Source organism: Pyrgilauda ruficollis, unplaced genomic scaffold (assembly GCF_017590135.1).
Source record: "Pyrgilauda ruficollis isolate IOZ18807 unplaced genomic scaffold, ASM1759013v1 scaffold22, whole genome shotgun sequence".
Lineage (NCBI taxonomy): Eukaryota > Metazoa > Chordata > Aves > Passeriformes > Passeridae > Pyrgilauda > Pyrgilauda ruficollis.
The window spans coordinates 9,282,472-9,386,952 of record NW_024521428.1 but is presented as its reverse complement, the minus strand read 5'-3'; the positions used below and the strand labels follow the sequence as shown (position 1 = coordinate 9,386,952).

At 39.4% G+C, this 104,481-nt stretch overlaps 2 protein-coding genes across 3 annotated transcripts; both read right to left on the bottom strand.

The window, feature by feature from the left end:
* Positions 1–17,248: 17,248 nt before the first annotated feature.
* EFNB2 (ephrin B2) lies at positions 17,249–58,512 on the bottom strand. Its single transcript, XM_041468558.1, has 5 exons — positions 57,312–58,512; positions 36,350–36,633; positions 22,342–22,434; positions 21,476–21,589; positions 17,249–19,896 (listed from the first exon to the last, which is right to left on the bottom strand). The coding sequence occupies exons 1-5, from the start codon at positions 57,437–57,439 to the stop codon at positions 19,514–19,516; spliced, it is 1,002 nt and encodes a 333-aa protein (XP_041324492.1). The 5' UTR covers positions 57,440–58,512; the 3' UTR covers positions 17,249–19,513.
* A 7,074-nt stretch (positions 58,513–65,586) lies between these two features.
* Positions 65,587–74,893, bottom strand: ARGLU1 (arginine and glutamate rich 1). Of its 2 annotated transcripts, XM_041468425.1 has the most exons (4): positions 74,284–74,893; positions 70,125–70,350; positions 67,707–67,790; positions 65,587–66,452 (listed from the first exon to the last, which is right to left on the bottom strand). In XM_041468425.1, the coding sequence occupies exons 1-4, from the start codon at positions 74,637–74,639 to the stop codon at positions 66,288–66,290; spliced, it is 831 nt and encodes a 276-aa protein (XP_041324359.1). In that variant the 5' UTR covers positions 74,640–74,893; the 3' UTR covers positions 65,587–66,287. The 2 variants fall into 2 exon arrangements, 1 of the variants encoding a protein (XP_041324359.1); XR_005955228.1 differs by lacking the exon at positions 65,587–66,452 and having other exon boundaries at positions 67,706–67,790; positions 68,218–70,350.
* Positions 74,894–104,481: the final 29,588 nt, after the last annotated feature.

Here is a 104,481-nt window from a genome sequence, read left to right as displayed (position 1 = left end):
ATTTACCCCCCTCCCCCCCCCCCCCCCGGTATTAATTTAATAAGTATTAATTAAATACAACCATCTGAAGATTACAGGAGTGTGGACATGAAAGCACATACTGTGGCACATCCATGTGTACACGTTACTTTTAGGAGAGGCTCAGTACATCTGTAAGTGAAAGATAAGGTCTAATTTGAGGGTTCTAATTTCCATCTAATTTGAGGCTAAACCGATAAATAAACGAAACATAAGTTAGGGTAAAATTAAGTGCACACTTTCTGGACCAAGTTATGTTTCCTCTCCAGCAATCTACAATGTTTCACAGGGACAACAGGAATTAAATATGTCAGCCATGTGTAATGGATGAAAATGGCTGAATCAGTATTTCTCAATCTTAGTGATTATCTTTATTCCACCCTGCTCTATGGGAGCTTATTTGAGTTAATTATGATTTTGCATTAAAAAAAAAACCAAACCAAAAACAAAAACAAAAACAAAAAAAATTAAATTCTTCCAAGTAGAACTTTCTGGAGTTCTTCTACAAAAATTGCATTATCATTATTATTGGGGTTTTTTGACAGGCCCATTGTGTGAAACAGACTTATCGTTTCATTACTCCAGGACATTAAATTGCTCAGTGGAGTGAGCACATTGCTCTCTTGGTGTGTTGAATCATGAAGTATCTATGCAGGGTTTGCAAAATTCCTTTATCTCCAGTAACCTTTGTGACCCACCCCAATGACTGACTGGCACCCTCACAGTGTGGGGTTAGGATACCTCCAGGCTTTCACTCGGAGGAGCTTTTGTAAACCATTCTTTTAAAAGCTGACCAAGGCCTTCACAGTTATGAAGTACTCCAGGAGCCTCTTCTAAATTCTTGCAAAAGAGCCTCGTGTCAATGAAGCCTAAATGAGTGCCTAAATGAGCTCTACTACAAAGAGATATAACCACTGAAATTGTGGTGTTTAAATTTACCTGTGATTACCTGAATTGAGTCCGACACAGATATGCTCCATGCTAAAACTTCCAGTGTCCACTAGCGGATTATTTAAACCCTGGCAACACTACAAACATTTTTGTTTTAATTGTATCAAAATGATGACCCAGTTCAAATCTTCCCATTTTCATCATCTGGGTTGGAAACATTGGCTGTAATGTTGTCAGTAAAATCAGCTGTCCTAGCCAGAAAGCAGATAGCCCTGAGCAATGGTGCCTTCTCTCAATTAGCACTTTGCAATCAAAGTTGGCCCATGAGTAAATTGGCATGAAAGCTCATTGAGCTAAATCAGATGAGACTGAGCAGTCAAACACGTAAGAAGAGATAGTATTTATCCTGACCCATCTGCAAAAAAAAAAAAAAAAAAAAAAAAAACCTGGAAAAAAAGTTGCATTTTCTTATTTTTGTGCCTTTTTTTCCCCCATAAATCAGTAGCACAACAACCTGTCTAATAATTCTGCCTCAGGGAAAAGGTATATCAAGGTGCAGACTTGATTAATTTGAATTTGATTTTTTAACACAAATGTTCAAATAAAAATCTAAAGAGGAAAAAATATATTCCACTATCTAATTTTTGGCTATGCAGGAAGTTTAAAATGAGACATAGATAAAGTTACTTATTTTTCAATAAATTCTTTCATTTATATCCTTCTGAAATTACACAGTATTTTATATTGTGAGCACATCTAAAAATGAAGAGACAAAAGGAAGATAATGCCACATCTATCCACAGCAGTTTTCTTCTGCCTTAAGAAAATTGAGAGAAGTTGCACAAAAAAACCCCCAGCAACCACAATCCTCCTGCAAGACACAATGTAAGCCTACAGCCACAAAGCACTGAAGGGCTTTTGAATCCCATGATTATTCTTGTGGCAATGTAAATATGTTTCCTAGAAACAAGATGGCACTAATATAGACTACTGTGACACTTTTGGTTAAAAAAAAAAAAAAATACAACCAGGCATGGGAAATGCATTAAAAAAAATTGATAGAATTTTTGATCAACAAAAAAAAGTTGATCTGTTCTATACTGGGTGTATATACTAGTACAAAACGAGTAAGAAATCAAATATAGCCAACAGAACAGTACTGCTTTCTATTTTCCAGCACCCTGGATCTTAGTAGTTAAAATCTTCAGGATATTTCTGATTAGTTGAGACTAGTTTTTAATATCTTTGTGCCACACTCTGTGAACAGCCATGCTGATTTCAAGCTGCCTGTACAGGGGATAGGGAACTGAGTGGAGACACTGTGGATTTTTGCAGAACATTGCTCCCTGCCTACCAGCATTCCCTTCTGCATTTTTCTTGCTGGACCTGTACATTATTGACCTCACTTGCTAAATCCACCCCAATCTTGCTTCCTGTCCTTCTTGAGGAATACCTGCCCCCTGCACAAGTAGCTCTTCAAACTCCTGATCTCCTGATGAAAGTGTTTCTTGCCACCACACTGTACTGTGAAAACTGATAATAAGACAGATGTCAGGTAGGGGACAGGTTTTCTGGATTCTGGTTCCTTTCCTGAGGCCAGAATGGCTGGAAAAATCAAACTGGTTGGCAGGTCTAAGATTAACAGAAAGTTACAGTTTATATTTGATGTCTCTACAAAAGAGGATTTTTAGGTTTGGTGATTGTGTTGTTTATTTTTTCAAATGGCCAGCAAAAGACACTTTGCATAGACTTAGCTACTCAGTAGCACTTTGGGGTGGTATTTCCAAGATACATTTACACTTAAAATGGCACAGTATTTTTCCGTATTTTGTTAGTCATTATATTCCTCTCATTTACCTTCTGAACTTTTTTTTTCTAGAAGCCTCCTCAAAGGCAGCCAAGTATGCAAGTTATCTTTTATTTCTTAATTCCAAAAGGGAACATGGTAAGTGCCTGCTCTGCTCTTTATTAATGCATAGTTTACAGTGGAGATGATCCACACGATCCAAGGAACAAAAACACCCACTTCATGCAGGTGCGTGGGCATGGCTGAGTTTCACTGCGCTGCCATAAATTTAACACAGACCTTGAGATTTATTCACACTGGATACATATACAACCCTTGAAATGATTTTGCATCCAGTATATCACTAATTTATAAACGTAAATAAATAAAGCTGACACTTGCTTCTTGGTAGAATCTTTGAAAAAGCCTTGATACTTTAATTATTTATTTAGCTTAACGAGGGGAAAATAATGCCTAGTATGCAGTGGTTAACACTTTCTATAAACCTCTAAAACAATTTTTTTTTTTTTTTTTTTGCTCAGTGACAAGAGATCTTCACAGGTTTTTATACAAAATCTGTAAGCAGCTATCCAAGAACTGCAGGTTTTTTCCTCCAGCATTCTTCCTCCTTCTGTTTGCTATTCTGCTTGGCTCTGCTCTTATGTGTTAGTAAGAGGTGCCATTCTAAAGCAAAAAAAGTTTAATCAGAAGCATATAAATTTGCTGATGTGATGATGTATCAAGTACAATGGCTGCTAGAATAGGCTTTAAAGAAAATCTACAACATACATTGCACTGGATGATGTGCATACTTCATTATGGCATCTCAAGAAACAAATCCTCTTCAACTTGACATAATGAGAAATTTAAAAAGGGGAAAATAATAAACAAAACAAACAGGAGTAATAAAGGCTTATTTCCTGATTTGACCTTCATGGTACTGTCTCTACACCTACTCCTGGTTACCTGCTGCTCTGGTTGTTTCCTCGGGGGGAGCAGAGTGTGGATACAGAGAGACAACTTAGGCCACGGGTACTCGTGGCTTTTTTTCCACCTGTATCTGTGCCTTACCTAGAGAGCCCTCTCATAGCCAGAATATTATTCTTGGGCAAAGGCTGTTCAAATGTGACTTTATTGTTTCTGAACAATTACTCCAAGTATTCGTGTAACACCATACCTAATCTATTAAGTATGGCTAGAGCTGTGTTTCTTTTGTGGAGTCATACCTGGCTTAACACCATGGCTGTAGTCATGTTTGACTGTACCTACTAAGAACCCAAACCAAGGATTTCTCTCACTTCCTTAGACCTGACCATGTGTGTACACAGCACAAGGGAAGAAGGAGAGACTGGTGGTTGACAGTGGCCAGCATTCCTTATCTCCTGATTCTCAAAGCAACACAATATTCTTTGACACTGCTCTTTCTCACCTTCAAATGAAAGTGTTGGAAAGACAACTTTACCCTTTCATTTTAATACATTTTAATCTCATGCTTTACTTTGTCACACTCACTTAGGCTTACTACACAAGACCTCCCAATGATGTTATTAAAATGTCGGCATAGTGATCAGGCTACTTTGAAGATCCTTCCTGGAAAAAAAAAATGGAGCAATTTTATCTCTATACATTTTATCAACTCATGCAGATAAAAAAGCCTCTTCAAACAAATGCCCAATAGAACAGGTATCATAAGAATTTATGTGGGCAGATAATTATGTTAATTTGTTGTCATTTTTATTATTGCCTTTTATTATTACTAAACTGTTGCCTATTAAAACAGATAAGTAATTTCCCCTTCACAAATATGAAATAATCTTCATGTTAATACATTTCTAAAATAAAGGTACTCACAATACAAGAAATGTTGCAAGCAATGCATGATTGTGTTTTGGCTCACAACAGAAGTGAGTATCTGGGGGTCACAAGGAGTACCTGCAAAACAGCAGGCCTTGGTAAGGTGCAGAACGACGTGTGGGAGCACATCAGACAACTGGGAAAGGGGTTTTTTGCATAAGATATGTATCTAGCAGATATAGGTTCATGATGGTTTTTTGTAACACTCCTCCATCTTCTATTGTTTACAATTCTGCATTGCCATATCACATCTCTCATCAGAGTGCACTACATTTGAGTCTGGGCTTGCGTCTAGCTGACACATCTCCAAGGCATCTGTGATTCTACAGGGGTGTCACAAGTACATATTTTTAATCCTTTCTTCTTTCCAGTCGTACTCCCGTTTCTGTTTATTAACTGCCACTCTTTAGAAATCCTGGGCTTGAAGATTTGCCACCTCCCTGTTTCTTTCTCTTGTTGTATGCTGCCTTCAATCTAAGCAACTAAATTAAGTCAGTGGCACCCAGCTTCTCTCTCAGGGTTTTCACCTGCTGCTTCTAGGCAGAAAAAAGAGCCGTTCTCCCCAGTCTGCAGCTGTAGGCTAATTATCTCTGGTCTGTCAGCAGAAAATTTAAAGAAATACACACTTTCACTCGTTTTGGTTTTTTTGGTTTTTTTCTTTCAAGTAAACCACAGGCCAAGTGTTCTCCATGTAATTTTTAATTTAACACTACTGGCTTCAGAGCCTGTACATAATAAATGAATTTAGCTGGGTAGGTTATGATTCATCTAACTCTTCTCCCCAGGCATCCAGTGGAGAATTCATGTACTCATTTGGGTCTTAGACTCCACAACAGAAGTCAGACACCTAAAATTTAGGTTTGAGCATTGCAATGCCCACAAGTCTTTCTGCATCTGGGGCACAGAGATGTAACTCAGCTCTGCCTGAGGCTGCTTGTCCTTCCCCCATCCCTTCAGACTGAAGTTTCCTGCACCACCTTTGCAAATAAATGAATGAAAGTTATTAAAGACATAGAGTGTCTATTTCCCTCATTCAGATTATAAATGTTTAATATTGTGTCTCTGATTTTAAGGGAAATTCAGCCTCATTTGTGAGGATACAGTTTTTCCAAAAGCAGGAAAAGTTTGATAAGAACTCCAGATGTATCAACAAGATAAGAAGCTTAGTATTCCTCTTCATAATATATGGAGGGAATAAAAAAATCAATTTTATTAATATGTGACAGTTTCCTTTAATGGCCCTTAAACATGAAATAAATAAGGTCACCCAAAGTTTACACCTGTGCTATTTGAACACCACTAAAAAAAGCATATGGAGCAATGCTGAATTCTCTGTTGACCTAGCAGTAATTTTATTCATGTTGCCAGCAGGAATACACTGCTTATTAATTAGTTTATTCATCCTTAACATTTTTTTTGCATTAGTTTATAAATAGACACTTCTAGATTAAATCAATCATTTGTCAAAGATCTGAGGGGTCAGCCATGTCCTTGTCAGAGAAACTGGTTAACACTGAATTTAACAGCTAAAAATTGTCTCTGCTAATGGAAGAGAAATAGGAATCCATCCAAATCTCATGGAAGTAATTCTAAAATAACAAGACAGAGCAGCGAGGCTTTCTTCTCCACCTTATAGTGGAGAACTGAAAGCAGTTGTAGACACCTAAGAAACTGAAGCCCATGGAAAAGACATATGGCATAGGATCCATCATGTGACTGCCTGGATGCAAAAAACCGAAGACATCTGAAAATGTCATCTGTGAATCTTAACTGTTGGTGGGAACATCCCTCACCCAGAGTTAAGCTTTTTGAAGTGCAAGGCCTCAGCTGTTTCCTTGGCACTTCCTGCTGACATCCTTGTCTTTGATGCCAGCACCAGCTCTGCCTCTTTTAGCATAAAGTACTTGTCTTTAACATAAGGATAGATTTTTACCTAAATCTTAAATGATTTTTAACTCTTGCTCCATTTTCCCCACTGTTTGTAATGTCATTTGGCTTAATAAATTTGGAGCTGTGATTGTTATAAAGTGCCCCAAATACTCCAGTGGGATGGTATTTTCTGCAGGTATTGTACCCTTTGCAAAAATTGTTCCTGCTGCCTGACCATTTGGCATAAGCCAGCTTGTTTTGTCTCAGTGGTAGAAGATGCACAAGTAAGTTGATTTCATAGATATGTTTACAACATTGTTCCTTTCTGCCTTTACTCTTTCTGAAAAAAAAAAAAAAAAAAAAAAAAAAAAAAAAAAAAAAGGCCATTGATTTCCCATTTATTTTCCACTGTTTGGATTTTAAGCCCTTTGTAGTTATATGAACATCAGGGGGATCTAAAACCACAGTGCTGAAAGAGTTAAGAATGTTTTAAGCAAAGAAAATATGTGTCCAGACTTGTTGAAGCTTTTAAAATGCCATCTAAAAATCAGTGTAGAGAAGTCAGCACCGGCTCTGCCACTGAACATGAAAGCAGCACTTTGGAAAGAGCACTTTCTTGTTCAAGTACTCTAAAAGTGTATTTTTAAACATCTGGAGCTGTGAAAGCTGTTCGGCTGAGACTGTTTGTTACAGGAGGAGGCAGGGGATGGCAAGCAGCCATGGGATCAACAACATAACACCTGGTTTCTGACCTAAAGTGGCTAAGAAACTGAACATCTCATCATTGGCAGCCACAGCTTCCCTGCAACATGATCTCTTCTCTGATATATTTGTGTAGCACTCTTTTCAGGCCTCCTGTAGGCTTTCGCTCCAGAAAAAAAAAAACAACAACCCTCTGAATTCTTTCTTTCCCTGTAGAAACTGGCAGAGAGACAAAAAGCAGAGTATGAAAGACAGTAAATGGATCTCAGCAGGAGGAGCCCTGTTCCCCTTACAATGACCAGCCAGCATGTCTGTTGCTCCAGTGCAGAAATTCAAGTTTTGTCTTTAAAATCACCAGGCGTCTTCTAGACCTCATGGATTCCCTAATTTTTCCTCCAGTTCCATATTATAGCATTCACGCTTCCTGCTACAGGGGTCTAACCATATCAAATGTTGCTCAGTCTGCCAGAAGGATTCTTTACAAGTGCTGGATATTTGTTTCAGTCCTACGCACTTCCATACATTTTTTGCAATAGTCGTGTACGAAGTCAGTGGGAATTACGCCTGCGTAGGGCAGAGCTGAATGCAGCCCCAGATTTACTGTGTCATCCAGTATTTGTAACACAATAGTGTTTGTCAAAGTGCCAGTGTGAAGTGCATGTGGATTTCAAACAGCTGTAGTGCTGCCATATGCTGCCCTTTGGTTAAGCCATGACTTAAAGTTCAGCTTCCCATTTAGAGCAAAAATTGACAGACTCATCTTTTTTTGGATCTTCAGAAGCAGTCAGGTTCTTTGTTCTGCATTTTCTCATCTGAATCTCTCTGACGTGCTGCTGACACCTCTCCCTGACATTGGTTCTGGAGGGTGCCTTGATTTCTGAAAAAAGAAACCTCTTGAAGGAGTCCACTGTCCACCTTTAGGGAAGTGTTTGGCATCTCAGCCCAAGGCAAAAGCTCAGAGGAGAGTGCGTTGCCTGCAAGACCCAATCTCCAACTTTAGGATGTGGCAAACTGAGACAATGTGAGAGTCAAATCAAACAAGATTTAAGCTGTGCAAGTGGGCTTGCAGTCTTCTCTGAGATGTGAACCATGCCCTCCATATTAAAGGGGAAGTCCCTAAATGTCAGGTTTGGGGATAACCTTGATCAACCTCTCTCACTGAACAACAACAGGATAATGCCTCTGCAGGTGACTGGTGAGCAGAGTTGCAGCCTGACTCCCTAGGCTGCCAGTTCATGACTTTTGGAAGCTTTTCTGAGCAACAGCTGTTTCATTTACTAAAAGTGATAAAACTCCAACAGAAAATAGCTGACAGGGTACTAACCTGAAATCATATAACCATAGCTCTGTTCTGAGTCATGCAAGCAGTGTATTTCAACCCAAGACTCCTACATCCCTGGTGAATGACCTAAACTGCATGTTTTCAGAGGTCATGGAGATGGTGACAGTCTGGTTGCTAACAGGGACTTTTAGGACGTGGGAAAGGACCCAGACTTAGCTCAGGGTGTGGTCTGTCTAAAAAAGATGGATTGAGAAATGAGGCAATTTGTTAGTACATGGGTGATTCATGTGGTTTGTGAGTAAAAAAAAAAAAGGATTAAGAGGGCTATTTGAGAAAGGAGTTTTTTGCATCTGGTTGGAAGATACAACAACAGAGTATTCAGAGAAATATTTCCTGTTAATATATTATAAAGGAAATATCCTGATTTTGCCATAGAGAAACATAGGTAGAAACCCCTTACGCTTTGCAACTGCAGCCAAAAATATAATCCTCTCTTTCTGGATAGGATAGCTAAGAGGTGCTGAGCAGTTTCAAATCCTGCTACTATTAATGCAAGTTTAAAGTGCTTTATCACCACTCAGGATGTTTTACAGGAGTAGTTTCTAAAATGCTGGGGACACAGTAACTGGCCAGGATGGCATCCAAACTGTTTCAATGCAGTTCCTCCTCAGCTTTTCTAAGGTTATACTAAGGTTATAATAGGAAAGAGCCATGTAATTTTGACTAGTAAACTATATATTCCCTCTCTCTTCCTTTTTAAGGGACAAAGCAAAACTAAGGGATAGTTCAAAGTACAGGAAAAAAAGTGTTGGAGCATGGAAAATTCACTAAATGGAAATAGACAGGGAAGCATGGGTACCACAAGAAAGAGAATGAGATGAATGAATTTTAACTTTTCTTTAAGGTAGAAGTATGCTAACAAGTGATAGAATTTAGGAGTTGATTTTCCTGTCTCAGAAGAAAGGAATAGAGAGATTCAAAAGTGGAAAGCTAAAAATTGATCAAAGAAAGCACTCTTTCATATGATGTGTGACTGAACTGTAAAACTCACCTCCACAGAAAGCCATACAGGCCTGGAATTCAGGGAGATTTTTTTAAAAAAATCATCATTTCAACACCCATTAAGAGTGCTCAGAGTTCTGATTTTTCACCGCCCCTGAAGAAAAAAAAACTTAGTACACTTGACGATTATGTTTAACTTAGAATAGCTGGCAATGGATAGGATATTTCCAAGAGCCCGTATTTCTAGGGGACTTGGAAATGTTACTGAATGGGTCTTATATTTTATAGGGATTTAATTGCCACCTGATTCATGTCTGTCAGCTGGTTGGTAATCAGGGGCCAAATTCTTCAGGGCACTGAAATGAGTTGGCTGCACCAACGAGAAACTTCATGCTGAAGAAATCACGGCTGGGTCAGCCGCTGCTCCAGGAGCCGGCAGTAATGTTAAGCGGAGCCATCAAACAGTAAGTAGGAAGTGTAAACCTTCACAGATCTCCAGAAAACAGCCTCTCCAGAGAGGGGCCGACCTCCGGGTCCGCAGGAGATACTGCTGCGACAGCCACAGCTGGCTGTCCCTGCATCCGTGATTCTCACCACCCGGGGAGCTTCCAAGGGTTTAATTAAGGCGGATCCTCCTCATTGTTCCTTGCAAAGCACGTCTGGCAGAGCGGTGCAGCAGATGAGCTAAGGCATGCCGAGAGCCCGGCATCAGCCCCCACGTGCCTCCCTTACGGGCTCAGCCCACTTCCAAGGAATCTTTCGCATTCCAAGCGGCTGCTCTCAGGGCCGTGCACAGAAAGCTGAATGGCTGAACCTCATTGCCGGCAGCTTCAGCCCAGCTCGCAGCCGCGGCCAGAGCTGGGTGAAACCCGTGCTTTGTGCAGCACGGATCAGCTCTCCCCTTTGGGAAGGACTTATCAAAGTGCAGGGGAGCGAGACCTCGCCACCTCCTCTCCGCCTCCCTGCGAGAGCCTCAGCAGCCCACAGCAATCCTTCCCTCAGCAGCCCACAGCAATCCTTCCCTCAGCAGCCCACAGCAATCCTTCCCTCAGCAGCCCACAGCGATCCTTCCCTCCCTGATTGCGACTGAAAGAGAAAACAAACCCGGTCTGTCTAACTTTGGTCAGCACTGATGGGGCCTTTCTGGAGCCAAGTGTGTAGGTTTTTCAATCCATCGGCAGAGTGACACAGCTAAAGTGCAGTGGTAAGATGTCTCTCAAAAAGCTGGGGCAAAAATGAGTCTCCCAAGTCTCATCTGGATGCTTGTAGGCACCAGTCTGTTAATGGTGCCTTGTGTAAAGAGGATGCTGTGGAAACATTGCAAGCAGCCAGCTACACGGGGAGACAAAATTGTTGTATAACTTGATAAATATAGTTCTGATGCTATCTTTGAAATATTTAGGCTGAGTAAAAAAATCCAAAGTAAAAACGTCTGCTGTTTTGAAATGCAGCACTAGAATGGTGTGGGGGGAGCTGGCATTTATGTCTTTTCTGCAGGAACAATGTCCTAGTATAAATCCCTTGTATTGTGTGTAATCACATAGGTTACACCTTTCGGTGGCCAAAGCATCCAGAATTCAGTTTTATCACTGCTTGTCATAAGAGACTGAAAGGACAAAGCTACATAAAAAAGCTGGCTGCCATCAGACTGGGGCACTGACTGTAAAACCAACAGCACTTTCTCCACTCCAGTTTTGAGCTGGCTTAAGGAAACAAACCAAAACCAAGCATTGGTTATTGCCAGAAGTCATTCTGTCTTTTTCAAATATGCTCACTCAGTTTTGCACTGCACATCAATAACTGCTTCTTAATTCTTCTCGAATTATGCTTTCCAAAGTGAACTGCTTACACTTTTTCTGAGAAGAAATAATAACATATTCGATACCTTTTCTTAAATTATAAGAAGAAAGACAAAGCAATCTGAGATATTTTTAGCTTGATGTATTGATAAATGGAAATGTAAAACCAAGTGGATTGAAACAAGCTATATTTAAATTGTATTTAGGAATTTTACTGCATGCTATTTTCCTTCAGATGCAACTGCATAAATACAAAAGGAAGAGATAAAGCCATATAAAAATTCAAACTAAAGCTGATTGAAAAATAAGGGGCTTATAAGAAAACACACTCTTGGTACAGGGACAGTTTCTGTGTTCCATCAGAACCTTATTTTTTTCAGGAAATGTCATCACCATCTGAAATCCAGAGACAGGCATATAAAGGGAGGACAGCCTAGGGCAACATTTGAAAAGAAAATTTCAGGGTGAGTAACAAAAAGCTTTGTCCAGAAATTAAACCTTATTTGGGAAGATATGAAGCCCCAGCGAGGGCTGGTGTGATGAGCAGGTGATCAGGGCATGGCATCTGGGTGTACAATAAACAGGCTGAAGGAAAGCAGCCAGAATTTACTCAACAGTGGGAATTTCAGAAAAGACCTACAGACCCAGCCACATGAATCTCTACAGCTTGGACACTGTTTTGAGGCCTGGAAAATTCAGATATGCTTTGCTGGTTATGCATGAAAAGAAAACATAACACATAATGAAGGGAAAGTGTGAAGCAAAGGCAGCACACACATGATTTTTAACTCTTTTGTCATCATTTGGATTTCCCCAAATCACAAGATCTTTTAGTGTGACAAACAATGGGCTCTTTTGGCCTCCTGGCCTCACATCCTCCCATATTTCTCATGGCAATGAAAGCTGAAGTGCTATGGATTCTGAATAATTACTAAATTATTCATGTGGCCATACATGTCCAACAGCTGAGTTTAAAGACAGTCAGAATTAGGTATGTTGAACGAATTAAGAGATTTGGAAAGACTAGAAACATAGCATGTGGGCATGAACAGATAATGTAATAACATTGCACAGCTGACCTGCTTGTTAAGCATAAGGAATAGAATTGAATGCAGCAGGAGGAAGGAATGAGTTTAAATATTAAAGAGAGGCCAAAAAGACTCATTAAAACATGAACAATTTTTATTACACATTTGCTAGTAATCCAACCTACTTTAATGAACAGATACAGCAAATTGCTGACAATGCTCAATAAAATACAAAATACAATTTTTATGGCATTGATAGCAGTATTTTATAAAAGCAAGTCACTGTTGGTATGTTTTTGAGTACAATCTTCATAATATTCAGAACAACACTCTTATAAAGCATTTTCTCATAGCTGAGGGCTATAGTAAAATCTGTATGAGTATTGCTTATGTGTGTGCAATTCTGAACTGTGATAAGTAGGATCAGATATCAAACTGAACTACGCTAATTTATATCCACTGAAGGTCTGATCTAGAAGCAGATATCCTCCCACCTTCAACGAATTCCCCATATTATTAATTTAATAATTGCACTTCTTCAGCAGTCTAAGCACATGATGGTTTTTCAATGCACTTATGAAAACACAAGTTGTATTCCAGCTATGACAGCTGTGCACAAGTTCTCTGCTTTTTGGAGTTTGACTAGTCCTACAGTTCTTGCAGATCCTTGATGTCTTTTTCACAGGATCTGAGGTTGCAGAAAGCACTGAGTTCTGGCCTGGGTTCTCCTCCCTATTTAGGCTCATTCTCCTCTCAGTTTCTAGCAGAACAACCTGGCCTGATCTCCTTACCCACCTGAAATAACCAATACTTATCAAACACTACACTTGCTTTTCATCTGTCAACACTTGTCTTGTCTTCTGCAAGTTTTCCACCAAAGCCTTCCCCAGAGCTGTGAAGACCCTGTTTCTCTACCTCCACAGCTGCCACCTTGCTCTGATTCATCCCTGGATTTTGTCATTGCAGATCTCCCTGAAGAAAGTCACTGCTCAGAAAGTCACTGCCCTCTCACACATTTTCCCTCTCTTGCCTCATCCCACTGTTCCACAGGCCTTCTTCCAGAAGCAGCCACCAGCAGCTCCACCTCCTCATCCTCACTGTGTATGGGCAGGCTCTTGCCCCTCCCTCTCAAGAGGGTTTCCTATGGATTGCATTATGCCTTAATTACGCATCGAAGTATTTGCATGAATCATGTGAAAGACGGGTGTTATTATTATTTTGTTTCATAGACGATAGCTCAGTCAGCTGAATCCAGCACCATTTGGATTATGAATAGCACAGCCATTAATACACTGTGGTATATGCGCCAACATCCATTTTTTTCCAAAACAAATATTACTTGATTTCTGGTCTGATGCTTCATGTAATGACATACCAATTGTATAAGGAGTGTGTTTGGTGTTTTCAAACTCTGGGCATTTTCCCCACCAAAATTTGTATTGTGGCTGTGAAGATGGAGAGCAGCAGTTAGAAAGACTGAATTTTCATTGTCCTTTATTTTGCTAACCACTACAAAATTTTAAGCTTTTCTGCAAAAAAAAAATTTATGGTGCCCATAGAAACAAAACAAGTGTGCTGCTGACTGAGTGAACATTTGATCAATGCATCACAGCAAAGCTAAAGAGACAGGCTGAACAAGAGGTACAAGGTTTTAAACCAAGACAGTAACATTGTTATGCTTACTTTGTGAGGCACTATTTTATATAACAGACCCTAATTCCACTCTAGATGGATAACTACTGTGAATTATAATTTTATTTTCCACTTAGTGGAGCCTATTGACTTGGACTAGCTCTTGCCAGAGAACCAGTTTTGTAATAAAGGCAGTAAATTCTGATTTTGTGCGTGTTTGATAATTAATAGTGAGGTGTCAGCAGCAGGAAAAAATGAAAGTATTTTTTTTCCTCTGCAAGTTATAAAAGATGGGTTGTAAGACAATGAGTTTATGATGAGTGTCTAAGGCATCTTTTATTAAAATGAGTTCAGCAACTCAGTGGAGGTTCTGATCTGTTTGGGAAGATATGCGTGCAAGGCACTCCTGTTAACCAAGCATCCTTGGCCCCAGGCATAAATATACAGATAGTTATTACACTGGCAAGGATTTTCCCCTCCCAGTGGAGACAGTTTTTTAGCAACAGCAATTTTCCCTTGTTGCTAAGACAGTGGAAAAATAGGTGTCCATGGGTGTCAGTATACATGCTAGTTATAAATATATATAATAATATATGTTTATTATACTTGGGAAAAAAAGGCACAGTAATGAAAACACCATGTAAACTTGACACTATTGAAATATTTGTTTATCAACAGCTTCCAGTATTTAACAAGGATTAAAATACAAACAATAGCCTTGGCCTTAACTGAGCTAGAGCCACAGCTCTAACAGATGGCTGTGCCAGACAGGCTTTCAGCACAGACCAGACCTGAGCACCTCACAGCAGATGAGGATGTGGGAGCCCTCACGACAACCAGCAGAGATCAGCAAGTGGAATTGCCTGTGTGCAACCATGGAGCAGGGAGTGAAACCACAATCCAGCTGAGTATCTGTGTGCTCAGAGAACACAAGGCTATCTCCTTTGAAGTGGCTTAACAGACATAAATAGAGGATTAGGCCCAAGATTTACTGAGATGCCAGAGGATGCTCACATGCTTCACTGTTATGCCTTCTGCTGGACCAAATCTCCAAGGTCATCTGTACCAGAGCCAAGAGGTGAACCTAAGTGTCACTGTGACTTTCCCCTTAAGGTCAACTTCCAGCACAGATTCTGTGAACTGGATCTCCAAAATGATCTGCAACTGCAAGAAGTCATACTAGTTCAACCATCTCCCAGTCCAGGGGTTTCTGTACATCCCATTTCAGAGTACTCGTGTCATTGTGACACGCCAAGTGTCCTAGCCATACTGTCATTTTTCTCTGATTATTCAGAAAATAATAAATAATTTGACAAATAGGAACGGCATGACCCATACTAAAAATAGCTAACTGTGAAATTTCTATGGCTAATTGGCATCTGTTGTTAAAGTGACAAATGCATATTTGCCCTCTGTAGACCTTCCCACCTGTTACTCCATGGGCCATCATACCATATATGTACTGCTAACAAAACAGAAAGGTGCTTCACTTTCAGGGTGATTAGGCTTTGTCAGAAAATTAAGGTACTATTTATTAAAATAATTTGTTACCCTAGTGAAAATTAGGGCAGCAGAACCAGAGGAATTGTATTAAGGCTTGTGCTACCTGCACGTTTGCCCCCATCTCCCCTAGGCTGCAGTAAAAGAACCAAGAAGTGATGTCTTGACTTTGCAGCACTTCCAATCCTTTGTCATCCTCCCAATATCTTTCATCTCCCGTCCCTTCTTGCTCAGCCCTGTCACCCCAGGCTCACCACTGCCCCTCCTCAGGAGAAACCGTATCCAGAAGGCTTCAGGTTTGTTTTTTTTTTCTCGGATCCTGCCCACAGAGTACATCTGCCACATAATGTCTGGGAATTATTTATGTGGTTGTACTCTCAACTCCAAGATCATCCAAGAAACCTGGCTACTGCATCTAACTGCAGTTCACTGACTTCCAAGGGCATAAGATGCCCAGGTGCTTTCTAAAATCTGCTGATATATGGAAGTGAGAATTTGAAAGAAGTAAGTTAACAGAAGTCAGTGTACTCTAAGGAGATTTCCTATAAACTACTAGCAGTCAAGTTGGAGAGAGGAGGGTGAGGAGGAAGAGAGAGACAGGAGGGAGGCAGGCAGGCAAGCTTGGTGACTTATTTATTTTCATCCTTTAAAAAAGAAAAAAAATTGCAAAACTAAAGAAGAAAATACTTAGAAGGCAAGGTTTCCATAGGAAAAAAATATTTTATTTTTTTAAGAACAAATTCAGTTTGAAACAGACGTGGAATGTGATTTTCATAATTTTCATTTTCTGGGAACTAATTGCAATGTGGAACTAAAGCAGATTTCAAACTTATGACCGGCTAGTTTTAATACAGAATGAAACAAACAAACAAAACCAAAAAATAAAATTTAAAAAAAAGGAGAAAGAAGAAATTATTTATAACTCAAGCATAATACTGTGTTACTTACAAACTGGACAAAGAAATTCTTAAATAAATATTCATGGTACACAATTTCAGCACAAATATGCGGCAATTTGGCAACCTTTTATATAATTTTTTCCTCAATACAGTGCAAAGGGGAATGACACTGCCTTTAAACAAGCTGTAGCTAAATACATTGCAAAATTCAAATTTTATACAAAACATCTTGCTCAGACTTTATAAAAAACCAACATTGCTCTATATACACAATCTGGTTAAGAAAAGCCTTTTTTATCTTGTTTTCATGTGGATTTTTTAATTATTTAAAAATGTGAATAAGGCTACTGTAACACCCCAAATCCATATACAGTAAATCTGAACCTATTTACAGCATCTTCACTTAGACATGATGGTGCAAATTCCAATTTGGGTGACTAGGGATGATCATACAAGCAAGGCATTTACAGTAACTTTTCAAAGCTGGACCAACGTCAAAGAAAGGAACAGTTGGTAGATTGTCATAATTCTGCACCAGACACAAAACAGACGCACAGTACATTTTTTTTTTTCAATTGGTTGCAGGTTGCTCTTGAGCAATTAGTCTGATTTTTTTTCACAGTTTAGTATATAACTAGAATGTAGCCAACTGATGAAGCATAGATATGATTTAATAAAAATAAGGATCAGTAAGTCCATCTTTTCCCTTCCCCTCCCCCAAAATAAAATCTTAATGACTTACAAGAGAACCTTGTATGGATGGATTCATAGAAAAGAAGGGTTGTTGAAAAGAATTACATATGTACTGTAGTTAGTCACCATGGTAACCTTCCACAGAACCATGGGTTGGAATTTTTTTTGTTTTTTGTTTCTCTCTTTTGGACCAACATCCCAATGTTATCTTCAGATTCAGAAAACAAAGAGAGTGATCATTTCTACGACAGATATTTTTCTTTTCTTTTTTTTTCTTTTTTTTTTTTTTTTTCTTGCAGGTGCTCACCAGAGGTCTGAGAACCCTAAAATGCTGTTGCTACATTTTCTTTCCAAATCAGAAAGCGAAGTGTTACCATAGTAACATGACTATGTTAGAAATGTCTATTTGCATAGCACATATAAAAGTAGAGGTTTTTTTTTTTTTTATTTCCTCCCTAGGCTGGGAGTTTTAGGGGAATAGCCATGCTAAAGAGAAAACTTTAACCTGAAAACCCCCTCTACGAACCTCAACACAATCTACAGAACACATCAGCCTGTAAGGCAAGGGAAAACACAACACAGAAAATAAATGCCGGCACATCTTGTTGCTGTTAAATATGTGATGCATTAACAATGAACTCCTGATATTTTGGACCTTATATTTTCTACTTTCCTCTTACAAGATGCTTTGGAATTTTTTTTTTAACTATGCTCCCACTGGTGGTTTAGGATAGCTGTTTTTTTTTTCCCCCAGAAGTATTTTATGTTTTTTTAAAATGTGCGAATATGCATACATATATATACATACGTATGCATATATACTTATATATGTGTGTATATACATAGACACACACACACACATATATATGGAAAATGATGACAAGTTAAGACTATGCAATTGCCGCAAATGAATTTCACATCTTCTGGTGTAGATTCTGTGCAATCTCAAAATATATATTAGTAAAAAAATCCAAACCAAAAGTAAGAAAGAATGAACAAAAGAAAAACTCTCACTTTATATCCCTTGTGTTCTATACACCTAATATAAATAAGACATATTTTCCTTCTCCATCTCAGTGTCATAATTTATTTTACTCTTACGGACTGCCAGAGGTTTGCCATATGTGCTTTAACTTTGCAACAGAGCACCAATGAACTGCTGTGTCAGTCAGTACCTACACTCACTGTGCAGGGACAGCACTACAATAAGCCAAAGTGCCAAAAGGGTCAGTCACAGAGAAATTCTGCCTTAGAGATGAGCAAGGTTTTGTGTTTTGTTGTTTGCTTTCCCCACAACTTTATCAGTGATAGAATTATAGCTCATTTGACCCACTGGCTTATAATCATCTTGGGCACTTGGCTCTCAGTTATTTTCTTAAATGCTTTCCCTGTGTTTAGTATAATGTGATAGTATAGCAGCTGAGTCTGCTTAAAAGTCATCCAAGGCAGACTATGTTTTTGCTACAGCTTCAAAGCTGTGTATTTTATTGCCAGTACCACAACAGCCCTGCCCTAATACATCCTCAGTGGCCTGCTATTGTCTTGTCTTCTTCAGGCTTGTTGACTTACTAACAATACCCCTTTGTTCTACTGTATTGAAGGTACTATTTTTTTCTGCACACTGGTATTTGATAACCGTGAATTCCTTCAAATGCAGCCTTAATCCACTGCACATGTTATTGTGTTTCCTACTTGCCTCTTAAAACTTAGCATACCAAAGTGCTGTGCTACCTAAATGCATTTTTTTTTTCTTCCCAGCTTCTATTTCTGAGGCAGTAATATTCAACTGCAACCTTAATCAGCCCTTCCCTCCACCACCCAGTCCTGCTCTTGACTTTGTTGACAGCCTAACTTTTTGGCTGGAAGGCTCCTTACTATCAAAAACAATTTTTATAAATGCATTACCCATTCGAGTGAGGCTGCTGCAGCAGATGGATGGAGTGCGGATCTCCAAACATTAATGTTCCATTAGTGATTCAGGAGGTGGAGTGAAAGGAAATCTTATGTGAAGGATGGCAGAGCCCCGGATAACAGAAACAAATGGAACAGTGACGGACTAAAAGCAAGAGAACTTTAACAAGTCTTACTTAGACACCAAGGTCTGTATGACAAATCCAGTACGCACTGAGAGAGACACACAAAAGTCAGAAGATTGCATTTCAAGCTTGATATATCCTGGAGCACCTTGCCAGGATGCCTAGAGCTATTAACATCCACAGATTGCTCCATCTTCCCTTGGCTTTTGTACATGCCTGAATGCCCACAGCACATGGCTTTGAGGATGATGAATGTAACAAGAGTACAGCAATCAGAATGGGCATCTTCTACATAAAGTCTTCCAGCTTTTAGTGAATACTTATTCACCGAGATAGGGATTCTACAGACTAGGTAAGCTGTCCAGCTCGCGTCGGTTCCTGGAGAAAGAGCTGTTGCCTTCTCCCCCCTGTGCTTAAGTCAATGCTAGCGCACAAGGCGTCATCACAAACCCCAACAGAAAGCATCTGACCAGTGAGTTTCCTCTACGACTCAACTGTACCACAGAGCTGGTTGTGTGTTCCTCAGACCTTGTAATAAATGTTTGCTGGACTCTGAGGAGGCATCTCTTGAACTATGTACACCGGATGTCCATAGTCGCCGCTGACCTTTTCATAGTGGGGGCAAAAGACACTGTCTGCAGTCCTTAGAGGAATGATAATGTCACTGGGCTCAGAACCATTGTTGTTGCCACTGCGTTTTGGGGTGGCTAATGTACTAAGTGATAGAGTTGTCGTGTGTTGCGGGGAATGCTTCCTGTGTCTTCTCCGGTACTTCAACAAAAGAACCACCAAAGTGATGATGATGACGATGAAAATGATGCACCCTGATGCAATCCCTGCAAATAAGGCCACCTCTGAACCCAGTATACTGGAATGCCCAGCCTTACTGCCATCTGTGCTAGATCCTGGAAAGAACGGAAATACAATAGACAAAAGTTATTGCCATCCTGTGACCCATTTACGTTGCTTAAAAATGTGTAGAGTAAGCAAGACTGGAAGAATTAACTGACAGCTAAACTTTGACAAACCAATTACCCTGTTAGATAGCTAAATGCAAACAGCCGAAGTCAGCAATCAATATAAAGCAAGACTTTGTGCCTGTTGGTCTCACTTTTGTGTTGCTCCCAAACCACCCTGTTTCATACATCATCATCCATCAGCGGCGAGAACTGTCACTGACAAGGCAGCCTTTGATGCACACGGCATCTTTTAACAGATGCAGGCCAGCCCCAGGCACAAGAGAGGGGTGGGATAGGGAAAATAACACAGGGAAATGACAATTCTCAGAACAACTGGTACCGTTCAGTGCCACGCTGCTCCCTCTGCTATTTTATCTTTCACATATTGATTTAAGTTAAACCATCCTTAGTGCCTCTTTACAAGGACTCCTCCTGCTTGGAAATGAAACTAAGGAGCTTGAGCTAGCATGGGAGACAAGCAGAATAGTTATGGCATGTCTCTTAGTATTAACTTACATTTACTTAAAAGAGAACAATACCATGCAGCTCATGTGCTGAACAGCCTGTTGAATATTTGCTGCTTATCACACCATCATATTATTTGTCACAAAAATTACATGAATGCTCATTGACACTTTTTCACTTTTAACCTATTTCCCTCTCTTGATGTTCACTCACAATGGAAAAATGATACAGATGCTATATTCACATAATTGTTAAATCTTCCCACCAAAGCCTCTGCAGGGATCAGCTGAAGCCACTCACTGTATCAAAAATTCATTAGCCCAGTAACTAAAGACACAGCTGGCAAGGAAAACTAGTGGCCTTTTTTGGGAAAATTAGAATCACTTGTCAGCAAAGTTTTGCTTTGTAGCATTGCTAATTACTGAATTTTCTTCTGGACAGCGTGATTCTTAAGAGTTAGGTTTTCTCTTGTTCACACTATGAGTGAAATGCATCCTGAAGATATTTGTTTTAAATCATCTATTTATTTTGTTTAGATAATTATTTAAAAAAGGCAAAACAAAACAAAAACAAAACCCCAAAACTTTACATGTAGTAGAAGACCAGCCATACATGTCTAGACTTCATATGGTCAGCTAAAACATCAGGACATTAATTATAGATGCCCTGAAATAAACTTTATAAATGGCTGTCAAGAATCACTTGGTAATGTATTATGCGGGAAGAGAAAGAGACTTGTTTATCTGCCAGAGTACTAAATGTAAGGCAGCACTGACCACTGTAAAGCTACTTAGCAAATGTCCTATCCAAAAATTTTCCTGTAAATGAGAGACACTGTTACAAGATGTAATTAACTTCTACAGCAGAGTGAAAGAGGGGAGAGAGCAGCTATTGCCAAAACTTGCAGCTCCCACACACTATCCACCAGGGCAATCAGAACTGGCCTTTGCTTCATCTCACGATGAAAACATTTGCTTTTCTTGCATGTTAATGGTAAAAAAACCCACATTTGGGACATAGGAGGAGACGACTTTGCAGGGCAAAGTCCCACCACACCTACCTGAGTGGTCCTTCACAAAGGGGCTGGTGGTAGAACTCTTCCCATTGGTGCCAGCTTCCTGCTCAGGGCGCTTGGTGGGATCCGTGTGCCGGGGCTGCCCTGCTGAGTTGGGATCTGGGGAGAGAAAGAGGACTCATGCAGCTTTGGCACTTGATGGTATGGAGCCTTACAAGCTGGCTCTAGGTACCTCGTGAGACACAAGTGGTTTAACAGAAGAACCTTTATGCAAAGGACTGGGAGATATAAGAATGCAATTTTCCTTTTAAAGCAAAATGGTTATATTAGTTATTTCAGGTTTAAATTGTGAGGCCATCTGCAGAAACTATAGGGTCTCCTGTAATTGGCAAGAAAAGCTTAGCAGATGACATTTCAGTTTAACTGAGGAAGTTGATTGACTACTGAACCAACTTCTACTTAGAAGAATAATTCTTTCTTCCTGCACAATAGGTTATCTATATGTGAAAAGAGACAATGAACAAAAACCTCTCTGTAATCAGAATTCATAACAAGCAAACTATAGAAATATTAGCTTCCCTCTTTTCATGTATTTTAAATAATTCTGCAGCAGAGTTGTGGCTTTTGTTTTTAAAATAAAAATAAAAATGACTGAAACACACTACTCCCAGGCGACCTTTCCTTCTAGGGATCTCTTCAATGAAGAGATCTTATTACACTAACCCTCCTTCTGTAGAAATCTGTCAGTAGCTGAGGAAGAGAAAATAGGTTGTGCTTTCAGACTATAAGGGAGGAATGACCACACTAGGCTCGACTGGCTCTCTGCTCTACACTGCTAAAAGAATCCTGAAAACTAAAAAGGACATTGAGACCGATCAAAGTGATTTCATGAAACAGCAGATGGTCTTTACCTTGTCCAACTTTCATGAGGATCTTCATGGTTTTTGTCTGGCACACCCCTCCCTCCTGGTTATCCAGGCCCTCCAAAGACCCATTTGATGTTGCTGATTAAAAATAAAAGAAAAATAAATAAAAATAAAAATAAATAAAAATCAGGAAATCAACAGGCAAAGTGATGTGAATATGAGTGTCTGAAAGCAGGGATCTTTCAGTCTACCAGGACCTGTTTTTGTTGCTCAGGCTGACCTATGGAAAGTTGTGAAATGTTGAAAGCCAAAGGAATGAATACACTGGTAAGCTGTACAATATATACAAATGGAGGAATGTGTTATCAAGGTTTCAAATTTACCCAGCAGCCTTTTATTTTCCTATGCACAATTGACTGACTGACTGGGACAAAAACACACCATCTTGCTAAAAAGGTGATGGAGTCAGCTGAAAAGGAAGCTCTGGCAGGCTCAGAGGAGAAAAGCACTGAAAAATCACTCTTTTTTTCCCCCTCCCAACAATATCTTTATAATCACCATGTTACACCTGCTTCCTCTATTACAAATCTCCTGCTGGAATAAGTGAACGCATACAAAAGACCCAGGTGAAAGCTAAGATTCTGAACTGATTGGAAAACCATTTAATATTTTAAAGCACAATCTCACTTTTCTCAGCATTGAGGAGCCTCTGCGGGGGCGGGGGGCAAAGGGGAGTACGCTCTACTCCCAGGGAAACCTTTCAGCTCACACAAACAACGGGCTGCTTTCCCCTGTGCCGGTATTGTTCTTGCTTATCTAGGTGCCAGCCGGAGCCACGCGATCCGGGCGCAGGCTGACACTGCCGGGCCATGCACCACTCCCTTGGAGAACCCACGAGGCTGAATCACGGTGCATGGGTGCGCCGCTGCCGCCCCAGCCAGCTGCTGGTTGCAAAACAGCTGCTGGCAAAGGATTCGGCAGCTCCTCAGCAGGAGGTATTGCGGCCACTGCGCTGCACTGGCCACCGGCCACCATGAGCGGGGCACAGCTGCAAACGGTGGGCCGTGCATTCTCTATGCAGGGAATGCGCCGGGGGTTTTCCTACCCTGGTTGTCCTGGGCATGGAAATTTCACTGTCATTTCTTGGAGCTGTTTATCTGAGGCCCAGAATAAACTTATGAGAGGGTGTACTGGGCCACCAACTGGAGAAAACACATGGGAAATGGGATGTCAGGGAGCTCGGTGCTTGGCATGGCGGGGTGGTGGTGAACTGCTTAAGCAGCACATGCCTCCCTCTGCCCCTCTCCTTTCAGCCTGTGGGCTTTACACTCTTCAGGTCTTTGTTTTCAATTCTCGCTCCTTCTCTTTCACCTTCCTTGAGGATTTTCTTTCAAATGCAGTCTATGTATATTTCCTTTTTCCTTCACAATGTCTTCCTACCCCCATGGCAGTATTTTTCTTGCTCTAATCTTCTCTCTAGCCGTAAAGATATAAACCCCATACTGCTGAACCCTGCTTCCTAGCCTTTGATCTGAGTCTTGTTTTTGTTCCACTTCTGACTCTTTTGTGACCAACTCGAATTACAGCCACCATACAAACTTCCCAAACTGTGCTTTCTTTTCCTAAAATTCCCTTCTCCTAATACGTGGTCCCTCCCAGTTCCACCTCTTGTTCCCTCCCCCCTGTAAAAACATGACAATAGCTGTATGGCAGAAAGACTTTTCAAAATACAAAAGAGCACGTTGAGTAATTTAAGATAAAAGCTGATCTGAAATGTGTCACTGCATTGCCAGGCTTGGAAAATAATGGAGACATATAGTTTTGTTTTCTTTTGGGTTTTTTTGGTTTTTTTTTTCCCCAGAGGGAAAAAAAAAATCAATACCAAGAACCCATCCTGGACATAAATCAAATGTGTCTTTGCTGAAAGTGTTTTTTATGATCTATTTGCCAATGTACCAGCACAAGGACACAGAGAAAAAATGCAGTAAATAGAAATATCAAAGCTGAGCACCAATTGAACGTACAAATAATAAACACTGACTTTGTTTTGTGGTTTCGTTATTTGATTCTTTTTTAAATCGAGCCGAAGGGAATCACATCTCCTTAAACACCTTCTGCTTGATTTTAATTGACTAGAATGCTGTTTCTGCTGCTTCTGGACACCAATGCCTTTTTATTCTTTAAAGGCCTATCCACTTAACCCATGGAGCAGGAGACCTCAACAGGATGCAGAGGATGCAGTCTGACCTTAGTACAGAGCAAGAAAGTAAGATGAAAAAAAAAAAAAAAGCAAAAATTACTTCAAATACAGTCTCCAAATGGGAAGACCCAGATGTACAATGAGTCTGGTTGTGTGCCTACGCCAGCGCAATCCGCCTCGCTTGCTTGCTAAAAGAATGCTTTCATAGCTTTGATGTCAGATGAATGAATTTGCAGAAGTATTCACTTTTTCCACAGTTCTTCAAGGGATTTTAGGAAAGCCTACGTTGTAGCTGAGAGTACAGACTGCTACGTCCTGAGGAACAGGGAATTTTCAAAGAGAAGCATTTCAGTGACAAAGCAAGTTTCCTTCTCAGCTTTTCCTGTAATTAAACTGACAATTACCCAAGGCCACTGGAGGAAATTATTTTTCAAAATTCATTAAGACTACCGAAATACAACCTTGCATATCCCTAGTGTACCAGGAAGAAAGTGGGTAGCTTTAAACACATCGCTTTAAGCTTTGAAAAGCTTCACTGAGAAAAAGAAGTAATCTGGGACAGCAGAGAAAACACAGTTTCATACTGCTAATGCCCCTTGACAGTGCAGTGTGCAGAAGTCAAACAAGGGAGTGAGTACAAAATATTCCTCAAACACTTTCTGTGGCCTTTCTATATTGATCTCCAAATGAAAATTACACCCACTGTCATTTTAGCTCCTCCACTGCATCCACACCTCTGTGGGAAAGTGACCCAGAACTTGCAGCTCGCCTCACACTGAAAGGATATTAAAAAAAAAAAAAAGTGCCCCCGATAGGAGTTTTGGATTTAAATACAAATGTAACATAAGTTTCTGGTATCCAAAATGGAAATGTTATCCTCCAGTGTGTTTATATAATCAGATTTTAAACTTTCCATCCAATTTATTCTTATATGTATATGTGTGTATATCTATATATACACACATAAAAGAACATTTTGCTCTGAATATGGATATATTTTAAAGTCAATTACTTAGATGAGTTACCATACAAAGCCCTCTGCTAAGAAGACTAAATACTTAAATATTAACATTAATAAGCATAACTAATGATTAATATGAAGTTTCTCATTAGTATTAGTATGTTCTCAGGATCCCACACTTCACTTTCTATTAATACAGCAATACATAGGAATGTAGAAGTAAGTAAAATGTTGCTAAACAGGTAGCAAAATATTTTTACATCTTTTGATGGTTAAATACCTCTGATTTTCTGAGACCTGTCCTGCTCCACTGGTGTCAACTGCAAAACTAATAATTACAGCCAAAACTACATTAAATTATTCAACAGTTTGTCCACACCTAAAAATAAACACATATAACTGTGCTAAAATCTCTACTAATTTTGAGACTTTCTAACAAAATTGTAATAACTTATAGGTCATTTTACAGTAGTTTATCAGACACTGTCTGCATTCCTTGAATACAACACCAGCTGCCATTTTATAAGGAATGCAAGTTTAGCTTGTCAACATTCAGAAAACACTTATCTGTTATGAAATTAAGGTTTAAGAGTCCTGCTGATACATACTTACTTTAGAGAAGCTAGTATACATTTCCAGGTTCATAACACACTACTTTAACATATCCTCCTCCATACACATGGAAGAAATTAAATTATTCAGACCAAAAAACCTCATTCTGATCTGCCTCCCCGTCTTTGAAATACATGAATTGTATAAAAACAAACAAAACCCCCAACAAAACAAACAAACAAAAAAGGCTGGAACTCATGTAAATCAATGTATAATGTTTTACATTTATTTGCTTTTAAAACTCCACAAGTGCTGTTTATTGTACAAAGTGCATTAGTCATAAATGCAGAGGCAGGGAGTCAGTGAGCATAGCAGAGTCAGCTGACAAGAACAGTTCCTGGCTATGATTCCCCATGGAGAGGAAGTAATATTACATTTTAATATGTCTTCATTTGATTGTTATTACTCTGCCTCCCAGGAGGCTATGCCACTGCATGGATCATGGCTGTTTTCAACCTACCAGGTCGGTAACATTGCTCTAATCAGACAGAGAATTAAGCTGCTGGATTTGTGCCTGTATATAGCTTTTCATTCACAAAGAGATTAGAAATGAAGGCACAGTCACAAAAATTCAACTTCCTTTACTCCTAAAAACACACATTAGTTACAAAATGAAAAAATGCCATCACAATTACTTAAAACACCAGCAGACAAAAATCTCAGCCTTTTAATTCTGCTACACTTATTACCTGCAGTTTCATGTTTTAGGATTACAAAAAACATTACCTATTTGCAAATTAAATGACATATGCTTTGAACCAACACAACTTTAAAACACATCTATTTCTAGAGCTTGAACATGAAATGGACTACATCACTGATGAGAGAAATTATGACCATCATATTTAATTTTCCTGTGAAAATTAAATAGACCTTAAACCACACACTATAGGAATAAAATGAGTGATGTCAACTGATGGGCAAGGGCAAAATTGATTTTGCCCCTCCTTAGTGTGCTGGACAATAAAAGTCATTCGGCAATATATTAAAGACACATCATTGATGAGGTCATGAAGAATTAATTGCTGCTGATGTGGATCTGTAAATAGCAAATTGAGAATTACAGGTTTTTTTAGGGGCAGTTCAGTAGTATCCAATAGTAGTGATTTTCCCAGTTTTTGTTCATTAAATACTGCTTGAATACTGCATCAGAAAATAGATTTTTCAAAATCAGAATAAAATAAAATTAAATAATACTACCCTTTTCAACTTTTCCCATACTGTGCTTAGAATGAAAAAAAAACAGCAGCAAAAATCCACACAAGCTTTAGATTCAACAGTAGTAAGAAGGTATTCTTAAAGCAAAGTTGCACTCCACCTCACATGCACTCTCAGGATTACTAAGCACATGTAAAGTTGTTGAGACTTTTTTATTGTATCAAGTAATAGAACACTGTTTTGGCCAGGCATCACTGTTTGTGCTCTGACTGCTTTCATCTGCTTTTGGTCCTTTTAATGATCCTCTTAGTAAAGCACTGAATAAATAATTCTTCTTTTCCATAAATTTAGATAACTTATGGGAGAGGTTTAGGAACACCAGAAATCACACACTGCAAAACCACAAATCACTGATCACAGGAGGGAGGTTGTTTCGAAACTACGCATGGACGAAAGAACAAGATAGGTGAGAGAACAGAAAGAGTGTTTTAATTAAATGAAATTAAATTCTGCCCCCCAGTAACAATGCCAGATCTGCATGGAGATCTGAAACAAAAAAAAAAATTGTTCAGGCCTCTCACCAAAGAGCAGGTAGTTTGGCACACATTACTCTGGGTGAGCTCAAGAACATTTAGAAAAAAGAGAAATACGCTAGTTTCAAATACTAGCAACTAACGCTTTCCCTTTTCTTGTAGTGACAAAAAGATTGACCCCAAAACCTTCACTTTTTAAAAAAAAATTAAACTGTGTTCTGAAATTTAACCATCAGCAGTCCCAAACCTGGACCGTAAGTACTAAAATGTAAATGCATTATGAATAGTTGAATGGAATGCTGTTATGTGTTGACTGTGTTTTTAATCAACAGACAATAAAATGATAACTTTCTACTGGTCTTTCAGAGACAAAGAAATGATCCTAAAAATCCCCCAATCAACAACAAACAAAAACCTGCTGAATTTGCTCAATAAAATTTAGGACCCCAAGACTATAATGAAAAATGTATAAAAGCAGCTTACCAATAATTTTGCTTTTTTCTAACATCTGGTTTTTTTATTTGCAAAGTCAAGGTGGCAGAAGAAAAAGAATTTTGAGGAGTTTCTCAGCCTAAAAAACATTTTAAAAACCTTATTATTATTCTACCTTATTCCAAACACTGTTTCAAATTAAGATAGATTTTTTCCCTTAAACTAGGGCTCATGGAGTGTTTACAAATACTCCTGATGCCAGCCTTTTTTCGCCTCTATCCACATGTGAGGCAGAAAGGACAAGATGAGAGGGAAAGGACAAGAATTCTCTATTCTTCTTTTTCACTTTGCATTCTTGCTTTTTAAATTAGGTCCTACACTGCGTGTCTCAGGATTTATATATAAACAGGATCCACAAATTGTATTCTCTGCAGCAAGTAAGCAGCAATGCCCTCTCCAGTCAAGCTAAAACCAGAACAAAATAAAGTAAAATAAAGGACAGGTCTCTTTTTGCCAGGAAGAAGCAATGTCTCTGCAGTGAAACTTTGTAATTCACTTTTCTAACCACTGCTCTGAAATGTGTCTTGTCCAACTGTGAATAGCATGACTTGTGGTACTTAGATGGGACTCACGATACAAGGGTATTTATATAATTCCCCATAAAAGTCTCCACTTGTATTCATATGTTAAGAGAGGGACAGATTCTATTACTGTTTCAATGGTTTCTTGAGAGTGCAATGCGGAGGACGCAATCAAGACAGAGCCAATCAGCTTTGTACTGTAATATACTTTGGTATATACCAGCTGTATGATTCCAGGGACATCTCTGGAAATCCACAGACTCTCCTTCCCACATCTCATGTCATCCAACAGCAAAAAACAGGGAGAGAGTTGTGAAGTTTCCTACAATCAGAATTATTTTATTAATTCCAGAGAGGCATGGCATCAAGTAAGAAAAATATACAAGGTAAAAAAAGCGCTGCTTATGTCAACAAAGTCTTTCCATAAAGAGAAAATAGAGACAGTGAGAGAGCTGGAAAATATAAATAAAAGCTGTGAATTCTGACTGGTTACTGCTGCCTATCATTTTAATAACACCACCACTTTCTCACTGAGTTAAGGAATACCACAGCTGAAGTGTACTGAACAGTGAACTATTTGCTGAATTATTATCCATTACTGAAGGTCACAGGTTCCACCCACCCACAAAAAAATCCTACTTGCTTCACTGCTGTCAAGCGCAGTGCTCCTTTCCAAAACTCCCTGGGAATGATTTAGAGATTATATAAAAACAAACCAGAAAAGCATCTCAATGCTGTATCACTATGAACGATGAGTCTTTCATTACAGTTAAGCATTTCTAAAAGAATTTCAGTTCTATATTTCACATACTCTGAGAAATGTTGTCAGATAATGATCCACTGCACACATGGTTGCTTCTAGTTTACATAAACAAATTATATATTTGTGAGTGCTGAAGTAACTGTGGCAGATGTAAGCCCACTAATTATGATGTATTTAGTGTATACCCAAAAGTATGCATCTAAAACAGATTACTAGTTAGTTGACTTCACCATTCACAAACAGGTATTTTATGCAAATTTATCCTCTCTCCCAGCACGCTACTGACAAAAGCTTCTTATGGATGGGGAGAAGTGTCTCCCACTGCCACAGCAAGCTTTGCTTAACAGTTCAGCTGAACAGAACTAATAGAATTAGTTAGCATTCAAGTTACACTGATTGTTGCTAATGACAAGAGGGCTTGCTTGAAACAAAAGCAGAGGCTTTAACATTAAATGAGGACCTACTTTCTGTATCAGACAAATTCAACTTCACTCTACAAGGATGTTCACCTGCCTTGAAAATCCCTGTTTTTTTTGTCTGTGGCACTTGGATAAGAAAGGGTTATAGTGAAAGTTCATACTAAATAAATAACTAACCCCTTGCTCATTCTACTGTCACTAATTGCATGCAATGATATTAATGACCCAGTAATTGCTATACGAGTAGCACTGAAGTGGAAAACATCATTTTGAGGCAGAGTTCATCTCTAGGTGGTAGGACTTCACCAGTGACTGAGTTAATGCCTAGTGACAGTTTAGAATATAACACTACAGATGAGAAAATGTGCCAGTCTCACGGTTATAACAGTTTAGATGGACATGATGTTATTTGCTTTGACCACACAGAGTCTAGGAGTAACCCCAATAAACTACCACAGTCAGACTTTGCCCTGTAGATGAACCTCATTCCTTTCAGGGGAGATGCTCTCTACTATAACAATCTAGAGCAATTTTCCACATGTTTGCTTCAATAAAAGAATACCTTCATCTCCTGCTTTTACATGTAGCACAACAAAAGTGTTCTTTATTGCAAAACACAAAAAAGCTATTTACATCATCTAACTATCCTTCAGCAACACAGAGTTTGGCACCTTAGTACTGAGATCAATTATGATACTATTGGATGACTGTACACTTGGCAAAGATGATCAGAAGTTAAGCACTGTTTTGACTGCAGTATGCTTATGTTTGTGTTTAGAGCTGTAAAATACCCACAAAGTAAACTTTAATGAGGGAACACTGCTGAAATAAAGCAATCTGAATTTCCACGGTTCTACAGGATCTGCTGTTCAAATACTTACCATTAAGAAATTAAGAGGTTTAGCTTATTTAGAAATTATCATGTAGGCACATCTTAGTTCATTTTAAGAAACTCCAGTGGGATATGCTAATTCTGTTTGGAATTTTGAAAAGTCACAACTAGACAGGCGAACTGATACTTTTAATACTTATGTTCATAGAGTTTTTAAAAATTCACTGGGGTTTTAACAGTGTAACATTATTTAGTTTTTTGTTTTATTATTAGTTATAATTAGTTATTATTTGGGTTCTTTTCCCTGTCGCAATGAAAATTCTTTTGCTAATAATTTCTGCTACTGAACCTGCTGTAGCAGCCTCTGGATGGCATGTGGAATCAACTTTCAGCGAAGGCTGGGGCCAAACACATGGAAAGCAACTCTGCAAAAAAGCCGTCAGGGTCCTGGTGGACACCAAGTTGACCATGAGTGCCACCAAGTGCCCTCGTGGCAAAGGAAGCAAACAGCTCTTGGGCGCAATCTGTAAGAGCAGTGGCAGCTGGTTTGGGGAGGTGATCCTTCCACACCACTCTGAACTGGTGAGGCCACACCTGCAGAGATGGGTGCAGTCACAGACTCCTCAACAGAAGACAGACACGGACTCCCAGGAGCAAGTGCAGTAAATGCTCATGGAGATGATGAACGAACAGGGCACCTGCATAGGAGGAGGGGCTGCATCCTTGGGGATACTCAAAACTCAGCTGGACACAGTTCTGGGCAACTGGCTGCAGGTGGGTGTGCTTGAGCAAAGGTTTGAGTAGGGGATTAGATGAGCTCCAGAGGTGCCATCCAAACCAACCCATTCTGGGATTCTGCAATCAGCTGGGCTGTTGTGGTTTAATGCATTTATGCGCTAACATGAAATACTTGAAAAACAAATAATTTTAAGTTTTCCTGCCAGGCTCTGGATTCAGAACTTTGTTTCTCTAACAGCAGTCCAGTGAGAACATAAGGACTACTCAGCTGCCGCAGTTTAGTGATTTTTGCTGTCTTCGTCTACCAAACAGAAAACAGATAAATCATGCTAACAAAGATCCAAAAATGCTTTTAAAAACCAGCCATATCAGCTTAATATGGACTCTTCTTCAAGAACAGCTAAGACCACCTTAAGCCTAATCCTGCTTTTACTTCGAGAAAAATTTGCGTGATTTCCTTGGGACTGAAAAAACAAACTGGAAGACTGCCCATTAGGGCTTAGTTTTATAGTCTGATTTATCAGAAATAAATCCTGAAATATTCTTCATCCAAGGTTTCCAGGATGCACTGAAGTCAGGAAAGAAAATCCAAACTGGCATTTAACCCTGGTTTCCAACCATTCCAGCCTTTTGGTTTAGCTGTTCTCAGAAAAAAGTACATTTCCCTCCATTCCAGCTACTTAAAGACTTTAATGAGGCAAACAATTTCAAGTCTTTAAAATGAGATTAATTGAAGTCTTTATAAATCCTTGTGCAGCTCTTCATCTTTCATTTTAGGACTTCAAATACTGCAGTATGTAACACATATGATACAAGCAACTGTATAAAGTAAAGAATAATCATTCCACTCAAGAGCTAAATGATCATCACCGAACTTACGTACAAAATAGAAATTAAATGTGTTTCAGTGTGGTAGTGCACTCTCAAGTTTCAGTTTAGACAGATACTTTCTTCATGCTTTCCTCATAGCATCTTTCCAATACACACCCCCTGATTTAAACAGTTACTCATATCCTGACTATAAAGGATAAAATACACACTCAGCACATTCTTCTTGTGCATGTAGTCCTGTAGATGTTTATGTAAATCTAAGAACATACACATTTTGGAGAAGATCAGGATTTAAGCTTTTTATTTTGCAAAGCATGACAAATGCTACATACACAAAGACTTCTAAGGAAGAATACAGTATCTTTCTTTGAGAATGTATTATATTTCCCGTATTTATTCCAGCTTCTGAGGAATTATGAAAGCAAGATATAAAAATAGAGACTAAAACTATTAAACAGCTTCTTATGAAATTTTAAAATCTGTTTAATTCTTGAGTATTTCCTGAATATTTTTTTCTTCCCATCTGAACAATTATTCTTCATTTTTCATCTGATTCCAGATCTATTCAGAATACTTGCAGGGGTGTGGGGGAAGATAACTGTATTTTTTTCACAACATGCCATCAATTAACAAACTGAGAATTCCTATCTTTCATTTCCTTCCCTTAGGAATAGAGACATAATAACAGATTTCCTGCTGAACTATCTCTGTCTACTTTAAAGGAGATAAACGATTGGTATTGCCTAGGTAATGGCACTGAATATGAACAAAGTCCATCAATATAAAATAGCCTTATTCTCTTACAAGACCTGTGTGGTCTGGGACAAAACCCCAAAGGACCATGACTCCATTAATCCTGCAGGTCTTAGACTCTGTTAGAAATCTGAAGCTGCACAGACAGTGATTTTTCTCTCTAATAATATTATTTGTATAAGCTGTATTTATATTTCATTCAACAAGAGCTAAGTGGTATTGCTGATACACCCCTTAAAAGACTCTTCAGCAAAGTCAAAGACTGACCTCTGGATATCATTTTACACTAAGGAGAAATTATTTATCTAATTTTCTGAGGAAGGAAGAGGAGAAAGGAAAGAAAAAAGTGATCTTTGTAGAAATGGAATCAGAGTGACTTTTATTGCACTGGTTTTCATTAACACCATCACCACCACCACAAGAAAACAAAACAAAAAAAACCAAAAAAAACCCAAACAAAAGGGAAGGGAAGGGAAGGGAAGGGAAGGGAAGGGAAGGGAAGGGAAGGGAAGGGAAGGGATTACAGGTCTATGAACAGGAATGTATGCAAACAATGCATACATGACTAAGACGCATTTTATTTCTTATAAAAATGACAGCAAATGTCCCAACTACCAGAACTTGCACTGACAAGGCTGTGTCGTGAGCTTTTGAATATGAACTAATAAAATCCTATCTAGCTCCAGTACTCTCTAAAATGGTGTCCTAGCTGAGCACTGGCCTAGTTTTCTACGCCTCTCAGCGCTTCTGAGACCAGCATCACTGAGTTTATTGTTTTCTCCTTGAATGACAGGAAGGTGAGGGTTTTAGCTTCAGGATGGCTGGGTTTTCAAGAGTGGGGTGCTTTTTTGTCCAGCTCATTAAAATGTATGGGTACCCTTGCTGAAGCTCAGTCAGTATGCTAGCAACAGAGTGGTAAGTTAGCCATTTGTTTATGCCACAATGAGTAGGAAAAATAATACCCTGAGGCACTCCAGTATTACTGCTAGGCCAGTGTGATTTTTGAGGCATTAGACTGAAGGCTGAGTAAGTTCTTTCAACCAGGTTATGCTGTAATCTTCCAGGAAATGCAACGTCTATTATGTCTTATTGCTATAATGAAATAATTATACAAAACTAATGAAAATGAGACGTACTTAATAATTCTCTGGGTAAATCCATGACATAGATATGACAGAACTGACAGTGCATCAGAAAGCTCCATTTGTGCCCATAATTTTCAGGTAATAATTGTAACAGTGCCATTTGTTCCACTACAGTTGGTCTTCTGTGGATGTTTTTAAAAGCAGCACTAAATAATGAGCACATTTCCTCATTTAAGCCAAATATTTGAGCATGGTCATTTTTATGCTACACATTTTCACAGGAGTTACTATCTCTCTATATTGCTATCTCTCAATAGGTAATTTTGTTGCTTTCACCCTCATAAATATCTCACTGTATTTCAGCGGGAAGTTTGTCAAAGTTAATATTGTTTAAATGGGACCACATTTTTATATACTCCCCAGCTAAACAAAGTGTCCATATTTAGCAATCTTTAAAACCAAGAAAATGGTGGTTTGTATCTCCTGTAACTCTTACCTAGTAATTTCTAAAACTAGTAATTAATATTAATAATGCAGTGAATTCTTACTTAAGCTTCTGAGACATACAACCTTGTTTCATATATTACCATGTTTCACTATGGATATAACTGGAAAGTGAGCATTAATTTATATTGAATTAATTTCCATTTCCATTTCAAAAGTACTTGATCAGAGCATTTTTAAAACTGCCAATATTTTTAAATCAGAAATTGAGAAATAATTACACTGGCAGACATTACACGAAACAATTATCAATCCTCCAGTTTTCAAGGAGGTGGCAGAAATGGTTGTGTTCAAGGTTTCAAGGTGGTGTTCAGGGACTAATCTTTTAGCAGGACCTGTTGTGACAGGACATGTGTTAATGGTCTTAAACTAACAGAGAGTAGACCAGGTATGGTGAATAAATGTTTTACAGTGAGTGTGTGAAACACAGGAACATGATGGCTAGAGAGGTGGTAGATACTCCATACCTGGGAACAGAGGTCTGAGCAACCTGATCTAGTTGAAGATGTCCCAGCACACTGAATGGGGTTTGGACTAGATGAGCTTTAAAGGTCCCTTCCAACCCAAATTATTCTATGATTCTGCAAAATAAGACACTCGGGTATCTAACTTCCTTGTAACTGCAGAAAAGCCAGGTATTTGCAGAATTTGTTCTATCACCTAATAACTGCGGATACTTGCTCAAGACTTAAAAAGTGCCCGTGGGGCTAAATGAGATCCACAGGGCATAATATTACAATGACAAAACCTAAACTAATGTAAATTGTTGTTTTACTGCTGAGGTCTCAGCTTATGCTAGCTCCTGATTCACATCATTAACTTCACACATCATAAGTAATTTGAATCACTGAACACAGTGGCTACTTCCAGACTTGCTTTCAGACATAAATCCCTGATCAGAAACTCACACAAAGTTTCTACTGCTGCACAGAGGCCTGTGCCAAGCATATTTGTTTAGCAAGCCAGGACCATGAAAAAGGATAAAATTCAAGACTATGGTAGTCCAGGTTTTACCCAAGAACTCTCCTAGCTACTGTATGGATATAATAGGTATGTTTTGAGGAAAAGTATGTTCAATTACAGGCCCTTACCAGTAACCCTTGTGAGGAAACTACACTGACAAAATTGGCACCAAAGTGGCCAAAAGATGCTTCCTGTGAGAGTCCCCAGAGCACCTGGAGCAATGGCTAGCCACGTCACACAGGATGCCTCATCTGAGAACAGCTGGGTCACTGTGCTCCTGCTCTTGGCATAAGTGAAGCCAAGGACAAAGCCAACAGCACATCACCAGGGCTGTGAGCAGGAAACACATCACAGTTTAGCTGCACACAACTTCTAATGCAAATACAGAACACAATATCATCCACAAAAAAAAAAAACAAACCAAAACCAAAAACCCACAAACAAAAAACCAAAAAACAAATCAACCTTATACAGGCATAGAAGTACAACCACATGTGGTTTACACAAACCAAGGAAAAAAGAGACAGAGACCCTTGGAAAATCAGGAACAATATTGAAAATAGGCTGGCAAGAAATAATTTTCAGATAAAAATACATAAACCTATTCATAGTTTGCTTATACTACACAAGACAGCAAAATAACGAACAATTATATTTAAAATAATTAGAACTGAAAGTTTGAACTTACATATGACGTAATAATCTTTGTTCTTCTGAAATTCCAGGCCCCAGAGATTAGGACTGAACTCTTGAAACTTGATGGTAAACTTAACATCTTGATCTGGCTTGGCACAGTTAAGTAGAGGTGTATTGTCCTTTTTAATAGCACAGCTATCTGCTTGGTCTTTATCAACCATGTAGACCTTATAATATTCATACTGGCCAATAGTTTTAGAGTCCACCTTTGGGCATATAATATCCAGTTTGTCTCCTATTTGTGGATATAGTACCAATCCTTGTCCAGGAAGGAATCTAAAAGGAAGGAAAAAAAAAGGGGTAGAAAAGATAAAATTTGAGATACTTAATAAAATCCCACACAGAAAAGTAGCAACTGCAGTGAACAGACAGGACTACAGTTTCCAAAACCAAAATGACAGACTGAGCAAACCAAATCTTAATAGTTTGGGCTTGATTCAATATCAACAAGATGTTTATTTAGATCTTGGAAATTATAGATGGATTGAGTCTTTTAGTCCTTATCCCAGTTTTGGGCACACTAACAGATTTTACATCTCTCTCTGACAGGCATCTCTGTTTCTTGCACTGCATTTAGCCATGCAGGGCAGCTAATACAATACCTGGTGAGCTGTGATTCTGTTTTTCTGTTTCGCTAATATTTCTACTATTCTTGCAAGTATTTTGCTAATTTTGAATATGGCAGAATGACAAAAATAATCTTTCAACCCTACTGAACAGCCATGTGGGACAGGAAAAAATGTAAGACTTTTACAATATATTAACATGCTGATAAATATTACTAATGTAACACAAAGGATTATGAGACACTCAACCATGCTTACAGATCTCTGTGATAGACAGAGATCTACCTGATCCATGGACCACACATGCTTCTGAGAAAAACACTTATATCCAGGACAGTGTGACCTTTCCACTACAATGATTTCTTTTCACAAATTCCACCACCACTGTCATTAATTTAGCTCTTTTTTTTTTTTTTTTTTTTTTTTTGTGCTAGCAGTTAAAGACAGGTGTGCTTTTTTTCTTAGTATGGGAAGACTTCTTACACAAACTGGCAGGGAGCTTTAATATTTGCAGTTAGACACAGTATTTTGTCTTTCCTACTCATATTAATTAACAGGCAAACATGACCACTTCTTCATGGAAGAAAAATAGAAATAATTACTTATAGTATGGATTTGTGCACAAAATGAGGAGTCATGTTCTCACAAGGACAAAAGCCACAGCAGGTTTGTTTGTTTCTCTCTCCATTAAGACATATTTGTTCAATTAAGGCCAAGAAGTGCATGTTTTAGAACAACAGCCACAAACACAACCAATGTACTCGAATGCACAGAGCTAAAAGACTTTCTTTCCTCTTTTTTCTGCCTGCCAGCATTTTCCAAAGATCTTCCTTAATGGAGAATCGGCCTGAAAAACCAAGTGAAACAATTCCTGTCTAATGAACACCCTTCTCCAAGTGCTAATATTTAAACAGCACACGTAGTAAATCTAGCTTATTCACAGGCAGCCTTCCTGGAAACTTTAAATTAGAGTATCAAGGCCCACGCAGAACAAAGCTGTAGGCGTCGGTGACCTCCAACCTCAGCTTGGCGAAAGGAGCCACCAGCATGAAGTACTGGTGGGAGAGAACCCACTAAATTAAAGGATGATGCAACGCCCCAAATTTCGAATCCATCATTTACAACTGCTTGCTCCACACAATTCAAGTTTATGATCTGTGCTAATTGAGCAGGATTATTTTCACTCACAAAGCCAGTGTAAGAATTATATTTGTTATGAAGCAGCATGTAGCAGGACAAAGACATGTAATTACAGATTTAGGGAACTAGAACAATGAAATGTTATGGCAAGAAAAGCGACTGTTGATGTATAAATCACTGCGCTCTTTTGTGCTGTGCAGTGTAATTTCCAGACTGCAGAAACTGGGCTTGGCCACGGCTGTTCAAACTGAGATTGGAGATGGGGCAAAGCTGCGCCTCCTCCCCCCGTTTTCAGACGTGCCAAAGGAATACAGCAACTACCACCTCAGGAAAGCTGAAATGGTCAAACAAATGGAAAGGTGGGAATGCATCCTCGGAGTTACCAGCCTGCTGAAGGACAACCAGAAGTGAATGTAGATATGGCACCCAGGGATGTGGTTTAGTGGTGAACACAGCAGTGCTGGGTTAACAGCTGGACTTGATGGTCTTACAGGTCTATTCCAACCTGAGTGATTCTATGATCCTATAACTGAGGAGGATGCCAGCCAGCAAATATTCCCAAGGGAGCAGCATGTACTCTGATTTTGGCTCTCCTTGGGGATGAACTCTGACCAGGCGGAAGCAAAGGGACAGAGTTTCCAAGCCAACCTGTGTCACCTGTGACTGACTTTTCCACCTTGTCTGACCACAGCACCATTTCAACTTTGCTCCTGTGCAGCACTGCTGTATCAGGAAGATGACAATCGCTCATACTTCCCCATCTGCATGCCAGGACAAAGGCTGGTCACTGTATGATCCCACTGCCGCAAATATTTCTTCTTGCCAGCAGTTCTTCTTCACATAACAGGACCGTGTAATAGGAAACATGAGATTTCAAAGGACTAAGTCTTTGCTTTAAGTGAATCAAGTTAGATTCCTATACATAACGAATATTAAATTCTTAAGGTTAGATAAATGTTCCTGTCCATCATTATCAATAATATAACCTAAAATCTGCCCTGAGAAACAAGACATTGATTCTAATTTTAGACTTTGGGTATATACATGTAACAGCCACAGTATATGTTCTCCATGAAAACTCTGAGCACAAACAGGATGGATTAAGAGATGGTATGCCAGGCAATCCTCAGAAACATCTATAGGAAAGAGGGCACACTTGTGAGCCTTAGTTTCAGCCAGGAATTGTCCCATAAAAGGTAGAGGACACAACTGTCCCCAACAGACAGTTAAAACTACATTTTACAAGAGCTTTAAATGAATGTACTTGTTAGACTTTATGGCAGGGAATATTCTTGCTATGACTCTGAAGTCTGTACAGTTTTAGAACTAAACTCAGTAAATCTCCTTCTGCTTGAGTGTCTGAACTTGTAGGATCTAATGCTGATGGGATTAGGGAAGAAAAAAGGCTTAAAATGCAAGGATTAATCTGAGAACTTGATTGTATTGAAATTTTTCCACACTTGGCAGTTTTGATCATGACCTTTGCCAGGAAAGATATTTTTCCAATTTACTTTCCTTATTTTCTTACAACAACAAAGCACAGCTATGGATGGAGTTAATAAAAAAGTTTCACCTCATGCATTTCAGTTCAACCACAAAACCTACAGTGGCTGATTAGTCGTAGCATGATTATTATCCCTGCATTTGTGCAGTACTTTTGCTACTGTACTTTTTATAAAGATTTTAAATAAATCATTTTCTGGGTAGTAAGCATTTTCTGAAGCTATTTATAAAATGTCAGGAGGATTAAGACTACTGTTTTATGATCCTATTTTTGAAGATCTTCTATTTGAGAAAAAAAAAAAAAAAAGGCAAAAAGAAAAGGACAATGTACATTCCGCCTTAGTGGAGATTAAAAAAGCACCAGGATTAATCCTGAGTCTTTTCTGCAAGTGTTGATGTTGTCTTAAGTATTCCAAAGTAGCATCAAGACTGATTAAATGCTTGCAGGACAGTGTCTATAAATTTTAAGTTTAAAATGGCTTTAAAAGTCTGGTCAAAATGTGCCTTCAACTAATTAGAAAGCTTTTTCTTTTTCACGTCAAAACATAATAAAGACAAAGCAAGGTATTTCCAGAATCCTGGGACTGATCCTGTGGAGGCTGTTACTCCAGTGGTGGCTTAGGACAGTGACATGCTCTCCAAGAAGTCAGGATAGTGACAGCACTGGAACCATTGCTTTCTATAAAAGTCCTTCTAACTTTCGGCATTTCAGCTCTAAGTATGATTTACTGCAAAACTTAAAATACCAACACAGGCCCCTGGACCCCAACAAAAACTTAAGAGAAAAGCTTAGCAAGCTTCCCAACTCATTTCTGTCAGCAGTCAGATAGATACAGAAAGACTCTTGGAGCATTTGAAAAATCCTGCTCACAATAAATAATCCTGGTGCCTGCTGTGAGAAAGCACAGAAAAGTATATTAAGTACCATATAAGCTGTACGATGAAATTCATGCACTTTCTGTCTGGCACTTTTCGATACAGATGGCATTTTTACTGTCAGCCCAAAACTGGTGCATTGTGGGCGACATCTGACATCTGTGCAAAAGCCCATGGATGTGAATCCCTCCCACAAGTCCAGCTAGTCATGCAGCTCATCAAATATCAACACCTTGCAGAGTTCCCAAACCTTTTTTAAAATAATTATTGTACTTGACCAAAAAGTCACAGAGACACAAAGACAAATTAGGAAGAGAGTAGTTAATTCCCTGCTCACACAAACACTTCAATGATTTTTTTCTACCACACTTAATTTTAGGTCCCAGCAACAGCTCCTGGCACAATGCAACCTTACTTGTCAAAGTCTTCAAGAAGTTAAAATTTGATTGTGAAATTTTATATGTATTTTTTTAAAAGTATATTAGTTTCTAAAGAATTTCTTAAGAATCTCCTTATTGTTTAGAGAAACTTGGCACATTCAACCATATTAATTTACAAAGGAAATTTGCTTAATGACAACCATTCAAACCTGCCTAACCTCATAATAGCACACTCTCAAAAAAAAAAAAGTAGAACTTAACCTGCCCACACTCTCATTCACTGAGAATATTCTATCATTTCTTAGTACGCAGAAATTTCTGAAATTGTAAAATTATCTACAGAAAAAATTCTTAGAAAAATAAATTCTTAAGAGATTTTGTTAATCAGTATTGAGTGATGTAACCAAGCGCTTTGTCAGGGTTTTTCCAGCTTACGAAACTATACACATACATATATGTACATATACTATGAATATATATGCACACTTAGCTTTAACTATATTCTAGTAATTATAAAATAAATATGATTTTAGAAAGCACGTTAGGACTTGATGCAAGGCTTGTATATTTAACTGGGGAGGCAGTGCCAAATTTCTGTACTTTAATAACTTACCTGAACTAATTGGTGTAGGCAGTTACCTTCAAATTCATGTCACAAAAATAATCCTAAAAATGTGAACAATCAAGACGCTTCTTAAAATGCAGCCTGAAACCTACTGTTGGGGAATCCTACCCGCTTAACTTTATGAAGTTTTAACTACGAGCCTGACTCTAAAGTTATTAATTGAGAAGTTATTAAGGAAATATCATGAATACTAATAACACAGAATGTTAGTCCGTTACTTACAAAACTGCAAACTGAAACAGAATACAGAATCACATTCCACATACAAGTCCTTACTGCCTAAAAAGAATGTTTTTTAATGAGTGTATGTATTAATCATCTGACTTCTGAGAAAACAACAACATTCATATTTCAAATATCACTTAGTCTACAGAGAGAAATATTTAAGCAAGGCAAAAGTCCTACCAGCTTGATGCAAAACAAATAGAGTTTTAAGGAAAAGGCTAGCGACTTCAGTGAAGTAGCAGAAAAACAATTTCCTGATTCCCAAAAACACTGCACTGCATGAAATCCAAAAACAAAGATCAGAGCTCTCTGCAAAAGGTCTACACAAAACTTTCATGCTAGATTTTGCCATATTCAATACCACGTACAAAAATGTGCACGTGCATATAAGGTATACACCTGGCTGTAAATGCTTTTTGTGCAAAAGCAGTGATTTTATAGGACTCATCTCACTCCACCTTAAATAGATTAAGTGAACACGAATTCAGTGAGAACAGGATCAGTAACTGCTGTGGACAGACAGAAAAACAAGCTTCATCAAAAAAAGATTAATGTGGAGTCTGTCTCAAAATGGGTACATAATTTTATGAGGAAAAAAAGGCACTATGCTTCTGTAAAATCTTTGTAAGAAAAAATACCATAGTGTGACACAGCAAGATGACAGACTGGCTTTATACACAGACTAGCTAATGAAACTTTGAGAGCAAAAAAAGTATAGCATTTCATATTATTAAAATTATTTAAAGTGAGCTTTGGAAGCTACTTTTCTTTACCAGTGCAGTCTTATTAAATCATTTTAATACTATAGGAAAGTTTTACACAACATGCTAAACAGGGATGTTTTTGAATTTAAATAAAATTGAAAAAGTTTAATCTGCTAACCTTTATTTATATGTAACATTTTTCCACACAGTTAATGAAACAATTTATGTAAGGAATGGCTGCTGGCATTAATGGGACTTGCAGGCTAGAAACTAAAAGGAATTCAAACAAATAAATAAACAAATATATTCACACTCATCCCTTAAGATCTTTAATGGCAAGTACCACATTATACAAAGTCAAATTATAAAATATTATAACATGAGTTGGTAAAGAAGCAAGTCCTGTATTTCTCACTTCTACTGTAAGGGAAAAACCTATGTTCAGGCTCCCCTGAAATAAACCTGCAGTAAGCTCATAAGTGCTTTGAAACAGCTCCCTGAAACCACATCTGATCTCCATACTAGGATCTGGGGTACCTTATTCTCCTCACTCTTCCTCACCTCTAAAAGAGCCCATCTTCTTTCAGACTATCTGGGCCAAATGCTTGCAGTGCACTGAAAAAGGAAATGGTAAAGGTTTAATGTTGTTTTAATCACAACGCTGGACACAACATGTCAGTGGCACCACCATTACATGTGCCCCAAGTAACCACACAAATGGGCACTGTTCTTGGTGCCTTTTTCTGGACCTATTCTTACTGACATCAGCTTCAGGATTTCCATTTACTTCAGTAGGGCAAAACAATGCAGTATGCTTGCAAGTGGAATCTTAAAAACCCTACACAAGAATGATTCTGTAGCATTATCATGTTTTTTCAAAATTTTTAATGGAAATTAGGAATGTGTATGAAATTTTAGCCATTTCATGTATCCATTCATTGCACTACCTTTAGCAAAATACTAGAGGAAAGCATTTAAAATACAACAAGGGATTTCTAATACGTGTAAACCAAGGATGGGCTTAGAGTGCATATGCTTCTCTCCAAAGGAAATATTCTTTTGCATGGACCTGCTGGATTTGACAGTCAAATTGTACCATCACATCACAGTTCTAAAGGCACAGAGCTTCTACTGTACAGAGATACCCACAGACACCATTCGTCTTCAAACACATCAGAAATTGCCCTAGCTGGTCTCCTAGATCTGTCACGAGCTTCCTTCAACCAGTAACTTTTATGACTAGTGCTTTTGCAAAAATACAGATGCTTTTTCATTCCACTCAGCTTAGAATCATCCCAAGTCTAAAGGTGCCTTGCACTTGAGAGAGCACAAACCCTGCAGCCAAGACGTGGTATTTGGCAAAAGTGTACCCCTTTCACCCTTCATGTATATGGAAGGTCACCTGCAACCCAGCACCAAGCACATCTTATTGGAGATACTCAAAGAGAAAATCTGTTTCCTTAAACGCTGTGATGTACAAGGTTCTACAGTACAGATGTGATCTCATTCTTCATACAAAGTAAGTAAGACAAAGCAAATGCTGCAGACTCCCCTTCAAGGGTACCCCAGTCCTCGGTTCCAGCAGAAGCATGTCACTTTGCAGTCCCTCTCCAGGGAATCATGTCATCTCAGATTGGGATCATGGCGTCTTGGAGCGACCACAAACGCAGGGGCACCGAGAGCCCCCTTTCCCCAACCCACCATGTGCAAACAAGGCAGCATCCTGCCTTCAGCCACCTGGTGTGCAGCTCCAGAAGGGTTTTGCTGTTAGGCAGCGTATCTGTTTCAATGGGATGTCACCTCCACATGCGGGAGGTGGTTAAGTTTTGATCAAAAGTTGCCCTTTCCCTTGCTGCTTTGGCTCTCACTCACAGAAAAAAAGCAAAAACCCCCACTTACATAACTAATACCTTCAAACCAATTTGTGTTTTACCCCTCCATCCCCATTAAACCCAGAACGTAAAAATGAATGCTTGTTTTTCCCCACTTAAAAGTCAGTCATGTTTTTCCCTGCCTTAAAAAACTTCTGAGAGCAAACACTTACCTGTCTTTTCCTTTGCAATGGGTTTTTTGCATAAGAATGTGAAACCTGGCTCAGAATATTTACTGCAAGGGTAAGGCCTGAAATGTTGCAAAGATACACAATCCAATCTTTTACTAAATCTAAGGATGTTTTTCAAAAAAATATAGATTTTATATTCCGTTTTCATATATGACCTCCATATAAGGCACTATTAATAGCAATTAACTTTTTGTATTATATGCAGAAAGCCATTACTGCTCTGCTTAAAGTACTTAAAGCACTAGAGGATTCTGATCCATTTACTAAATCAATTCCTGTTACCACAAAAGAACCACTAATGTGCTTCACGACAGTCTTTTAAGTAAGGAGCAAAAGAAAAAAAGGGACGAGTATGACCAATGTTCTATTTTAAAGTGTATTATATTAACATTTCATCAGCATTTACAGAAATATGAACCTCACAACAGCGCTGGACTTACTTAGCTTCAGCAAATGGAATCATTGCTCACTTGCTCTCATACAAAAGCACGGAAACACACAGGCACATTCTCCTTCTTATTTAATTTCATTTCAATAGAAATGTGCTTTCTGTGTAAAGTTTAAAAACTGCAAGTGGCTGCAGTGGAAAGTAGCAGCCAGTCTGTATAAATGGCTTACTCTGAGAAATTTCTGAAAGAAAAACACTCAGTAGGTGCATTGTAATTAGTTGCTCTTTCTAGTTACCTCTTGACAAATGATGCATGCGGGTCTGGATGAGAGCCCAACTCTTGACCCATGCCACCACTACACACTTTAGTACTTCACGCAGAAACCCCTAGCCTCAGCATTCTTTTCATTTTGCTTTTTCCAGAAACGTGGTGCTAAGTATTGCACAACATGAGAATCAGATATGATTAGCAAAGCTAGAATTCTTTCAGAAGTGCTTCATATAGCTACGTCCTAAATATATCTGAGGAAAGTTTCCTGCCTTTGATTCCTTCCAAATATGTAGCATGTTTTAGGGCTCCATTCAAGGACAGAAGTACATGGAAATACACAGGACAAACACTACTTCCACAACACATAATAATACACTTTGGCAACATTTGTAAGCCTTTCAAAAAGAAGATATTCTTATGATCATTACTTTAATATGGGCAATTATAAGCTTATTGAGAAATGCAACTTTTGCCACAAAAAGTACCCATGAAAATAAATAATTTTTTTGGATAGCACTTTACTGCCCCCTTTTGCACTTTAACATTAGAACAGGTTTCAGTGTGAACATACATCTGAGGAAGAGTGTGAAGATAAAACTATAGGGCATCATGTTTAGTCACTAATAGACTCTTAGGCACTGCTTTAGGGACATCTTCCCCTTGCCTACACTGCAAACAAATGAAACATCTAGCTTTCATTGTCCTTAATCTTCCATGGGAGAGATCAGTAATGGTTTAAATTGCAGTCTTCCATTGCAATCTGAATGTTTATGGGCAACTGGAAAAGAGGGGGATATTGCTCATTAACACTAGTTGTCTCTAGCATAATTTTCTAAGGCAAAGATCATCTGCAACGTGAATTTGGTTTATTCATCAGGATGACAAAGGGCTTTCCAGTCTGAGGCCATGCATATGTTAGCAATGCCTGAACTAAAAGGATGGGTGTATCCTTCAGAACAAAACTTCACAAACTGGCAGGCAAGAATATTTCCATGAAAGGTGAAGACAAGAAGCCTAGACATTCAAATACCCTGCAAGCCTAGAGGCATAAACCCGTTCTGCAACTCTGCACTGCAATTACAGTCAGTACAGAATCGATGTATGTCTATGTGTGTCCACATAGATCTGCAAAAGGTAATAAATCTATAGTCTAGTGGGCAGTTATTTACAAAATACTAATTCATTATGACAGAGCCAGAGGGGGACCCATCCTGTACCAACCCTCGACTTCCATTTGAAAAAGTCCATGTGCTGCTGTGTACACTTACATTTAAACTTAATCCATTTTCCTCTGTCATCCTACAATTACAATACAAGTCACAATAATATTAAATTTCAGTGCCTACAGCATTGCACAATTGAGCCATTACTGTAATGAAAACTGACTCCCTTTGATATTAACACTGGTGTTTTCTCTCATTTGCTAGCCATGAAATACAGGAAGAGACCAATGTTGTTTTAATTAAAGAACTGTTGTTCAAAATATGCTACTGGGAATATTAAAGTAGTTCTTTGCTCTTATGGCAAAGATAATCAGGTATTTATATAATTTGAATTTTGGGGAAAAAAATAAAAAAGAAAGTAGAATAAAAAAAAATCTGTGCCACAAATTCAGCGTAAAACAAAACCATTGCTCTACTTGACTTGTGCTCACAGAGGCAGGGTGTGCCAAACCCAAGAGATGGCACTTTATTGAAAAGATGCAGAGCAGTAGTTAGCATGGAACAGAAAGTCAAACCAAACCATGTGTGTTTCTTACACAAGTCACTAAAGCCTTTGCTTTTAGAAAGCTAACAGAGAGCAGCTGGCATTTGCCAAAGAACTACTTTTTGAAAAGTGCAAACCAGATTGTTCTATTGCTGTGCTATTCCATGCTCTTCTCTACCATTCCTGTTAGAAAAACAAATGTCTAATGTCAGCCACAATATAAGGATGCCAACCAAAGTTTGCAGCCCTCCTTCTCTTAACTACAGTTTGCTCATACCTGTGCAGTCTTGTTTCAAGACATGCTTCAAGCAAAGTCTATAAAAGAGGGCGGGGACTGTCTTGTTAGTTGATGAGACATTAATAATCGGTGATTGTATCTCCCTTTCAAAGACAGAATTTCATCTACTTTGCAGTTGTTAGAAAATGTATTATTGCATACCATTTGCCTGAATAAGTAAACACTGGAAGTAGAACAAATTGTTAACTCACAACTTTCAGGAAAAGTTATGCCAAATCAGTAACAGAAATGTATAACAAACAATCCATTTTTGGCAAACCATTTTTATGCCAAGGAGAAAATTACCTTGAGCATAAATCCAAATGGGAGACCTATAATCAGTCAGCACTTATTTCTTACATTAAACCCAAGATTCAGCCACTTCCAAGCACAAAGATCCTATGTTCTTAGACGAAGTACCAGCTTTTCCAAGGTCTGATGACGTACAGAAGCAGAATAAAACCAGGTGGCCACAGCCACCTTCAAGGCAGTAGTAATATCTGACCTATGAAGAAACAGATTTTGGCCCACTACAACATCTGAGCCTCTGAAATGAAGCTTAACTGATACCTGAGTAGTTTAAAAAATTCTGTAAAGATCCAGAATGTGCATTTGACACAACTGACATCCCTGACCCAGATGGAAGAGTCCACTGGAGGGGTTCAGCAGAAAGCTGCGGATAACAGGCGATCCAGCCACTCAGTTTTAACCCACTGCCCTGCACTCATGAGACACTGACATTTGGTTCAGCCTCTACTGCAGGGGGGCTCAGACAGTGCACCCATCACAAACCAGGCCCTCTTTTGCAGGGGGAAACCTGGGCTCCCGGGTCACCCTCAGTGACATTTGGCATTACACCAAACAGTGAGCTAAAAAATGCACAGAAAACTCAGTGGAAGCAGGGTTACCTGTGCAGCCAGACTCCAGAGGCACAGCTGATAGACCTGCTTGAGCTCCCAGCTGGCACAGGGGACACACGGACTACTGGCACGCTATGTATCTCTTTCCAAATGCAGACAGGGATGTAGCTTCTGACATAATTTTCTGATTTTAAAAAAAGGCAACAAAGCTTTGGAGAGATCTGTATTTGTCTAACCCCAAAAATTCTCTTACCCTGGCCTTGGTTCAAGACAGCTCATGCTTAATTTGTCCTGCTTCAGCAAAAATATTCAGCATTCAGCACATGCTCAACATGAGCTTTTCTGAATAAGGACAGTTTCCCAAGTCAGGCTGTAAGAGCACAGTGCAGTCCTACTTGCCTTGGTGTCACACACTGATCCACAGAATGGAAGACTACAATACACTATAAATCAAAGATGTGGCTTTTGGTTTTCTTCAAAAAGTGCCTGAAAACTGTCTGATACAAAGAGTGATTACCACTAAAAAACACCTTTTAAATATTTCTTTCAGGCAGTGAAGTAATCTGTATGCCAGTGTGACTGTCCCTGTTCAGCTGATCTGGAAAAAGAAACCCCCCAAAAACCAGAAGGTAAAGTGTTGTGCAGTAATTAAGCTAGACTGCTTCTGAGCTAAACTGAAATTAATTAAACATGAAGAAAGCAATTGAAGTGTGGACAGAGAATGCTATGGGACTGCAAATCCTTAAAAGGAGTCAAGATATTCCCAACTCCAAATTTACACTTTCATCTAGTCAGGTATAGAAACCAACTGCTGCTCAGGCAGTAGGTAAGCAGATGGCAAGCACCAAGCAAAAATGAAACTGTGAAATGATGCACCACTGACGAGGAGTCAGAAGAAGCGCAGTTATGTGTGCTTCAACCAGTGCTCACTGCATAGGTTCCTTAAACAAACTGCTTCAAACTTGGAGAACATCAAAAGCCAGATGGGTCTTCCTGAATGAATCCACAGGCAAGGAGCCAGGATTCCCGTTTACTGCAGAAATAGGCCTGGACTTGATTTGAGTCTTCTTAGCACTGACAGGCTGGAGTCTGGCAGAACTCCCAATCCAAAATAAAACAGCATTCAAGTGAGACTGGGTTTTAACTAACAATAATAATAATGATAATGAAATTTCAAATCACTCTTATTAGCTTTAAAACACATTTCTCTTTACAGTGCAGTGTTCACCTTCCCCACTGCTGTTCTCTGGTTTGGGTATATAAATAAAAGCGCTATTCAAACAAAAACTAAGAAAACAGTGAGAAGCAATTTGCAGCATCACAAATTTTTCAGCCTAACACAATTTCACCATCTAACCTATCCTGCTGTGTAAAACAAGACAAATAATTTCTTGTTTTCCATTGACACATGTAAAGCTTGACTTTCCTTTAAAGCATACAAAGCTCTGATCCTACCAAATAAAGTTTTGTAAAACCTATTTTAGCCATCACCCATGAGACATTTTAAAAGAACACTACTGAGACATTTTAACTACACTACACTAGGTAGGAAACCCATCTTACAGTTACGTATATGTCATACATCAGGAATGATTCACCTAGCAACACAATCCTCTACCAACCTTTATCTTTTTTGGCTTGGAACTTATGTTTAAAACCAGAAGAAAGCAGAGACTATTACATCAAAGTTTAAATCAGCTGCATTATAATTATCATGCTGATACCTCAATAAACACTGGGTGTTGGCTGGCCAGGATTGCCAAAAAAGATAGAGGTCCTGCCCTTATTTGCTGTCTTTGACAATGTATGTAATCACATCAAAGGAAAGTTCTCTGCATCACAGCTAACAGAAAAAAAAAATAACCTGTATGTTCTCTTTCCTAGAGTAAAATGATAGATTCTTTTTCGTAACACGAAAATTTAAATTTTGCCTATAATGAACAACAATTATAATGTAAAGCCCTTTCAGGCTTGCAGGACTTGCAGTACTCACTGAATTCACTGGAGGTATGAAGTTGAACAGGAGCTAGATAGGCTAAGATTAAACCTGAATTTACAAGGACAAAAATGATAACAAAAAAAAAAAAAAAAACCCCAACACAGATAATTCAAAATGACACTGAAAACACTTCAAGTTTAGGAAATTTCTGTGTGTATGTTTTTTGGGTCTTAAGTCTATCTGGGGGTGGAGGAGCAATGCAAAACTGGTTTTTGTTCTGCCATTTTGTCTTCATACTTGGCTTCCAGAAACAGACTGAGCTCAATGTACACGTTTTCTCAAAGCCTGTCTACTCTTCAGTGTTGGGGTTTTTTTCCCCCGTTTAGGGAACAGGAGTGAAAATTTAAAATATCTGTTTTAAATACACCTTCGAGCTTCTATCAGTGAAAACTCCTTAAGGTGAGGGGAACCTGGAGGGGAAAGACTCTGGATGGAGGGAGAGCTGGGGTCCACTGCCCAGGATGCTCTTCCTAGATGATTCCCCATTTCTCCCTGTGCCCTGCCAAACCTGTCCGGCCTTATCTGGGACATCTCTGAAATGTGACATGACAGGTAGGTTCGAAAGCTAATGGTGGGCAAACAAAGGACATCGGTTTTTGCATTATTTCTTTAATTACTTTAACCCTTGTTCGAACAGAAAGCATAAGGCCAGAGTAATTCAGCTTCCCCCTTTGTCATTTGCCTGCCATAAATATGCACCAGTCTGCATTTGAAAAGCTGAAGGAGGCTGCAAGCTTGCTGGACATTTATCATGCTCTGTTCCCCGTTAACAAGCAAATACTTTAGTTGAATGGCCCATTAGCAATCATTGTCAAATGCAGAATGCAAGGTGCTTGAATGTGACCGGCCTGTAAATTAGATGAGGTTGCCCCCTGTGCTTTGGAGAATTTCAGCAAATGAATTGGATCTTTTGCTATAGATTTGTGAAGGTTAAGTTTCAACACAGGAAACCCATCTGAGCGCTTCAGGTCCTGTGAATTCTGCCAATCCGTTCGGCTCCCTATATGCGCTTGCTTATTTTTAATTTGTTAAAATCACATCAACAGCTTGACAGTTTGGGGTCTGGAGTCCCCTTTTCAGTCAGAATTGTGAAGATTTCCAGCATATTATGGGATAGGATAAGAATGATAAAGTCAAGCATGTAATTAACATCTTTATATATATAAAACCCTGGAATAATCAAACAAACACACAAGGCAGATGCTTATCTCATTCATTTCTAGATTTCAGCCAGCCTTTCGGAAATAAACACCACCTAGAGATTGAGCCAGAAACATTTGGTTATCTGCAGCTTGACTGGTAAATAGGAATGGGTGCTGGTTTGTTTGTGGTTGCTCGGTTCTCGGTTTTTCAGGTTGCTTTTTTCTTTTATATTTTTACAGGATGGGAAACACAAGAGATGCTGAAGTATCACCTGGCCTAGGCACAGACAATGCAGCATGTTTATCTTTGCTGCTCCCATGGAGTGCGAGATGGAGACCACAAACTAAAACACAGCTGAAATCAAAAGCTCTCTGTTTTCCTTCCAGATAACCCCAATACTACCTCTCCCCTCTGCTCTCTGTACCTTGCCAGCATGCTCCTGCCCGAAGCCCAAACAGATTAAGGCAACAAATCCCAAGTGCAGCCAATTCTTCAGAAAGGCTGCTGCTAGGGCAGGAGTTAAAAATGAGAATCTTCCACACCTCACAATTGCAGCCACCTCGAGTTTTAATCGGCCCCCATCTCGGCAAAAAGCAGTAAATGAAATCTATCTTTACCATATTATACACCACCAATGAGCAAGAACTGAGCAGCTTTTCTTCACCGCTCCAACCACCCCAAGCCACAAGTAGGCCTTTCATAGTTCCTAATCCCGGCCCCCAAGTTTTGTGCGGTTTTCACATAATACCTTACAGCCCGGAGCAAGGCCCTTAGTTTATAACACCCCTTTCAGAGACGTGTCATTTCCAACATCAAGCTAATCTATATGTTGCCATGGCACCACCCTTTATCTGCCTTTACATCTTATGAACTGCATGGATTTACCACATTATTTTTATCTGAAAGACAGAAAATGGTGGTTTTATTGCCATACAATCAGATTACTGCTGCTAGTTTCTCTATGCCTTTTTACCATACTTCAATCAAAAGGGATCAGTTTCTTTATACTCTGCCCTTGATTTACATTACATCTGTAAAGACCTAGTCTGGGTTGTAATCCCCTTATTAACTATGACCAGGGTTGATTTGCCTAAAAATAAAAGCAAATTGTGTCAGACCTTTTCACTTTGTTTTTGATTCGGAACTACAAAATGGATTACTAAAGAAATCTTCAGAGTTCACACGGCCGGTATAGTACTGAATTTAAAATGAGAATTAAACAAGTTAAACATGGGAGCTGTGTCAACGGTTTACATTTTCCATCATGGGAGAAAGGCTGAACTGCATTTGTCTTTGTGTTCTCTGGCCTTAAGGAGACAATGAAGCCACAGGAGATTTTTCCAAGCTCCTCTAACACTGTCCATTTGCCATCCTCCCCTTCCTCTGCTTTTTCATGCAACTCCCCCCCAAACTCTTCTCTCTTGCTGCTCCCTTCCCCACCCCCCCACCCCATAAAAAACTTCCCCTCCCTCAAGACAGTGTGTTAGTTAAAAGTCTATGTACTGTGGCACTCAGTATTTTAATCAAAATATTTCAAGCAGTTTAACATTCCTATGTAAGTTTCCACAACGCCTCACAAAGAATGAGCTCATAAGCAAATCCATGTAGATGTATGATAAATGACCAGAAAAACAGGTTTCTTTATGTCAGCAGCCAAGGCAGACAGACATTAGGCACACATGAATAACATTTTAATCACTATTTTTTTTCTCAGAAGAACACTTTCTTCTCATTTGCAACAAGCAATTTCAAGTACTGCAGGTTTGCACGATGCATGAAGACCAGCTCATAAAGGAAAAAAGGTCCCCAAAGGAGGCCTGCCTGTGGCTGCTGCGCAGGGCTGAAAGGCCTGTCTATGCCAGCATGTCAGAGCAGTCACCTCAGCTCCTGATTCCCCGTGCCAGGAACCTGCGCCGAATTTGAGAGGATCCAGAGTGTCACACCTCAAGCAATGTGATCTCCTTACAATAAAACACAGAAGAGGGAAAAAAAAAAAAAAAAAAGGGAGGGGAAGGAAAAAAAAACAGGAGAAGAAGGCATTCTCGTGTGTGGGAAGAGGGAGAACTTAAGCGATTTTAGCACGACTTTTAGTCACTGCCTTTCTAAAGGCAATTACTTCATTAAAGAAAGTGAAATAACGTAGCACAGCTTACAGATAACATGCTTTAACATAATTACTATAAATAATATAGCAATTATACTCTACATATAAAAGGCTGGGGAAAACAACCAGCTCAAGAAATCGGCCTTCAGTTTATTCTGAATTCATTTCGCTAATTCACCTGTGCTTTGGAGACCTGGCGACAAATGCTAGAACTATCAAATGGACTGACTGGAAGCCACCACTTGCTCCATCTATTAGCACGCCAAGTGTCAACAGCTATGTTTTGGGTACAATTTAGGAGCATGTGTTTAAACAATTTTAACCTTCCACTCCCGTTTCTTCAGCTTGAAGCTGTAATTGCATAGGTTAAAAAGCGTAGTCCCACAGCACAGGACTCCCAAATAAATTCCTGTCTAGCTGAGAGCCTCCCAAACATGTTGTGTGATATCGTTTTAGCAAGCTCTTTGTGCTCTGGCTGGCTTGCCTGTCCTGTGAAACAAGGGCTGTCCATTACCTACAGTTTATCATCCTGACAAAATGTGAGGAATGTGGATGTGAAAGCACTAACAATTCCACCCCTGGTGCTTTCTCCTTTTTTCCCCTCTGCATTAAAACCGACAAGATTAACCCAAATGCAAACTGCAGAGCATAGTTCAAGGGGCTATTCAATCGGTAGTGAATGTGCATTTGTTTACCTACAAAAATAAGAATTTCAGATACAATGAGAAGCAGACTAGTCTATACGCTACTGAATAGAACATTTAGCAGGGTCATCAATTGTAGTTTATTTTATCAGTTTCTGACATGTTAGCATTCATTCAGAGGCAGGCTGTGAAATATCCCATATATAACTGGTTATCAGAGGGAGAGAAAAACAGCTATATAATCTAACTCAATCAGTGTCAAAGGCACCACTTATGAGGATAACCTTCCACATGTCACTAAGGAGACCCGCCTTGATCGCTGGCCTATAGCAAGGAGGGAAATAGTGACGCCTAGACATAAGCCATGCTTTTTTGAATGAGATTTCTTTACTGCTTCACTGAAAGGTGCCGCATAACATTACACGTGGTCCTGCGTGTCAAAGGTGAGGTGAAACTGAGGTAATCCATGCTATCTGCATACACTGCTTGTCTTGGCAGAAACAACACAAGCAGAAAGTCTCCCATTAAAAAGTGTCAACAGGAGTTAAACCTAGAGTAATTTTTCCTCTGTGTTTTCAAGATCAGGTGATCTAGAAGTTCTTCAGGTGATAAGTCTACAAAGTATGCCAAGACCATCTACAACAACGATGTTTAACCTCCCAAGCAATAATGCCACAGGTGTAATTATTTTATGGAGGTCACCTCAATCTCATGATTTGGTCAAGGCAATAAAGTAGATCTCTAAAAAGGTAAGGGGGGAACAGGGAGGGGAGCTCTGTGCTCCAATAGCTACTGCGCAGTCTCCATTCCAGACACCTGGTAGAAATTATAACCTCTAGACTTCAGTGCAAAACCAATTCAGTTTATACATTCACCTTAACCTAAAATTTATTATTTCATACTTTCTATTAATCTAACAACTTCTCCCATTTTAACTGCCTACCTGTTCAGCAGATTTTTGCTTTGAGACTTTCAATTGAGTTAAATGCACAGCTTCCCTGAATAAATTAACCAGCATCAAAGACAGTTATTATTTCAAACCTAAAAAGGAGCTTTATTATTATACCATGCCAAGATCTATTCAACAGCATTACTTCCCAAGCTAACATTCAGCTTGAATCCAGAGTGAGGACAACCTTCTCTAAGGAGAAATTATTCAGGATCCTTCAGGCAAACAAGTGTGAGAAGAATTAGTAAGAAATTCTGCTTGGAGAAGTAGCGCTGCCTCACCAGCAGCAGTGTCAGGAATGCATTTGCAAGCCTCCTCAAACTCCAGGCCTCCAAGAGGCCTATAAATCACTAGCCCCAGCAATTGAAAAGACTAATTTTAATAGTGTACTTCTTCACTGTGGTGATTAAGCCTCAATGAATCACTCAAGAAAATTCAATTACATCAGCAACACAACCTATTTTTAAGCGTGCATTTAAGTTGAAAAAGTAATTAGATATTATCATTAGATCTACCATTAACAACATTCAAACCTTTTTTGTAATCAAACAGTTTAGAATTAACTAAATGGAAACACAAATCGTGTTTGACAAAAGAAGCATATCCCCAGGCTCTGTGAGATGGGCTGAATTCAGCTGCTCCGATGCTTTCGTTTCACTGATGGCTAATAAAAGCGATCAAGGTAAGTTAAAAAAGAAGCGAAAGCAGGTTGGGGCTGGCAGAGGAGAGCTCCGAGCAGCCGGCTCTTCTGCTTTGGAAGAGTGACCTCTGTAGGCATAAACCCAGCGAGGCCTGGGATGCAAAAGCATTCCCCTTCCTCCTAGGCCGAGCCAATGCTGTTTTCCACCAGCACAGCAGGCCCACTCCTGCAATGCAACCCCGGCTCTCAGCCTCTGCCTTTCGAGAGCCTAAACAGCCTTATAAAGCTCGCTTTATAACCGGCCAGGCCGCTTTATCCTCCGAAGTGACGCCGTGCCTTTCTTAAGCCAAAGAAAGGCTTCAGCTGTGCAACATCATGGAAGTGCTGAGCCAGTGACTGGAGGTAAATTTTAACAGGCTTCCCACCTGATGCATATACAAAATAAGTATTTGTCAATCAATACTACAAATAAAAGACTCCAAATTGAGCAGTCCAGCGCACTCCTGCCAGTTTCTCTTTTTTTTAGTTCTTTTTCTTTAAGAAAGATTAGGAAACTTCTCGGTAAAGAGAAACAGAGCAAGTATTAAAAAATAATGCAGGCAGAAATCGATAGTGATTTTTTCATTTAGTGAAAGCAACAGTAGATGATGGCTGTAAGACAAGGTACTTTGGTAAACTTGAGATGCTACTTCTAATTCAAACTTTGAAATCGTCACCAAACTCCTAGAGATCCTGCCACCTGCGCAGGATTAATCCCTGATCCAGGAAATACTCCATTCATACTTGTCTCATCACCACCTAACATTTCCTCTACAAACTCCCCCGGGAAAACAAGACATGTACTTACTGGAGTTAATGGGAAACGCTAAATTCAATTAACACATTGCATATGATTTTAATCATATATAACTGAAGATGGAGCAAGCATATAAAAAATTATTTTAACCCATTTCTGCTTTAAAATTCCCTTAACTCATTAGAGTCTACTTTTTCCTGTCGTGATTTTTGTTCTCCAAAGTAGTGATTTTAATCACAAAAGTTCAGCGGCTCTTACAAGTGAACAAAGCCAACTTCCATTTTGTACGTCAAAAATCCAAGGAGACAAAAGAGAAGTGTAAGTAGCTTCACATCACTGCCTCAGACTTTTCTTTAGAAGAACAGCCCACTTTTTGAAAAGTTCTTCTTTCTAACAGCAATAATTTTGTAAGTTTAAGTAAAAAGGATGTTGCCTTTTTTTTTTTTTTTTAAGACAATGCATCTCTTTTAAGAGTGAGTTTTAAAAGTGAGGTCCTGGGAACACATGTACATTTTCGCTTGGGTTTGTTAATGAAGAATGACACTACATGGCTGTGTGATGGGTAATGCTTAGTTCATTACTCACTGACATGTGCCTTGATACCATCAACTCCACAACCAAATTTAGCCCTGTTATAAGCAGATGTAACTTCGCTGGAGTCAATGGGATGAGTTTGCATCTGCAGACGGAGAAGTTGGAGAGTATCACCCTTTCCTGGCAACTCAGCGCAGCCCGGCTCCTCCGCTGCTCCAGCCCGGGCGAGCCCGGACTTTGCCCGCAGATTTTATCCTGCTACCGCCGCACCACTCCCCAGCCCGCTACCGGTCCGCCGCCCGGGTCCTCCCTCCCGAGACCCTCCCGCCGGGGGCACGGGGCAGCTCCGCCGTCACACGAAAAACCCGCCCCGGGAAGAGCCGGATCCCGCTGCCGGCCACGGCCGGAGTCCCGGCCGCTCACCGCTAGTGCACTCCGCCCCGTCCCCGTGTCTCCCGGCGGCCGCGGCCGACCTGCGGCAGCGTCCCGTCCCTCCCCCGCGCACGGAGGACAGCGCCGGTCCCCGGGGAAACGGCGGGCGGGAGCGGGATGGAAACTTACTTGGGGTTAGAGGAATTCCAATATATGGGGTCTAAAACGATGGACCGCGCCAGTGCAGTTCTGCATAAAACCATCACGGCTCCCCAGCAGTACTTCCAGGCGGAGGCATCTCGCCTCCGCGCTGCCATGGTCGCAGGCGGCACCGAGTCCCTCCCCGGAGCCTCGCCAACTCCGCCGTGCGCCTTCCCACGCACCTGAGCGGCAACAGCAGGGTGGGTGCCCGGTATCCCAACAGCCGGGATGATTGATAGGAAAAAAAGGATAATAAAAAAAAATTTAAAAAATCAGTAAGAGTCGACGATGCACTTGGCGAGAGGTGCAAGCAGATCTACTGAGTCATGTATGCCACTCGCATGTAGGAATATCTCCTCTGAGGTCAGATCCAAGCTACCTCCGAAGTAAAAGCAATAGAAAAAAAAAAAAAAAAAAAAAAAAAAAAAAAAAAAAAAAGAAAGCAAACGCCTTAGTCCTTCCTCTTAGTGGGGGTCTCCCGGCTGCCTTGGAAGATGCCACTCAAACTGCCAACTCCCATTTGGATCCAGAGCGCCATACGCGTTCACAGTGTCTAAGGCCCGCGTGAAAAGGAGTAAAACAAAAAATAAATTAAAAAGAGGTAAAATAAAGGGTGGCGGGAGAAATAAAAGGGTCAGGGGGAAAAGGACACAGCTTCGGCGCGCGGCTCCTCCTGTATGTCTCTCACTGCTCCCCGCAGTTTGCAATCCGCACGGGCACCAGCTCGGGCTCTTTCGGGCAGCTCGGAAGCAACCGCGAGTCAATAAATCCACTCCGAGTCAGCTCCCCCAGTCCCGGGGAGACGCATCCGCAGGGCTCCGGCTTCCCCGAGGGGCACTGCTGTCCTTGTCGCCGGCAAAGACCACGGAGCGGAGCAAGGAAAGAAACAGGGACGGACAATAATGATTACAAAAATAAAAAATAAAATAAACCAAAACGGGGGGGCGGGGGGGTCGCAGCGTCAAATCGTCCCTCTCCCGTTGCGCGACCTGCAGTGCGCGCCGCGGCGGCTGACTGAGGAGGAACGACGGGCTCGGGACTTGCGCCGACGCGCAACCCGCCGCGGAGGAGAAGGAATGGAGCGAGGGATAAGAAGCGGCGCCAGCCACTGTCGTCCCCAGTGCGGCGATTCCAACCTCCGATGCCGCCGCTGCGAGTCCCCGGCGCAGGAGCGCGGCCGGCGGCAGCGCGCTGCCGTAGCCATATAAGCGCGGCCCCGCTGCCCCGCCGCCGCCGCTCATAGGGCCGCCGGCGGGCCGCCGCGCTGGTTGGGCGCCGCGCCTGTCACTTACCGCCGAGCGGCGGGCGGGGCCGCGCCGAGCCCGGCCGAGCGGGCCGGCAGGTAACACCCCCCAAGCCCCGCCGCGCCGCGCCGCAGGCGGCCGCTGCCCGGCGTGCGGGGAGAGTCCACTCGCTCTGACTCACACCGGGGCTGTGCGGGAGGCGCGGAGGGCCCAGATGGAGCGAAATCAGGGGAAAAAAATGAAATTAAATAAGCATTAAAGACCAGCCTTTGCTAAAACTGTTTCCCGAGTACGCTGCCGTTCAAAGAGCGGAGGGCAGCGGCAGGGCGGGGAGGCACGGGGCTCCCCCTCACCTTGCCTGCCGCTGCGAGTGCAGCACCCCGGGGGAGCGCGGCTGCGGCGCGGCAAAGGGCCGGGCCGTGTTCCCACTGGCGCGGAGCTCCGTGCACAACTTTCTGCGGGTTCCTTGCTAGGAGGGAGGCCCGGAGGTGCTTCCGCTCTAGGTTCCCACCGGCCCTTCCCACGGCTTCTGTGAGTTTTCTAAGTTTATCTGGTTGCGCGACAATTAGCCACGGGCCGTCACTGAGTAAAGAAGAGTCGGACATGCGGAGCCCTTCAGAGGGATGCAGAACGGCGGGCAATGCGGGACTCCGGGGCCGGCTGAGGATTCCCTCGCCTTTTTCTGGCGATTGGTCAGGGACTCTTTCTTCCCCTCTAGATTTTTGTGGGGAGGGGATTCCGACACAGTTCGTTTTCAGACGCCGCGTATCCCAACGGCACGACACCTTGCCATTTTATTTCACTGTATCATTAATTTCTGGCCAGAGGGAGCTATGAGCGGGCAGTACTGGAGATGCTTTCCCCGCGGCCTCGCAGGTCCCCCGGGGGGTGCGGAGGGCGCCGGGGGGTCGCGGGTGCTCCCGACGCCGCGCTCGGAGCCCGACACGCCGCGGCTCCCGCGGCACTTCCACGGGGCCACAGCTCCCACTAGCGGCCAGCGGCTGCCGTCCGCAGGGGGAGCGGTCCCCCGCGGCTGTCCCCCTCCGCCGCTCCCCCGCGTCCTGCCCGCTCCGGCGCCCACACGGTTCCACCGCAAAAGTCACCGGCAAAAGCCGAACGGGTCGGCGGTAGCGCTGCCCGGGAGGTGGTACCGGGCTGGGGAGGCGGCACACGCGAGGGGTCTGCGACAAGAGCTGTACCGAGGCTAGACAGGGGTGGTGTAAATGGCACAGTCGCTCCTGTGAAATTAAGGGGGTTACCGAATTTCTTCCAGTAGGGATTTCTTGCCAAAATAGTATCTGCAGAAAGGATTAAAAGTTAAATCCCAGTAAAATACCGCGCTCTTTTCTGCCATTTCCCTACCGATTAATCGAGGCATGCAAAGAACATCCTACCAAAAACCCTAATAAAGAGCCAATTTCGCATAATTTTATTCCTGAAAAAATATGTGTATTCGCTTAAAAATCGGCTTCGTGATGGTACTCATCCGACTTTTAGACGAACGCCAAGAAGCTCTTATAAGGAAAACAACTGACACTGTAATTTATTTCCCGGATAAATTTTGGAACCCAGTGTTCTCTTTCGACCCCTTTTGAACTAAACGGGTGTTTCAGCCTGGCAGAGCCCGCTCCTCCCGCTCTCAACAGAAAGAAATTGGAAGCGCGCTCGAAGCCTCATAGATTTTGAGTTAATTGTGTTCGGTAGTTCTCTAATGAAATCTACCACTCAAGAAAACAAGGAAATCAGTTTGCTTTTCACACAAAACATCGAATACGTTTTAAGTAAACTGCTTAATTAAATTTAATTTGCAGTGAGGAAGGAATTGCAGATCCGGCGACGCAATTTGGTGGAAAAGGATCTGATTCCCGGGACGGAAACTTAGCACTCAAGTGGGAGCTTAGGTATCTATGCACACCGAGGGGCATCAAAGGAGAACTTCAGCAGTGAGGGAGGAAAGTACTTAATTATTAAACTTTTAAACAAATGTGTGGTGTGTAGCCGGTCGTGAGGCAATGTAAACACGGAGCCTGATAAATGCTTCCAGCAACAGAGACGTGTAAAATAGGTCTACCTCAATTTTGTGATGCTGCTGCTTCTGTTTGTTTAGAAGCAAAAGGTTACGAGCGGTGTTTTGTTGAAGTGGTGAGTAAACTGTGACCTCTAACTCTTCGTATCCTTGCTTTAAGTAAACCAGAGGAAATGAAGAGCCCTGGTATTGTCTGAAAATATCCTCTTGTAGCTAAATATATCACACGGCTCCTATTGTCCAGTGCCTAATCATTTTTACGCAAATACAGCTGTTTTACTCTACTGTCCAGCATCCTACCGATGCACGCTGTAAGAGTATAAAAATCCACGTTAATAAAATAATTTTTTTCAGTAAAAAAAAAGACAAAACTGCGTGCTTGCTTCCGAGATAACCTAATCAACAAAGATTAAGATATCCAAAGGAACGCGGGCTCGGTGGCTACTCTGCTCAGGTCACCCTTTTTGGCCGAGGATCCGGTCCCTGCGGTTGGCTCGGGCCGCAGGGCCCTTCCAGAGCCGCAGTTACTTGCGGTTCCGAGCAGGGCCGGGCCGGGAGGCGGGGGCCGAGGCCGGGCGGGGCAGGCGGCGCTCGGAGGGGCTGCGGCGGCGCGGAGCCCCTGGGCAGCGGCGCTGCGGCCGCAATCCTTCCCTGGTCCCGACCCCTGCGCCCGCTGCATCAGCCTCCAACCTTTCCGTCTCGCCTCCGAGAAGCGCCTCGGACACGGGAGAAACGTGAGAGTAAAGGCTGGGGACGGGGGTTTCAAAGCAAAAAAGCCGACGAGTGCTCGGAAGTTAGAAATCGGCCGCCGCTTCTCTGGGGGCTATTTCAGGAGGAGGTCCCGGCAGACATTTCGGGTTTTGCAAGGAGCGCGGTTTCCTGACAGACGAACGCACAGGGAACAGGCTTCTGGGGGAAATCCTGCCGCGGCCTGGGGAGCGGCGCCGCTGTCCCACGGCGCCCGGGCGGCCCGGCTCGGCGGACGGGGATGGACGCACAAATGGACGGATGGGTGTATGAGCGCTGCCAGGAGCAGGTGAGACCTGCCTATCCCTCACCTTCACTGAAACACTGGGACTTTGCTGTTTGTGCCGCTTAAACCTTTATTCCTGTACCTCACACTGGCTTAAAAAAAAAAAAAAAAATAAATCTGTTAATCACTGAATAACCTCCTTCACCTTCTTTCCAACAGTGATGTCGGCAATAATAATGTAGATACGGGCTCTGGTACTACAAAATCTATAATGAAGGACAGCTAATCTGAATGGGAACAGGATTGGGCCCACAATCCCTGATTCTCTCTTAAACATCAGCCTAAACATGAAATTTTTGAAGTGGAAAAGCTCACCATAATTCATTATTATATGAAAATGTACCAGTTTTGAAAGTCAAAGAGATGTAACACAATGCATACAATTACTGCTAAATTCAATAAAGAGAAATGATCATGACTGATGCTCATTCACTTAAATGAATTGTTTATCGTTTGTACAAAGGGCCAAGTGTGCCACATACCTGCAACAGCTCTTAATACATCATTCACACTGCAACAGTGCATTTTCTGCACTTATGGTAAAGTGCACGTAAGTACACGTGTAGATATTAATTTGTCTTCACCAGGTCTGTTTTAGGACTGTAGTTTTGGTCAACATAGCTTAGGAAATGAGCTTGGCTTCTCCCAGATACAGCTATAGAATTCAAGCAGCCTTGTAATAAAAATCAGAGATGTTCATACATCTGAACCATGTATTTTAACTCTGTTTGACTTGACTTATGCTGATTCTCTGTAGCACTCCTTGAAAACAAAAATATTTCCATTATTCTACGGTCTGTGATATGAGGAGTAGGAAAAATGACCTGGGATAATAAAGCTTCTGCAACACAACATTGTCAAAGGGGATCTATGTCCTTTTGAGCAGAGCTGATGCTGAGCTAGCCATAACGCTTGATTCTAAGTGTCAGTCCATGGAAGACGATTGTAAACATGAGGTTGTTTAGTATGGAAATGTCAACAGAAGCTCAGCAGGCTAACAAAATAGTGGGATGGAAAGAGTGGGATAACCATGAAATGCACACGTGGCAATACCAGCATGAGAATGGAACAGAGATGCATGAAAGTCATGGTTCAGCTCCTACTAGTCTGGCCCGTCAGTCCGAAACCATACCAACCTGGGCACTTCAACCATATCCTCCTGCCTTGGAATGAGCCTTAGGCACACAGGAGCTCTCCGCAGCTCTCTTCTGAAATAAACCCCCTCTGTAACACAACCTGGAAGGTGTTTATTGACTTGAATTTCACCTGCACTTGCACCAAGCTGAGACCTTGCAATGACAGAGCTAAGACCCCAAATGCTCTGAGAATGTTTAATGAAACACTGCATGCAGTTAAAAGTGAGTAATAACCAATATCTCCATATTTGGTGTACATGCAAAAAATGGCAGAAACTCAAGCCTGAGAGCGTGTTAATAACATCGCAAAGAGGGCGATATCAGCTTCAGGTCAGGAAGGACAATAGATAGGGTGAGGTGTATGAGGTGGCACATATCCCAAGAAAAAAGGAGACACCAAAGGTAAATCCTTCTTTTTCAACACAAGACAGGAATGGATGAACTGTTGATACTTTGGTGAGATTATACATACGAATGCAGTTGCTTGGCAGTTTAGACATCTCACTAACGTAATTGTCTCTGCTTTGCTAAGCTGCGAGGATGCCATCCTGCCAATACATTTCTCAGGAGTCAAGTTTCCACTTGAGCTTAGAAAAATGATGATAAATGAACACGCAAAGTTCAAAGGGCAGTTTATCAAATCAGCAAAGTAAGAGCACATGTTTAACATGCTGTTCTAAGGCCTTCCACGCTCCTACCTTTGCCAGACAGATGCACTGTTTCATATTAAAATAATTATCCAGGACATTTATGAACAAGTTTGGGAAAACTAAGATCTCTTCTGTTACCATATAAGGGAAATGAATACTGCTCAAGGTAGGTGGCAACAAAAATGCCTACCTGCCTTCCTGGGGTGGTCAATGACATACAAAATTCCAGAACAACCTAAAACTTGTCTAACCAAAATTTGAAGTTCAAACTTCAGACTGCAATAAAATAAAAATTAAACACTGAACACAATCACCAACAGCATTTTCTGTATGCAGACAAATGCAGGGAGCTCATGGTTTAAACCATAAACTGACTACACTTCAGTCTATGCTCCTGCATACTTTACGTTAAAAGGGTGTGAAGTCCTACGGGAATACAAGAATATCCCAAGTTCTTACCATCAAATGTCAACTTGCCCCCTTTCCAAACTATATGCATTTATATTTTTTCTAGAAATCAACAGTATCTCTGAAGTCTTACAATAATTTTAAAAAGAAAACCCTACAGCAATGCAAACATAACATTCACCCACAGCAGGTCTACAAAAATCTAAGACACAGAGAATGCCTTAGGACAGCAAAGAGACAGCAGGTTCCACAACTGAACTCCTACCCTAACAGAAGAAATCAAACCAAACCAAAGCAAAGACCTAACTGCTTTTCTTCTTCTTTTTTTTTTTTTTTTTAATTGGAGGGCAGGGGAAAGAGAAACAGGAAGTGAAATGTATAATGGCAAGAGGGACAATCTCATTAGGAATGGGCATTTTGTCCAAAAGATAATCCTAGAGGTGGGACTGAAAATAACCTGGTAACATTTAAGCCTACACAATGTTAAATGCAAAGAACAAACGTTGCTATTTAGCAGCACATTATGTGATGCAGAACAAAACGCTTGATACCACAGCTGTATGTATGATTTCTTAGCTTCTCGCTTTTAGAAGAGGAAACAAAACTGCATAGGTCTGTTTTGAGTATTGACTTTTAATAGCTTGTTTCTCATAAGGGAACAGGGGATGTTTTCTGCTTTAGAAATACAGGTATCAATTGATCTTTAAATACAGCCTGCTCCTGCCAACAGGTCATGTACATGATTTATTTGGCTTCAGCTTTTGTTTTTATGCATTAAGCAACTTTCAACCTTCTTCTGTCATACAATATATAGACAAATTTAAGTACAGTAATAGTGTAGGTATTTTACCATCTTCACATTTTCTTGACATACTGGACGAAGCGATACACATCAATCTGGCCCCAAGCCCCAGTTTCAGAGAAAGCTGGTTGAATACTGCTTTCAGTGGCACATTAAATTTGCTCCCAAATTTAATTTGCTAAATCTACAGAAACAGACCCTTTGGGCATATCAGGAACTACTCCCAACTTTGTCCAGTGACATTGAAATGCTCAGGCAACTACTGGTAATTGTCATTTTATGGTTACTACAGATGTTGCACACTGACAGGAAAAAGGAAGTTTTAGAACTGGACAAGCTATAGTAATCTAGATTTTAGTAGAGGAATTACATACAAAAATGGGGACTTTATATATATAGTTTTCAATCTGTAGTTTCATTTTTCAAAATAAAACCTGTATATATAAATGGATAATATTCAAGATCTGTATAACAGTTGCTTTCTGGCTAAAGCAATATATTTAGACAGAACCTCACTTTCTGTTTTTCAGTTCAAATATACTAGCCAGTTCAGTCCTTTGGGAGAAAAAACTTTCATTTTTAAATCCTTTAGGATCCATCAGATTCATTATATGGTAATGACCTTAACGTATACAATATATTATGAGGTGAACTGAGGGGGTTTAGATATCGGAAGTATCGGTCTGGGTGCAGTAAGCCAAACAGCCGTTTAAACATGATACTACAGCTGAAATAAGTCTCTGTCAGAATAAAAACCAACATTCATAAAAAAAGCAGCAGCCATCAATAACATTCACAACTGCAGGGATTTTTTTACTATTTGTGATTTTGCATTTTAAGTAGAAGCCACAACAGTTTAAAGCAAAATTTAAAAAAATATCACTATAGTCTTGAATTTAATAATGGGAATTGCCACTCTTATAGCTGTTTATAGAAGTGTACTAAAAAAATTTACTTAAACATATGAATTTAAGACTTTCACTTTATTCAGCAAATTGGTTTATTTACACAATGGGGAACGCTGGTTGAATGCTGTCAATGTAATAAAAACAAATCTAACAGAGACAATACTGAACTCTCTCTATGTATTCATAGCAGAAATGACAAACTATTTCCTTACCTGTATCAGGAACATCAAGCGCAACAACGGGACAGTATCATAGGACACTGATTTAACAATAAACCACAGAGGTCCAGTAATACTATGGCAATTTACTCATGTATTTACTGACTTTAAAATAAAAACATTAAAAGTCAGCAATACCCAGTAAAAAGTTCTGTCAATTATCAGAGTCAAACTCTGATGAGTAGGTCAGTAAAACCTTATCAGATCATCCACAGTTCATAAAGTGACATGAGTTGCTTCAGAACACCAATACAGAAACAAAATTGATGAAAACAGATTATCCTCCAAAAGGCAATGATGATCTGATAAGGGTTTAACTTAATGGAAGTTTAAAAAAAATAAGAATTGCAGAGCACAGCCCCTATTAGAACAAGCTAACTTTCCAACTTTCAAAAAAGACAAAAAAAAATTTGAGAGAAAGAAAAAAAAAACAAAAACACTTCAACATGAAGCTACCATACAAAGTTTTTGTTTGTTTTCCTTTTTTTGTTGGTTTTTGTTTGTTTCTTTTTTGTCTTTTAAGAGTTCAGAGTTGAAATTTAATCCTGGCTTTTTAGGGAGAAGGACAATTTTGGCCTAGACTTTCCTTTGCCCAGGATAATTTTTTGCTCTTCCTTTTGCTGACGCTGTCTTTCTTGTTCTAGTTTCATCCTCTCCTCATGAATCTTTCTTTGTTCTTCAACAATTTTCAATTGTTCTTCAGCCTATATAGGAAAATGGTAAAGAGTTTAGGCCACCGTATTTTGTAGTCATAAAAGCAATTTACAAGTCCATATTAACATCCAAACAGGTCGAATCCTGCATAAGTATGTAAGTATGTTCCACCCGAGCTGGGTGCCATAGTTGGTTTCAGTGAAACCATTTATAAAACGGTTATTTGAATTGAGTTTAAAAGAAACACTGAGAACTTTCTACAGGTAGTGTATCAAAATCTGGAGTGCTTACATGCCAAGTTTTTCAGCATTGCTTTGCAAACAACAGGTTATATTTTAATTAAGGAAGACATTAGATATATACAGAAATTGTTCCAGCACTTGTCACATGTAAGCTGAAGTAACAAACACATATAATGAAGTCACATACCTTCAGGCCTAGTCTCCCTGCTCCAAAACCCATCTAAAAACCCCTCCTAATCCAAAATCATCTTCACTTGATTTGCCACTAGTCAATCCTTACATTGACCTATGGTTATTACAGCCCTCCCAGTGGTCTTCTAAAGGTGCTTATTTAGTTCATTACATCAGTCAATACTTTAAATTTTCCATTTGTACTGTTTCTGCCATAAGAGGTTGAGAAAAGGGTAAAACAGAAAAAAATCTAAAGCAGATGTAGTTCAAGCAAAAAGATTTAAGAAGCCTTATTTTTATATGAAAGAGGTGTAATTACTTGGGCAATTGAAACTGACAGAGTTCAATCAGGATTTAGAAGCAGCTTAGTTTGTCTTATCAATTGATTAGAATCAGCTAAATTATATTGAATGTTTTCATGTGGTAAGCACCTGATTTAAAAGGGCTTAAGAAGACCAACGTAAGTTAGACTTTCCTAGCTTACACATCTTAAGCTTATGCTGAAAGTCCCTTTCAGCACTTCTACACCAACATTATACTAGAATCAAATCTAGTTTGTACTTGTCCCACTCAAAAAAACAGAATTAGTCACACAAAGCTGAACATGTTGGCAAACTTACTTCAACCCTCCCCATGAGATATAGTTAAAACATACTTTTAAAATTCTGAATGCAGCTATCTCCCCTCTAAATTAACTGCATCTGAACTATTTTACCAGCCTAGTGTTACTGCTAAGGATCTGTTTTTTTATGCTCAGGGAAAGCAGAACAATCTTACTGATGGAACCACCAACACTCAAGAAAAGGCTGATTTGTTTATTTTAGTTGTGTTGCAAATCTGGCAGAGACACCTGTATTTCCCTACAGAACAGTTACCTACACCTTCACATACCAGTTTAGCTTGTGCTTCTGCAATTTTTCGATTATTCTCTTCTAGTATTCGCTCTAGTTCCTCACGCTTTGCACGCTCTTCTTCCTAAAGGGGAGGACAGGGCAAGATGTTAGTAAAGTAAAATATTCATTTCTGCATGTTCACTAATCTTTCTCAGAATTCTTTTGTGAACTGAATTAAAGCGGCAGCTTTACAGCCACCTATTTTGCCTCACAACGGTAAACTGTGCAGCCACTAAAACTGGTTTCTAGCACTCAATTTAAATCATCCCGCCCAGTCCAAACAGCAACCAACTAAACCCTCCCTAATCATAGAATCCTGACAATTTATTACTAGAATTTTAATATCACACAAATCAACAAGGACAACTACAAAAACTGGATAGTATTTACCAAATTAAAAAGTAATATAGAAAATATAAATAAAGTGAATAGTTTGTCTCACCAATTAAGTATACCTACGTATTCTTTACCTATACTCCTTTAATCAGCATTAAAAGTTGAATATTTACTGTCTTGTCCAGTGTCCTGCAGAGTGTGCTCCTCGGCTGCCATACGCGCCAGCTTCCTCTTTAAAATGATTTGTACTGTTAGCTTGGCAATACCTGCATCAGCAGCTCAACCATTTATAAAGAAACAACATACAAGGAAGGCTGAGCTGAGGAATGCAGATGTTTATGGTAAGAAGGAACAAAAATATGTAAATCATTCCTAAGGCAAACAGTTAATAAGAAAAATACATTTACTGTTAGTGAAAAATACAAATGGTAATCCATACTTCATGGAGCTATGGGCTTCTTTCATGGGGAGAATGGACTTAACATTCAGTATTTTGACAATTTTAAGACAGCTGAAACTGTCTGCAGTATGAACTTGGAATTCAGGAGTCCAGGGAAGGCAAGATCAGGAAATAAAGCCTTGTAATTGTTGTTTTCTTGGTGAATTTTATGGAACTCTGTTATGCAACTCAAATATGAAGACTGCGTGAAAAATTTTGAAGTGTTTCAGTTCACATAATATATATCCAAATTATTTTTATATTTGGAGGATTTAAAGTTAGCCAGAGGTTTGTGTCTGTGTAAGAAAAAAAAGTTAATACGAACAAAGCAAGCATATGAAAACTTCTTACTATGACTAGTAACCAGCTACTAGCTAGCACACTTCACTCCAGGCATGGAGGTTCATTCTGCATTACAAGGAACTGGTGGGACTTCACATGACAATGATACCAAAAATACTTTTTTTAAAAAAACAAGTCATTCATCTGATCAAATGAAAACCTCTACATATGAAGAATTTGCTAGACTATAAACATGTAAATTCAACTGAAACTCTAATATCAAAGTCTAAATTTGCAAGAAAAGTATAATTTATTTATTCTTTTTAGTATTTATTGTAACTCAGCATTCCATTTGTTTCCATTTAATTTGATACTATGTGACTGACAAGTCACATCTAGTATGAAGGGGAAAGCTGCATTGCTACTGTCTCTCCTTTCGCAAGCCAATCAAAATATTAATTAAAAATAAACTGTGTAAGATGTAGAGAGTGAAAAAATGACTATTATGACTATTTAGCACAAATTTTCTCTATGGTTTGAAGTTTGTCTTGAAATTTCTGCATCCTGGAATGATTGGTGCAGGCAGGCATCAGAGCCTTTAGTAGCAAATTACTGTCTCACAGAAAGACATTTTCAGCTTCTGCTCCAGCTGCTGATTAAAAAACAAAACAAAACAACAAAAAAAGGCCCAAAAACCCAAGTCACACGTTCAGCTTGACTTCAGACAAGGGCAACCTGCTCTTTTATAACTTCTAGGGAGAAAAAAAGGAGTTGTTAGTAGTTATTAAAAATGGATATAATGATTTGGACAGAGATCCTTCGTGAAGACGTGGATGGGCTTATGCTCGAAGTCCCAGAATTAGTCCAATGTATGCTCAAGGAAAATGTTCATTTAAAATGAAGAATAAGAAACCTATTTGTTAAAGACAGGTACTGCAGCTCACTGCTGGACCCTGCTTTTTGCCTGGCTGAAGGCAAAAGCCTCTTACAGTCTAGGTAAACAAAATGAAACAAATGAAGGATACATAATTACATTTTTTAAATACCCTTCCCCAAAATGAAAGGACTGCTGATAAATCCTGCAGCCATGGCAAAAGTTTCAACCAATTCTGAAATATATGTAGGTCAGTTCCATTACGAATCAAGTATCCTTGTTCAGGTTTTAGGAGAGTAACTGTTTAAATATCAGTGAGCTCCTCTGAATAGGCTAGAAATTAAGTTTCGCAGCAATGCAAGTTTATATGAGAAGGGAATTAGATTTGCTGTATTCCATCTCTTTCTGAACCGAACAGGAGGCACAAACCGACACTGAAAGTTTTGCCATGGACTGTCTCTACTTTCCAAACGACCGAGCGTTACCTCTCTGGCTTTTTGTGCTGCAAGTTCAGCTTGTCGCTGTCGCTCGAGTTCTTCGAGCAACTGTTTTTCCATGATGCGCTTAGCCTCCTCCACCCTGCGGAGAACCTCTCGCTCAATCTCATCCTTTCTTTTCTCCAACTCTTCTTCTACGCGTTTAGCTACAAGTTCTTCCACCCTTCGAGCAGTTTCTTCCTCTATGAGTTTCTCTTCAATTTCTTGTTGACGACTGCAAAATGCAAACATGAGGATTACATTTTTAATCAATAACATTGGCACTGAAACACACTCCTTCAACACACAGCATCAGCTATGCTACTAAATAACTTTTACACACAGATTATGTATTCAATGAATATTTTGCCCTACATTTAAAGAAAGTGAATATTCAGGCAGTGTTCCTATAACAGGGAATCCATTCAGACCATTCCATATTTAGTATCTTTCTATATAACAACAGACTAAAATGAGGACAACTTATCATAGTACTTCTCGATCACAGCTGGGGGGGAAGAAAAAACCCAACCCAAACCAACAATTACAACACCATGCCACCCCCTCCTTCAAAAAATACAAATCTCACCCAACTCTTTTGGGTGAGACCCATCATTTACCCTTCAGGAGTTTATATGGTCTCAATTTTAAGTCACATAAAGCAATAATATCCTGTAAAACCTTGCCTTAAAGCCATCACCTTAGAGGCACCAAACTATCTCCAGTATCTTAAAACAGAAGAAATAAAATTTGTGATTTCAAATTTGTGATTTTACCTAGAATTCCAGGTGTTATCCAATCACCTACCTTAAAAAATTTCAATAACTTCAGCTCTTAATTTTTTTTTTTTTTTTTAATTGCAGGACTCTTGTTTCTACCATAATGATCAAAAATAAACTATATCAATACCAAGCACTAAATAAATCCTTGCAAACTGCAGCTTATCATGTTCTGAAATTTGGAAATATTTTAAAATGTCTTGTCTTTATTTTAGTTGAGCAGCAGTATTATCACTCAGCCAGATCACTGTTTTAATTTTTCATTAAAAAGGATACAAAAATCAGGTAAATTTGCCGGTTAATTACCACACACAGAAAAAACTCCAGGCAGTAATCACAAGTGCAACATGGCAATTAGATATCCAAGGATGAATGAACAACAGTGAATACTCTATATTTCATGTAGTACAATTCATCTGGAGTTATTATGGGCTTTGGGGAGAAGACTCTTGGTTTTAAACTTGATATTGAACTTCCGTTTCAAATATTCCATGAAATACAGAACAATCTTATGAAACTTTTCTTCTGTTCTGGCCTGTCAGCAACACAAATCCAAGATTTAGAAGAACAACTAGTGTTGTAGTATCTTAATAGCCTGTCATTTTCAGAATGATTGCATTTTCCTATCTCATTTGGAAAATATTTCCTAATCTATTTTATTTGAAAAAAAAACTAATTAAAAAAAAAAAAGTTACATCATTTACCAACTTTTAGATGACCCAAGGCACAACTTGCAAATATGCAATAGGAGATGTGAAGTATGGATTACTTATCTAGATAACCACGGGAAATAGAAACCTGAAAGGCTCTCCATTTCCCCATGTCATCTGCCACCTTTTCAAAACTACCGAGCCACATGGATCTACTACACTTACTGAACTAAGTGCATCTCCTTCAGTAGAAAGCTTTGGAATCCTCAACTCAATCATTTGGCCAGAAAATACCAATTTTAGTCTTACAATCCTCAAGACATAGCAAATTTAGCTGGAGGCACATTAGACCAGCATTAATTTTTCCAAAATGGACACAAAATATCTTGAAGTGATTTCTTTCAGAAAAAAAAAGCCCAATGTAAGGCAAACAAAAAACCTAGACCACTCCCAGAAAAATGCATCAACCCCACTCAAATAAATATGACTTTATTTTAAAAGGTTTCCCTTCCCTTTTATACAGCAGCGAGTACTCTTACCATCCTGAACCAATACTGCTTAGTATACATAAGAGGCTAGAGTTCCAGAGAAATAAACTGTCATTAAGTTCATGTTCTCATGTTTTATTAAACTATCATAGCTTTACATTTAACATCAGGAAATCTAGGAAAAAAGTTAGCTAATTGAATAAAGAGTGCATAGTTACAAAAATACCACTGCATTCATGTCTGAAATAGACTTTCAAATATCCTCAGCAATTGATGATGCACTCAAATTAAGCACTGTGCATTCCATTCTTCTTACTCCAACAAACTCCATTCAAATTTAATTAAATGAATCAAATGTATTTTTAGACTTATAGGCAATGATATTACAACAGCTTAGACCTTATTAAAAAAATAAAATTAAAAACACAGATATAAATCTCAGTGATTCATTCTGCAGCATACCAACTATTTTTTTTTTTTAAATCACATGAACTTACAGTATTTTATAATTTTATCATCCTGGCCTACAGAGTTATGATTCCAGAGCAACAGATAAGTCACTAACGTAAAAAACTATTTTTTTGTATGATCCATTTACTTCTTAAAGAGTAATTGTATGAAACCTGCAGAAAAGAAACAACTTACATTTTACCAAATTTCTGAGGGGAAAAAAGTCATACCTGCAAGGCAAGGAAATGAGCACTACAGGAAAGGGCTGAAGTTAAGCTGGGTATTGAGATTTGAACAAGACATGAAAAGAAGAAAGTCAGATCCAATCTAGAAACTGTCCACTAATGGACTCAGTCAGAAAGGAAGCACTTTTTTTCTTATCTAACATGAATCTATACTAACATACGTAACACAATTTACAGATGACTTACTCAAATACCATACTTTTCTACTCAAAGTTTCATTGCTTTTTCTTTTTATAATTTAAAGTGTATTGTAGAAGTATCAAAATTCCATACCAAATCTTTTTCAAAACTGGTTCTTCCTCAAATGTCTACTATTCTGTAGCAAGTATTGCTGAAATATCATATTCCTTCTATACAGACTTCATGAGCTTTTTAAAATTTCAAAGTTAACTTACATAGAAAATTTACTTACACATGAACCCACTCCTAAATACTAAACTATTTATTCTATTCTCAAATTTTTAAGCACATTCCAGTTCTTCATTGTAGATATGCACAGAATATTTTTCTTAATTTAGGTAATGAATGAAATTCTAAACCACAAAACTAGGATCAATATGTCAAAATATGTCAGTTTTCACATGTTTGTGTTACTGTGGAACTTTTTGACTGTCAAAACTCTGAAGTTAGCAAAGGTGATTATCTTCAAAGGAAAATGAAAGTGACAGCTTGGGCTCACCAAGCCCGACAATGACAACTACTATTTCCTGAGAACGTTATGCTTAAATAAAGCTCCACCTGAGAATTAACAGCACCACTTGGCTTCATATGTACAAACAAGTGCTTTTTCTGGATAAGGTGGTCTAACGAGCAAGGGTAGTGTTCAAAGGAAAAAAATCACCTGATTACAAATCATTCTTCTCTTTGCTGCATAAAGGTCTGTTTTATAACTTTATATGCTGCTAAACACATTAATGCATCCCTATTATTTATTAAAATACTATTTAGATCTGCAGACTTCATAAATAACCATACTCCCCATAAACATAACAAACTGAAAAAAGGGCAAGGTTTCAAATGAACCAAGTCACCGGATCTCACCGTCCCATTTGGCAAGAAAGCAATCCCACACTGTTAATAGAACGGCTGCATAGTTTCTTGAAACCCTCACTCGAGCACCTCCAGATGCCTCCGCTCGACGCGTAACAAGCTCCACGCCACGAAGGGGAGGGGCGGGCGTGTGGCAGTGCAGCACAAAGCCTCAGGAGCGCCGAGGCCTCCGCCGCACAGGGAAGTTTAGGAGCAGCGCAGGAGGGAGAAACCAGCGACGGCGGACGGGGAGCGGGCAGAGCCGGCCGAGAGGGAGGAGGCGTGCGGGCGGCTCGCACCCGAGTGGGCAGCTCCTAACGCACCTGAGGGAGCCGGGCTTTGAGAAAGGGGCGGATGGCGGGAAAAGAGACACTGGTCCGGCCTCAGCCAGGGCCTAAAGGCCTGCAGCCAGCCGCAGGCGGCCCTAGCCCACAGAGAGATGGCGCGGAGAGAGAGGCAGCGAGCACTTCCCTTCCTCCCCCATCCCTCACCACCCCCCTCGTCCCCAGCGCAGGCCCGGGCCTCACATTTTCCGCTGCCGCTCGAACTCCGCTTTTTTCTCCTCCTCCTCCCGCTTCTGTTTCTCATCCAGACTGCTGCGCTTGCTCACCGTGCGCCCGAAGATGTCGATACGGTCGGGGGGGGAGGAGGCGCGGTCGCGGTCCCGGTCCCGGTCGCGCCGGGAGGAGGGGGCCGTATTAGAGCGCGAGCGGGAGCGGGACTCCCGGCGCCGGTTCCGCTTGCTCTCCCGGGACTTGGAGCGCTTCCTTGCCCGCTCCTTCTCTCGGGAGCGGGACCGCGATCGGCTCCGGTTCTTCTTGTTGTGCTTGGAGCTCTTGGTGTGCTTGGAGCGGGACGAGCTCCGGCTGCGGGACCGACCCATCCCGGCAGAGGAGAGAAGAGGCCGCGCCGGCGACCGCTCGACCACCCCCGCCCCCTTTGCTAGCGGCGCTCGGGAGAGGTACGAGGAGGCTCTGCGCGCATCAGCACCACCCTGGCGGGCCCTTCGTCTTCTGCCTGTTCACCTCTTTGCGCTGCGAGAAAAAGGAACAGGCCCCGGGAGCGGGAGCGAGTCCGGACGCAGCCAAGATGGCGGCCTTGGCTGAGCAGTGACTCTCCTCTCCCGCCCCACAATGCACCGCGCCGTGCTCGCGCCGTTCGCTCCCCTCCCCGCCGCCTCCGGCACCGCGCCGGAGGAGCACGAGAGCACTCGGCAATATTCGGCAGCCAATGGCGAGCGGCGCTCGGAGCGGGCCCTTCGGCAGCGGGGAGGAGAGCGCGCCGGCCGAGGGGCGCCTCAGAGAGCGGTGCTGTGTTTCTTTTGATTGAAAGTTCTCTCAAACGCTGATTATCTACTTTTTGTTTTGTTTTGATACGGGGAACAGAGGGAATTATCACTGCAGGTGAAGGAAGTTGCGAAAAACACTTAGATCCCCCACTAAATTGTGAAAATGAGTTTTTGAATCCTCTGTTGCACCACTGTGAAGACCCACCCTTAAAGAGAAAGAATCGCCTGAGATTCGTAAATGATCGTTGGTCGAAAGGAACCACAAAAGTCAGAGGGGTCGCCAACAACCATAAAGTTTCATCAGTGAATTGCACACTTGGCAAAGAAATTAGTAGGTATTCCCTGCCCTACTGTATAAGCACACGGCAGTGGGTTTTGGATAAAGGGGCAAGGTGAAAGGGAAGAGAGGAATTAAAGAGGGAAAGATGAATTAAAGAAGATGGAAAAGAGGTCGTCAGTCCTGGTTCCAGCGTCGACCCAGCTGAGGGGGTGTCAGTCCAGCTGTGTTGGTCTGGCCGATGGGATGCCCAGGCTGCCAGGGGTCTGTTTCCTGGTGGTTTCAGTGTGGCACAGGGAAGGGTCTTGGTCGTATTTAAATGTATTTACCTGTAGACATTATTGTCCATTGTTAGCCTCAGGCATAGTGTAGGCATAGGAGAGTATGGACTCAGAGGTATAAACTCAGAGGTTCTATAGGCATCTGTGTAGGATGCTTTTATCCCAGTTCTGCCATGCAATTGCAAGCTGTTTCTCCAATGACAAAATTTGGAACTTGTGTTATTCTTTATTTCAGTAAACTGGTGCAATCTATAGATAGTTAACCTCATTCTTTACGTTTAGCTCCTTGATATCTTTCAACTTGTATGCTTCCCCCCCCCCCCCCCCCCCCCCCCCCCAATAGGTCTGCATTTTTTTCTGAGTACTTTTACTAAGCTTGCAAAACATTCCTGTAGCCACTGGACATAATCAAATCTCACTAAAAAGTCTTTTCTCCTAATAATTTGATTGCCTTGCCTTCCTTTTCTCGAAAGAAGACTTTCTTATTTTGAAATTCAGTCTATCTAGTACCAAAAATAAATCAAAGCGAGGCATCTTTCTGACGGGTCACTGTGCAAGTACCAGCAGAGTAATGGACACGGTGAAACCTGCACGGCAGGAATTCCAGTGCCACAGGCCCTGGGCACTCTTGTTTGTCCCTAGCCCAGGGGAAGCTTATGCAACAGGTAACTAAGGAAGTTGATAATCAGACCTTTTAGCCCCTGACCGGGTAGGTGAGTTTCTAGCTGGCACCTTTCCTGCAGCAACTTGTCTGCAAGTGTGTACTGAAGCTTTTAAATTCACACGGTGCATCAGGTTCTGGATGAAAAATGGATCATCATTTTTTTAGTACTACGTGTCATAGTGGATGTACTAAACTTGACCTGAAAAGTAGCAGGGAGGAAGGGGAAGAATTGATTATTATACAGTCACTTATAACTATAAATGAGTTTTAAAAATATTTATCATAAACCGAGTTTTCTCCTTGGTAAGTCACTATAATCTGGACCTGTATTTATTGTTATTTTATTCCTGCTTAGTAATATTGACTCATCAGAACTATAAAATGTAATAGGCAATATTTTGTGAGAACAATTAATTATGATATATTGTGTAGCATTAAGGAATGATATAGATTAATGCAATACTTTTCCCCAATCCATTATTACATTATTCCATCTCATTTTTTTTAAGTTTCCAAATTAATAAGAACACAAGATTTTTTTATACCTGTAATAGTTTAAGGTCATTAGTCTATTACTTTGTTATGTATGAGGACTGAATTCTAGTACTTCTGGAAAAAGCTCCTTGTCCTCTTAAAAATATATTCCTAATAGATGAAAAATTAGTAGAAAAACATTTCTATCTATGATTTCTTTTTGCTGTAAAGTTTAGTAGTTATTTGATTGCTGGTTTTTTTGTGTTTTTAAAATTTTTTTTAAATTATATAATCTTATTTTTCCTAGCCTAGTGGTAGTAAAATATAAATATTTAAGTGTTTTTTTCCAGATATAATTGATATGGAATTACAGTACCAAAAGGAACTTTTTAGTAAATAATTAAAAAACTTAATTAAATTATATAATTTAATTTCTTGTTTTCAATTAATTGAAAAATATGGTAATTTCCCTTGTCAGTTTCCATTCAAATTTTTCAATATTTGATTAAAGTAATGCAATTTCTTTTTATTAAATAATATTAGAATTTTGAAGTTTTTAATCACATGTAAGTACGTGTTTTATTTCCAGTTTGCAAGACATACTGAATTTCCATGCACTCTCGTGTTTTTGCATTTTTTTTCTATTTTAATGTATCTCAGTATATTAAAATGCATAATTTGCTTCTTAAAACGGTTGCCTTGGAGTTGGAAAATACCTTATTTGACAGCCAAATGGTGGCGTAATTAAAGCACCTCACCCTTCTTTACCTTGGCTACTGTCATCACATGAAATCTCTCAACCCATAGGCATTTGGGGGTAGCTCCATGGTGATACTGTGCTCTCATAATCTCCAAATTGTACCTGCTCTTGCTTGCACCACCACTTCTGTCATTAGCTGGGTCAAGAGGGATCTTGGGAGATTAAAGGTGGATTATTTTGGGTAGTGCTAGTGTGGCACAGCTGGATGTGAGATCTTTGCAATAGGTCTAAAATAGAAGAACTCTGGAGGGCAAGCAGGGGAAGAAGGCAAGAGCATAATAGGATAAGGTGTTTGGTATGTAATTTGCTGTCATCTGGTATAGTCTGTCTCACAATAGTAAGAGGACAGAAGTAGCACAGAAGAGCTGAGGAAGAAAAGGTGGTTTAAATGTGTATTGGTTCTTTCAAAGTAGCTGTTTCAGCCAGAGTTTATTACAAAGTCAGAAACTGTGAATAGAGGTTGGGGGGTTTTAAATTTTTTCTTTTTCTGAGTGAGTCAGCGCTGGGATTCATGTCATGTAGATCACAGAAGCTGTACAGGAGTAGAAGTTGTATCACTTAGTCACTTTTTTAAATTATTTTTTTTATGCCTAATGCTGGAGTTGCTTGTTGTGCTTTTGCATTTTCTGTCAGGTGCTTTGTTTCTCTGAGCAGCTCTGTGGAGTTCTGAGCTGCTAAGCTGCAGAGGTAGGGAGATGAAGCACCCGGGAGACTGGCAGAACAGCTGTGAGGAAGGCATGGCAGGAGCATGGAACAGTTGGCAGAAAGAGAAATATTCTTTCTAAAACTTGAGAGAATAAGTCACCAAAGCTCTGCTTCAAAGGACTGTCAAAAAGAGGAAAATCACTTCAACTGAAAGAATGTAGAGGAAATGCTGTAAAATGAGAAATTAAATAAATGGAAAGAGTTTTCACATGGTACCTATAAAGTTGAGTAAATTGTATACATAAGTATAGTTATTAGGTAAAATAACTATTTTCCTCTTTTCCATATGTTCAGATGATAATCATGTCCTTGGAAATGAGCAATACTGTACAGAATGCTGTTGAAAGTGTTTTGTAATTTGAATATGCAAAAGGCACAGCTTGAGTAATCAGGACTAGTGTGTGTATATACAAGATTCAAATTAATTTAAAACAATATCTGGTTTCTTTCCCATGTGGATTTAGTTTTAAAAAATAAATAAAATTGCGAAATTTAGATCAATATGGGAATTTAAAAATTAATTATCATTGTGAGAATTTAAAAATTACATTAATTATCAATGTCAGAGGACATTTTATTTTTTTCTCTTATGTAAGCCCACTAACCACTTTTATTAACATTTGGACTGCTTTTATTCTGTCTATAAGGAAGAAGAGAATGTTCATTTGCATGCTTTGTTTGTAGTGCCTGGTCTATTTAGGTCCCAAACAAAAGCTCTTGAATGCTATTAGAAGTGGTGAACATAAGTTCTGATCACAACTTGAGACACTGATCTGCAAACTATAACGATTCATAGTAATGCACTGTTTTCTCAGTTTTTTTTTTTTTTTCAATATTTTTGATACCATGTGAAGTATGTACATTTAAGGTCACATATAATTATTTATATATGGACCTATGACTTGGTCCATCAAAGTTTGGCAACAAAAGAAGTTCAACCAACCTTCCTGAGCAGCTGCATAATCATAGAACTACTTTAACTCCGTAGGCATGCTCTTATTTATCTGAAGGATTTCTTAGCAATTACAGTTCTGGTATGTGTGACTAGGGATTCAAACCAATCAGCAAGGAGTTGAGGTGTCATCTAAGCCGTATGAGGGACAGGTCCAATGTGAATACTGGCATAATGCCTTTTAAAAAAAAACCCAAAAACCACGAACAAAACAAACCAGAGTAGCAATGAACACTGTTATTCAAAACCAGGTTGCTGATGATTCAGTGGTTAACATAGTGGTTAGACTTGTTGGACAAGCAGGAAAATGGGATTCAGGTGTGTCCTCATTCATATCAATGTCTCTTCCTTCCCATGACCGTATGTTAATCACCAGGCCAATGTCTAGGCTGGAGGAAGGTGAGAAGGGAGCTAGGGGCAAAGTTCCCCTCCGTGTCCTCACAGATTTCACAAAACAGAAAATTCATGTTCAGAGGCAGGAGGAAACATGTTGTAACCTAATGTCAGCGGCACTCTGGAAGCGGGGGAGCAAGTTGCTCTGGATTTAAGTCTATTCAACAGACTAGTTTTAAATTTTGTTCCATAATCATGAGAAAAGAGACAGAGCTAACCCTGAGAGCTGGATCACAAAACTTGGCAGGTGCTGTAACTGCTTGGGTGTTGTATAACATTTCCCCTCCCACGGCAGCTGCGTTTCAAAAGGACTGAGCGTGTTCTGTTCTTCAAAGGCTACCGTAGGCACTGCCCTCAGGAGAGGACTCCCAGTTTTTGGCTCCTGAATAGATGAAGATGCCACCTTTGTGGTGCTGACTCAGACACTTCGGCTTTAACACGGCGACAGCCACACCTCCTTGTACAGCACTTCCTCTTGGCTTGGTGTCTCCTAGTTAGCATGTGTATTTGATGAGTTCCTAAATTATGTTTAATTCTGAAAAAAGTATTTGGATTAAATACTGGCTGTGGGAATTTTATATCCAGAATGTTTTGCATATTTTATCTGTAACCATGATTTTTCCTGCGTTTTTTTCCTCCTTATTTCTTTAAGCACACTAATATCTCTAGTAATGCTACTTTTTTTGTATGAAAATGACTGGGAGTGACTACTTTTTTTTTTTTTTTCCTCCAAGTTGTCAAGAAACAACTTGTTTACAATAAAAATAGGGTTGCAGGTACGAGAAAAGCATCCTACCTACACTTCCAAATTAAATCAATTTTACCACAATTAATGGGAATTGACCCTGAAGTATTATTTAATGTTTATGGCTATTCTATTACAATTTTATCAAAAAAAGGTCAGATTAAACCTTTTTTTTTTTTTTTCCGTCTACTCACCATGCAAATTGATGAACTTTAAAACTTGTACATATTAGAGTGGGCAGAAAATGACAGTTATGCTTAGTTAAAAAATATAAGACATGAGCAAGCCAGTTTAGCAGGAAGTCTTCTGAGTGCCAGTTTCTGCCTCCTGTATTCACGAAAGTAGTGCTTTGTTTTGCAAGTTATTTGTTAATTAATTTCCCTGACTTGTTAGGTTAAAGGTTGAAGGAATAAAGTTTTGGGGCATGATGCAATTGTATTGTACAGTTTTGTTTTAACAGAAATTTTACTTTTGAAACTTTTTGAGAAAAATCTTATTAGAATGACAAAAGCTGAGACCCTGTACTTGTAGAAGTCTTTCTTAATGATCTTAAGAGTAATAAAGTACTAAGGAGGACATTTTGAAGTCTATTCTTCTGGGAGTTTTCATTTGTGCGTCTCTTCATTGTTTTTGGAAGACCAAAAATACTGTGGCATGTGTTATTTTCCTCTAGTGTTCTTCCTTATGTTTTATTCCTAAATTCTGTCAATAGTAGTTGTTTGCAGATTATTGGATATATATGGAAAATACTATCCAGTTTGACCTGCAATTATAGCAATTCTGCAGGTCAAACTGGATAGTATTTTCATGAGGGATCTGGTTGACTTGTCCCCGCTGATGATCTGCCACAGAGCTGTAACCATAACCGTGACCTCAGCAGTACTGGAACAGGGCTGCCTTGATGATTCACAAAGCTCTGAGCACTGGACACCCTCAGCATGTGTAGCATCCAACCCACTGCTTACATAGTGTCCTGCCACACTGCACACAGCTACACACTCTGTAGTGCCTCTGCACAGTCTCTTTCATCAGCTGTCAGCCCAGCTGGGCGCTGATTTCACAATGGTTGGTTGGTTCATTTGGGTCTAAGATGACAGTGTTAGAACAAAACCAGCTTCTAAATGCATGGCATATCTACTGCCCAGGTGTACTGTTTCAGAGATATACCTGGCATCAATGTCTATGTGGTTTCTGGTTGCTGACAGTGTTTTGTGTTGACCTACAAGTTTGGTAAAGTTGTTTTCACATTTCTATCACAGATGCTAATTGTGGCTTTAACAAGTCTCGGGATATAATCTCGGTAATGTGGGAAACAAAGTAAATGTGGAATGGAAAGCACATTTCTTCTTTATCTCTTACCTGCATTATTACCAACTTTTGAATGGATAAAACATGCTTCTATTGTTTAAATCATTGCAAGTGTAGTGTGGTGCTATATTTGCATTTGGACAGTTCTCTATATTTTGCTTTGTGTCCTGTTTTTGGAGATGAGGAAGCAGCTAAGGGAAGAAGAAAAAGTTGGCCATACAATGTTAAAACATTTGAAGAAATACTGTGTTAAACACCACTTTTAAAGGTAGGTACAGCTGGTTGTGAATAAGAGTGGCAGAACGTGGTTGTATAGATGAAACAGTGAACAAATATACAATAATGTTTCAGCTAGAACAAAATCTTGGTTTTGCTGTTGAAGCAAATCTCTCAAACATCAATTTAATTTCATTTGGAGTGGTCTCAAAGTGGGTGAACTGGGTTATTTTTGGATAAGACTAAATCTAAAATAAAACTGAAACATGGTACATTCTGTTTGAACATAAACACTTTTTTTACTGTGAGGGTGACCCAGCCCAGGTTGTCCTGGTAGATTTTAGAGTGTTCATACTTGGAGATATTCTGGGCATGGTCCTGGGCAACCTGCTCTAGGTGGCCCTGCTTGAACAGGACAGATTGGACAAGCTGACTTCCAAAGGTCCCTTTCAGCCTGAACTGTTGTGTTTCTGGGATATCTGATGATGTGTTCTAGAACTCTCTCTGCTATTGGGACTGCAGTCTGCAGGACTAGTCTAGAGCTAGTGGAAAGCAAAGCTCTTGCCAAAAGTAGGTCACATGGGCATCCAGTTCTCAGCAGCCACTGTCTTAGTTCACAGACTTTTTTTTGCAAAGTGCTACTTGCCAATGTGGTAATATCATGTAGAGCTGAGTTAGCAAGTCCTTTGGTGTTGGTTTCTTTGCTTCAGAGCACATAGGGCAAAAAGGCCAAAAGTTGATACAATTACTTTATATATTGGATCTGTACAGATGTAGCCCCTTAAGACATTTTTTTGCAGTCTACAAGACTGTGGTATTTGGCTGCCAGCACCTGATAGATAGGCACCAGGCCAATCTAAATGTGTATAGCATTGGAATATCTACTTAATCTGAGTGTATAGACTTTCCTGCTAGTTGCTTGATGACTTAGCACATCCTAGACTCTCTTCATTTAGCTCCATGTTGGACAATTATGTATTCTTTATGACTTGCCAAAGGTAAGTAGAAGAAATGAGTAGAGGAAGATAATACTGAGGTTTAGTGGCACTGGAGTCATGGGAAGAGATGAAAGTATTGCATTAGATGGTGGGGGAGGATGTATGCAGCCTAGGGTTGGTATGATGAAGGTTCATCTGCACACTCAATTCTGGAGCTCCTGCTGTGTATATTAGGCAATGAAATAATGCATCAACATGCTCTGACTGCTCAAAACAGGACTTCCAGGGCAAAATGCCATCCATGCTTACTCACCCTACTGGATAGCATTGTCTGCAATTTTTCTCAGGCTGTTTCTACAGGTATTCAGTCTTGGTGGTGCAGAGAGACCTGGAATTCTCTAAGAAGCTGTACTTCAGGAAAAGGTGACTTTGCTGCATCTGTATAAAAGTGCTGCTGCAAAGAGAAAATATGAGCAAAAGTCTGGAGCTTCCCTCAGGCTTGGAGCCAAGAGCAGGCTTGCAGCTGATTGTGAGACATCTGTCATCAGCAGGAGCTGCCAGTAGTGGAGCTGGGGGCTACAAATGAGAATGACAGAAGTACATGATGACCTAGTGAAAGAAAAGGATTTTCTAGGACAAAGGGTTGTAGTTCATGATAAGAAGGCAAAATCAGCTGCGTAGAGGATGATCAGGTGTGTGTTGGGGGGGTGGAGGGGTAACTAAAGCAGACAAAACCACACCAAGATATAGGCTGTGAGTGAGCAATATTGGGGACAGATAGTAAAATGCTTGCATTGGTGAGACAGGAAAGAGTGTGGTGGGAGAACAAGTAGGAAATTAAGAACAAAAGAGGCAAGAAATGAAGGATGCAAAATCCCTGAAAACACTCACTGCATTAAGGGAAGAAAAAAAGCCCACAAAAATGTACTATATACATATATGTACACAAATTTTCTTTATGGTCTGTTGCTAATGTTGTCAGAATGAATGTTAAACAGTTCAAGTGGAATGGTGTCTGAGATGAATTCTCTTCAGCTGTACGTCTCCTAGGCAAATGTGTGAGAATTGCTGATCTGTTCATCTTGTTCAGATCACATGAATGTGAACACATTAGAGATTTGACTTGGTGTTCCTCTCTACAAATATAGAGGGGGAAAAAAAAGGAAAGAGAGAGCCTTGCCTGGGAAGAAAGGGAGGGATCCCATTATAACTGAGAGTCATACGACATCCCTTCTGGAGATGTGTTGAAATTTCCCATGGGAGGAAGAAGAATAAACAAAGGTCGGTATTACTAATAAAAGAAAAATAGTTGGCAACCAAGGAAGCAATAATTATTTGATCACAGTGTTGTACAAAGCTAGCAACAGAAACAATACCAGTTAAAAGCAACAAACCAAATGTATCTTACTTGCAACCAACCCTACCTGTTGTTATACCAGTGTCGTTTACCTGTTTGCCTTACTGTTCTGAGAGCAGTGCTCTGCCAGGAGAATAAATATGTCCTGACTTTTCACCTTTGCTGCTTTACTCTTCTTATGACCACAGTGTTCCCGAGCGTTTATTGTGTTTGACTTCTCATAGCTATTGTGCAGCAAGCAAGGAGTAACTATTATCTCTGCTTCACAAATGGGCAACAGAGCCTGCAGGAGAGCAGTGCTCGCAGCTGCACAGTTCATGGCAGCAAGGGCCTTTGCAAATCACAGGCCAGTAGCTTTCTTTGCTCACTTTCTGAGGTGACAGAATCAGTAGTAGAATAATAGCACTGGGAGGGCAAGCAAAATGGTTTTTCTTGAGCAGTCAAGTTTACCTACCAGGAACTAAATGAACAAAGCATGCTATTGAAAATAAAAATTTTAAAAAATCCTCAGATCATCACTTCAGCAATTTCAATAGGAGATCCATATAACCTTGAAAAATACATTAATAATGAAATGTCTGTTTGCATTGCAGCAAGACCCTATTTAAAAGGAATGCAATTTCATTTTAAGTTAAAACTGGCAAAGCCTGTTAAGGCCAAATCATAACAGCCATTGTTATTTGTTAACAGATAGGTGTATGATGAGCTTGACAAAAGGAGGCTGTGCAGTGCTCTGGTCATGTTCCCTGACAATGTGGCTACAGCCCTTCCTCGCCCTTCCTCAGAGGTAACCTCACTGAATGGCACCATCTAGTTTAGCTCTGCCACGCTGCAAGCAGTTCTGCATTCTCAGTGATCTTATTTTTACTAGCAGTGATTTGTGGGAAGGTTTGTTCCTCGATCGCCAGGGCTTACATAAAAACAACGTGCTGTGGCAAGTGTCCCTTTCTCAAACCTCAGTGCAATGCTGGAAGTGACTGAGAGACAGTACTCCAGAAAGAGTCCAGGCTAATGCTGCTGGGAAGGGTTAGATTGTGTAACATATACTCAGTCCTCTGGGCTGTAGAATGGATGAGTTGGATGTTCCCAACACACCAATTACTGCACTTCTATAGGGACCGTAGCACACTGCTTCTCATCTGCAGGAAAACAAAGCCCTGTGGCTAGATCTTCTTTCCTGATTGTTTTTTCATTCTTTGTTTCAGTGATGTCCATTTCTTATGTTACTACATTAGGGTATCTACCCTAATGTAGTAACATATCTTTGTCTGAAGAGCTTCAGGGTTGTCTTTGCTTTTTTTAACTGAATCTTAGAGGTTTTATTCTATCTTCTTTGTGTCTGTGTTTGGCATCTCTGTCCCTCAAAAGGGCTCAGTCTCTTAGGATTCCTATTTCCTGTTAGTTACTTCAGAGAACAGAAGGGAAAGAAAAACATTACTTTGACTTGTCAAGCTTTTTTTTTATTACAAAAGCATTGTAAATTGAATAGTGTTTTTAAGCATAGTCATATTTTAGAACTTGCTGCATAGGAGTGAAACATACCATGCAAATTGGTATTTCTAATAATATATGTTGTAGAGGTTTTTTTTAAGTAGGCTTGAAGCTTTATGTTAAATATATTTTTGTTATTGAAAGAAAACTGAACCTGAAACTACCATGATAGCTGAAGACTAGTAGTTGTTGAGTGGTCATTTTGCTGGGACCTTTCTATATGTCTGTGTGTGAAAGTGACTGTGTTACATTCTGTAGTGTTCATTTATGAATTAATTTATATTCTAAGTGAAAGTAACTGTTCTTACTTCTGACATAACTCTGCAAAGTTAGAGAGCAGCAATATTTTGTCAAAGACGTCATACATTTATCTTTCATTAGACATTTATGTGCAGCTATTTATTTAAAAATGTCAAACTCCTCAACTAATATGAAAACAATCAGTTCAAATATCCTATTTTAAAGAGTGATATGAAAAACAGCATGTAGAAGTGAGAATTCCTGAAATATTTTATTTACCTTTTCAGTAACAGCATTCTTTGCTTGTAAGAAATAAAACAGCTGCATTTTAGTTTCCTCATTTGTTTTTAACAATGCATCTCAATCTCCTTGCAATTCTTTGAGATATTTGAAAGGAAAAAGCAATAAATATTTCAAATATTTTATAATAGTCCTCTATGTAGTTTATTCTCCTTTGTCTGAAGAGCGCTTCTTGCCTCTTTCAAAAGGGGATAAAGAGTTTTCTGTATAGCTAAATACTTTGGTTAACACTCTTGAATTGGAAGAACCATTTTAAGGGCTCCGGATAGACTCAGGGAGGCTGGCAGAAGGATTTGCACCCTTTCTGGTGGATATCGGGCCGTGGGCTGGCTGTGTGCCTCCGGCGATGACACGGTGGTACCCGCGGTGCGTGCTCCCGGTGCCAGTAGAGGGCACCCGAGGGCACAGCCCCGCGCGCGGGCCCGGCGTGCGGATGAGCGGCCGATTCCTGCCAGAACTGGAGCTCCTTCCCTGGTTTTCCCAGTGGAAACTCAGCCAGCTGCTGAAATGGGGCCTGGGCAACTTGCGTTTTCACAACTGTCGCCCTGTGAACTCTACATTCCTTTATTTCTGAGGATCACCAGTTTCTTTCTAGTTCTCAACGTTTGTTCCGCTTGTGTGTTGTTTTTGGTTTGTTTGTTTGTTTTTTGTTTTTTTCCCCCAAAGCACAGAATATATTAAATTAATTAATCCATTAGAATACTGCAGTGGGAGGAATTGGAATGGTACAATTAGAGGAACACTGCTTCCCATTTTGAACAAAAGCAGTGTTGACAAAAATCTACATGAGCGGGTCAACCTTTGTTGAACAATATTCCATTTCCCATTTTATAGGCACTACAGGGCAGTCTCTTGCCTTTGATGGAAATAAACACACTGTTTGTCAGTCCCAATGGAAGCAGAATTCTTGAATGAGCCTAAAGTTCCCTTTTATAGGAAGGCAAGTAAGAACAATCCTTGGTGACTAGTCTGACGCCTATTATTACTGGTTTATCAAAACCTCCACCCATTCCATGCAGATAATGGACTCACTCAATTCTTAACATAATTATTGGTCTAGACTGGAGAACATGTCAGGTTAATAGTTCCACAGAGAAGGGTTTTCCCCTTTAAAAGCAGGTGGGAGCTTGAATCACAGGGCTAAATCTGGAACATGCTCCTGAAGACTGTGATTCGGTCCCGTTGGCAAAGATTATTATACTGGGAACTGCTCCCAGAAAAGGCAAAAAACATGAATCACAAATAAGCTGTTTGATTTCCTGTTGAAAGGATCTAGTGAAAAAGACTCAAGAGCAGCATAGGCTAAAGGATTTTACATTAGTGATGAGTTTCATTTCATGTTTGGCCTTGGCCTACTGCTGTACAGAAATTACTGTACCCAGATATCTGATTCATTTCTGGAAGTGTCAGATACAGTGTCTTTTGCTGAACTGTAATAGAATCAACACTTGATTTGATTAGATTGCTATTTCCCCAGCTTTTGTGGGATAGATAATCTGAAACAAATTCCTTCAATTTGCCCTGAAAAGAGAATATTAACTTTGCAATTGTATTTTGGCTTTGGTGACCTCTTCATAGGATGGTGTCTTGAACAAACGAACAAACAAACAAAAAAGGTGTAATTCATGCTTTTGTAGCACTTGTTATAATACATCTTCATGTCTTCACTGATGTCTTACAGTAATTTCTTGCTTCCAGACTGTTCTGGGAAGTCAGGAAATTCACAAGATAGGAATTTCTGTGCTTATATCTGTAGTGATCTGAAAAGCTGGGAAAGGTGGTTTTTAATTTTTGGTTATGGAAGCAGAGTTTATCAAAGAAAGCTTCAGATTTTTACAGAGTGTCTGAGAGCCTTTATATGTCTAGCTAGCATGGGTGAAGTAAATAGTTGGTCAGCATTTCTATTATGAACCTTCATTTTCAATGTTTTGTAGTAGTAGGAATCACTATTTATTTTTTCCAAGTGGAAACCTGGCATGTAACTTCTCAGTCCAATTATTTTTGTATATTTTGAGAGAAATCAATTTGTCCATTATTAAGTTCTATAGGAGATCATAAATGCTTTTATGGCTTCAGGTGCCTTAGCATATTTCTGTAACAGGGCAGGAATTAGTTGAAAAGGAGTTTTTCATTAAAAGCAAAGTTTGCAATATACGTTATAGGTTTCAATATATGTTCTTTGCACCATAAACCTCCTTGTAAGCAATACCTGCAGAGCATTAATGTTAGAGCAGAACCACCAGCAAGTTAACAATTCACAGCAGTAAGTACTTTTCCCTTCATTGTCCACACATTATAATCCACAATTCTCTGAAAAGCATATGAACTTCCTTGATGAAGAATTAGCTTCATCACTGGTTTAAATTAGTTTTCAATTTATAGAAACAAAGTGTATTTGTAATGTCAAGTAAGCCTGTAGATGCAACAGCATGTTTAAAATTGGCACTTTTTCCCTGATCAGAGTGTTTTCTTTGCCAATCCAATTTCTGTGCTTCATTTTACTAATGAGTGATAATGGCAACAACAATGACAATGAAAATAATAATGTATCTTAATAAAAATACAATATCTCACTTCACAAAATCTTTGGAAAGCAAGTGTATTCAGTGAACAAATGAAGTCTGATACTCTGTTTTATATCACACTTGTTTTAAATGCACCTGAATCCTTGTGAAATTGGGGAACTTCAACAAAGGATGGGTCTGAAAAAGGCAGGTAAGATGGTTTGCTGTGTGCCTGTCTTTATAGCTGAGGTTAATAGGCTCTACAGGTACAAATACCTATGGGAGCAGCATTTTGATTGCCCCTACTGAGCAGATTCTTGCAGAAACCAAAGTGTACCAGCAGTCCATGGTAATCCTGCTGTGGTCTAATGTCAGGAATACACAGTAAGTTTAATGATGGCTCCGGCATTACTACTTCAGATGCATTTGCCTGTTCCAAACACATTATTACTATTAGGATCATCATCATTATGAAGAGTTCAAAATCAGGCCTCAGACTGAGTAATTCTGACAGTTCCAGGGAAGATGTTACAGATGAATATCTGTGTTATTCCGTGGCTGAAGGCATCAATGTTTCCTCTTATGGTCCTCCAACAACCCTTTTTGTTCTTGTATATGTAATTAGTTTAACCTACCATAGTAGAAAATGAAGCCAACTGTCTTGGGTTTAGGAAAGGCAGAGGCTGTTCTTACTAATTCAGACACAAAGAATATGTTTTCTGTAGCAGCATAAGGGGAATCTACTTGTCCTAGTAGCCTTGAACTTGATCTTCTATAAAGCTTAGTAAAATTTTCTTTTAAGTGAAATGTTTGGGTTTGTAATACATTGTCTCAGTAGCATCATTCTAATAGCATTTAAGCCCTAAATGAGCACGATTGAGCAGGACCTCTTATGGCTCTGTGCTAACTGCATTCCTGAACCCTTTCTTGGCCATCATAGCCTTTCTGCAAGTGAAAGAGGGAGAGAATCTTCACTGTGATTGACATCAAGAAGGGATCATCTCCCTGGGGCACTGGCTGTGGCTGACTCACTGTCATCCTTCCCTGCTGGACTACAAACATGTATAATAATAGAGCTCTGTGAGGGGTGAGACTTTCTGGCGTGTTACTTGTGTCAAGCCACAGGGATTTAAGATCTTCTTGGGTAACCTTGCAGTAGTTATCTCTGAACCGGCAAACCCTAGTGGAAAAGAATTATTCCAGTGAAATGACTCCCTCATTTGTAAAAACTAAAGTTAGTATAATACAATGTGACTGGAGATATTAAATATTTTGTGCACTGATTTCCTTTAAAAACAACCATAACATAAAGCATGTAACTTTTAAAAAAACCTGTATTAAAGTCATGCTGATTTCTCATGATATAATGTATAAAGAGGAACATATGAAACATTAGAGAATGGGAAAGTTCATTACACAGAACGCGGTTCTTGGCAGTCATCTCAGTTTAGGGAATTTCTTGTTTCTGAGGCTGACATATCAGAGATGTTTATTGCCATATGATAACCTGCACAAGAAATTAAACCTTTCTGTGGTTTGGTTGTTGTAGCTACCCTTGGACCACTGGTGGTGAAAAGATGATGTAGCATTTTTTCCTGAAATCATTTCATAGTTTTATAGTAAGAGGAAATTATATTGATTTCATAGCCCTGATTTAGGGTCAAAGATTAATTAATTTGTTTTGTTTTATTGGGATATATTGTAGTGCTTGTATCCTACATGAGTAGTACATTATAATAGAAATAAATATGTGCCTTAGAATTCAAATATTTCTGAACTTTTATATCTTTTTTTTTATATTAGTTAATTGATGCATAGCTTAGTTTAGAACTTGGAGTGAAAAAATTCTTATCTAACTTTAGGGGTCAACCAAGTCTCCTAAATAGCTGATAGGAAGAGAAGGAGACCTGCTCAACTCCTGTTTTACCAAATGTGTGGCAGTGTAAGTGGGAGCCCTTATCCCTGGCAGATGCCTGTCTTTCTTTTCCTGCAAGGGCTGTTGTGGGCAACTGGTGTCTACACAACTGCCTGGAGCAGGATCTTAAGCTGATGTTTGAATCCGTTTCCAGACGTACAGAATTTGGGAATAAGTTAAAAAAGTGAAAATTAAAAAAAAAAAAAAAAAGAAATATTGCCTTTTTTTAAAATTGTTTAAGTTGTTTGATTAATTTTTTGTTGGGTTTTTCGTTTGTTTTCCTCTCAATGCATGGGGTCTAGTTTTTAAATGTTTCTTAAAAGTTTCATGGGATATAAACTTTTAAAAATTAAACTTGACGGCTGCAGTATCATCACAAACCTTGGGACTACACTTTCAAGAAAAAGGTATTAAATACCCCATGAACCAAGATGAAATTGTGAAGACTGTCCATACTGGTAGGCAGAAACAGCTTTTTGATTGATCCTGTAACTGTGATGTGTTATTTTTTTTCCCCTCATTGCTATCATTCTTACTGATGCTGATGATGTTCTCATTGCTGGTAGTAGCACCTCATTGCAGACATTATTAAGTTCAGAAGTTCAGAGGCAGCTAGACTTTTTTTTTTCTTTTTTTTTTTTTTTTTTTTTTTTTTTGTGGCTGACTATGCAAGAAAAGATCTCTTGTGGAAACAGAAACGGACTTTATATGGTAAGATTTTTATTTGTTTAATGGTTGATTTGGGATTTTTTTTTTTCTTGATTAAGCCTTGTGTTAAGCCTGGAAACTATTTGTTTTGCAACCTTGAAAAGCTTAGTAGAGCTGTAATGTTACAAATTAAGTTTATTTAAAGCTTTTGTCAGAATTGCTGTATAAAAATGTTGTCCATACCTAACAGAATTTAAAGGAATTAGACAATAAATAAGTGCATTTAATACATTTGCAATGTAGTATTCAAAACAGTTAAAACAACTGATATGCAGCCTGAAGGCCTGACTGAAAAAATTACTGAGGGTGTTTTTGGGCTTCAAAAGTATTGTGAGGAGATATTCAGTGCTACTGCTGAGAATTTCTATCATAGTTGCTGAATTATATTTTACAGAATTAATTTGTAATTTATGACATTATTTTAAGTGCGTATCTTAGAAAAGCTAATTCTTTACAAACAAAACCAAAAAAAAAAAAAAAAAAGAAAAAGCAGCAAAATTCTCATTTGGTGTTGTCACTGGAGCTGAACGTCTAGTCTAGGTTAACATCTACTCCTAGGAAACAACCTGCAGGGCATAGAGCTTTATCTCACCTCCTTACCATAATGGTTTTTCACCATTCCCTCTATTCTTGTGGAAAGCTGTGACACAAGTTACCTGGCTGTGTCAGTTTTCTCTCAGTTTTGATGGGAGCTGGTAGAGGAAGTGTTTAGTGTTCCTGTTCTGGATCAATGCAACTTCAGGCAACATTGAATTTGTCATTGATTTCTTTGGTGGATACTGGAGTAATAGCCCTCAAGGGTGAGAATGCATGTGGTGTGACTTCACTTGAAGGAACCACCAAAGTTCAAGCAGATATGGGACTACTCTGAGAAATTTTCCTCAAAATTATGTATCTCCAGAGGCAAATCTTTGTAAGAAAATTTTCATGCAGGACCTAGTAAATTTTGTCCTGTAGGAATTACAAGGGAAAACGGCAAACTGAGTTCAAATGTTGTATATCTCTGCCATTTTTTTCTTAATTTTTTTTTGTTCAATAACCTTAGTGCTTGATGTCTTGAACTATGAAAAGAGAGTTGGCAAGTAAAATAAAGTGAAATACCATCATGTGTCTGTAAAAAACAAAGGAAAAAAAAAAAAGCTGGGCCAAATGACTATTCTTTGTGTAGTTTCCTTAGGCAGAAAAATGGCTTTTGACAAGAAATTAGGAGGGAATAGAAGACCAGAAGCACTTTTTGTTATGCTTTCTACAGTTCTTTATGTAAAGTGTGAAGAACTCATTTGGTAGTGGTCATGCTACACTATTTTTTTTTTCTGAAGATGGCAAAATTGCTGATTTTTTTTTGTTTAGCACTGCTGTGGTTGTCTTTCTTGCTCTGCTAACTTTTAAGTCTTTATTCCCTTATGCCACTGTATGTAGAACACGAAATTAGTGACTTAATATGCTTTCATATCCTCTTTTTGCCAAACTCAGAAACAAATAAAATGAATGATTTTTATCCTGTAATATTTAATTTTCTAGAATGTAAAGTTGCATTGTCAGAATTTTGCAGAGGGTTTCTCTGCTTCCAAGGTTGAAATTTGCTGTTCCCCTGAATGAAAATGAACTTGTTTGCAGAAAATAAAAAAGGAAGTGTTAAATATGAACACACACACACAATTTCCACTCTTAATAATTAAGACATGAGTGCGTAGGCTCCTTTACATGGTAATGGATTAAATTAAGGATTTAGCTGTGATATATAAAAATTTCTTTCCATTAGGCGTTTGTAGTCTTTACAGCACTGTAAACAAGTGAAAAGGAAGTTTTTAAAAAAGCACTCTTAAAATAATGATAGCCTGCTTTTGTAGGGTATAATTCTACTCAAAGATTTTTAAAAATAAAATTTGCAGTTGCAAGGAGTGAACATCACAGCTGAGAAGCTATATAAATATAGTTTCAACCCACTTTTTCTCTCTTATTGAGTGGAAATAAAGAAATTGTTCTGGGAAAACCCTTTCTTTAGGAGAAAGTTGCAGAATAAGGAGCTGCATGGCCGTAGTTCCACTCTCGTGGTGCAGTGGGTTGCCAATATCAGAAACATTTCATACCATCACAGATATTGTGCAGTGAGGACCTGACTGGGAGCCAGTAGGTCACATTTAAGGCATCTTTGCACCTGGAGTTTTGTAGGAAGGTGTTCAGTCTTGACCATTTGGAGAACTACCGTTGCTTCACTGGTGACAGCTGTCCAGCTGCTTGGTTTGCAGTGTGCAACAATGTGATATGGAAGTGAAGAACTCATTTTCCAGCTGAGGCTGGGAAATGTCAGCCCTCTGGCCAAGCTGCTGTGAAATGTGCTCTGCTAGTGAACTCTGGGTATACCAGCACAGTGGAGGCCAGCACTGCTTTTTTTTTTTTTTTTTTTTTTTTTTTTTTTTTTTTCTTGGTAGGAATGCTGTGGAGAGTCACCAGTGTTTAGAAAATCAGCCTGAAATCATGGTCCAGTCTTACCCCGAGATGGTCTTCTGAACTGTGTTTTGTTCTGAATTGGAAAGATGAGTGCCTTGCCTTCCCTGTGACACAGAAATGAAATAAAATATATGCATTTAATAGCTTTTTTGCTCTGTTTGTTTATGTTCAAGATCTGCTATTGTCCAAATTGTAGAATAGCCTGATGTGTGATATTTAAGAAAAGCCCTGTTTGGGTTGCCATCTCTCTGTTTTTCTTAGGTAGAAGCCCTCTTGGATTTCCACCTTCCCCCCACATCTCCCCAGTAGCATTTCAAACACTGATGAACAATAGCTCTGATTACTCCACACAGACTGTGTTCCTTAGAATGTATTATCTCAACAGGGACTTGAGTGAAAAGAAAGCTATTTCCTTGTTTTCTAGCAATAAGTCAATGGACTCTTAAGAGAACAAGCTTTGCCACAGATGCAATTCTTAGGCTATGAGCAAGCAGCAGATAAAAGAGATCAAAAGCTTCAAATTCTGGTGAAGGGGAAAAAGCTGCTGTTAGCAAGGGGCCAAAAACTATAGCAACACAACCATTCTCTAAGAAGTGAAAACTTAAAAGGAACTTTAAAAATGTCTATCAAACAAAATCTAGTGTATGTCCTCTGTGGACAAAGGAGGATATGCAGGCTCACCACTTTCTATCTCCCAGTGAAAGGTAAACAAAAATCTTGTTTGATTGGTCTCTTTTGTATTTGCCTGGTTACATAGAAGACAGTGGGGGAAGGAGCAACTTAGGAGCTGGAAGGACTGTGCTCAGCAAAACACTTTTTATTGTTCAGGGACCTGAGTTTTAACTGCTGGATGGAATTAGTGCATAAAATATAGCTTTGCAACAACTTAGCTTTTATTAGAGAATTATACTTCATTTGATCACAGCTCTCATTTAAGGGATTCACAACTTCCACTGACCTAAACAATTGAATCAGAGGGAGACCACTAAAGTGTCCCTGGTACTAAAGCAGCATTCAGGCTGTCATTTGAAGTATCTCATATTTCTTGCCTGCTGTACATAAAAGCATTCACTGCAGAGGACTTTGAGGTTTGTTACATTAACAAACACATTATGTTCTGAAGATGAAATCTATCTTACTACAAATGTAAAAGTAATTATGTAATTCATTTACATTTAGGTATGTAATAATACATAATTTGTGACTCCTTATAGTCTTCTGTGCCTTTTGTACAAAGCAGGTTACTGTTACCTGCACCCAGGAGGTGCAGTTCTCATCACTGGAAAACATGCTGTATTACAGAGATACCACTTCTCACAATTTTCTTGTAGGCCACGTAACAAATAAAATCTTTTCATGCAATTGACAACAAAGAACAATTATATGGTGTGACATTTTGTTCTTCCAAATTTCAGTTACAGTCTCATTTTCTTGGAGAGAAGTGTTGTCAGGTCATTTTTTTCATTCTGTACAAGTAAACAAGGAAGTTACTGTGCCTCTGAGCTCCTAAATTTGGAGGGAAAATTCTTCTCAATTAATTATCTTTTCCCATTGAGGGAAAATGCTTCCCAGTTAATTGCAGAGTTTATGGAATGGTTGCTGACTGTGGGAAAAGATTCAGTCTACATGATAAATATGTAAGAATATTATCAGAGGTTTCACAAGAACTTCTGCTTGTTGTGCACCGAGTGAGAGAGATAGCAAGCTGTAAAATGTTATGAATCTAAACCCATATTTATTTTTCTTTGTTTTCTCCATCTGAACTAGGTTTGGTGATACTGCAACTTTTTGCATCCTTTTCCTAACTTGAATATTTTATAGTGATGTGTCATTTGAAACACTTGTAAGTCTATGCATGTTCAGATATGCAAAAGTCTGAGTGAAATTGGGTAAATACATGTAAACATTTTTTTCACCCTCACATATCCATATGTCTACTGAAAACAGCCCACATTTTTATGTAAGACTGAATATTGTTTATCAGATCACAAAATATTTTATTGGTCAAAAGTTCAGTATTAAGAGAGTGATAGAAAGAGAATGACAAATCTCTAAGTGTTTTTTTGGCTTGATTTTTTTTTTTTTTAAATTTCATTCCCTTCTAAGGTCACTGGACAAATTAGACTGCTGCTTGTCCTTTTTTTGGTTTTTTTTTTCAGATTTAGCGTACTTCATGTTGTACTACAACAATCCCAAGCAATTCCTTAAGCCTTCAGAAACATGGTCAGACCTTTTGCAAATCCTTAACAAAGACTTTCACATCATTATCAGAGAAAGTGATCTTTTTTCCCTGTTCCAATATCCATGCCTTCTATAGCAGTAATCCTTTAATTTAATAAAGATAAAAATGCAATAGCTTGGTTAAGTAATACAGGACATATAACAGCATTCCTGGTTTATCTGTCTGTTTAGCCTTATTGATCTAATTACAGATTAATTATCCACCTGAGTGCACTGGTCTTTTATACGGTATGTAGACCCATCTAAATCTGCATTCCTCTAAAACCTTTTTAGAAAAAAAGTGCTCATGAGTCAAATGTCTCACTAGTATTCATGGTCCAGAAATTCTTAAGTTTATTAATTACCTTGGCTCAGCATCCCATGTGGAGCAATTTCATTATGGTGATCAGCAAGAAGTGCCCTGTATTAATCCTGTGTTAGCCAAATGAACTAACTCGGGGATTGGAGTCTTAGACTTTCCAACCTTTATCTTGGGCTTTAGAGTGTGCAATAGTCAAGACTGAGATGTTGGACTTGCAACATCCTTCTCTAAGCTTCACATTACTTTAATATCATCTGTGTATAGATATACATTGTGGAGCCTTCCTTAGCTAGCAGTACAAGTGTAGGCTGGCTTTATTTTAATCTCTCTAATATCTGTTTCAATATTTATAATATTTGGGCTCTGCTCACCATTAATAATTCATTTGATCACAGCCCCTTTCTCTGTGTCCTTTTAAAAATGTCTCACAAAAGGAATGTAACAATTCTTTACTCATAAGTTCTCAGAACTTAGGAGCCTTGGTGCTTTTAATTTTAGTCTGTTTATTTTGCATTAATAGGGAGAATATATGTCCTGTGCTTTTTATCAGGATTTAAGATGATTTTATGTGGCATGCAACATTCAGCAGCACTTTCTTTAAAAACTCTTCAATACCCACTAATTTCCCACCTACCTTTATTCCCTAGTCGCCCATTATCAAATTGTCTTCAAATCAGAAGATTTTCCTCCTCATGTTATTTTGAGTCAGGGTCGTCAAATTTGGCTAAAAGCTACTGTACAAAATTGTAATTTTGAAATAATGTTTGCTGTATTAATATTTCTTTGATGGCAAAAAGAATTTACTTGAATTCTGACATGCTTTTCTGCCCCTATTTTGGTTTTGGGAGTGGCCATTGCAATAAGCTAGCATTATTTATGGATTTTGGAGTATGGTACTGGACATGACTAGTTGCAGCATCCCTAAAGAGAGCCAGGGACTGGAATAACAATTAAGCAACAAGTCAGGTCTAATGCCTGGACTCCCTCCTAGCTCACCTTTATTTAGCATATACTTCCATCCCTTGAAGGGAAGTAACTGAAACTTTCTGAAGAAACGTGCATAATTTATGCATGAAATCAGTCAAATAAATGGTGTGGTCCTTCCTACTTAAAGTGTGTGTGTGCATGTGTGTAATGACTGAGTTGTCAGCAAAGCGTTCTCAATAATAAGGATACTTTATATTTTTCTCTGAAAAATTATGAATCTCCAACTGGTCTGCTCTCTTTCACATAGCTATAGAATTAGTGTTTTGCCTGTGGGGTTATAAAACTGCATATGGTTATCCTTGGCTTCTGTACACTTCTCCTGCTGGGCTGTACTACCTCCTAGATACATTCAATTTTAACTTAACTGTTGTGGGGATATAGATTGCAGCTAAAGAAACAGGAATATTTGTCCTTTGTTTCCTCCAGTAGTTAAGAATTGCAGATGTTCTTCCTTTTCATGCTTTTTGTTCAAGTCTTCAATTCATTACTGTTTTCATCAGCTGTGTATTTTGTTAGCCTATTCTATGTCTTATCTTTAATGTCCAAAGGCATTGTTTAACTTTTAGTACAGTTCCTGGGTTGTTACAATGCTACTGTTTGTATTTTCCAGGCTGTAGAGTTTCATATCTGTGGCTTAAATCGTGTAATGACTTATACAGTGCCTTTTATACAGTGGAAATTTTTTGCCATTTCAGTGGGAACAGTCACAGTGTACTAATTTTATGGAGTGACAAAATGTTGGTAAAAGTTTGCCAATAAGCAGTATTTTTCATAACAAGGCAATATATTTCTTGAGTACTGTAGCTTCAAATGCTAGAGGCACTTCTATCCTACTGTGTTTTTATTCCCTTTATCTGCAGTTGCATGACTTTTATCCAATAGATGAGTACTACTCTGAGTGGCTATTGTTTTGGAAACACTGCAGTGGGTTTTTAATGGGACAGACAGATAGTAAGCCCAGCCAGATGGAGAAGACTGTAGTTGTTCCACTGACTTGAGGGGGGCCAGGGCCAAGTCTCTGAACCTTAGTGTCTCATTGAAATGCTGCTGCATCTTCCTGCCCTTTGCCATTCATCAGCTGCACATTCTCTAAAGCTCTTACCATCTTGTGCTGTGTGAGTACCCAGACTGTGGGTAAGTGGCCGATGTAGTTGTTGCCAAGAAAATTGGGTAATCTTTTCCCCATATTCGTTTGTACCCCTACTCCAATTTCTAGCCATATGGTTCCACCCCTTCCCCTGTGTCAGCTTTTGCAGTAAGACAGATTCGTCTTACTAGTCTGGCAGGAAGCTAGTCAGGTTTTCTTCTGCTGTATTTTTCTGCCAGATTAGTAAAATGCATTGGCTTGCAAAAGGATCTGATGACAGCTTACTTTCCATATTGACAACTGTCTGAGAAAAGAGCTCTGACAAACTATGCCATCTCTCTGAAGCAAACTTCCCCCCTAGCCCACCTTCTCCCAAGAGCCCCTGGGCTCAATTTTGGTGAAGACATGCTGGATGTAAGTAGAGGCCAACCACAAGTCTGCATCTTTGAGGGTGCCATTTTCCCACTGGAATTTCCCTTGTGGAGTGAAATCACTTCCTTTGGGCAGTTGGATAATCAGAAAAAGAGGCCTCATTCATCTTGATTTGAAGGTCAGCCCCAGGGACACGAGTTGAGTCTTTAGTGCAGTTCTGTACTGCTTGGAACCAAGGACTGTAGGTGCTACAATACCTTTAATTTATGGCATATCTTCAGAAGGTGTTTTAAGAAGAGGCTTTTTTGTAACATTGCCAGACTTTCCTAATCTGGTGTAGTGCAAAAGAACACAGGCCTGACTCTAGGTGGGCATTATTTTAGAGGTTGCTTAGAGGAAGAGACAATGCTGTCTACTGCTACAGATTTTCAAGATGATTAAGGACATGAAGATGTAGTTTGGGGGCTGGCAGCAAATGTCGATTCTTCAGCAGTTACAAGAATAGGGGGAGCAATGTATTTGCTCAAAAAAAAAATCCCAACTAAACAAAGACAATAGGATTTTTAATTATTATTGTTATTAAGTTGAAGGGGGTAATGTTTCATTTTATACTTGTCTTCTAATAGAAACTCCTAGAGAACTAGGATTCTCCACCATTCACATCATTCATAACTCAATTTTCTGCTGCCAGCATGTGTATGTGTGGTGCTATCCCTTATTCTCTCCAGACAAAAGAGCTGTGTTTCTGTCTGCTGCTGTTATCTGCTCATACTGATCCAAAGGAGGGTTTTGACCTGCTATGGGGCATTTGTGTTCTTAGGTCTCTGCATGAGAAATCAGTAGAGAAGGCACGCCATCCTCTTCAAGCTGTCTTTAGAAATAATAAATTTGCTAATGGGAGAAGACTGAGCCTGTAGGGTGACTTCTTGCTGCCTGCTCCTGGGTTGGCAAGTGGACAAATATGCTTTATGAGTAAGGAACCCAGACCAGGGCTGAAGTTTCCTTCTTTTGTTGAAAAGTGCTGCCAGTTGCTGATGTAAGTCAGACAGGGAATTTTGTGTAGGCCATGGGTATGCCAGGTTGCTGGCACGCAGATGCAGGAGATGGGATGGACCAGCCTGAGAAAATCTTGCTGGGCCAGGACTAGTGGATAAGTGCTGTCCCTCAGGGTGTACTGACCTAGGTGTGCTCTGCCCACAGTCATCTGAAGACACTCTTAAGAGCCCGATGTGGAAATAGTCTTCTCCATTGTTGTGCCATAACTGAGATCTTATTCAGGAATAAATCTGCTGTGGAAATGGCCAAATGAAAAATACATTCCCATCAGAGGAATTTTCTGGCTTTGAAGGAAACTATTTCTTAGGAACTTTCATACAGGATGTTTTGTAATACTCCCTGGCCAGTGTGGATTGAGTAAAGGTTGAAAAACTAAAGTAGAGAAATTTCAGGCAACGAAATGCCAGAGTTTCAGAATATTTTTCCTGTCAGGTGACCAAACTGCCAGCTCAAGTTTAATTCCTGGGAAATGAGTCTTTTAATTGAAAAACTTATTTTGTCTGTAGTGAGAGGAAGAAACTTTCCTAAATGCTGAATGTATTCTGGTTTCCTCGTCTTGCTAGAATCAGATCCCTTTAGAATAGAACAAAGAGAGTTTTCATTTGAATATCATTAATATCATTAATATCTTGTAACTTCAGATAAACATCTTGCTTGTAACCCGAAAAGGTCACCAGTTCTCATCAGAACGAGGTTGCCGTTTTTCTAATATTAGGTGACATCAGCTTTTGGAACAGAACTAACATATCCAGAAAAAAAAATTGATTTATTGTTTTACAGCAATACCGCCTTTTTATTTTCTTTTGTTAATTTATCAGCAAAGCTCCCATTGTTTTTTTACTGATGATAAATTACACTTTTTTATGGAGTGCCGAGTCATAGTAATTTCCTTGTTCCAATTTCATTAACTTCCTGGTAGTATTGTCTGCAGCAACCAGATGCTGATGTGTAATCCAACTGTTTCCCTAGTATGTGGGAAGCAGTAAACTTTTTGTTTATCTCGTAAACAGTTCTGGCTATATATCTTTGGCTGTTTCTTTCCCATGGTCAGATGAAGATTGGCATAAACTGTATTCTTTTTGGCACCACAGAGTGCCTAGAAACAGGGACAAAAACATCACAGACCTATGTCATTAGTCTGGTTCACAGAAGTTGAGTGACTTTGTTTTGTTTTTAAATCTGTCTGGGTTATGTTATTTTTACATATAGTCTATACATGAACACTCTCTGAAATGCTGGAACTTTAGAGTTAATCATTAAATTAAATACAATTTTCCAGACCTTTACCTAAAATCCTTTGCAAAAGAGGAATCTTAACATTTAAAACCAGTGAAAAAATAATAAACAGTATAGAAGAGAGAAATTTTCTCCATCCTCACAAAACAGCAATAGCAAATCGCAGACTAATACAATTTCTAAGTGAGGATTGTAAGAAATAGTCAATTTGGAACTATTACAAGTATTTACTGTTATAAAAGTGATTTTGCTAAGTATCAACCTGAATTTGAGTACAGATATAGACTTTATATTAAATCTATATAATACTTTTGAAGATTAATGCTTTTGGGTTTGGACATCTCTTTCAAAAAGTTTCATAAGTGTTTGTGGACCAGTTTCAAAATGGTTTGAACTCTTGAGTTACTGTTTTTATTGGTATAGCAAGTAATATCAAGGCCATAATTAAACACCTATGAATCATATTTGTAAGTTGCTTGAATATTTTGGGATGAAATATCTTTGTTTTCCTTAAGATTAGTTCAAAATACATCAGCATCTGACATTGTGTCCAAGTTATTCTGTGAAAGTTGGATATTTTTAGAAACAGCAAATATAAGTAATCATCAGCAACTATTGCAATAAGATGTGTTTTCATTTTTTAAGTGTTGAAAGGGTTACATGAAAAGAGGGAGGAGGGAGCAGGAATCAGTACATCATTCCTGGTTTGAAATGTCTTAGCTTTGTACTTTGACACCACACAAAAGTTTGACAGTGTCACTTCAATTGAGATGCGATTGACCTGTTAATTTAAAATATTTCTTTTTAAATTTCTACACTAACTAATAATCATTTTTGGAAACTAAATCAGATTTGTTTGGTTTTAGTTTTAACTAAACCAGTTTGAGTTTAAACTCCTGAATTGTATTTGCAGGACTGGAGTTATCGTATTCTGTAACTGTAGAGTGCCCCTTTGCTTTATTTTAACTGGCTCAGATATAGGCACTCTAATCTTTGTTTACAAGACAAGATTGAGATTGGCATTCAGGCTGATTATTTTTATAGAGTGTGGCACATTTATAGTGTTTCTTTTAGATGCAATAGGATTGTGGAGTTGGCTGCAACTATATATATATACAACTATATATATAATATAACTACTTGCAGGTATAGGTCCACTACTGGGACTTAGACAATGAAACTCTTCCCTTTTCAGGTGCCAGAATTGGACACCTCATATTCCTATACAACGTGCAGGGAGATTCAAGTTCCTTAGGAAGATAGCTGTGGTTATGCAGTAAGGTTTCCATCCCTGCAATGAGTAAAAGGAAAAGGATGGAAGAGGGAGAATTGTCATCTACGTGAAAGATCACTTTGGTGAATGTAAGTGGGCTTTGGTGCTTGGGAAATCTCAGATTGGTTGTTTAAATCTAGCCATTGAGAGAAACCATGGCTTTGCAGGGGGTTTACAGAGCTGTGAACTGGAAAACAGGGAGTACAGTGATATCTTTAAAAACCTTTATTCTCTATTGCCTGTTCCTGGGCAGTTGGTAAGCACCAACTATGAATTTGAAATGAACTATGAACTATGAATACCAATATGAAATTGGTATTTTTGTACACAGGCCTTTGCTTTGGCCTCTGTTTTGCTTTAGGTGCCTGTATCCTCCCCTGGTCCTCACTCTTAGTTTTGTCTACAAAGTGCAGTAAATTGTACTATAGAAATACTGGAATGGGTTTCTCTCTGAGAGGTAAGTTAGTCTGGCTGAAGTGTGTCCATAAAACAATTATACCTTCTCTCCTGATTTGGATAGTTTATTTAGAATTAGCTGTCTTTAGGAGGAGCTGAGACATGAAGTATATTCTGCTTTATCTAGGTATTTGGAGATTGGAAGAAAATGCAGTTCTATCAGAACATCTAGAACAGTGCCAAAATGTCTATTATTTTGCAAGTTCAAAAGTTATACTTACAAAGTAGTTATTCGGTTCATAAACTGTCTGCCAAAGTGGGCATAGCCAATGGAAGTTTTTACCATTGTTTCTTTTTGTTCCAGCAATGAATAATAACCAAAGACATTGGATTTAAACTTTTAATAATGCTTTGGGTAGAATTTTTCATTTAAAACATCTATTTATATGTAAGAAAGGCTTTTGTGTCTCATAAAAGTAGTAGTCATGAAAACCAAAGTTATATGAAGTGATGTTTCTATTCAGTTGCAGCTACTTTTACCAGTTTATTTATACACTTATTTTCAGTGCATTTGGTAAAAAAAGTAAGGTATTGTTTTACAAGAAACAGCAGGACATGGCAGTTTGTGCTATGTTTTCATTGTCATGGGGGTGTTCAGTCAAAGGTTGGAAAAAGGAGATTATCTGGGAGATCTTTTCCAACCTTAATGATTCCATGAGTCTCTGGCAAGTAACAGCAATAGGGATAAAAATATCTTAATCATGATAGAAAACATTTTATTGGAAGAAAAGGGCACATCACTTATATTTAAAAAATGACTGCATTAGATGCAGATCTTTCAGTTTTGCTACTAGGAGGTAAAATTAGGAGACTCACATACTGTAATTCCTAATATGTTGATATTTTTCCACAAACTTGATTAACTTTGACTGAATTAGACTTTGTTCTTCGAATCAGACTAGCATTGCAGGTATTTTTAAAATTTCTAATGGTGAGAGAGCTGGTATGCACTTACCATCTAACTTTCATATGATTTTAAATAATAAATTGGCTCATGAAAATAATAACTCAAAATATTAAGCAATTGCTTTATTAAAGTCTTCCTACAATTGCTGCATAACAGTTTGGTCCTGTAGGAATTTATCTGAAAATGTATGGTCTTCACCTAAACGTGCTCCACAAAATGGATCCGACTAAAGTCAAAAGAACTACAAATTTTTCAAAATGTTTCTATGTACAGAACCTTCCTGCTTGTAGGAAAATGGTAACACTGACTGTAAAAAATTATGTTTTTGACAAAAAAAATCCCAGGATCAATGTATGGAGTAAATGAGACATCTCCTAATTATCTTTTTAACTAAATGCCAAAGTAGGGCATAACTCAAGCATGTTAGTCTGAAAAGATTTATACAATCTTCCTTTTTTTTTCAATGTTATTGTGCTCTTGAAAGCATGGAGCTGTATGGCTCTGTCTCATCTGATGTGGTGGTGTAGTTTAGCATCTCTTCCAAAGCTTATGATGAGCACAGGGGAAAACAAAGTGGTTGGAGCCTCTTTTTTGTGAGGGAACAGTGTAAGGAAGGTGAAAGGGAAAGTGGACACATTACTGGATTGAATGCATAAGTCTCCTGAAAGTTTTGAATACACACAATACAAAGGCATTTTTTTTTCTTCTGTTCACTGGTCACACCAGAATAGAATTAAAAAAAAAAAAATAAAAAAGAGAGTTACCTTGCATTTCTCTCAGTTGTGGTTTTGGTGTTTTTTTTTTTTTTTTTTTTTTTTTTTTTTTTTTTTTTTTTCTGAAAA

Bases quoted from the DNA above. Each gene is read 5' to 3' on its own strand.
- EFNB2 (XM_041468558.1), bottom strand. From the start codon at position 57,439: ATGGCAGCGCGGAGGCGAGATGCCTCCGCCTGGAAGTACTGCTGGGGA. The intron at 36,634-57,311 runs GTAAGTTTCCAT...CCTTCCTTTTAG, and splicing joins TGGAATTCCTCTAACCCCAA to ATTCCTTCCTGGACAAGGAT. The intron at 21,590-22,341 runs GTAAAGACCATC...TTCTCTCCCCAG, and splicing joins CCTCATGAAAGTTGGACAAG to ATCCCAACTCAGCAGGGCAG.
- ARGLU1 (XM_041468425.1), bottom strand. From the start codon at position 74,639: ATGGGTCGGTCCCGCAGCCGGAGCTCGTCCCGCTCCAAGCACACCAAG. The intron at 70,351-74,283 runs GTGAGGCCCGGG...TGCATTTTGCAG, and splicing joins TTCGAGCGGCAGCGGAAAAT to TCGTCAACAAGAAATTGAAG. The intron at 67,791-70,124 runs GTAACGCTCGGT...CCTCCCCTTTAG, and splicing joins CAGCACAAAAAGCCAGAGAG to GAAGAAGAGCGTGCAAAGCG.